Here is a 111427-nt window from a genome sequence, read left to right as displayed (position 1 = left end):
TCTTCTTCTTCTTTCTTCTTGTTATTCCTCTTCTTTTTCTTCTTCTTCTTCTTCTTCTTCTTCTTTCTTCTTCTTCTTCTTCTTGTTAATCTTTTTCTTCTTTTTTTTTCTTCTTCTTCTTCTTCTATATCTTCTTCTTCCTTTACCTCTTATCTATCCCACGTTTCTCCTCAACAATTAGTGTCTATATGTCTATGCCTTTATCTATTCATCAATCCATATGTCAATCCGTTCACCTGTATTACGTCTGTTTATCTATCGTATCTGTCTGTGTCACGGCGTTAGTCAGGGCGATACTCCACCTGCCTTTATTCCTTCATTAGTCTCATTCCAACCACCTGTTCATATATCAAACAATCAGACCTCTCTCTCTCTCTCTCTCTCTCTCTCTCTCTCTCTCTCTCTCTCTCTTATGACCTTTGTAATATCGGAAGAGATGAAGGAAGAAGAAGAAGAAGAAGAAGAACAACAACAACAACAACAACAACAACCAATCAATCAGTCAATCAATCAATTAACCAAAAACACAAAAAAAAAACAGCAGAAGGAGGAGGACGACGACGAAAAGGAAAAGAAGAAAAACAAAGGAAAACAAAAAAATACAAAAAAATAACGAAATCATAAAAAATATAAAGCTAAAACGAAAGCAATTTGCATAACATAATCCTAATGACCCAAAAAGCAGGGGGTAGCTTATTGGTAATTATGCAAAACACCCACGCACTCGCAGGTAAATAAATACAGGTCATTAAGTCTAGTAGGGTTCCGCGCCCCCCGTCACCAGCGCAATTATCATATTATGTATACACTGAAAAACATGTCTATTAATATTATACACACAGCAACAGGAATCTCAGTTGATATAGCCTAGTCTAGTCTCTCTCTCTCTCTCTCTCTCTCTCTCTCTCTCTCTCTCTCTCTCTCTAGTCGTAGTAGTAGTAATAGTAGTAGTAGTAGTAGTAGTAGTAGTAGTAGTAGTAGTAGTAGTAGTAGTAGTAGTAGTAGTAGTAGTAGTAATTGGATGAAGAAGTAAAAGAAGAAGAAGAAGAGAGGAAGAAGAAGAAGAAGAGGAAGAAGTAGAAGAAGAAGAAGAGGAAGAAGTAGAAGAAGAAGAAGAAGAAGAAAAGAAAAAGAAGAGTTTTACATAATATAAAAAGACCCATCCCCATAAACTATACATAATGAAGAGGCTATTTAATATACATGAACTCAAAACTAAAAGAAAAAATAAATAAATAAATAGTAATAACACATACCACCGTTGCAGCTGAAGGTTGATGTGGGACCCGGTCGTTGTGAAGACAGAAGAACGAGATGATGATGAAGAGGAGGAGAAGAAAGAGAAGGAGGATGGTGACGCGTGATGCAGAATGTCCGCCTTCCTTCCTTCCTTCCTTTCCTTTTCTTTCCTCCCTTCCTGCTAACCTCTTCCTCCTCCTCCTCCTCCCTTCCACTTTTCCATACCTTCCTCCATCTCCTCCTCCTCTCTTCCATCCCTTCCTAACACTTCACAATCACTTCTTAAGACTATTTTTTTTTTTTTAGTGTTAATATCAAGTTTATTCCTATCTCTCTTTCTCTCAAGTATTATTCACACTATAAGGTCAGCTATTTCGCCTTTCTTGTCTTTTTCTTGCTTGCTTGCTTGATGATTATATATAACACAAAAAACACACACATCACAAATAACTAAACCACTCTTCAATTTATTTTATCGTCTTATCGTTCAAAGCAAACTGAAGTATTTCTCTTCCTTTTTTTTTCTTTTTTTTTCCATTTTCACGTATCACTAATCTATTTATTATTTTTTCAAACACCTTTTCCTACACCTCTTTGTTTTCTTCTTAATTCAATTTTCCAAACTATTAGGCTATATCACTTTATTTTCTTATAATTTCTTTTCTTCTCTTTTTTTTTCTTACGCACACACCATTAATTTATCTTTCCTACAACTCCAAAACTAAACCTATGTATACCTCACTCGCATATTCTTGTTCTTTATTTTCCTGTTATTAGCCATCATTTTCATTATCTTTGCTTTCTTCTATTACTATTAACACCCGGCAATATGTCACTCATCAGATACTTTCGTTTTGTTTCCTTCTTCTATCAATACTAGGCTATAAACATTTCCAACATAATTATTTTCCTTTTTTTCCTTCTTTCATCAAGGTTAGGCGAAATATCTACACATCGCTAACAATTATACTTTCCTTCTCCTTCACCTCCTCTCCTTTCTCCCTTCTTTCTTCTCTACCTCTTATGATTCTTCCCTCCTCTTCTTGTTCTGTCATGTAATGGAGTGCGTATTTTGTTCCCTCTTCTGTCTTAATCTTGTTCCTTTGAGATCTGTTAACACTTTCATTCTTCCACACTTCACTACCACTTAACGACGTCCATCTCTTTCCGTCTCTGCCAGGGGCGTTCCTAGACATTTTGGGGCCCGGGGGGCTCATTCCCATTTGGGGCCCCTCTTATGGGGTGAGAGGCGAGCACAATGAGCCAAAGCAGCTGCGGGGTTTAGTAGGGTGCTGTTAGCCCCCACCCCCGCACCCCGGGAAAATTTTTAGAATATGAGCAATTGTAGAATCATTTTAAAGGCACTTGTAAATGCAAATTTCAGACATTTTATTTCTTAAAACTAGGTGCACACTGAATAATTGAACATTTTTGTTACGTTTTTGTTTACAAAATTGAAAATTGGGGCCCTTTAGTGAGACCCAAATTTGTCTTTCGGGTCCAAATATAAATGGGGCCCTTGACCATTTTGGGGCCACTGAATTTAGCTTGTCCTCCTGCCATAGCAGCAATGGTTAAATTTCGCATTTTGGGGCCCCCTCACTTTGGGGCCCGGGGGGCGATTTCAAACAGCCCCCCCTCGCCCCCCCCCTCAGGAACGCCACTGGTCTCTGCATTGTATTTTCTACTTATAAAAAGATCACCAGTTCGCCTCACTATTCTCGTTTCTGCTTTATCACAAACGTAAATTGCTTTTCACTTTTGTCACTCCACGTTTCTTTTTTATCACTAGAAAGAACTATATAACACTTGAAATGTTATATATTTGCCAAGTGTTTGTTTACCGAGTGATGATTCTTTCTCTTTTCCTATTTTAGATTGAATATAAAGAGATGCAGGCCCTTTGCTGTGAGTTTCATCCCACCCTGCCTGTCTTCAACTCCTCCGGCAGAGACAGTTCATTTTCTAGCCGTCAGTGGCCGCGCCTGAGACAGTTTTTATCAGGTTTTTACATACCCCCGTCAGATGCATGTCCACAGACCATCATATTCTCAATCCTTTCAAGGCTCACACACCCACATTTGACAGGGCTTTCGTAGGGGCTTTGGGGCATTTCCAGGAGTAGTTTAATGGCCCTGGTAGTAGTCTGACCATTCTTTTGTACTATTAACCGAAAAGAGCATTCATGAGAACCCGATTAATCTCCTTTTTGCCCTTTAGAAATAATTAGTATGAGAGACGGAATTAAGCGTCTGAATACCAACCGCATAAAAGATTCAATACCAGATCGTGTCATGAACCGCCTCTCTTCTTTTTACCACTTTCCCACTTCGCCATGATGGGTTAGTAAGCCTCCAAACCAATACCAAAGCCTTCGAAAATTCCTTGTGTAGCACGTGCTTGGTGTTCATAGTTAAAGACATTAGAGGAAACTATACGCAAAAATCGTTGTAGGCCTATCTTGTGTTGCATCGAAAACCTAACCATATTGAGAAGTGTGGAAGATTAAATAGCTTGGTTGGGAAGCTTACAAAGCCACACTGTGTTGAACTATGAAATCGGGCCAAGCTTCCTGTCACCCTCCTTCCTTCCTTCCCTCCATGGCCACCTCGTAACCACCACCATCACCTCTTAATCGACTTCCAAGCTTTATGGTAGCGGTAACAATTGCGCTGATGCTTCCCGATAACTCACTATGTCTTCTTATCTCCCATGAATGACTGCTGATACTAAATGATGTTCTTAAAAGTCTATAAACACTTCCTTCTCGTCGCTGCAGCCTCCGTCAACCACCGCCATCTGTAAACTGCAGGGGTGACATCTCCAGTTTTTATCCTCCACTATTTTCTCTACCTACTCAACTGGACGGTGACTGATATCGAATTTATGCAGTTTATGGTAAAAAAAATCATCATGCACGTTTTTTGGGGGGTAGCAGGCAATGACACCTATCCATGAAAATCCTACTTCACGACTGTTTCAAATACTGCTTCGGCTCGAAATTCCTGAACTAACCTGAAACTTACCGAACACTGCACGCTGTGGGGTTGGCTATTTTCATCTTTTTTAAACTTAATACCTTACACAAACACACATAGTCATCCTAGCTAAGAGGGAGGGAGTGAGATCAGAGGAGGGAGGGAGAATAAGCCACAGAGACAAACCGAATTAACTCAGAGCAAGGATAGTCGAGGGCAGCCTTGGCTCTGCCCCCAACCAGTGCTGCCAGATTATCGTACTCACAACATCGTATTTTCCGCTTCTAACGCATAACCAGAGCGAACAAACACCGATAATTAACGATTTCAACGATAACTATAAATGAATCTAGTTATTTGGGTAAAGGAGACAGTTTTGGGGTTGAAAAGCGGCAAATACATGAAGCTTGAGTACCGAGAACCTGGCAACGTTTCCACCAATCTATATTCGTCTATCCATTGGTGTTACAGGGTCGTATTTTAAAACATTTCGTCGCCCAAGAACACAAATTTGACAAGGCTTTCGTAGGAGTTGTGGGCATTTCCAGGAATAGTTTTATGACCCTGGTGGTAGTTTGACCCTTCTTTTGTACCATGAACCTAAAGAAACACTCATTAGAACCCGAGTGACCCCTTCTTTGACCTTTAGAAATAGCTGACATAAGAACCAAAAGTGTCTTATAATACCGACTTGCTAAGGGTCATATTCTTAAACATTTTGCCACCGAAGTACACACATTAGACAAGGCTTTCGCAGGACTTATGAGCACTTCCAGAGGTACTTCTTTGACCCTGGTGGTAGCTAGTCTGGCCCTTCCCCTGTATCATGAATGGAAGGAAACACTTATGAGAACCCGATTAATCTCCTCGTCCTTTAGAAATACTTGATGTGAGAGTCGGAAGCGTTTAAGAACACCGACCTTAAGGGGCTATTACACTGGGCAAATTTTCCGTGGATCTTCAGTCAACCCACGATTTCCGCTGGCGTGGTTTTTATATTTCCGTGGTTTTCTGACGTGTCCACGATCTTCCGAAGCTACGTTAGATTTCCCCGAAGGACGACGGTATTACTCACCATTATCATCAGCAACATTAACAAGAAACAAATGAGAACCAAGCTAGCGGAAATCGTGGTTTGACTGAAGATCCACGGAAAATTAGCCCAGTGTAAGATAGCCCCTTTAGTCTCCAGCATTTGCCCCAAGATTGTAGTCACTTGGTGGAGTCCCTTGTGTCTGCCCCCTACCATTATACCTTTTTAGTTTCATAGTGCTACCTACATGTAAGTCAATAGTTGTACAACCACACTATGTACTGCCTGGGGGTTGGGATGGCAGGTTCCTCCCTTCTCCTTTGTTATATACCCGCATCAATAAACGATCAATCAATCAATCTATCCAGGGGCTCTCACAAATTAGAGATAAAAAGGCATATCTTTCCACTTCATAACTCGGGAAAAAGACACAAACAAGCTTGAAAATGAAGCTTTTAGTTGATATTTTGCATAATATTAAGGAGACGTTCACTGCTCCCAGACACGAAAAAACAATATAATTCAGTTGATAATAGTAAACTTTAGATGCCCTTGAGAACAACAGCCGAGTAATATCACCAAGAAACACACCACCTTCAACAAGAGAAGCACCTACGAAGGCAAGACACTGCCGACACCTCTTTAATATATCACACACACACACACACACACACACACACACACACGAAGATATAAGTAAATGTAATGGATTTGAAGTAGTATCCATAATATACAACTATGTTCACCAATTCACACCTACCACTCCAATTAGTAGGACTCATATCAGGTCAAAAGTTACTTCAGAAAACCGAGATAAGGCATCAACATACAAACATTGACAATATGAATATCAATAAGCCTTTTTAAAGTTCTAACATTAATTTTTGTACCTCAGCTCAATTTTCCCGAGTAGTTCCCGATATAGTCACTAATTGTCGTGGCATTTACAAAGTGCATAACATATCATAATAGAACATGTGCGGATTTATAAGGAAAGCTTGCTAGACAGACCCCACATTGCAGGCACCACCCACTGATCTGCTCTCTCTCTCTTTCCCTAACAATGGCTTCCTCATCCCATGCCAAAATCGTGACCTTAACAAACCCTATCACTACAGACACTTGGAATATATTATCTATTTACTTACATGCTAGATTACAACTTGCCCTTATGGCTTCTTTCTGTGCCTACCTCCTACCAGACTTTGATCAGATACTCGTAATTGTAACACTAATTTTTTATATCCGATACGGAAGCAAAGAAGATATTAGTAATGTGATTTATGTACAACTAGGATGCAACTTGCCCACATTATTTCTCCATACTCTACCCCAGAGGTTCTCAATCTTTTTTCAGTGATGGCACCCTGAACTTATATAAACTGTTTTGTGGCATCCCTTTTTCACCCCCCCCCTCCTCATATGAATTAACTTCTTTTACACAATTGTACCTGTTTAAATTACTGTAATTAATGAATTGAAATTATTATCCATACTCAAACCAGAAATAATATATGGTACAGTACATGCCCAGACAGAACTCATCAGTCAAATTAGATGAACTTCAGAATTATAAATGCAGACTAACACAAAAAGAAAAAAAAATAATGATTCAAAATTCATTATCTTGTGGCACCCCTAGGCACTGTCCGTGGCACCCAAATTTGAGAACCTTTGCTCTACCTTCTACAAAACTTCTATTGGAAACCTCATTATTGTCATATTTGTTCACTACACCTGATATAAAGAGGAATAATATATGATTCATATTCTCAAAATTACAATAATACAACTTACCCACAAAAGGTATTTCTACATCTACCTATACATACCTTCTACCCAATATCTGTCAACAAACCAGTTTTACCATTATTCTTATGCTCATCCTCTATCTGACGAAGACATTACTTCCCAAAATACAAAACAAAATTATCCTCCTCCCTAGCCTAGCTTTGAGCACGTATAGCCCCAATAGTTACCTCATTGTGTCACCTTAAATTTCTGATAATCTTGAGTCCATAGGCATTCTCTTATATTATCACACACAGACTAATTCGTTGGCTGGCTGGCTGGCTGGCTGGCTGGCTGGCTGGCTCTTCAGCTCTAGACACTCACCATACACTATGCCTTCTTTTGTAACTGTTCAATAACCTTCTCCGGCTGTGTGAACAAGAAACATTAGTGCTAAAGAGAGAAAGGTTAGGGGTACAGCCTATCTTGCAGCATGTACATATTTATCTGACAACACAACACCTATAATTATTCATGAAGGTGATGATTTAATGGAATAATGACAATACTGTTCTAACCATCTGGATGTTGTAATTAAAGTAGTGACAACATATTCAAGTAAACTATCAATAAGCAGGATACACCAAAAGCATGAAACTACAAGAGCAGACGAAGTTTCACTCATCTTCAAACACTTATGCACATACACACTCACACAAACACACAAGGAACATTCATGACTTAAACGCTATGTTGGGGAAGAGTAGATGGGAGACAAGACAACACAGGAGTACTATGAGATTAACTCTAGTCCTGTACACCACAACTAGATAAATACACACACACACAAAAAAATAATAATAAAGTCTCAGTTGTACCTCTTCACACAGAGGCATAGTTTCAGTCAAGCAGAACACACAAACACAGACAAAAGTATACACCAGAGCCACAAACACATACTCACAGTGACAAACCAGAAGGAGTTGGCCTTGAACATTGCCCGGCCTATCAAGCCCATCTCACTCTCTGGGGCAATGATGTGGAGGTGGAGGTGGCTCACGGTGTGGAAGGGTGGCCAGTGGAAGCCCAGCCTGGCAGTGTCCGGCGATCCTCCTTGTGTGACCAGAACCTCCTTGCTCAATGCCATCATTTTCTCCACTACCGAGAGGAGGAATATAAACTTGGATATCTACACTGTTTCTGTGACCAACAACTTTACTTAGCCTAGGTAGCATTCGTTACCCAAAGGAAGTAAAGTAAAGACGGAGGCATATGCTATTGCTGCACATGGCCTTGGTCCTCATCTGGCACATCAGCCCTTTAGCTTGTGGTGGGATAAGAGGTAAAAAAGTCTAATAGCTTGAGAGGATGAGATTTTTCTGCTTCATATACAAAATAAAGCGAAAGGTGAAAGCAAATCAAACGGCTAAAGATGAGCAAACTTTCCAGCTCTTTTTGTCTATTATGGGAGCGGTGAGTAGCGGGCTTTTTTTCTACACTCTTTTTGTTGCCCTTGAGCCATCTCCTTTGTTGTAAAAAAATAATAATAAAAAAATAAAATAGAGTAAAATAGAATGACGATAGAATAATAAAAGTGTGGACTCTAGATAAAAAATTAAAAAACACCAAAATCAATAACAACCACCAGAGATTAGGATTAGGAAGCAGAATAAAATCACCTAAAGTGGCAATCTGACCTCAGCATCAGAAAAAAACATAATCACAATCAATCCATCACATGAAATAAGCAAACAGGAGGTACCACAACAAGCTTACCTGTGGGGATGTGCTCCTTGGTGAGGCACTTGGGATCTGTGATATGTTCCCGTGTCACCACCAGGAAGTGGTGAGGTGCCGCTGGCCGGATGTCTGGGAACACCACAAACTCCTCATCCTGCAGTGGAGTGAGTTTGTGTGAGTGATTACATGTTGACATTAACCCTTTGGCTGCAGATTTCCTATAAGAAGACATCACCAAGCTACAAGAATGGAACAAAAAGTGGCTGCTACAATTCAATGAAGAAAAATGTGAAGTCATGCACCTTGGGAGGGGATATCCAGCATACCAGTACCACATGGGAAACACTCCACTATCAACTACAGAGGCAGAGAAAGACCTGGGATTGTATGTTACCAGGCTACCAGTGAAAGCAAAATCCGTGCCAGTCGCAGCGGATGGGTTAGTATGTAAAGAAGACATAACTAAAACTATGGCACTGATTAAATAAATACTCCAACTAATGTGTGCTAAAACAACAAACTGTGACATTGATTACAGTACTACAACTAAGATCAGCTAGAGAAACTTGAGCTATGACTCTGATTAATGCTGTGGCAAGTACTAACTAAAAACAACTGAAACTTTGGTACTGATCCAATACTCTTACTAAAATAAAATAAAATAACTCCTGAAGGTGATACTGCCTCAACTATAATATGTAACTAAAACAGCTGTGATGAAGATGTCTACTCCCACCCAATAAAGTAACCTAACACCACCAATTAAAGTAGCAAAGCCCAACCAAATAAAACAATACAGCCTCACTAAATAAGTAAAAAATAAGTGATAGTTGTCACTCAATTTGACAACTGTAATGCTAGAAATGTTGAAAAAGAAAAGCACAAAACAAACAGTACAAATGTGGACAACCAGGAAGCAAAAAACAGGATAAAAATAGGCAAAAAAATGTAACAGAACAGGAAAAAAAAATTAAAGTAACAAGGACTACATTACAGGACCCATTACAAAGGCTTATCCCACACCCTGGACTGGACTGGACTACCACGGATCTCACCTGATGGACAATGTTGCTGGGCTCCAGGCCATCACAAATCCTGCAGAACAGACACTTAGCCCTGGTGCTGCTCTGGCCCTGTGTCTGGGCGGACTCTGACTGGGGTGGTGAAGCACTCATGGTTCTGGTGCTGGCCTGAAAACATGTCAACTTGAATATTGCTCTTTTACCTCTAAACTAACAATCACACTGAGGGGGGAACTCTAGAAAAGTGTGAGGATGTTGAAGAGCAAGGACAAATCTAGTCAAGTGAAAAAAGGTATTGGTCAAAGCTGCAGGATTATCTAACTAACTAACTGAGTACAGTGCAATCCTAATAAAAGTCTCTACTTCTCATCCTCCCAGGCACAGAGTAGAAAGATGTAGTATGTTTGCAGAGAAATGCTCCACCTGCTCTCTCTTGACATTTGATTGGAAACTGACTGACATTCCATCTGTGATACCGTATATTCTTTGATGGTGGTGTCCCTTACAGCTTATTTTTTTAGATATTTTGCATACAGCTGTGACCTCAAGTGTACTTTAAACACTAAGACAGAACATAACCTATTCTCATCTCTCCATCCCCACAAATGAAACCATCTACCATTAACTTCACTGCACGATAAAAATTTCACTTTAAAAAATCCTAATCTCAAGCTGAAGAAGAACTGAGAACTTATATACACTATGCCTGAACAAAACCTCAATCTCATTATGTCAGCATGGAATTCTGTTAGTTTAAGAATATGCAGGCTGGAAGTGCATAGGTTCAGTAGTAGCCTGGTCTATCATCTTGAGTCAGGGTGTATTTCTAGAATCTTACCCAAAACACACTAAGTAGGCATAATTACCTACTCTATCACCTCCTAACAATTGACCTTTCAGCCCTTGACAACAACCTGAAACAAATGCAAATCACACAATGCAGTTCCAGAGACAAGCCCTTGCCATCTTGCCTCAGTAACATAAAGAGAAAGAGATAGACATAGATAGGTGGAGCAAGATAAAGGACAGAGTAAGAGATAGACAGATAGATAAAGATAAAGGACAGAGTAAGAGATAGACAGAGTAAGATAACGAGTAGAGATGACGTTTCCCCGCCCTGTCACGCCCCCCTCCCCCTCCCCACACCCACTCGCCGGCTGGACGGTGCCTGCCACGCCCTTACACTGCCACACACTCCCCAGCACACCCACACCACTACAGAGCCTCCTTAGCGATCTGAAAAGAGTAACACACGCATGAGGCCTTACCTTAACGATCCTGTAAGCACTGCCAAGGACCCGCACAGCACTGACGGACAGGCGACCCATCAACACACGGGCAGCGCGCCGGTTCTGTTTACCACGTTACTTACGGGATCACATTTCCATGGATAAGCTGTCACTGGAAACTATTCCAGATATTTAAATAGATAAGCACTCCTGTCATCGTAACTCACCACTGGCGTCTTCGCAAGCACAACTCTCTGCGTGTAAAGTCAACCTTCCAGAAATCATCACAATTCAATTCAGCAGGTGGGCACCCAAATGAGGTAACCATGAGATTATCAATTATTCTGGGGCTTCTGCTTCATTGGTAGGAATCGAGGAAGATTTGAGTGTGAAAATGATGGATCATGAGGCTCTTAAAGCTCTAACTGCCTGATTACTTCCCATAACTTTCAATGATCGTTTTACTTATAAGACCAACAGCCAAATCATGACAGGCCTCATGTTTGCCGACTATTCTTCTTTCCAACATATCTGACCTAATGAAAAATAATAATTCACTAATAATGCATTTTTAAAAACTTTATTCCAAATTATGATTCTTTGGAGGGCTGATATTTCAGCTATTTACATATTCATAGTTTGCATCAAATGAGATTAATATGACTCCTTCACTTCACATAAAATAATTACAAAACAAGTGACTACCTAGCTCACCTATCACAACACCCTGAAGGCCTGCCTAGCCCTCAACAGTGTTCCAGAAGGGGTGGTCCTGAAGGTCCTCATTCTGGGGCCCAATGAGGCAGGCACCCTCCACATGGGCATCCTTGAGGTACATGCGGGCCACCCTCACCAGGTCTTGGGACTCAGCGTCCAGCACCAGCTGTCGGTGGTCAGCAAACAACCGGTCTGTGATGTGGGAGAGGAAGTGCCTCTTGCCCATGGCCCCCGGTGCAACAGGGGCGTCTACTGTCTGGAACACCCCAAGCTTGGCCTCAGCAACATCCCGCTCGGTGAAGCCCCCAGACAACACCCACTCCACAGCTGCATCAAACGCCGCCAGGCTCTGGGTGGAGTGAGGGTCCCGGTAGCTGTAGAAGGTAAATGGTCCACCTGGCTGAGCCCTTGCTCCACCGCCAGACGCCCACCCCTTTTCCCGGATCTCCCGATGCAGGAAGCGGAACATGACACGTGCTAGCACCCTAAGGGCACCAGCATCAGGGTGGGCATAGGGCACCCCAGGGAAGGCCTTGGCAGCAAAGTTTATAGGGAATGGAAAGACACAGTGAGTCCTGTTAGTGTGGGGAGAGAAGGTCTGTGGGATGGTGGCCAAGGGCTGGGTGGTGGGTTCAGGCATGCCATCCAGGTTCTCTAGGAAACTCTCAAGGGTGTGAAGGGCAGCATCATGGTGGCCTGGAGTGGTGTTGATGGCCACCCGCATCCCCTGGCGACTCAGCAACTGTCTGGCCAGCACACGGAGGTTCTCCAGGGTTGGGGTCAAGTCCTTGGCCTCGCTGAGAGCTTTCATGCGCCGCAGCTGTGACAGGCCACCCCAGCTCTCTGCCAAGGATGACACATGGCTGGTGGAGGCAGCGGCAACAGTCATGGCATACTGGTGGCCCGAGTACACCAAACTGTTGGCCTGGTTGGTAGCAATCATGCTGACCAGGGTACTGAAGCGTTGCAGATCATCAAATTTTGTCTCATTAAAAATGCATGTCCACAGGTCCAGCATTTTCTGCACATTATTGTTGAGGCAGTGTGAGGAGAGCACGATAGCTTGCTCATATTGTGTGATATCAACTGGATGAAAGCAGGTATGGGGGCCAACTCCCAGGCCTCCAGAGACAAGCTCAGCGGCTTGGTCCAGCTGTCGAAAGTCCATGTCCCCTGCCCCCATCCTTGTCAATACCCCACACAAGAGGGGAACCAGTGGCCGCAGCTCCTCATCCACATCCTTGGTGCTGAGGACGGTGGTGAAGTAGGTGAGGTCATTGGTGGGGCAGTCACACACCTGCACCTCCACCCCGCCAAGTGTCTGGGTGGTGACGGGCACGGGAGTCACAGTGCGAGGGATATCGGACACTTGCAGCGTTGGGAGGGATGAAAGGTCCTCCTCCTCCTCCTGTTTGTTTGCCAGGGTGTGTCCAAGCTCCCAGATCTTTTCCCGGTCCTCTGAGGTGAGAGAAGCAAGCCGCTCCTTCAGCTGGGCTTCTTCAAGGCTCTGAAGGTTGTCTTCATATCCGTCCTGCGGGGCCATGGTCAGTGTGTACTTGTGGGAGTTCTCCTTAAAGTATTGTCTAACTTTCTCCTGGAGGAATTTGGGATTTTCTTCCAGGCATTTCCTGAACTTGGCTATTTTGTTGTTAATGAGGAGGCCATCAATGGGGTCACCATTCAAGTTCCAGAGTGGGGTGAGGTTCATGGCGAGTGAGAGGCCAAAGCTGGACGTCTGGTGTTTGACACTCAGCTCAATGTTGTGCAGGACAGATTCCACACGGTCTGCAGGGAACCCTTCTTCAATAACCTGATCAAAGGTCTCCTCTATGATGGCCTTAACCTTGTCCACATCTTGGTCCTTGACACCCTGAAGACCCACAGTGAAGGTCGTGCTGCGTGTGCTGCCCTCAAACCCTGAGGACGGAGAGAAGCTGGACCCAAGCCCCGGCTCCAGCAGGGCTTTGTAGAAAGGAGCATTTGGGCCACTGGTCAACAGTTGTGCTAAAATGGCCAAGACAAAGGTTTCAAAAGTATTGGTGATGTCAACTAACTTGTAGGACACAGCTACACTGGCCTGGGCCTCTCCACCCCCCATGGGGTCAACACCACAAGCCACATGAGCAGACCGAGGCTCCTGCCAGTTGGGTTCCTCAGGCACCTCTGTGTTTGGGTCAATTTTGTTATAATGTTTCAGGTAGTTATCCTGTATAAACTCCAGGTGATTGGCAAGAGGTTGGTCACCATAGGTAAAGAAGTGTGCATTGCTGGGGTGGTAGTGGTAGGCATGGAATTGCTTGAGCTGCTCCCAAGTCAGCTGAGGAATGACCAGCGGGTCCCCGCCCGACACCACCCCATAAGTGTGTGACGGGAGGATGCCATTGAGCAGCTTTTGATTGAACAGCTGCTGGGAGTCTGCAAAGACACCCTTCATCTCATTGAACACTACACCCTTGAACACAATGGGTGAAGATGGGTCTTTGACATCTTGATGCTCCAGCCTCCATCCCTCCTGCAGGAAATCCAGCTCAACAAGATTAGGCTTGAACACGGCATCCAAATACACAGACATTAGGTTCCTGAAGTCCACAGGGTGCTGCGTGGAGAAGGGATAGATGGTGAAGTCACAGCCTGTCATAGCATTCATGAAGGTTGACAAAGAGCGGTTCAGCATCTTGAAAAACGGGTCTCTGCAGGGAAATTTTTCACTGCCACAGAGAACCGTGTGCTCCAGGATGTGAGGCACACCAGTGGAGTCCATGGGGGTGGTGCGGAAACCCACACAGAATACATTGTTGGGGTCAGCGCGGGCTATGTGGAGGTAGTCAGCACCAGTGGCTTCATGTTCCAGGCGCAGGGCCGTGAGGTGGAGCTCAGGCACCTCCTGCACCTCCCTCACCACAAAGCCGGACACTTCCCTCCCGACTGGAAACTCTGCTTGGACCGCCTCTTCTGTAGCCACTGGAAAATAAATAAATGTTGTTCTAGTATGCATTACAACATTACACATTAAAGTTATGCAATATGACCATCACACCCCATCACAGAGCAATGGTTAAGGACTAAAGGGCATTGCTACAGGTGCAAACCACTGCTGAAATTCAGGACAAACAATATGACTGAAATTAATAAGCTTGATTAATTAACTGAATGACACCTATTTGGTAATGTACTTATATAAAATTTACTGAATATACTAACAATATATATTTGTCATTCACCAGGGGTCTGATCACATGCTGGACTCGTGATCACCAGCCAGTAGCCTACCCTTCATAAAAAAATAATAATAAAATGCGTTTTGACAAATTCAAGAGCACAGCTGAGCCCTCATCCACTACACCACGGAGCAGTGCGCGAGCGTGCGTCAGTGTGTTACTCTTTGGATTACTTGACGCAAAACACAAGGAATAGGAATGAATGTAGTCTGAGGAATGTAATCTAAATCCTCACACAGCAAAATAAGTTACCCTCGTGCTGCCAAGCCCTCCCGGCGTGGCAGTGTTGCGTCACTCACCTTTGACCGCCGTGCTGTCCTTCGTGGTAGTGGTCACTAGTGTCCTCGCCCTGCCACGCCTCAGCCCGTGACCCGCCGCCCTCCCTAGCGACCCGAGGAACCTGGATATCGTCATTTTTGCTGGAGCAGTGTCTTACATCACGCCACAGCCCGCCGCCTCGCCTGCCGCCGTGTGATGTAAACAAGTGTGGGGAGACGAGTCGTCTCAGACGACAGACGCGGGCGAAATATTTTAACGGGGCGACTTACACATGATTTTGATTTAATGGTCGTTACAGTTTCTTGTGTGTGTGCGTGTGTGTGTGTGTTTCACCACCATGGCCTGATCACGAGTTCAGCAAGTATGTACCCTCCCGATTAATACAAGGCTCATTAGTCGATCCGAGTACTGCCAGCTGACCTCACACACCACACGCCCCAGCCATTCCTTGTTCAAGTGGGGACAGTAACCACTCCTAGAGTCCTAGTAAGCCGAAAAAAAACCGGCCTTAGCGGGGCTCGAACCTGTTACCGTGCCACGCCACGAAGCCTGGCGACGCAGCGCTTCAACCGACTGAGCTATCGGAGTGGTGTGTATCAACATTAATATGATCGTTTTATTTTCTTCTTTACGTAACCAAAGAAAGCATGACAGCCTTCTCAGACAGATGATGGAAGAAGAGCCTTTAATAAGAGTTCTAGCAACTGGCCCATACTCATGGAAAAGGGAAGCTTCCCAGCTGATGAAAAAGGAGCTAATTAAGTCCACCTAACTTTATTCCTTCTTGCACTAAAGCCGGACGCTTTCCATGAATCCATGCAGTTAGAGCCAATAACTCCTTGGCTGAAATTGTGGAGACTCAAGGATAATGCATTGAACCTGTCCTGACATTATTTGATGTGAATTGGACCTCCTGAAAGACAGATAAGCGCATGGAGTAATTTATTTGTAACAGTAAATGTTATTTCAGAACTAAATGTATATTAGCTGCTGAATAAAATCAGTCAGTATATATATGCATGATTTTAAGTACATAATGTATTTAGAACAAGTTGCCTGCAAAGTATACATTATTTTAAGGTTAATATTAAAATAAGTAGATGTGTGAGGTTCCAATAATTGGTGTTTCTGCTGAAATAAATTAATCTTTCTGACTATGGCGAGTCATTATGAGTGAGGAAAAAACCTCAGTGCCAAAAAGTCACACATTTCCAGATTATTCTCTAGATCTCCAGCTCATCAAAATGTCTAAAGGCTTCAAGGTTTCAGTACATTCCCACATGATATAAAATTAGAACACATGTCCAAGCCATTGTTGGAGGTGGGCTTTCACCCAGGACTTTACTCTGAATCTTTACAAGAAATTAAATTGTATAAGATTTGGGCTCTACTGTATTTACTTCCACTTCTTTGATTGCACTCACATGGAAGGAAATACTGTAAGACAGCTAAAATTCAATGGAAAATCCTTGCAGAGCATGCCACCAGGCCCACCAACAACTCTCTTTGTCACTTGTGGTTTCACACAAGTGATCCCCCAATGCCCCAAATGTCTAGCAACAGCCATGTGATACCTAGTGCTACTGTGAAGCTCATTTGATTGCTGTGCTGGAAGTGATGTGTTATCATTATCAAGACAAGGCACTTTTAGCTTAATCTCTATCACATAAAAATATTACCTATATGATCACAATTACTGAATTATTATAAATTGACATAATGAGAATTATCACAAAATGTCTCATGACATGTACAGCCATTCATGGAGATGGTTGTGTTAACACTTCACCTACAAAGAAAACATACCAATGGCCATTCAGCCACAAACCCCATGGCAGTGAAGTACACCAGGGTATTCGTTATATGCGAGGGTTACATTCTGCAAAAAGCTTGCATAATGTGAATTCGCATATATTGAACCTATTATCCCATTAATTAAAGGGGGTTATGTTCCACGATCCATTTTCAAACCCTCTAACTATTCATTCTGGCACTGTTTCACAATAATAAATCACTAAAGCAACAATAAAGCACATTAGTACAGATAAACTGTAAAATATAATGATAATTAGCTACCTGAGGATTAACTTTAGGATCAGAGGGAGGACAAGGTTAATTATAGGCGAGGAAAGTGCGGGAAAACATTTGCATCCGCCCTCTAGTGCGTCGGCCACCATACCTTCCCAAACAATCGCACCAGCGCCGCTACCCACATAATAGTGAATTTTTCTCGCATAAAATGAACACTTGGCACATTTGGGTTATTCGCATATTTCGAACTCGCATATATCGAATACCCGGGGTATTTCGTTCTAGTTGTGTTCCCTAGTCTTGTACATTTAATTATCTTATTTCTCATTCATGGCACTTACTCCTTTCAGACTGATCGTCACCTTTCACTTTCCTTTGCATAACCACACACAATTTTCCTTTCTTTCTTTCTATTACCAAACCACTTCATAATCATTCACTCCTTTTTGTGTTCATAATCTTCCACAAACACTTTCACACATATATCTACTTTATGATTCGTACACAAAAATATTATAAAGTAGAAAATTACTATGATCAGAGAGCTAACAAAAAAATATTATCTCTGAGTGTCTTATGACCTTGGAGCTCTGGTTAGAGAGCACAAGAAACATATGAATGAGACACATTTTGGCGCACATCCTGAGAACGCAAAGGTCACTGCAACTATGAGGCAGCACTGAGAAATACCCTGAATAAAAATCTTAAAAAACAGGTCTCATAAACATATGGCAACCAAAACAACAGAAATGAAGTACAAGGAAATACATCTTACAAAGCCTACAAGGGTTAATTATTGCTCAAGACATTTTGCTCTAAACTTATGGAATGGCAAGTTGCAAAATGAAATGGGCACTAAACTGTTAATTATGGAACCAGATAACACAATCACTATATATGCAGCAGATCCAATCATTAAAATATATAAGATAAAAAAATAAAAAATAAATGAAGAAATTGCTTTAAAAAATTCCAAAGGACACAACCTGAGAGTAAAAAAACAACCTTCAAATTCCAGTACATACCAGGAAGGAGAACACAAGCGCGATAAAAAACTGAATATATAAAACAAACACTCGGTAACTATCACATCAACTCAAAAGTCCTGCCTCAGATTCACCCAACGACAAGAAGGTTCTGAGATAGGCGTAGCTTGAGGGGAAGATGATACACTAGCTAAAAAATAAAAAATAAGATAAAATAAGAAAAACTGTGAGCAACTATTAGGTATATCAACTCAAAAGTCTGTCACATCTTCCACATAAAAGGAGGTGCTGGGATGGGCTGAGGTTTAGTGGGAGACTGAGACATAGAGGTTGTAGCATCCGAGCGTGATGCCACCCTTCTGAGCTGTCCCATGGATGTAGTAATCACCCGAGACCAGCCAGGCGGGAAGGTAGCTAACAATGGGGGAGATGCTGAACACTCCTCCCTTCACCTTATACTGGCCCTGGAAAAGCGAATAAATTAAAACAAATATGCCGTGTAAAAAATCCTTCCCTCTACCTTAGTCCTCACATGACAAGAAAACAAGAAGGAAAAAGGAGTTGTCGGGTTAAGTACAAAATAAATGAATAAATATGTGAACCCTAACAAAACAGGAAAAGAAAGAGGATGATGATGATTATTAGGGCGGTCTGTCTTGGCGCCGCAACTTCGGGGTCGTTTGGCGCCGAATCTAATACAAATTAATTATCTTATAAAACTACATAAAGAAAGAGGAAAAAGGTATCGTTAGGTTAAGTTCATCAAGTAAAAGAATAAGCAAAACCCTAACAAGACAAAAAAAAAAAAAAAAAGGAAAAAGTGATTGTTAGGTCAGGGAAGAAAATAAAGAAACAAAGACAAGAGAAGAGAAATGAAAGAGAAATAGTTGGGTTATGTTTGAAGCAAATAGATAAATAAATAAATAAGCAAAATTCTCACAAGACATAAAGGGAAAAAGGAAAAGGGAATTGTTAAGATCAGTATAAAATAAATAAATAAACAGCCCTCAAAAGACAAAGCAAGAAAAAGGAAGAGAGGAATTATTAGGTTACGTCTGAAATAAGTAAATAAAAGGGAGAAAGAAAAAAAAGAAAGAAAGAAAAAAACCCTCATCATCTCATCAACTCTCCTTCATCCTAAATTTAAATATAAGTGTAATAATAATAATAAAAAATAAAAAAGTCATCTCTTACCCTGGTGATGGGACAGCGGCAGGGGAGTCCAAACCTGGGGAAGGGGTCGGGGCATGGATCAGGGGGCAGGATGGGGCTCAGGTCACACACGTTCTTGTAATGGCAGGACCCCAGGCTGTCCAGGCAAGGGATCTTCACCCACCACCACCCCACCTTGCGTTCCACCTTAACTGCAGCCTGAGCAAGGGGAGAATACCACTACACCATGCAGCCACACACATATAACTTCATAATTTTAACCCCTTGACTGCGGGTTTCCTACAAGAAGACATCACCAAGCTACAGGAATGGATCAAAAAGTGGCAGCTACAATTCAATGAAGGAAAATGTAAAATCATGCACCTTGGGAAGGAATATACAGCATACCAATATCACATGGGAAACACTCCAGTATCCACCACAGAGGCAGAGAAAGATCAGGGAGTATATGTTACCAGGCTACCAGTGAAAGCCAAATCCGTGCCAATCGCAGCAGACGGGTTTAAAGAGTAGTTGGAATTTAAGTCTACAAAACGATTACGGTAATTCTTATCACTTGAGCATTCACAAAATATGGAGTGGTAGCCAGGTGATGAGTACAGGGGCATGAGTTCAGTTAAATTTCCTTCCAAATGTCTATTACAAATTCTTAAGAGAGAAGGAAGAACGACATCAAACATCTACAAACACATACCGAAATAGGAGCATCAAGGGTGAGATCCAGGAATGCATTCAGAGTCAGAGTTATGTTGCTGTTTAGCATCACAGGATCTGGATTGACTTGCAGTTGCTTCAGCTGAAAAATTATGCAAAGATTAATGACTGATAAAACCTCTTAAATTATGCATCTATGTAATAATATACAACGTAAGCTATTCAATCTATCTAGACGAAGTTTCAAAGTGCATACATATACATACATTACCAAGATCACATTCCTCTGTAACTAGGGGTGGGGTTAGGCCCTTTAAGTCACACCATGAAAATAATAACCCAAGATAAGGGAAAGACTGCCTAGTGGAATACATCACACTCATACTTATTCTCCAATCCTGCCACCAAAATTTGTATCATAAGCTCTAAAGAATTACAGGAAATTCATTACTAATAATTTGTTTTTTACCAGCACTGGGTCTGATTGGCTGCCACAGTTTGACCATGAGAAGTGGACATGCCGTACCTGTGAACGAGGAAAACAAGAAATCAATGAGCTGTCCACATGTGTATTTACCAACACCAGAGATCTATTTGTTCAAACTTCAGCAGAGTGTAAATTTTGCACATTCACAAAACTTAGCCCTTGTAAATTGATCATATACATCTGAAAATAAGACAAAATGAGGCTTGCTTTACTTGAAACACTGCTGCTGTGAATGGAATATCATTGAGACTGACAAAGTCACTTCAAGCACAAAACGTTCGTCTAAAACCCACCAAATATTTCAGAATGGAGTGAGAAAAAAATATGCTGGAGCCAAAACCCCAACCTACATTTCTTAGATCATCCTTAATGGGCCTGTCACACCTTAACGTTTTAGAGAACGTATGGCTAGCGTATGGTAAACATGTTAAACGGTGGCGTACGCTGAACTCTTCGTTTTTCGGCGCGTTGTCGACGTATGCAGAGCGTATAAGACAACGATCGGGAACGATTTCAGCGCGTGATGTACGTTTTGCATCCGTTGCCATCACGTCCAACACGGTGTACATCCGTTCGCTACACGTCCAATGATCGTTACAAACACGACAACAATGCGTTCTGGGCACGCTGTCCATTACTAATGAATACAACGCGTGAGGAACGATCAGAGAACGAATGATAACGATCGCCTAACGTGCCTTTAACTTATCCCCAGCGTATGCATAACGTACTGGCCACACGCTGGCATACGTCGAGAATTTTGTGCATGCTCAAAAACTTCTCGCTGTCCCTGCGTACGACGACGTCTGACACCGCACGCCACACCGTTTCAACGTACCCTAACGATGGAGCAGCGTACCCATAACTTATTCAAGCGTATGCTGAGCGTGTGCCACCGTTTTCCATACGCTAGCCATACGTTCTCTAAAACGTTAAGGTGTGACAGGCCCATAAAGACCAGTCAGTGAGACCAACAAATTCACTTTTAGCACATCACTACAAACCACATCACACTACACTACATCACATCAAACTACACTACAAATACACTACACTGCACATTAGTACTACACTTCACTACACTACAATACACTACAAATCACATCACACAACAAATTCACTTTTAGCATATCACTCTCCTTTAAAATCCACCAATTATCTTAGACTTGACTCTTAGAAAAAATATATGGTGTTCCTAATACCCAACCTACATTTCCTTGGTCATCTGTAAAGACCAGGTGTGTGACAGGGCTTGCATCCCAGGTGCTGAGAAAGTACAGGAACAGCCACAGCTGCGTGAGGGTCACCACACACACCACAAAAGCCAGCGTCAGCCATGAGCCTCCACAGAACTGCTTCCGCAACCTGTATCAAGGCAACAGTCAACACCCACTTGTTAAATCGTTAGATCTTGTTTTTTGTCATTCCTCACTCTTTTTTTTTTTTTTTTTCTTACTTTACTGTTGCTGTCACTTTTATTTTTCATATCCATCTAAGTATATATATTTTTTTCATTTTCCCCTAATGCCCTTTCACGGATATCAATAATAATAATAAGAGTAATGAAATGGGTTTACTCACCTGTTCATCCATCTATCCCTATCTCTATCCCTGATGGAATTATAAGATAGTCTTGGTATTTATGATATATGAAGCATAAAAACTGTGCCAACATATTTTCACTTACCATAATAAATGTTATCTAAAAACATCTACACTTCACTAACTAAAAAATCACTGCAGACATTATTAGATGAAAAAAATGAGTGTCCCTCCTGCCAACTACCCTTCAAATACTAACTATATTAAATGGAATCACATAAATTAAATAAACAAATACCAGTAAATAAATATAATACAAGAAAAAAAGTGTACCCCCCTCCACTCCATCTGTATTCTCGCACCTCACCTCTGAGTGCAGGTGGGTGCCTTGTGGGGGTGCTCCTCCTGCAGCTCCTCGGCACCAAGGGTCTCCACCAGCACATCCCACGACACCTCACCCTTCTCGCCAAACTGGATCTTCATGGTTGCTCCTTACCATCGGGAACTAGTGCAACAACCTTTGATTCTGTCCCTGCGTAATGCCCATATCTATTATTACCCTAAAGACCTAGGAATATTAGTATGCATAGTGGTAAATAAGTAGTGTAATGCCTGGATTTATCATTACCCTAAAGTTCCAGGAATATTAGAATGTATGGTCATAATTAGGTAGTATAATGCCTGAATTTATCATCACCCTAAAGTTTCTGGAATATTAATCTGCCTAGTTGTTAATAGGTAGTATAATGCCTGGATTTTCCATTATTATATAGTTCCTATAGTGCAGGAATATTAGAATGTAGTCATAAATAAATAATGTAATACCCAGATTTGTCATGACCATAAAGTTTCTATACTGCACAAATAGTAAAATGTATGTAAGTCATAAATAAATATTGTAAAGGCTGTATCTATCATTATCATAAAATTCCTACAATTACAGCATATTATTACCTTATTTATGACTGCAATAATTAGGGATGTACCGATACCAAAATTTTGACCGATACCGATACCCCAATATTTGACCAATACCGATACCTGTGCACTGATTTTTTTTATGCAACAATTCCAGCAGCAAAAGGGCAATATCAAATGTTAAGAAAAAAAAAAGACCCACTACTCGTTGTTCCACCATAGAAGGGGAGTGTTAACACACACCCCCACGAGTTTCAACAAGGGGCGAGGGAGGAGGTGCCTCATGAGGTCTAGTTGACTCAGCTAGGTTAGCTTTACCTTAATTTCCGTACATTTAGGCAGAAGACCGTGAAGAAATCCCCAGATCCTGGCAGCGTGCCCCACTGCGGGGCGACCGTCTGACCGACTAAGGCAGGCAATTGAGGCAAATGAGGCGAGTGGACGGGCTCCGCCAATCCCGCGCTGAAACTACTAGTACTAAACTTGTATTGTACACGTCCGCGGTACCAAAGGCTATACTGTATAATAAGTATTATATACTTGTATTCAAATTAATATGAATCTTATTGTTTAAAGTGATGAAAATCAAATCACGGAAAATTTCAAACTATGTAGTATCATGATACTAGATAATTACGCTTTTCTAATACTTTTTCAACAATTTAGAAAATCCAATTTCTATTGAAGAAAATTATTTGAAACGAGTGACATGCGATGTACAAAACTCCTTCAAGTATCGGTAGTATCGGCAGAAAATTAGCCGATACCGATACCAATACCGATACTCTTAAAATGTGCCGATACCACTGATACCGATACTGATACATCGGTACATCCCTAGACTGCATTCTAATATTTCAGCATTATATATACATAGTAATGATAGACCTGGGCATTACACCTGGAAATAATAGCCAGTTAAGCATGAAATGGAGATCCATTAAAAAGACACACTATAAATAAATACAAAATTTCAAAATTGTACTCATTAAAATATTATTTCAGAGAGGGATGAAGACAACCTCTAACCTCTTGTTCCTCAGGGGATGTGGTCGGGTTAGCTACACATGTGACAGGATGCACACACACAAAGACAGGAAACCACTTAATGTTATAAAGATTATAAATATCTCCTTGAATCATACCCACTTCACTTCAAAGTTCAAGACGTCACCCAGTGTATAATAAAAAAAAAACATACTAATAATAACTACATAACAATAACAATGGACTTAGAAAATCCAAGCCACCCAACTTTATAATTAACGAGGCTTGTCCCCCTGACCCCTTCCCAAGGTAAAACATATACGAAAATGCATTATAATAATAATTCTTTCACGTGCTAATTTACTACGAATATTGGTTTGGAGTGGTGCTTCCTAAGATTAACCACACCATCACAACAAGCACCACACCTCTATCAAGCAAGCACTCACGCTGTTCTCAATAATTCTGTCCTGAGTCTCGCTGGGAAAGGTCTCATATATGACCCCCGCCCCCCCCTAACACTGATAACGGCACATGCATCACACTGATACACAGGGAGACCAAAATATTCCTCTGATAACACTAAGTAAACCTCACCTGACTCCTCCTAGATCACTGTTTACACCCGCTCAGTTGACTCCTTGTTTACTGTTTACACCCGTTCAGCTGATGGTCCCCTTGTTTACTGTTTACACGAGTCAGCTGATGTCCCCTACTGTTTACATGAGTCAGCTGATGTTCCCCTTGTGTACTGTTTACATGAATCAGCTGATGTGATAAGGTTCCAATGAAAATACGCATATCCTCTTGTACAGTCATGATTTAGGTCGAAGAACTCCTATTTTGCCTTTGTTTTCTACGTCATCACATGCATTAAGATTTCAAGTACTAAAATGTTTGTTTAAGGTTACCATAGCATCCACCAGTGTTACTATAGCATCCACCTTTGTGTTTTATGGTATTCTCCCCTTCCCTCCATGCCCCCCCCCCCTTGTGTTGGCTTACGTAATATCTCATGCTCACCCTTCCCAGTGTGTTTTTATGGCTTCAGTGATAGGCTCCTGTCATTAAAGCAAACTTCTGTCATGTTCTCTTTTTGTATTGTTTTGTTCTTCTCGATCCTCGTCTGTCTCACTTTTCTTTTTTCTGTCTCTTCTATCTATTCACTTTATTCCCTCTTTCCCTGTGTATCAAGCTTTCTCATATTTCCCTCCTCTTCCCTCGAACCATTTGACAAACTTCTTTTATGTTTTCTTTTTGCATTGTTTTATTCTCTCTCTCTCTCTCTCTCTCTCCTTAACCTCCATTGGCTGAGGCGTCGAACAAAGTGAACAGACAACGTACATTAACACCCAAAAAACATATATACTCCCCAAGGATGATATTTTCTGAAAGGCTGAGATTTGCTGAGCTTTATTTAGTAATCATGTAAAAACTCCCTCCACCAGAGATCATGTATAATATACTATATAGTTGAATGAGTGAGTTTACTTAAAAGTTAAATTCTACTGAAAAACATTTTCACTTTAAACCTTTATTTTATGTTTAACGTATGAAATGACAAATCAAGCACCTCGATACTTTCTCTGAATGTTGTTCTAGTATCTCCTTGCATTATTTAAAATACGAATCAACCATATATTTAAGCAGATCAATTCTCCCTATAGTTGTGGACATATCTCTTTTGCAATACTAAAATAAGTCACAAATAAACTAATCAATATTTCCTTGCTATATTAAAAACATCAATCAATCATACATTTAAGCACTTCAGTTCTCCTTAATTAGTTGTGGGTCTATATCTTTTGCAACACTAAAATCATGAACTATTAATTAAGATAATCAATCTTTTAAAAACGAAAGGTATGTATGCGAGTGAGCGATCGAGGATATAATATACGTGACGGCGGTGGGTGGGTGCATATAGTATAGATAACCACCGACAGGACTGATCTGCTTTCTTAGGTACTATCATGGATGGATGGGTGCTTCAGAGGTAGACAAGTTCTCGGTCCAGGTTGTCGGTGAAGTGCTTAATGCTCTGCATGGTGACGACGCCCAGGGGATTTGTGCACCCTGACGTGCACCATCCTGTTGTCACCGACGTCAATCTACAGAAGAAAAGAATACGGAGAGTAATAACAAGAACAACCATCATATTATAATGGTAATAATAATAATAATAATAATAATAATAATAATAATAATAATAATAATAATAATAATAATAATAAAGGCTTCCAAAGATACATCGCGTTTTCTTCCGGGTTCATCAAACTTTATATGTCCATTTATTACATAAGAGAGAGAGAGAGAGAGAGAGAGAGAGAGAGAGAGAGAGAGAGAGAGAGAGAGAGAGAGGAGGGGGCAAGGCAAGCGTATGAAGCAATGGTGACATCCGGTGAGTTATCTCCACTGAAGTAGGATTAAGAGGATCGAGGCGGCGCGAGGCGGAAAAAAATGTGGTCATGTCCGCCATCTTGGAGTTGGCAAGAAGCCGCTATAGATGACTGCCACTCCCAGCCTTATCTAGGCTTAGCTTTGACTTGACTACGCTCTACCTAGACCTCATTTTTTGACTTAATGAATTCTAGAAATCTTCACGCAACTGGATACAAGTGACCGGCCATGGTTATCTCCCATCTCAGTGAACTCATGATCGACCCCTTAATATGAGAGACGACGCAACAACAAGTCATGGGAGAGATAAGAAAGCTTAATTAAGTCAAGGAGCTTAGTATTATAACTTCCATCCCCTATTGTAATACCCTTAATCCTCGCTACGCATTTTTTTTTTTCTTGCGTCGCGGCCTATTGCGCCGTTAGGCTTTTTCACTGGTGAAACCTGATGGTCGGCCTAGCCCGTTGTGGCCCAGGCGGGTGTTTATAGTGGCACCATCTTGTTTTGGCTCATACTGCCCCCCGGAGCTCATCTTTGAGTCTCGCTTTGTAGAGGTAATCTAGAGTCCGGATTGATAGCTGGTGGTCTTCAGGGCAGCATGTGGGTAGTCTTGGCCACTCGGCGGTGACAAAAAATCACAGCTGTGTGGCTCCTGGACGTGGCGCCGATACGCTGACCACTCAGCCACCGCCTCCCCAAACAGTACGTTGAATACGTATTCAATGAACTTCATACGTATATACATATTAAAATTGATGACACAGTATCTAATTAAACTTGCTATACGTATGTTGAATCCAAAACTTTGATAGTAACTTGTTAAAATTGCAACGTATATAATAAATTATAACACCATCTTGTTAAACTTCTAACAGTGCCAGTATTTTCCTTCTTTTCACTACACCTCAAATTAGTAGTAGGTGTACAGTTCCTATAGTACCGGTCGATATATATTGCTAGAAGATGGAATGGCAGGCAGCTTCCTCTCTGCTTAATTTATTTATTTATTCTTTTTTTTTCAGTGTCCAGGGATGAGCATGTATCGTGTATTCTGCAAGCTTCCCTAAATTCTACTTGTTAGCTACGTCTATAATCTATTACTTTAGGTACATATTAAAGTTACAAATAAAGTGCAGCTCGTCATAGGTGTGAAGTACGTGTCACATAGAGTATTTAAGAACAATTAAGTATAAGAAATATTTACCCATCTAGGAAGTTACTTATTATTAACTTTATTAGTTTTATGCACTTTCTTCCTTTGTTATCCTATGTTCAATTATAATATTACAAACCTTATCATTTCCTCCACTGCATAGCGATACGAATACTGTACAGCAGTACACATGTTTCTTGTATTACTGCAAATCACGCTATAGGCTACATGTATTGCCTGGGGGTCGGGATGGCATGTTCCTCCCTCCTTTGTTGCGTACCTTTACAACAATAAACCATCAATTTGTCAACAAACATGTATATAACTGTGGGCGTGTTCATTACCTTGACGAAGTAGTCGGTGCCTATCACATTATTGGTTTTGAAGATCAGCCCCACGTAGCGAGACACGGGGCGACTCAGCTGCTCCTCCACCTGTGCGTATAATTAAAGGGTACGGAAGTTAGGTGAGGGGGCAGGTATCAAGGTGTAGAAGGTAAGGAAGAACGAAAGGGCAGGAAAGAGAGAAAGGTAAAGGTGCAGAGGTGACAAGGGTGATCAGGGTACAAGGTGATAAAAGGTGGAATGAATTAGTACTGATATACAGGTGAGGCGATCGTTTTTTTGATTCGTTATATATATGCACAATAGTAATAATACTGATAATAATAATAATGATAATGATTCTGATGATGATGATGATAATAATAATAATAATAATAATAATAATAATAATAATAATAATAATAATAATAATAATAATAATAATAATAATAATAATAATAATGAGAAGAAGAAGTAAAAGAAGAAGAAGAATATGAAGAAGAAGAAGGAGAAGAAGAAGAAGAAGAAGAAGAAGAAGAAGAAGAAGAAGAAGAAGAAGAATGAGTAATAATAATAAGAAGAAAAGAATTAAGAAAACGATGATGATGATAAAGGATCGAGAAGAAAATTATAAAAAAAAGAAGATTATAATAATTTTGTAGAGGAAGATTATAAAGCAGTATTAATCAACAGCCTATATATATAGCTTATGCGAGTCGATAATTCATAAAAAATAAAAATAAATAAATAAACTGAAAAACTTTCATTATATAAACAACTAAAAACTAAAAAGCATATTATATATATATATATATATATATATATATATATATATATATATATATATATATATATATATATATATATATATATATATATATATATATATATATAAGTATCAATCTGACTTCCTCCCTATACTTCCTCCTCTGTATCATCATTTTCATCATTATAATGAAGTCGTTGGCTATATACACAGCCTCGAGAAAGAAGTTATTTACAATGTAAATTAAAAGGATGTATACATAGGAACTGTAAAACAATGAAAGATTCTCGAAGGGGCTTCCTTTCCACAAGTTGATACGCTAATACCTCAATTTTTCATTTTTTTCATTTCATGGAATGTATGAAATGGAGTCCTTATAAAGTTTTAATATATGTTGTTTTATAAGCAGAGAGAGAGAGAGAGAGAGAGAGAGAGAGAGAGAGAGAGAGAGAGAGAGAGAGAGAGAGGAGGAAAAAATGAACAGTGCAAATTTTCCGTGGATCTTCAGTCAAGCCACGATTTCTGTTGGCGGGGGTTTTCATATTTCCGTGGTTTTTTGACGTGTCCACGATCTTCCAAAGCTACGGTAGATTTCACCGAAGGACGGTATTTCTCACCATCATCATCAGCAGCAATAACAAGAAACGAATGAGAACCAAGCTAGCGGAAATCGTGGTGTAATATAGCCCCTGGTGGGTCGATCCACTTCACACCCTGACTCTATTCCCACAACTAGAGACAGAGATGTGGCAGAGTGGTACGGGATTAAGGAGAGACCCACGTATACTAGACCTACACCCCATATCCGCCAGTTTCACGCGGAAATACTCTACTATCATCATTATTAGCTACTATTATATTACAATGAACACTTACAACGGGCCTGACTTCATTGATGAGCTCCTGCACCTCGGGAGTCACCGGCTTCTCCTCTGTCAGTGGCTGTGGTTCAGGCATCAGTAAATAATCGCGTATGATCGGCTTCTCGGGGTTTTTCTCCATGTGTGCCGCCATGCTTAACAGCTGTGGACGAGGAGGAGGAGGAGGAGGATCAAATGATAAGAACCTCACCACAAATATATAAAGGGAACTGCATGGCAACCCGAACGTCTATTTTTTCCTGTATTAACCTGAGTTTATCGTACCTGGAAGAAGAAGAAAAAAAGCTGGCTAATGCCCTAGTAATATCCGCTTAGGGTCTTTCCGGTTATACGAACTATCGACTTTTTTTTTTTTTTTTGCATTTTTCCAATTAACTTTTTTACGTAGAATCCGAAAATAACATTGTTTTTTTGGAGAAATGGATAGATAAAAAGTTATTCAACTTTAAAGTTATTTATTTCCTATGCATTACTGAAGAAATGCAAACTTTTATTTTTCCTTTCTTTTATCAAATGTAAGACATACATTCTTTGATGGGTAGGTTAGGTTAGGTTAGGTTAGGTTAGGTTAGGTTAGTTTAGGTTAGGTTAGGTTAGGTTAGGTTAGCTGATTTTTGACCTGAAAGAGAGGAAAAATGAAAGTTAGCATTTCTTCAGTATTACATAGGGAATAAATAACTTTAAAGTTGAATAACTTTTTACCTATTGGTTTCTCCAAAAAAAAATTGTCATTTTAGGATTCTACGGAAAAAAATATATTGAAAAAATGTAAAAATACCCAAAAAATCGATAGTTCGTATAACCGGAAAGATCCTCAGCTTAATTTATAATTAAACCTTGAAATTGTGCCTGGAAGAAAAAAAAGCTGGCACTACATATGTATACTAATAGTTGTATAATATCACACACTGTCCTGCCTGGGGGTTGGGATGGCATATTCCTCCCTTCTCCCTTGTTGTTTACCTGCAACAATAAACTATCAATCAGTCAATCAATTCCTTTTTATTGGCAGCTTAATACCTGTAATTTAATCTTGATATCGTACGTGGAAGAAAAAAAACTGCCAAACTCCCTAATAATGCCAGTGAAATATTGTGCCTGGAAGAAGAGAAAACCCTAATGGCATTTTTTTCCTATAATCTTGAAATCGTATCTGGGAGAAAGTAAAAGCTAGCAAATTCACTTGTGATGACAGCTTACATATGATTCAACCTCGAAATAGTGGCTGTAAGAACAAAAGCTTCAAAATTCACTTTTAATGACAGCTTACCTGTAGTTCAACCTTGAAACTGGACCGTATTGGCTATAAGACAGGCAGCGCCACACGTAGCCACTTGGGGACTGTCAAAGCCAAAGAGACTATACGTATCGTCGCCTTTGGTCAAACCATAGAGTTCAATTATAGACTAGAGTGCGTCTGAGGCAGGCTTCGGGATACACCGCCTTGTTGCCGTCAATGCTCCAAGCCAACGCCTGCACACACTTCACTCCTACCCACGTTCCTGACATGAAGAAAAACTGAGACCATCATCGTTTTTTAGTGTCTTCACACCATTTTACGTAACCCTCATTTTCGTATATTTTTGCTTACTTTACAGTTACAAATTTATTCCATTGCAATGCAGAATTTCCCGATGATCTCACTTTTTCTTCATGTCAAATGGAAGTGCCAGGAAATCGGGTAGGAATGAAGTGTGTGTAGCCGTTGGCTTGGAGCGGTTCAAGGTGAAGTGTATAAGTGTGCACTGTGAGGTAACTGAGTGCATGCTGTGAAGTACAGAGGTGTTGAGGAGGACCTATATAAGAAGCGATACAAAGCGGAACGGGTGAAAAGAAGAAGCTTAAATTAATTTGGCACAGTGTGTGTCCACTATGTTTCCACGGCTGCCTCATCCTGCCTCGCCAGTCATAATATTTGTTGTTAGCGGATTCGAACCGACGATGTCCATGGCGCGGTGAATGCGGGGCCCGCACGCTAACCACTCAGCCACCGCCTACCCTTTAGGCTGAAAATGATTATTTCACTTACCAACCGGGGGAGGCGGTGGCTGAATGGATAGCGTGATGGCGCCGTGTTCAGGACGACGCGAGTTCAATCCCCGCCCGGTGCCACCAAGCTGGGATTTTTCAGCCGCCGCCGAGTGGCTTAAAACTACCCACATGCTGTTCAGAAGACCACCTATCAACCCGGACTCTAGATTCTAGGATTAAAGATGAGCTCCGGGAGGGCAGCATGAGCCAGTGCAAGATGGCGCCACTATAAACATTCGCCAGCGCCAGAACGGGTTGGGCCGACCATCAGGCCCCACCGGGAGGAAGCCTTGGGCCGACTATTAGGCCCCATCGGGAAGAAGCCTACCGGCGCAATAGGCCGCGACGTAAAAAAAAAAAAAAAAAAAAAAAAATCATCAATTAGAGGAAAAAAGTGAATAATGATTTTTTTTGTTTTTATTGATAATTTAGAGTTCTATTTAGTTTTTTTTTTATAATTTTCTATAAACAACAGTTCCCAATCAAAAGCATGCCTCCTGACCAGAGCACTGAGACTTCATACAAAGCAGATCACCTAAGTCAACAAAGGAAAATGTTGATTATGAGATCAGTTTGGAATGAAGTCAAAATGCAACATGCTGAATGAGCACTCCTCAGTTGCTAAGCTTTGGAATAAAATTAATTCACCGGTAAAAAATTGTCTGTTCCATGGTCAGCCAAAAAAGTGTGGCCTCAACCTCCATTGGCTGAGGCGGAACAACATGAACAAAGACAACAACATTAACATCAATAAAACCTGTATACTCCCCAAGGATGATATATTTCTGAAAGGCTGAGATTTGCTAAGCTTTATTTAGTAATCATGTAAAAATACCCTCCACCAGAGATTATGTATAATACTATATAATATAGTTGAATGAGTAATCGAGTTTACTTGAAAGTTAAATTCTGCTTATAAACATTTTCACTCTAAACCTTTGTTTTATGTTTAACGTCTGAAATGACAAATCAAGCACCACGATCCTTTCTCTATAATTTGCTTTAATATCTCCTTGCAACATTTAAAATAGGGATCAACCATACATTTAAGCACTTCAATTCTCCTTACATAGTTGTGGGCATATCTCTCTTGCAACACTAAAATCATGAATAAACTAATCAATATTTCCTTGCAATATTAAAAACATCAATCAATCATACATTTAAGCACTTCAATTCTCCTTCATTAATTGTGGGTCTATATATCTTTTGTAACAGTAAAATCATGAACGATATAATTATACTCCATCGACTCTAACTTCAGCCTTTAGGCGTTGCTCAGGGAGACCGAGCTTCTGCGCCACATGGCTCCATCACTCTACTCGAGATCAGAGGGGCTCGCTACCTCTCTCTCTCTCTCTTATTAGTGTTATATATGATCTCTTTTGCTTGGCTGTGCAGGACGTGAGTTTCCCATGGTGGAGGAAGGGTGAATTAACAGTGCGGCTTGGCGCCTGTTGCCAAGGTCCTTCAGGCGGCAAGGTCGCATGAGCCACGTTGACAAGTGAAATGGAGGGTTTCCCGAGTCGTTCTCTTTCCCTCAAATCCCAAGCCATTCATAACACCATGTAATTGTATTATGAATTTATATATATACTGCATAAATAGATAACGTAGACTAACAGTGAGACAGATCGCCATGCGCAGGTCATCGCTAGTTGTGTAAACAATGGGGGGTTCCCCGGGCCAAGCCACAGTGCTCAAGTTATAGAGTCGATAGACTATAATCAATCTTTTAAAAACGAAAGGTATGTATGCGAGTGAGCGAGGATAGTATTGTGATGGCGGTGGGTGGGTGCATATAGTATAGTTAACCACCGAGGGGACTCTGCTTTCTTAGTTACTATATCATGGGTGGATGGGTGCCTCAGAAATAGGAGATGGGTCGGTCCAATTTGTCGGTGAAGTGTTGAACGCCATTCAGGGTGTTGGTGCCGTCGAAGGTATGGTACACCCTGATGTGCACCACCTCGTTGTCACCGATGTCAACCTACAGAAGAAAAGGATAATTAGAGTAATAACAAGAACCACCAGCACCATCATCATCATCGTAATAATAATGATAGCTTCCAAAGATACAACGTTTTCTTCCGGGTTCATCAAACTTTATATTTCCATTTATTACATAATAAATGGCTGCCGTATGAAGCAAAGGTGACATCCGGTGAGTTATCTCCCAAGCACACCTGTGACCTCCTGACCCCCTAATATGAGAGACGACGCAACAAGTCATGGAAGAGATCAGAAAGGTTAAGTCAAGGAGCCCTACTGTGACACCCTCAATCCTCGCTACGCATTACAGTACGTTGAATAAGTATCCAATGAACTTCCTACGTATATACATGTTAAAATTGATGACGTATCTAATTAATCTTGCTATACGTATGCAGAATCCAAAACTCCGATAGTATCTTGTTAAAATTACTACGTATGTAATAATTTATAACACTATCTTGTTAAACTTCTAACAGTGCCAGTATTTTCCCTCTTTTCACTCCACCTCAAATTAGTAGTAGGTATACAATTCCTATATAGTACCGATCGATACATATTGTTAAAAGATGGAATGGCAGGCAGCTTCCTCTCTGCTTAATTTATTTATTTATTCTTTTTTTTCATTGTTCAGGGATGCGCATGTATCGTGTATTCTCCAAGATTCCCTAAATTCTACTTGTTAGCTACGTTAATAATATATTATTTTAGGTAGAAATTAAAGTTACAATTAAATAAAGTGCAGCTCGTCATAGGCGTGAAGTACGTGTCACATAGAGTATTTAAGAACAATTAAGTATAAGAAATATTTACCCATCTATGAAGTTACTTATTATTAACTTTATTAGTTTTATGCACTTTCTTCCTTTGTTATCCTAAGTTCAATTATAATATTACGAACCTTGTCATTTCCTCCACTGCATAGCGATACGAATACTGTACAGCAGTACACATGTTTCTTGTATTACTGAAAATCACGCAATAGGCTATATGTATTGCCTGGGGGTCGGGATGGCTGTTCCTCCCTCCTCCTTTGGTGCGTACCTTTACAACAATAAGCCATCAATCAGTCAACAAACATGTATATAACTGTGTGGGCGTGTTCATTACCTTGACGAAGTAGTTGAGGCCTGACACCACCTGGGTCTTGTAGTTCAACCCCTCGAAGCGAGACACGGGGCGACCCAGGTGCTCCTCCACCTGTGTGTATAATTAAAGGGTGCAGAGGTGAGGTGAGGGGGCAGGTATTAAGGTGTAGAAGAACGAAAGGTAAGGGAGAAAGGTAAATGTGCAGAGGTGACAAGAGTGATATAAGGTGGCTACTGATACAGGTGAGGCGATCGCTTTTTCGAGTCGTTATATATATGCACAATATTAATAATACTGATAATAATAATAATGATAATGATGATAATAATATTGATAACAACAACAACAACAACAACAACAACAACAATAATAATAATAATAATAATAATAATAATAATAATGATAATGATGATAATAATATTGATAACAACAACAACAACAATAATAATAATAATAATAATAATAATAATAATAATAATGAGAAGAATAAGAAAAGAGGGAAAAGAAAAAGAAGAAGAATATGAAGAATAAAAATGAGTAATAATAATAAGAAGAATTAAGAAAACGATGATGATGATGATAAAGGAGAAGAAAATTATGAAAAAAAATGTAATAAAGCAGGAGCAATCAATTAACAGCCTCGATCAATATATAGCTTATTACGCGAGTCGACAATTCATGAAAAATAAAATAAATAAATAAAACGAAAAACCTTCATTATAAAACAACAAAAACTTAAAAAACCACATCATATCAATTTGACTTCCTCCCCCATTATTATACTTCCTCCTCTGTATCATCATTATCAGTCATTACTATCATCATCATCATCATTATTATAGCTACTACTGTTGCCTGGGGGTTGGGATGGCATGCTCCTCCCTTCTCTGTTGTTTCCTTGCAACAATAAATTATTAATCATATATTACAATGAACACTTACATCGGGCCTGACTTCATTGATGAGCTCCTGCACCTCGGGAGTCATCGGCTTCTCCTCTGACAGTCCTCCAGGCATCCCGAGAGCGGTTGCCTTCATGCCTAACAACACTGTGGACGAGGAGGAGGAAGAGGAAGATGTGGAAGAAGAGGAGGAGGAGGAGGAAGAAGGAGGAAGATCACATGATAAGATAACGTCAGCACACACACACACACACGAAAAAAAAATATATGCAAAGGGAACTGCATGCCAAAAGTATTGAACTGAATTGAATTGAAATATTTATTCCCTAGTACTGCCAGCTTATTTACATATACCTTAATTGAAACTGGACTGGAAGAGAAAAATAAATAAATGAATAAAAGAAAGCTAACAAAGTCCCTTCCCATGGCCTCCCTTCCTCTCTCTATTGCAACACGTATCTGATTGATTACCTGTCCTACCTCATCATCATCTACCTGGACGCCATTCTCACCTGTAGTAATGAAGAGTCCTACACTGATGACCCTGAGACCCATCTTGTTCCTTGGGGTCGTGGACGAAGACGAAGACAAATCACTTCAGAGGAGGAAAAAATGTAGCTCTCTCGTCTGGTGCTGAGGAAGGACTGACAGAGGAGTGGCTGACGGGGCTCTTTTTACAAGGCGACTGGAATATCCTGGTGACGCCATATGTTAATTAAAGGTAAACATCCTGCCCATCCCTGTATTTGTCCTTGAGAATGACCTCCAGCGGCTTGCACACCCGTTGCTAGCCGCCCTGATGAATTGATTGAGGTATTGTGCATGGAAAGGTAAATCTAGTGTCCTTTCCATCCTAATATGACTTTAAATGTAACCCCTGACCTCATTAACTAGTCCAACTGTTAATATATAGCCAATTCTGACCCCTATAAGCTAGTTCATCTGTTATACTAGCCGCTTGGTGAAGGATTGTGTTATGTTCGAAGGTGGAACAAGCGTCCTGCCCATTCTTGTTAGTCTTATGTGACCTCCCGTTGCTAGTTGCCGGCCCCCATTTGCTAGTTCACTTATTACTAGCCGCCCGGGTGAACGATTAAGGTATTGTGCATAGAAAAGTAAATCTAGAGAATCCCTCCCATCCTTGTTTGCCTTATGTGACCTCCCGTTGCTAGTTCACCTGTTACTAGGCTTAATCCCCTTACCCCTATTAGCTAGTTCACTTATTACTAGCTGCCCTGATGAACGATTGAGGTATTATGCATGGAAAAGTAAATGAGTAACCTGCCCATCCTTATTTGCCTCATGTGACCTCCTGTTGCTAGTTCACCTTTTATTAGCCTTAATCCCCTGACCCCTATTAGCTAGTTCATCGATTTCTTGTGCATTATTCTAAGGTGGAACAAGTATCCTGCCCATCCTTGCTTGTCTTATGTAACCTCCTGTTGCTAGTTCACCTTTTACTAGCCACCTCTGACCCCCATTAGCAAGCCCTCTTGTTACTAGCTGGCTCTTGTGAAGGATTGAACTATTGTGTATGGAAAGGCAAATCTAGTATCCTACCCATCCTAGCCTTTAAATGTGATCTCCTGTTGCTAGTTTACCTGTTACTAGTCTCCTCTGACCCCTATTAGTTAGCTCACCTGTTACTAGCCTTTTTCTTTAGACCTCTGACCTTTTTGTATCACTTCTTTACATATTTACAACTTGGTCTTCTTTCCTTTGTAGCCTATATTCATATATGATTGTGCCTTGTTCCAGCCCTCAGATTCAGGGTGGCTGCCCCCCCTGTGGCGCCTCCCCTACCACGAGGGCGAAATCAATGTAGGTCTCAGTACTCCTTGGGTCTCCTCTACAGGCAAGGTCTCATTGGTACTGGACCTTACACCTTAGTTCACCTATCACCATTAGTTTTTTCAGTAATTTGTCAAAGTATTAGTTAAGAGAGCAGGGCATACCACTACACACTTATTACTTTCATTTCACCGTAATCTTAATTTGGTGTGTCATGCTGCATCTCCTCGTCTCCAGAAATAGAAGTAATCTATGTAAAGATTGGGTAAAGCCCCCTCCCCCCCCTAGAAAGTTAGGTTAGGTGTCTCATTGATTGTTTATAAAATGAGGGGTCAAGGGGGCCCCTCCTGTAGCAGGTTGAGTTAGGTTTTGTTTGGTTGGATTAAAATAATGGGGGTCAAGGGGGGGCAAAGCCCCTCTGTAGGTAAGGTTTGGTTATGTTTGTTAGGTATATTTTGATAAATGTGATTAAGACAGCCCGAGCCTTCAGTATTTTTATCACCTACTATTCGGTAAAGCAGCCTTCCATGATTTTTACTGAGGTAAATTTTTCAGGTTCAGCTTTATGCTCTAAACAAATCTCACCATTATTTTCTATGAGGATGACAAAGTTTCAGTTTATGAGCAATCATAAAATTAATCAGTCCTTAATATTAGCCCATCCATAGTAGGTTCAAATGTAGTAAATGGACCAACCAGTTTAATCTATTCTTTACATCTTCAAGGTAAAATTTTAGAAACTCACTTGTTTCATTAAACAAAACTAAACTCCTGTTACTGTTAGTTTGTTGCCAGTTGAGTTTCCATGCAAAAGGGAATTATTTTCACATCAAAGTAAATCACAGGGTGCATCAAGGGAAGAGTTGAAATTAACATTAAGAAAGTATTTTGGTTACAATAGATATGTAAAATAAAAATTCAGTTGTATGAATATTTAGTCAGTTAAAGACGTATTTTGACATTTATACCCTGGCTGTCCATAGTAGTCAATCCCTAACATGCTGCAGTACCTTCTTCACCTGCAGTTTTCATTTCTAAGTTTCCTATACATTTTTCACCTAACCAGTGTTTCATATTTTAGTTAGCTCATGATATTTATATACCCCTTCATGATTAAGGCTAGGTTAAAATATCCTAAGAGTTGGATTTAGGCTGAAAATAATGATTTCACTAACCTCCCTGATCATTCATTCATTCATTCATCTTTGATGCCTGGTCCTAGGAGCTCCCACCAGGGGATGGCCACGGCAGAAGAATTTCCATCTCTCTATCCAGACACTCCCTCCTTGCCTGCTCAAAGTTTTTCAAGGATCTTTCACCCCTTTCCCTGACATACTCCTGCACCCTATCTCTCCATTCCCTGGAGGTCATCCTCTAGCATTCCCTCTCTCTATCTCACTCCCATACACCCTCCTAGTCATCTTACTCTCCTCCATTCGCTCCATGTGGCCAAACCACTTTAAAAGTCTGTCGCTTCACTTTTTCCACCACTCTTCATTTCTTCCCTTCACCCCTGTGACACATTCCAAAACGCTCATACACACTTCTGCCATTCATGATACGTCCCAGAGACCCTACCACCCTTCTTCCTTGCAATGCCCTTTCTCTTGTCTCTCCTTCTGTACCACCATGCTTACACATAACTGATCCAAGGTACTTAAACTCATTAACCTCCTCCATTTCTTCACCAATCAAAATTATTTTGCGTTCTTTTTCACATTCAATTCCCACTCTATATGGGCATACAAAATCAACACCCTCACTTCTACTCCGCTCACAAACCATCACTTTACTTTTGTTGACATTTACTTTCAGCTTTCTCCTTTTACATACACTATCAAAAACACTGACCAAATTTTGTAAGTCACTTTCATTTTCTGCAATGAGCAGTGTGTCATCAGCAAATAAGATTGAATTCAGCACCCACTTCCTTCCCTCAGCATACATTTTTACTCCAACTTCCCCAACTTTGCCCTTCATTTCTCTCATAACACCATCCATATAAATACTGAACAACCATGGTGACATGTCACACCCCTGCCTCAAGCCCACTTTTATCACAAAATGTTCACTTGTTTCTCCACACGTGCAGATGCATCCTCATAGAAAGACTTTATTGCATTAAGCAGTTTTCCTCTCACACCGTATATCTTTAAAAAATCCCACAATGCCAGCCAATTGACTCTGTCATAAGCTTTTTCTAAATCCATGAAGACATCATATAATTTTTCCCTCTTGCTAATATTTTTTCTATTACCATCCTGAAGGAAAATATCTGATCCACACATCACCTTCCCTTCCTGGAGCCTCCTTGTTCTTCAATGATTTTCTCTTCTGCAAGTCTTTGCACCTTCTTTATTATGACTTTTTCATATACCTTTCTGGGTATACTCAGCAGACTTATACCTCTATAGCTCCCACATTCCCCTCTCCTGCCCTTCCCCTTGTAAACTGGGGCAATGATGGCTTCCATCCAGTCTGCTGGCATCCCCCCCCACTTCACATATCTTGACCATCCATTTAGTAACTACATCTCCTCCAAACTTCAACATTTCTTTAATTCCATCAAATCCTGCTGCCTTTCCTTTTTATAATCTTTTTATTGCTTGATTTACTTCTTCATATGTTATACTTTCTTTATATACTCCTCCTCTACTTCCGCTTCTACATAAAAGTCTTGACATCATCTGAGAAGCTACTTTAATCCTGCTCCAAAATAAAATGAGTGTCTATGAAACTTGTCTCCATTGGTGGTGGTGTGCTGCCCTATCAGTCATTACATCTCTGATTTGAACTGGTCACCTTTGATCATTTAGTAAATACCTGCTTGAATCTAATGTATAAATGTGATTGCAGGTCTTGTGTTGGTGGCACCATCTGAATCATTGCACAACTTGGGTAAGTATATAGCATTTTAATTGTAATCTTAACATCTAAAATATTATATTTTGTCCTAATGTTTAGTATATTCTATTGTATGTAAATTTTAGTATTGTATGAAGGCAATGTTTTGTGCTTGTTTTGTACCATTGGTATCAAAGATCTCAAATAAAAAATAAATTAGTCTTTCATAATGTACCCCAAGTTACATAAATAAATACTTTTTCTAAAAAGTCCATCCATCATCATACCATCTACCTTGAAATCTTCCTAGTTAGAGGAAATAAGTGAATAATGATTTTTCTCTTTTTATTGATAATTTAAGACTTCTATTTACAGTTTTTTTTATAATTTTCTATAAACAACAGTTCCTGATCAAAAGCATGCCTCCTGACCAGAGCACTGAGACTTCATCCAAAGCTGATCACCTAATTAAATCAACAAAGGAAAATGTTGATTATGAGATCAGTTTGGAATGGGGTCAAAATGCAACATGCTGAATGAGCACTCCTCAGTAGCTAAGCTTTGGAATCAAAGTCACCGGTAAAAATTGGCTGACAGAATTTTACATGCTGGCAGCAAAGCTTTCTCCCTTTTTGATGCTTCCTTTCAGCTCGGGCAAGGCATTTTCCACAAGCTTGGTTTCATAGTCAGATAGTTTACCCAAACCCAAGTTCTTCTCCATGCCCTTAGGGCCCAGAAGGAGAGGAGTGGAGAAGTAGGTGGCATCTGTAACTGTGGATCTGTAATTCAAGAGGAACAAAATTTAAAAACCAGAAACAGAAAGACAATTTACCACAACACAGAGATTGAGAGGAAGCTAAACTATACAAATATAACTAATATACAGGTCACTTCCCATATTTCAATCTCCTCTACTGTACTGGCTACCTTCCTAAAAGTTGCTTCTCACCCATATAAATTGTTGAATACATTCACACTCCATATCTTAGGAATATTTTTAATCTTATCAACTCTAATATAACACTGTATAAGAAAAGAAAAAGGTGAATCACATTCCTGGACCTAAATACAATTAAGAGATACAGAAGTCCTTTGGCAGCACCCACCTGACGTAGGCACACTCCACAACACCGGGTTCTCCATTGAGGGCACGAATCATGGAGAAGGCAAACCGGGCACCTGCGTAGGCCATGGAGAGAGTGGCTGATCCTGCCCCAGCCTTGGCCTTTACCACCTCAGTGCCAGCATCCTGTCATAGAGGAAAGGTAAAATTGATTCAAAATGGGTTAGGAATGCAAACTGAGAACTGAGGCTTACCCATTCTTAAGTTCTCATTTAAAATTATATTTATCTGTAGCATTGGAGAAGTAATGGAAACAAAAACAGAGCCTTTGGTTGAAACACTACTAGGACTCACCTGAATCCTCTCTGTGAGTGCCTTGAGCTGGTCCTCGGGGAACTCTACAGATGGAGTGGCCTGGGAGATGAGTGGGATGATGGTAACACCCGCATGGCCACCGATCACTGGCACATTCACTTTGGTGGGATCCAGACCCTGCGGGAAACAAGGCCATGTTAATGAGTGGTCACCGAGAATTACAATTCTTCTAATACCAGAGTTATTACCATTATCAGATGTTATGCAAAGATCAACAATACCAACATCCAACATACCTTCAACTCTGCCACAAAGGTGTTCGCACGTACAATATCCAGGGTGGTCACACCAAAGATGCGGCTGGCATCTACACCGACCTTCTTGTATATCTCGGCTGCAATAGGCACAGTGCTGTTCACCTGGAGATAATACATATTTAGAAAATTATTTTTGAATAAAATTCTATTAATTAATCAATCACATTTTCATTCTGACTTATGAGTAACCTTGACTAAGTGACAACAAACAAATTTTATTAACCTCAAATTTACAGAATTTGCCAACCTGAATGATTAATTTTCTGAGTTACACCTGCCAACCAAAAGAAATGGCTCTGCTATCTAATCTCAGCTACTTATCAGGAATAGCTTAAAGACCAAGGCTAATCCCTGGTGACTCACAGGGTTGGAGATAATGCAAATCATGGCTTCAGGACAGTTCTCTGCACAGGCCTTAGCCAGGTTGGCAACAATGGAAGCATTTGTGTTGAACAGGTCATCTCGGGTCATGCCAGGCTTGCGGGGCACTCCAGCAGGGATCACCACAACCTCGCATCCCTTCAGAGAGTCCTGCAAAACATATGCAATGGTGTGCTATAAAAAATATATATACTTTTTAAAAACTGTGTGAATGAAAAATATAAAATTTAAATTCTAAACCATGTTAACTGTTTAGCATTTCAAATTGGGGTTATAATATATACAAGTGAATAAATGGTTATGGTAATGATATATTTCACATTAACAAAGATAAAATAAAGAACAGCCTATATACAACTTTTGTATTTCACACCTAAGGCTACAAAGTCAACATGGAAGGTGCTTACAGGTAGCTGCTCAGGTCCTACATAGCCTGTGACCTTGGCTGGGGATTCAATATGGGAAAGGTCGGCTGCCACGCCTGGAGTGTGGACAATATCGTAAAGGGAGAGTTGGGTCACCAGAGGGGAATTCTTGAGCAGCATGGAGAGGGGCTGGCCAATGCCTCCACTGGCCCCCATCACTGCAACCCTCTTCTGGGCCTGAAAATAGAAAATTACTTTTGATATAATATACTTATGTTATGCATCCAGCAGTATACATTAAATATGATAAAAAGAAAAAGAATGCATTAGTGTCTCCTCCATATATGCTATTCATCTACATTGGAATCTACAATATCTATAGTCTGAAGTTTCAGCTTGTTAACAATAAAATTGACTTGTTTTCTAAGTTTTACTTAGTTTTAATGCATAAATACCTTCATTATCATAACAATAAATGAATAAACATGTATAGCATATGTTATGCACCTGCACAGTTGCCCTGCGATCAAGATAACAAGGAAAATGTCCACTGTGGATGGATCCAGGAAAAATGCACTTAACTCACTAAAGTGTTTTATAATATTTTTTCTGATGTTTCATTCAAAATTAAGTGTCCATTGTTGATTAAAAGTTTCTGAGATTAGAAAAAATAATGCAGAATTAGGCTACTATTTCAATGGTGATAGGTTACTATCCCCCTGGACCCCCCCCTCTTAAAATACCCCAACCGAACAGCTAACTGAGGGACATTGAAAACAAGTAACCTGCGTTCGAACCTGCTTCACGCATTCGTACGTGATACCAAACCTGCTTCACGCGTTCGTACGTGCTACCAGTAAGTAAATACATAGTCGTATATGATGGTTGCAGGATTCCTATGACGTAAATTACTTACCGTTTAGATGCTTCATTGATCTTAATGCTGTACCGGAGGGCTTCGCCCCCCTCGAACCCCCCTTTGATATGGAGAGTGAGTGAAATTGCGTGGTTTCCGTACGTTGTAAAAAAAAACGGAATGTATGAAATTTCCCTACATCTAGGGTATTTTTCAACCCCCCATAACTCAAAAACTATTCATTTACGACGCATTTCATGTTTACCACCGCATTCCCCGAAGTCTCAATGGCCCCCTAGCCAATTTTGGTTGTGAGGGGTGAGTATGGGCAAACACAAGAATAATACCCTATGTTTTTGCTATAATATCATAAATAAGAGATTTATGTGGAATTTCTTACCTATTGTTATACTGTAATAGTACATATAAAATTGTCATAACCTAACAATAATGATTAAACTAAACTGGATTTGTAGGTTTTGCACACTTACATTTTTAAGACTTTAGAGTGCATTTAATTCATATAATATAACACGACTTGCCTCATTGATTGGACTGTCACACGATCAATCCGGGGTAAACCTAACTGAACGTAATCAGCGAACTCCTTGTGATGCAACACTTCAATGGCCTTGAGATGCAACCAAGGTCATCTCGTTTCTATGGGACCTTTCCTTCACCCCTCACATATAACAACAAGACCTACAACACACAACAACAGCCCCTGTAATAACAATGCACCTACCACTTGACTTAGGCCCAATATATCCTTGACACGGCTAAATCGATGCGCAAATGTATTAACCCGTTCTTATCATCTGTAAAGCGTAGGAATCTCACCGCATTTGTGGTGGAGAAGTTCTTGGCGCAGTGTCCGAGGAGGCAAGACACCTGGGGCCTGGCGAGCCTGGAGAACATGGTAAAAAGTGACGGTTTTGTGGAGGCGCGGAGTCAGCTGTGCAGAAGGGAGGCCGGCGGGCTCAAGCAAGGGGGCAGGGACGGTCTCGGCCACGGGAGGGTTTTTATCGTGCTAGCTACAGTAATCTAGACTCCTATACACGTTATTTTATTCATAGCTACCTCAAATGACTTCTTTATGCAATCTATATACTATTCCAAAACAGTTGTGACAGTTGTGAGTTTTTTTTTCTTTATTCTTCCGCCGTGTTATCGAAAAACCCTTAATATTTAGCCTACCTTTAAAAAAATGCTAACAATGATATGAACAAACAATTTTCAGTGCTAACAAGTCACTAGATCTTTGTATTCCATGGAGTACAACACCTCTTAAATACTACAATCCTTCATTCTGCAAGAGCTACAGTTACATGGACCCATCACGCAATTCTAGAAGCTAATTATTCTCAAGCCATCCACAGACTCGGCTTAACTAGTATTCTAGGGATTTAATATATTGAGGCTTCCTTCACTATGGCAGATTCAGTATTTGGATCTACATTCTTCTTTGCCACTGGGTTGCACGACCGCCATGGGCTCAAGACTGTACCTGGCGGCTTGGCAACGTCTGCAGAGGAGCCGGAGGGTTGCACGAGCGGGCCGTTCAATTTTACACGTTCATTGGTCAAGCGTCACCGTCACCTGGTCAGCCCTAGGTCGGTATTGTTAGACGTTTTCGGGTCTCACATCAGCTATTTCCAAAGGCCAAAAAGGAGATCCAGTCTTGTTCTTATAAGTGATATTTTAGGTATTTTTAAGTATTTCGGGTCTCACATCAACTATTTCCAAAGGCCAAAAAGGAGATCCAGTCTTGTTCTTATAAGTGATATTTTAGGTATTTTTAAGTATTTCGGGTCTCACATCAACTATTTCAAAAGGCCAAAAAGGAGATCCAGTCTTGTTCTTATAAGTGATATTTTAGGTATTTTTAAGTATTTCGGGTCTCACATCAACTATTTCCAAAGGCCAAAAAGGAGATCCAGTCTTGTTCTTATTAGTGATATTTTAGGAATTTTTAAGTATTTCGGGTCTCACATCAACTATTTCAAAAGGCCAAAAAGGAGATCCAGTCTTGTTCTTATAAGTGATATTTTAGGAATTTTTAAGTATTTCGGGTCTCACATCAACTATTTCAAAAGGCAAATAAAGAGATCCAGTCTTGTTCTTATAAGTGATATTTTAGGTATTTTTAAGTATTTCGGGTCTCACATCAGCTATTTCCAAAGGCCAAAAAGGAGATCCAGTCTTGTTCTTATAAGTGATATTTTAGGAATTTTTAAGTATTTCGGGTCTCACATCAACCATTTCAAAAGGCCAAAAAGGAGATCCAGTCTTGTTCTTATAAGTGATATTTTAGGTATTTTTAAGTATTTCGGGTCTCACATCAACCATTTCCAAAGGCCAAAAAGGAGATCCAGTCTTGTTCTTATAAGTGATATTTTAGGTATTTTTAAGTATTTCGGGTCTCACATCAACCATTTCCAAAGGCCAAAAAGGAGATCCAGTCTTGTTCTTATAAGTGATATTTTAGGAATTTTTAAGTATTTCGGGTCTCACATCAACCATTTCCAAAGGCCAAAAAGGAGATCCAGTCTTGTTCTTATAAGTGATATTTTAGGTATTTTTAAGTATTTCGGGTCTCACATCAACTATTTCAAAAGGCAAATAAAGAGATCAGGTCTTGTTTTTCTAAGTGGTATTTTAGGTTCATGATACAAAAGAAGGGTCAGACTACCGCCACCAGGGTCATAAAGCTAACCCTGGAAATGCCCACAACTCCAATGTAAGCCTTGTCAAATATTGGTGCTTGGGGGACGGAATGTTTTATAATACGACCTATTGTGTTAAGCCACAGCTCTGCCGCCACTGTTCAAGAGGAGCCACGCCCATGCCCCCTGATATGAAGGTTCTAATGGGAAAAAGTAACTAGGTATATAGCCAGTCATAACCTACCCCGTCCTCTGCCTTTTTCTTCTTCGTCTTTCAAGCTGTTCCACTTTGTACAGCCTCTTAGGTTCTCCCTGGCACTTCTTCACACTTAGATCCTTCACTATGCACTCTTATAGTTCCTTCACTGTGCACACTTATATATACTTCACCCTGCCCTGAGCTGTTTTTCTGTTCACTTAATTGCCTCCTCTGACTTTGCTTTTGTTTTCTTTTCCTTTATTATTTCACTTCAGCTTACTCTGGAATTTCATTTTTGCATTTCTCTTTTTCTGCCCTTTTGTTTGTTTCCACTATTACACTTCTTTTTACTTCTCTTTTATTGTCGTGTTGTTTTGCCATGCCACATAGGACCACTTATTCTATTCTTAAAACACTTTGACACCCTATCTCACATATTTGACACGGTTTTTGTAGTTTTAGGGCATTTCCAGGTGTAGTTTAATGGCCCTGGTGGTAGTTTGACCATTCTTCTGTACCCTGAACCAAAAATCACTAATGAGAACCCAAATGATCTCCCCTTTGGCCTTTGGAAATAGTGGATGTGAGAAGTGGAAACATCAGAGTACCAATCTTATTCCTTCCTTCTTTCATGTTTATCAGTAATTAATAGTAGCGTAACTGAGATGTGATCCTGGATTTGGGGCAGCAATGTCAGGGAGGTAGCTTTGGTGGAACATGTACAGGGATAAAGCAAATGCAGTATGACAAAGTAACAATTATTTAACAAGGCAAGCCATGAAATTCTGTGACAACTTTTTTTGCATCATACATTGTTGGGAAAGAGATATATTCAGATTCAATACATTTATAAACTTACACTATTGCATTTCAGGGACCGTAAATATGGGGCCATAGGATTTTGCTTTCACTAAAAAATATGGATATATACAGCCATATTTAGAGGTGTTTTGGTGTGACAGTATAATAACATTGCCATTATGCAAATCAAAAGTGTCATTACAAGTCTTAAATTAATATTTGGAACTTCCACATCCAAAAAATTAAAGATAAAATTCCAAGATGTTACCAAAGAAATATAATTTAAGTGTTCACGTAAGGCATAAGGTTTATGCCAAAAGAGACAACACTAGTAGCAAAATATACATATCCAATATCCAGTTTAATAATATTCACCTCAATTCTGTGGGTGAAAAGCACTCAACCTACTTTCTATACATATTTACTAATCAGTGTACTTTTGGACTTATTGCTCTGCAACCAGAGATGTACTTGAACCTTGATGGCATGAAAATTAAATAGAAGGAACCAGAGAAAAAAAAGAAAAAAAAAGTATTAGCACGGACATCCTTTGGAATCAGGCTTCATCTTTGATCTTCAACTTTATAGTGAAGTCAAGGCGAATCTCTTTTGTTCAAATCCAATCAGCACATTTCTTTCAACTTTTTTTATTTTTGTTCTAATAAAACACATGCACAGAAAGAGGGCCTCAACTTTGAACATGATTACACAATTTTGTATAGAAATATAATATCAAAGAAGACAAATTCTCATATTAAAAAATGTTTCATGATAAATATAATTTAAACAGCTATGAGTAACAATATAAAACAGTGCTGTACTAAAACATTTTATGGAATAAAGTTTTACTTATTGCATGAGAATCTGAAGGCTGAGGAAATATATCTCTATTATTGTAGCTAACGTGTTATCACAGAAGTGTCAAAACTGTATTATAAATGATTTTGTGATTGCACTTTTATACAACTGTACAATTCAGCTTATATACATTTGGTCTGGATTAACACTTGCAATGAAATACTCTATTAAACTGGCTAGGTAACTGCACAGTAGAGCTTCCACTGTGTGATGCTGATAAAAAATAATAAATTATTGTGGGCAGTGATGCAATTGATCTTTTTAAAATACATAGTAATAACTGTGTGTTTCTACATACTGTAAATATATACAATGGTTATACAACAAATAGCTAAGAGCAGTTTCAAATAATTTTATCTACTATACCCTCATAGAAACACCTTTGTTTACTAATTTCTACTTTACAATCAAATATAAATTATTGTTTTGTCTCTAGATTTCAATCATTATATGCATGCTTCTTTAACAAGTAAACATTTAAGCATATTGCTAAACTAAAAGGCTTTCCTCTTTTGTTATATGTCTGTATTATGCATTACCTACCATGTATTTCACTTTCTATGGTTTCCAACACCTTTTCTCTAAAACATATTTCTGTACTAGGAAACATGCAATATATATATATATATATATATATATATATATATATATATATATATATATATATATATATATATATATATATATATATATATATATATATATATATATATATACACACACACTTAAGAATTATGGAACGTCAAGTCAAAGAGGACAGTTTCAGTCACTCAGCATTTGTATACAAGAAAGATTGAAGAAATATTTCACATGTTAGGCAACAAAAAAGGAGGCCAATAGCACTAATAATATAACATGTTTAATTGAGACATGAAAAAGAGCCTACAAATAATAAAAAAAATATTAAGTTCCAAAACCCTTTAAACCTGAGTTGGTCCAAAGACAGTATTACAAATATTTTTGAGGTCCATTATCTGTTTGAAACAACTCAGGAAACATCTCTACAAGAACAATGCAAGCAGTCACACCACACATTTTCTCCAATAAGGAACAGCCTCCTCCTGCCACTCTTGTGCCATTCAGCAGTAAATGTAAAATTATATATCTTTTATAATGACTGATGCCACTGATTTAGTTTGATCAAGCATGGCATACCTGCCAGGTTTTCATCTTCCATGCTAAACATTTCTTGTGAATTCTAGGGTATAATTCTGGAACATTTCCATCACAATATAGGTTGTCATGAATGATAAAACCAATAGACTTGGTGAAAGTAAAAAGTAATAATTTCCTCTATATTAGAAGTAATAATTTCTTGCTGACAATGTGATTTGCAATAGTACATAATTTTTTGTGTTTACAGTGGTGGATCAATTTTGTGGAACTTTGAAATCTTAAGCTGCACTTTAAACTGAATCCATCCACACAAATAAATATATATTTACAAAAAAAATCAAACAGTGGCTGGATTAAAATGGCATGACACTGGCACATGAACTAGCATCTTGCAATTTATGGTTTTCTTTGGTGGTAATTGGGCTGTGCCTGAGTGAGTGATTGAACTTGGCACAAGTTGTTTCTCGGTTACTGATTATCAGTTACTCACTCATCACACCTTGAGCATTTATAAAAGTAAACAAATGGATGATATTTCCTCTGAAAACAAATGAAAACACAAATGACTGGTTGGGCTCTTGTTCAGAGCTACGGCACCTGTGGTGCTGTCACAGATCACAATCATATTCAGAAATCATGCACTCAATAAAAAAGCACCACATGTAAAGAATTATGAAAGCCACTTATAAAATGTTGGTTATAATGGTGACTGAATAAAAGTTATAACACCAAAGTAATAACCACAGCCAAGAAGGAAATCCAAGTGTCCTCCTAACCTGTTGGACTCACTTAACTTCATGGCCATCACTAAAGTTAACCAAAAGCATACTGACCTATCACTGCCATGTCACTCTTCTGCTGAAAAGTCCATTCACAACAAAGTGACACTGTGTGAGGGGGGGAGGTATGATATAAAAAAAAAAAAAAATAAAAAAAATAAAAAATCTGAAAATATGGGGAATGATCTGCAAATGAAAAGGGAGAAAATTATTATTATTATTTTTTTTTTCAAATTCATGAACTCAATGTCACTTACACCATGTATGTATACTGCTGAGCAATACAGGACCACAATTCCCCATATTCTTCACTTAGTTCCTGAGGCCTCAGGCTGAGGATTGTCATACTGGGCATAACTTAACCTTGTGCCGGCCAATTCAATAAGATAGCGATCAGGGTTGTCTAGCCAATCAGAGCTGTTCAATTTGACTTTGCGGCGATTTTCAGTGTCCTTTACTTCTCTTTTCTTCTGCTCCTGCTGGGCCTCCCTGCAAAAGACAAAAAGTAGGTAAATGGGGAAAAATTAACGAGTTGTCAAAACATTTAGCTTAAACTTTCTATATAGTAATTGTACTTATAAAGTTTACCATGTAAACTGCATTATATATAGCATATTTTGCGGCGTATAACACGCACCTTTTTCACATAAAAAATGCCTGAAAGTTTACCCCTGCGTGTTGTACACCGAAGGTACAAATTTTTATTTATTTTTTCTTCTTTGGGGTGTGTTAACGGTCTTTTTTTCGTTTTGTCCAATAACAACTGCAAACTTACCTTTATTATTGTTTATGATCCTTCGTAGTCCATAGCTGTCTTATAATACGTTACCATAGAATACATGGCGATCAAATAACTACTATACAAAAATGAAATCGGTGGAGGATTGCCCATGCCTTGTTGTTATTCGGGCGCCGACACGACCCGGCCGCCATTTGCATTGTTTTGTATGACTAAGGTGCACTGTTACCAATTCAAGCAGTACAAGCTACATAAAAAATCATATTGGAAAAAAAATCCATGTGTTCATTATTAATTATTAATATTAGTGAAAATAATGGGGTAAATATGATATCAGAAACTGTACATCAAGAGTCTTGTACGAGGAGTTATTTCTCGCAACACAAGCCTGGGCACCATTTGCATTGTTCGAAAACCACACAACCACACCCATATAACAAACAGCTGCATGCTGCGTGTCACCAGAACCAGGTGAATTGTGTCTTGCCTAGTTGTCTGTCATAACCTATGAGTGATGGTGAGAATAATATGCTATTTATGAAATCAAAAGCTGTGCATCATCAGTATGTACGAGGATGTATTTCTCACAACACCAGCCCGACCGCCATTTTTATTGCTTTACTCAAGGACACTTGTCAATTCAAGCAGTGCAGGTTACACCAAAAATATATAAATTTTGGGAAACTGTGCATCATCAATGTTCTTTAACCGTACATATTTCTGAGCATTTTAAGAACTATTTCCCAAAATTGTTGTCTTAAAGTTTGGGGTGCACGTTATACACCGTGAAATACGGTAGTTTTGGTATCTAGCTAATAGGCAGACAAGTTCAAAGCACTAACATCTTTCTGTAGGCTACAAATACAAATTAAAAAAAATTAAAAGTAAAGTGGTACTAACCTGACTTCAATGGTGCTGCAGCCCCACACCTCCAGAGACTTCAGCTTGTAGGGGATTTTGCGGTAGGTGACAATGGTGAGATTCGAGTCCAGAGTGAGTGCTCGGTTGGTGCTGTCAGTGCCCACCTGAAACCCGGTTGGGAATCCACGAGATGTCATGTTGAAGTAAAGAATTTTGGCACCACCTAACAGGGCAGAGGAAAAGAGATCATAATTATAACACGCCAGGAAAGTACTGTAATTTTCCTGTATATGTATGTAGATCAAAGTAATTTGTGGACCTCAACAGTTGGAAAAAAAAAAAAAATCTGGTATGGTCAACCAATACTAAATCTGCTGTTTAATGATATCTATACAAAATACTAGCTTCCTAAGTATTGATTGCCCTGCAGTAAATAGTTTCCTTACTCTCGACAATCTTGTACTCTGGGGTAAGGTGGAGGCAGACGGCGTGCTCGCCACCCCAGAAGTGCTTGGAGTCTCGCCACTCCTGGTCACTTGCCACACAGAACATGTTGTCACCCTCTGTGATGAACACGAGGGTGGCACCATGGTAACCAAACACATGATGCTGGAACCTGCACACAGAGACATCATTATTTTCTCTACATTGTTGCATTACTGCTCTACTAGTTTTCTTTGTGAAGGTAAATGGGAATGTGAAATATACTGCCTTTTACATACCAACAAAGAGAATGCTGAGTGCCAATTTCAAAAAGGTTAAATCTCAAGGTAATCACCTGTTAATACTGAGACCATGGTTATCACTGTTGTATAGTGGGTCCCAGTGTGTGGGGCTCACAGCTAAAATCTGAAACAAAGAAAATAGCTGTTATGCTGCATAGCTTTTAACAATATAAGAAAACAAAGTGAAAAAAAACTTTAACAAAGCACAAAACATAAAATGCACTATCATATTAAAAGATGTTTTGGAAGGCAAAATTAAGACGGAGAAGTGCGCCCACCATTTTCTCGATGAAAACATGAGGATCAAGGAGGAGGTTGTTGGAGGAAGGAAGAGCCTGGTTCTTCTGCTGCTTGGTATAGAGGGTGGGCAAGGAGCAGGTCAGCAGCCATATGAGAGCAGGATGCAGGCTTGCAGGATGACTTACCAGGGTGATCCAGGATGGGAGTGTCTCTGATATCCTAGAAGAAAACAAAGGAAAAGAAAATAATAAATCAGTAATCAAATTCTAACAGTTTTCACTGTATTTATTCCTGTTTTTTTTTTTTTTTTTCTACATCTCAAGCTCACCTCCTCTTCCTCTGTGTTCTCAGGGATGGTGCGGTAGCCAACAGTCAGCATGTGCACGATGCTGCGGTGGAGCCACACCACAAGGCGCGGACAGTGCTGACAAAACCAGCTGTGGAGGTATTTGGTGTTCACGCTTTCCTTGCCGTGCATCTGTGTGAGTGTGGCCAAATTGTAGTGCAGATTCTCGGTAAATTTATGATTAGAAACCTTATAAAGACAAGAGAAAGATTGAAATCTAATTGAATATGAGAAATGTTACAGTAACTCATTGAGAGCAACAGTGCACCATTCACATAAAAACTGAACAGTACAACTAATTCAAATGGAAATCTTAATTTGACTCACAACACCATTGACCACTGCCATCAGTATGTTGTCAGGCAGGCAGCAGGTGCGCTGGGTGCAGGTGGACACTTGGTGGGCAGCAGAAATCAAATCGAACACATCAGTCTTATTTATTCTCTCTTCATCTCCTGCATATACCTATTGGAATAAAACACTTTATATATATATATATATATATATATATATATATATATATATATATATATATATATATATATATATATATATATATATATATATATATATTTTTTTTTTTTTTTTTTTTTTTAGGTGAAGAGATTAATAAAAACAAAACCTTGTCAGACAAAATAGATCAGATTATTCTCAGTCAGTGCAGAGCAGTGGGTCTCTTATAGCTCTGAGCTTTTATAGCCACAACGTGATGTATAGAATCACTTTGATGTAGAACTCTAGTTGTTGTGAGTCGGTGAGGAGGGACATCAAGTAGTTGGAGGCCTCAACAAAGGCACTACCCGACAGCACATTTTCGTTGACTGGACAGCGCTCATTTTCATTTGGAGTGCCAGGGGGGACAAACGGTTCCAGTTGGAAGTGTTTTAACACATACTGGAACAGCCGCTTTCCAAGGGGTTCACTGTGCTTACACACATACTTCTGCAGAATAAGGTCAAAAGCTTTGTGAATAGGAAATTATCTACTGGTACTTGTTATTACTATTATTGACATATCTACCAAAATTATATGAATATTGACAAATGTAAATGCATCAATAATTAACATAAGTTGCATAAACTTACAATGAAGACACATTTTGTAATGCCATCAACATTGTCCTCAGCCAGTGATTTCGCAGTTAGGATCTGTTGGCACAATAAATTAATATCATGAATTCTGCTTGAGTGGACAGATAATTAATAACAATAAGAAATAACTTCTTTCACCAACCCAGATATATTTAGTTCCCAACTGGTAACCATTGATTTACTGTATAGCCAACCATACAGCAGAATTAGTTAGGGAAAAGAATTAATGAATTACAAATAAATTAGGCCAAAGTAGAAATGACATGACAACACAAGCATAAGCTTCACTTTTTCTGGTTGGGCAAAACATAACAGATTAACACCCACCCACCCACACACACACACACACACATGTATGAATAAAAATTATCTTAGTCAAAAGTAATACAGAGGTAAGGGGGGACATGAACACAAGCCAATGAGATAAGTTGTCAGATTATTGTGAAATAACATAACTTTCAAAACCGGAGTGATGAAAGTGACACAACCTCACATCATAAGTATTGCATGGTAAACCTAACATCTGTGAGCTTGAAAGTCAAGTGGATAAAAGCATATCTGGAGATGGGAAATAAGCATAAGCTATAATCTAATTTGCTATAACTACTTAACCCAGTAGCAGCGACGGGCCAAATTTGTGGCTTCACCGTGTAGCAGCGACGGGCCAAATTTGTGCCATGGTATAAACCCCCCAAAATAGATGATACATAATCTGATCACAAATGCTTGGATATATATTATGAAATGGTTTGTGTGAGGGATGATTTTTTCTCATTTTTCTCGCTTGGGGGGACCATTAAGAAATATGATCCCCGCTGCTACCGGGTTAAATACAAACAAATGCAAATAATAATAAATAGACCATACTTAGACAAGTTGACATAACCCAGCCAGTGTTGTAACCATTTTAACAGTGTCCACCGCTACCACACCCAGTTACGTGGTGAGCCGTGGTGAGTCTCTCTTTTGGATTTCTGCACGGTCAGTAGACACCACTTGAGCGGTTCCAGTATACTAGCTGGGTTATTTCAATAATAACTATAGGAAATGCAAAAAATCATAATGTAATATAACAGAACAATTCAAAAAGAAAAAGTATACATCTCGCATCTGACTTAAGGTAAGAGTACGGCGAAGCTCTAAATTGCATCTACGGTCTTGATTAGGCTATGGTTTGTGTATAACAGTACCATAATCATCATATTATGATTTTAAGATGATGAGACCCCCCAAAAAAATTTCTTACATAATACACTTGTCTATTATCCTAACAAACATATGTGATTACTTTTTATTGTATCGGGCTTCATTTTTTTTTTTTTTTTTCTAAGTTATAAATGTGTTTTTAGATATGGAAAAAATATGACCTTTTAAAAATCTAATCACATACGTTTTTTTCGTTAAGAGTTGAACTTATATAAACTCAAGTTTTATTAATGTCATGCAAAAAATAAAAGTGAAAAACAGTTTAAAATTTAGTTATACCTAGCTTTGAGAAAAACAATTAAAGTTTGGTTTCCATTTTCATGCCCCAGTGAAGTTACAGTGCTGCAAACCTGCTTTTATATAAATGCTATGGGTTCAGTAATCACATACCAATGCATGTACATAATGATATGGCACCTGGTTCCCCTTTATAAAAGGTATTAGCTACTCAAGAGCGAAGGTGTCAGGATGCGCCAAGCCCCTTGTTGTGGCAGAGTTTGGTCTAAAAGTTCCCCATTGCATATTGCTCACTGGTACTTCCAATGTCCTCCTTCCTCTTCCTTTTCTTCCCCTTGGTTGGTGTTATTCTTCTTTTCTCTCTGAGTTCCAGTCCTTGTTCTATGTATGCCGCTGAGATTCCCTTTCAAACAAGGTTCCCCATGCACTGAGGGTGGAGGCTGTGGAGTGCTGGCCTTGAGCGGGGGCGTGCCGTGATGAGAGGCACCAACTGAGTTGTGTGATTGACTAGAATGCATTGATAAGTGATTATTATGCATTATTCATTGCAAAAAATACACCATAGTGACTCCCAGCGCGCCACGCCCACACGCGAGGTATTTAAACCCCTTCGACGGGGGTATTTAAATTTACGGTAGACAAAAAAAATACACCACCACTCGATGCCTCTGAGCCAGTAGATGTTGGGACAACATATAACTCAATTTGGAATATTTTCACTTTTTATATTAATATTTGACAGCTTACTCTCACCAAAAGGGCTCCTTAATACTGTGTGCAAGTTGTACTAAATGTTGACATACAATGGGGCTTTCCAAACTCCATTAAGTGTCGCCACACGTACAGTCATACATACACATGTACATTATAATATACACATTACATCGCTCGCTTGATGTAATGTGTATATTATAATGTACATGTGTATGTATGACTGTACCCGTCGGTGTTGCACAACAGGATGTCTAACAACACGTCGTGCTTTTGGCCGTGGGAAGCTGTGATGAACTGACACTAGGATCAGCAAATGATGACTGTTGATGAAAGTCATCAGTGTTGTTAGACATCCTGTTGTGCGACACCGACCGGGTGTCGCCACACGTACAGTCATACATACACATGTACATTATAATATACACATTACACGGCAGCACTGTGCCATCTGGTCCCTCGCGTGAGAGGCGGAAATGCAAGTCCTCTTATTTGCTTCTCTAAAAGGGCTGTGAAGCAAAGTACTATAATTTTTCATTCAAATGAATCAAACAAAATTTTTCTATGAAAATGTAACAGAGAAGAAAGTTTCTCTCTCTCTCTCTCTCTCTCTCTCTCTCTAAGCCCTCAACTTTTTTTTTAAAGAACAGTTCAAGAAGTTAGGGGTGGCAGAGTAAAGACTGGGAATGAGACTGGGGTGTTAATGTGATGATGATCTATAAGATCTACAGTTAAGGAGATGGTATAATCAGGAGAAGCAGGAGAGGAGTCATTGAGAACAAAAGGGGAGAAGCAGGATCAGTAGTAGGTTTTGGATGGTTGGTTGTAATTTTTTTTTTTTTTTTTTTTTTTTTTACGTCGCTGCCTGTTGCGCCGGTAGGCATCTTCCTGGTGGGGCCTGATGGTCGGCCCAAGGCTTCTTCCAGGTGGGGCCTGATGGTCGGCCCAGCCCGTTCTGGCGCAGGCGAGTGTTTATAGTGCCGCCATCTTGCATTGGCTCATGCTGCCCCCCGGAACTCGTTCTTGATTCGCTTGGACGGCTTCCTCTAGAGTCCGGGTTGATGGGTGGTCTTCAGGACAGCATGTGGGTAGTTTTAAGCCACTCGGCGGTGACTGAAAAATCCGAGTGGTAGCGTGGGGATTCGAACCCGCGTCGTCCATCACGCGGTGAATGTGGGCCCAGTACGCTATCACTTCGGCCACCGCCTACCCAAACAACGTGTATATGTATACAAGTCCAATGTGGGAGGGGAGAAGCGTTTGAGGCTAAAGGAACAGAGGATGAAGTGAGTGTAACTGAAGGAAGAACAGAATGGGCAAGGGAGGTGAATAGTGGGCAGGGATAGGAGAGAAGGGATAGTGCAGCAGCAGGTTTTATTTTATTTTTTTAATTTCATTTATTTATTTATTTATTTATTTTTTTTTTTTTTATATATATAGTTGAGCCTGTTATGATCAAGGTAGAAGCTGGGAGTGGGGTAAGGGTGAAGCCAATGTGACAAGCTTTTTGGTGACCTTGTTGGAAGCAGTGTGCATCAACTTGTTTCAATGACAGGTAGGACAGTCTGGATAGCAGATTTTATGTCCTCCACTACAGTTCGGACAGACGAATTTCTGAAGGACGAGTTGAGCAATCATGGTCAGGTTTAGCACAAAGAGGGGGGCGTACAGTAGATTTTCAATGTTTATCAGGATGCCAGCAGTTCTGACACTGACAGGGAGGAGGAACACACACTTAAACTTTCCACCAAGTTCCTCCTATATATAACTTTAGGAAGAATTTTTAATTGTCATTTTGTGTTGGATAATAACGGCAGTCATGGGTTGTGAAGCAAGTTACATCAACAACATCATAGACGTCTGCAAGGAGATCATAAAGGATTGTGAAACAGTCGTAGAAGTTGGTAATGTCAGCTAGGCAAAGCAAGTAGGAAGATAGTGCCAATACAGATGTTCAGTTGAGCATCAGGTGACATAAGAAACATTTTCCCATCAAGGTCTTTCATGGATAGCATCACTTGAGGCTTGAGTTTTAATATCAACAGTAATGAGATGAGACTAGTTAGACCAGGTGCAGATTACCTTACCCATTTATCACTGAATATATTTTTTTGAAGAGTGTGTTGCCTGAGTAAAGAGTGGTGAAGAGATAGTAAAATATTTGTTTCAGTGTCAAGGGGAAAAGAGGAAAGACAGAGGAGGGGGGAAAATAAGCAGTAGCGGATGAATGAGGGCGAGAGGAGTTAACAATTCAGACTGTAGGAGGATGAGAGGCCAGAGCAGAGGATCAGTGGAAAGAAGAAAGATTTTTGAGGAGTACAGGGTTAAAGGGTGGCAAGGAGGGGGAGAATGTAGGAAGGGGATGAGGGGAAAGGTATAGTGCGTGCAGAGGAGGTAATCAGGAAGGTACAGGGGAAGAGGGTGTGGATGGTTGGCGAGGTAAGGTGCAGTTCATAATTGAGGTCAAAGATGGGGCTGATGAGAGCTTTGGGGATCAATTTGTGGAGGGGGTTGTCCCCGAAGCCCCTACAGTAAGAGTAATTTCATCATCGATTTTGAGTTTTCCACAAAGTAGGGAAAGTTATCAGTCTACTCCTCAAAACTATGATGAGAAGTAAAGGCCATGATAAGTAGGGTTGCTGCACCCATGGCACCCCCAGGTCATTTTAGACTAGTTCATAACTAACTTCACAACCTGTAAAAGATAGTGGAAGGCAGAGGGAAAGAGAAAGATGAAGACAGGGAAACAAAATTAAATATATATTATATGTCATCTGCATCTGCGTGTTATGCACCTGATAGGTGCCCTGCGCATTATCATCCAGATCCAGATCCCAATGCAGAAAGTGCCTTAAAGTCCACTCAGTAAGGGGAGCACCTCTTTGGCTGAATGGTAGAGTGGCAGCTTCCTGTCTGGCTAGTCACAGGTTCAGTCCCCAGCATCAGAATGTATGTTTCCCCTTTCTGGACTAAGATCAACTTCTCATGTGTTAAGTGATATGAAGATATGGAAGATGGGAAGAGAATTATGTGCATTACTTGTGGTGGCTAAGATGTGGGCATCCTCTCCTGATGTGTCTCCCCTGTGTTGGGAACAAGAAGATGAATGGCCCAGTCTCTGAGGAGTTGATTGGAAATGGAAGATGAGTAACTTCAGTAAACACAAAGAAATTGATCTAGATCGAAGGGGAAAGCTGTGATGTGACCCGCCCGATGTGGAAAGTTCCGGAAAGCCCACTCGGTCAGGGGGGGAAGCTTCTTTAGCTGAATGGTAGAATGGTGGATTCCCATTTGGTTGGTTGCAGGTTCAGTCCACAGTGTTGGAAATGTATATTCCCCCCTTTCTGGACTAAGATCTATTTCTTGTGTGTTTTGTGACGCGGAGATGTCGTGAACCATGGGAAGAGAATTTTGTGCATTACAAAAGGAAAAATCCAAGCAATATTTATTGGACAAGAGATATTAACCAGAGGTGGGCAAGTGCGGTACTTAGTGCGGTAGTACCGCACTACTGCAAAATTTCTGAAAATACCGCACTAACGCGGACCGCACAAAAAAATCCTGGGGTACTTTTTTGCGGTACTTTGAAAACTTTCGAAGACGACATTTGCAGCACAGCATGCTCACAGAAATGTCTTTTTTACAGTAAATCGGACTCAATCAGTCAATCGGTATCAGTCATCAGAATCAATGATTCAATCATTCTGACTTTTCAGTTATTGTTCAAAATTAAATACTAAATAAACAGACTAAACTACCACACTGCGAGTCTTCTTTAACCTGCGCGGTGCCAGCCATTACAACTCCGGACTCGTCCGTGGTGCCGGCCGATTTTTCATTGTACTATTTTAAGCATGTTTCCTTTGTTTGGATAGGCAGGGTAGGCACTGAAGCATTTTTTTTTATTTTGACTACCGCTACCGCAGTACCGCACACCGCGTACCGCACTGGGAAAGAAAAAAATGGGACCACTACCGCAACCGCACTACTCCGGAAAAAGTACCGCACTACCGCAACTGCCCTACTGATTTTTTAGTACTGCGCCCACCTCTGATATTAACCCAAGGCCAGGGAGGTCATAAGGTCATAAGGGCCCTGGCCCTTTAGTACACCCAGAACGACAGATTTGGAAATTGGGGGAGGTTTTTTTTTTTGTGTGTGTGTATGTGTCTGTGTGTGTGATAATTTTGCTATGTATATAACTTGTTCCCAGTATACAGATGATACAATTGAGTGTGTGCCTGTCAGCAAAATATTGAATATTCACGTCTTGCAAATTACCTCTTTTAGTGTTTTGTGGCGTTTCTTTCCAAAGCCGTGCCAGTGTATGCCAGTGTGTGTGTGTTCACTGTGGTGGTTCTTCTTGTGGCTCCACATCCTGGCACGCAGTGGACACAACTGAGAGAATGTACAAGCGGTCACACGCACAGGCACATATGTCACACCACCCCCTCTTAACTTTGACGTAATTACCTTCGCTAACTTCATTAGGAATTCCGGAGGAGGGCTGTCCCTGAGTATGGTCGTCTGAGGGCCGCAGGACCACTGGAAACTCCTGATGCTGGGGAGCGACGGCCTCCTCTCCTTACTGGCCGTGGGGGCGGGTGCTGGTGCCTGCTGGTTGCCCATGACTCTGGAGGCGCCGCCCGCCAGATAGTGCAGCAGCTCGTGTAGCCTGGACGCCTTCACCACCCGCCTGGACAAAGGGACGTGCCTCCTCGCCTCACCGTCCACTACGCTCGCAACCTCTCCTGCGTGGTTCATTGTGTATTTTTATTTTCTCTGCGTATCACCACCTTTCAGTTTAGTTCGGCCTTTCACTGCGCCTCGTAGGTATTCCCGTCACGCGTCATGTGTAATGGGTCCATGACGCTTGTTCAGTTGGACGGTGACGCGGGCTGCATATTTGTTGGGCAGCATATCCTCTGCGGGTGTAAAGCTGCAAGTTTTTTTTCCCTCTACACATCACTTGAATGCCATTTTATTTCGCGCTACAACTTCGTTCATGACTCTCGGCGCCGTTGAAGCGTCTGGTGGTCCTCCATGGTGTCGAATCAGCTGGGTTAGAGCTTCTCTTGACGTGGAGGGCTGTTTCCCTGTACCAGCTGAGTGTGGGACCCGTGGCGCCTAAGGAAGGGAGGAGGGACCAGCTGGCGGCAACAAGTGGTGGACTTAGGTAGGAAGACTCCTTTACCTCATTGGCATTCCTCCTGGTGCCTGGCCCTGAGTCTGAATCCGAGAGGTTAGGAAGGAGGCTAAGGAAAAAGGAGGAAGTATGAGACTCGGCCTGCACGACAAGTAGAACTGACAGACTGACTGTGAGGAAGGTGGAGCTTACACGCGAAAGCTTTTGACCTTTGAGAGCGGAATAAAGTGTGTCAAGGCAGCTGTGTGCAAGGGGCGACCACTGCTACGCTGTATCTCCCACACCTCCCTCAGCCCACCTGCCCCTCCGATCCTCCCCTGATAACGCCACCATGCTAGGCCTACCTGAGCCCCACCACCTCGCTGTTATCGCCTCCATACATTGTTTGTTGGCCAGGTCACTTATGCCCAAACAAAGGAGGAAGGTGTTTGCTTAGACCATTGTTGGGCTGCAGAACATTGATCTTCCCATGATTCCTGTCTTTCAACTCATTAGGGATAAATTTAGGGTTAGGTCAGTTGCTTGGTGTAATAGGTGTCGATACTGTTAATAAATATGTAGGTATGTGAGGGTGTAGTAATGCATCTCAAGTACTAGTAGACATGACATCAGAAAGTCTAAACTGCATGTGTCCCGCATGATTGATAAGGCTCGTAAGGCTTGTCTAGTGTCACATGTTAGTGTCTGCTGAAGCTAATATGATGAAGTCCAGCATTATATAAGCACACTGTAAATACTGGTGTAGTTGCTTCATACTCCTCTAGTGTGAAAGGCTGCAAAAAAAATATAAGGAAAAAAAAGAAGGAAAAAGTTGCCCCAACATTTCCTGGTTCATTGGTGGGTCCAAGGTTAGTTCCCGTGTGTTGGAAGAGCCATGGCCACACCTAAGGGACAGCCATACCACTATAAGGAAGTGTGAGTCAGAGGAGGAGGAAATGAGAGGAGTTTTAAGGGAAGAGAGGAAGTTGAAATAGCTTTTAGCCAATAGTTTTTTTTTTATTATTATTTTTTTACGATAGATGAATCATGCTTACATATACAAAAGGAAGTACTAAAAAGAAAACAAAACAAAAGGAAGCAATAAAATCTAGTGCATGAGAGAGAGAGAGAGAGATTTGCATAGATGTTCAGACCACTCAGACCCTGTCATGCAGACACAGTGGTCTGTCCTTAATCCTAAGCAAATCAAACTGCCACCAAGGTATTGCACCTCTGCAATACCAAGGTGGAGGAAGAGGGGGGGATCAAATTTGCTTTTAACTTAATTGATAGTTTTGCCACTGAAGGTGGGAGCTTATTCCATCCTTGCACAACAATACTTGTGAAAAAGAATTTGGTGAATTCATTTTCATGTATTATGTGCAATTATTTTGAGAGAGAGGGGGGGGGGGGTAAACAATACTGAAGGTGAGAATAAATTGAATAACATTCAAATGAGTATCTACCTCCTCAAGTAACCTTGATAAAAATGAGACAGACATCCAATAAATATTTTACTATCTAAACATGATAGTAACTAAAAATGAGGGGGAGTGAGAGGAATTGTAATGAAAGCATGTGAGGCCCACGCCCTGTACACTTGTCTTATCTTGCCTATTTGACTAACGACAGGTGGTGTCCTCTGAACAACTACAACAACTCAGTGCAGGAGTTTCAGAATGTCTGAGAAAATGGAGGTGGTCTCTGGAGACTCCTGCTCTCCAGAGGTTCAAGAGGTGACGGAGAAGATTAACAACACTACTGTGGAGTCTCTGGTTCCAAGAGTCAAGTGTCCTGAGCACATAGTGAGTATGCAGCAGCTGGCCTACGTACATGTGTTGAATAGAATGCCCAAACATTTCACTTACAAAGTTCTCCTAATTTGTTTGGAATGGTTGGACAAAAATATACCAAGTCCCCTTCATCTATGTTAAACATTCACTTCCTTTCCTTAATTCAAAATCTAGGGTAAATGAAAACTTTATATCTCATCAATTGCTAAATTAACATTTTTAGTTTGGCTAATTTCTGTTTGTCTCCACCAATTATGTTCCCCTTCCAGAGTGTCTCCCCCACCACTGTGTGGAGTATGCATCCCATGTGTTGGTGGAGGTTCCACCCACACAGCTCTGTTTAGATAGAGTCAGAAGCTCTGTGTCTTATCAGCTCCCCTCTTACTTACTGTACTATACATCTTAAATTTCATACATATTGCTTCCCTCTATTTTTATTGATAATTTCTTGCTAACTACTGTTCATAGCTGGGCACGATAACAGAAAACCTTATTCCCAATAATCGATAACTGTTACTGGAAAGCCTTATCGGTGATAACCGATATTCGTTAACTGGAGACACAGATATATGCGATAACCGATACCCGATATAAATCCAGAATTCCAACACTAACTCGCAATAAGTCCGAGAGGCGAAAACGATACTATATTGATATTTTAAATAAAAAACATAGATGAATTCAAATTTTCATTATCTGTATTTTAGAAAACTTGTATTACAAAACCTGAAAACTTCACGTTGACATGTACCTATGGACGGTAATACTAGAAACGCCTGAACCGATGTTGTGTTATTTGGCGTCCCCATTGTCAAAAGCTGGCGCTTTTGTTTACAAACACTGTTCTCTCGTGAACTGCGCATGCTCAGACCAGCAAATGTAGACCTGTACAGTCTCACAAAGCTTTTTAACTGTAATTAAGAGTTGTTGGAAGGCTGAATCAGACATACAGTACCACTACCACCATCCCCGCTGTTTCTAGAACGACACTCTGTACGAGTTGTATTTATATGTACAGAGTGCACGTCGTTCTAGAAACAGCGAGGATGGTGCTACTGTATGTCTGATTCAGCCATCCAGCAACTCTTAATGTGTTAAAAAGCTTTGTGAGACTGTACAGGGCTACGCTTACTGGTCTGAACATGCGCAGTTCACGAGAGACCAGTGTTTGTAAACAAAAGCGCCAGCTTTTGACGATGGGACACCAAATAACACAACACCGGCTGCCTTCAATACCATGGCATGCTCACAAATGAATATGGAATATCAAATGTGAGGCAGTGAATAATCATTTTTTGAGCAAAGTTAAATGATTTTTCTCTTTGATATATTGATTTTTGAGTCTAACATAAAAACTAACCTAATGTTTTAATGTTGATGATCTGAAAAATGAAATCTCTTCACCGAAGATATTTCATACCCCGAATTTTTTCATACAACACTGGGCGCCTGGGCCACGCATGCGCAATAGGGAGGAGACAACATTTTTTTTTTTTTTTTTTTTTTTTTTTTTTTTTTTTACCCCGGAGGCGGAAAAAAGTTGCGATTATCACTAGTTTGGTTACAAAAGTAACTAAGATACCGATATATATTTAAATAGGTAGCGGATGGCTGATAACCCGATTTTGTTATCAGCGATAAAGTATTGCGATAACTTATCGCGATAACGCCCAGCTACACTACTGTTGTGAGTTTGCTAACCCTCAACTTTTATTTCTTCCACAGCTTCTCCACCTAACTTTCTACTCTAATTTATCCCTGTGCTATCCAAATTCCTGATGCAAGAGTTAGCCAGTATCTTCATTCTTTCATCCCTTTCAGTAGTGAACTCTGGAACAGCCCTCTTTTTCTCTGTATTTCCTCCTTCATGTGACTTATTGGTTTCAAGAGAGGAATATCAACAACTTTTCAACCTAATTGACCTAAGGGAGTTGGAGCAATGGTTTGCAGTCTTATATTTTTATTTTGTTTTGCCCTTTAACTGCCTCCTTTTCTGAACAAAAAAAAAATTGAGTTCCAAGCCTCTGTGAGCCAATAGGAGTTTTTTCATATGTTGTCAAGGATGAGTTCCCTGAATGTCTTCCCCTCCTGTTAATGAATTACTTGTCCATAGACTCTGAAATTGACCATTTACCTTATAGGTTAGTCTATAAAGTAATTGCAGCTATTGATGGTGAAGAATCAAGAAAATGGTCATTATTTAGTGTACATCAAACCTGTTCTTGCTCAGGCACATTAGGTAGGTTGCCAGACATCCAGTGGCTCCTATTTGGAAGAGGTGTTTGCTGGGTGCCAGCTGGTGGTAGTGAGTCATGTACAGAGAGGAGAAAGATAGGATGGGAGCAGATGAGTCTGTGGGGCTGTTATTGTGGTGGAAGTAGAGTAAGGGCCAAGGTGATAAGTGTAAACTTTATTTGTTCAGAAAATTTAATGTTTGTTTTATTCTTTATTGATTTATACAATCTTAAATCAGGAAGACAAGCAGTAATTAACCCCATTAAACCGCAAGAGTTTTCTTGGGATATCCCCCCATAACGCAAAAGTCAGCTGAAAATACACTTTGAAACTGAGAAAAAGTCATAAAAGATGTTTTATAGAAAATTTTCTGGCGCACCCTGCTGTGAAATCCATTTCTTTCTAGGTTGGTGCATTTGGCTGGAATTCCAAGATTCCCCCAAAATTCCAACTTTTTATTGGTGCGACGTACAGGGAAATTAATTGAAGAAAAGTTGCTCATTTTATCCAGATGGAGTCTGAAAAGTATAGTTTATAATCTTTGACCCAGAAATTTACTGCCTACAAAGAGCCAAAGTTGTAGTGAAACTCGAAAAATATTTTTTGTAAATTTTTGTAGTTTTTTCATTCTGGAATGAATCTCATTGAATAAAAGTTGTAGAAAATCATCCGTATAGCTCAACTGTGAAATCAGATTATGATTAGGACAGACTGTTTGGCTGGAAATCCATGATTCCCCCAAAATTCCAACTTTTTACTGGTGCGATGTACAGGAAAATTAATTGAAGAAAAGTTGCTCATTTTATCACGATGGAGACTGAAAAATATAGTTTATAATCTTTGACCAGGAAATTTACTGCCTACAGAGAGCCAAAATTGCAGCGAAACTCGAAAAACAATTTTTTTTAGTGTTTTCATTCTGGAATGAATCTCATTGAATAAAAGTTGGCTGGAATTCCATGATTCCTAAAAAAAATCCAACTTCTGCTTCCCACTCTTCTGAACACTCCTGTGAACAAGATATTAGTTCATCTAGATTCTAGAACATCATAAGTGGAGGTGTCAAGACTATGCTCAGCATGCACACAACGAGCAGAAACTAAAGGAAGACTGCTGAACCAGCTCGACTGAGGGAACCTAATCACTCTGCAGACGCCATGATGCGGTGGCAGGAACTGTAGATTATTTTTAGCACGGAGTCGTCTAAGGGACAAATACATAGGCCAAAGTGATAAGTGTAAACTTTATTTTTTCAGAAAATTCCATGTTTGCATTTCTCAGGCCCGACCAGCCTTTTTTTTTGCCGGCGCGATACTCTACATTCCTGGACATATTTTACCCTCACAGATATATTGTACCCCAATAAATTTGGTATCAATGGCTTCATAAAGACTTGTACTAGAACATGCGCAAATAAAAATAGAGGAAAATAAACAATACAATCTCGTTTCAAGTCTCCGTATAGACAATAAATCCTAAGTACCAACTCTTCCCTAGCTAGCTAGTTAGCTCAAAATTTTGCAGGCCAACTTTTTTAGCCAAATACATGTTTTGAAGCAGAATTTAGTGAGGATTCTTATGGTATCCTCAAAATCCTCATACGCCTATTAGTTCCCGAGTTACACCAAGAAAACTTTTTTTATTTATTTATTTATTTATTTTTTTTTTTTTGTGTGTGTGTGTGTGTGTGTGTGTGTGTGTGACCGACCCCTCCTCCCTCCTCTCCTCCTCATCTTTCCTCCTCATCTACGCTTCTTAGAAAGGTTGTCATATGTTACCATTAAGAAACTTATCCTAACAAATGACACTTCCAAATTTGACAGACTTTCACCGAAAACTTAATTTTTAATCAATTTTTAAAACTTTTATGACGCATTTCGTGTCATCATGTGCCAGGACCTTTTTACCCTTGTTGATGTGAAATGCATCATTGTGCACGAGAGGGTTAAATCAGAAACACAAAGCAGTAATAAAGTAACAAGGGTGTGTACAGGAATTGAGGAATTATTTGATGTAATTTTAGTCAAGATGTAAGGAAAAGTACGATGTGTTGAGTGAGACTGTAATGATGGCAAAGTGACAGACATTTCTGAAGATTCTCCATTAAGGAGCATTAAGGCAAGGAGGGGCAGGCAAGGTTCTGTTGTATATGTGTTTGAAGTATGTCTGACAAGGTATTTCTGCCTCAAGATTTTAGTGGTGGATGTGTGCCGAGAGGAAGGCAACTCGACCTACAGACTGGCTGATGGGTCCAAGTTTTCTGCCCTGTATATGGTGAAGCGAGCACTAACCCTCTTTGTTCAAAACAAACATTCCATTGATTCAAGACACAAGTTTGCTCTGGTGATCCTCCAAGACATACCAATATGGGTAAGGAAAGCCAGATTACTTGAATATATATGTCAGCGTGTGGTTTTTATATGCCAACCTAATTTTCATTTGCTTTCCAAATTATTACTACATATGTGCCAAAATTTTGTTCCGTAGTTCCATATGTAGTTATTTGCAGATCCAAGACTTCACCAGTGATCCTCAAAAAATAATCTCTTACATTGAGGAGATGGAAGAGGCGCCAGCACCCTCCCATTGTGACCTAAGTTCAGTGTTTGAACTTATTGCCCTCCAGATCACCCTTCCCAAGTGCTCCAGCACATCCACAGTGCCTCCATATATTTACAGAACAAGTGAGTTCCCATCTTTGAAGAAACATTTGGCATTGTTGAACTTTCACTGGTACTATCACAAACAGATACCTTTTAAAAAGTAAATTCTACTTGTTATGAGATGGAAAGCAAGTTCCAGGTTCAGTTTTGATTACTTAAATTAAATGTATTTAATTTTTATCACCATTTTTTTTATATCATTTCACCTGTTAGCACATTTTTTATCATTTGCTTCACAGTATTGATCTATGGAAGGTCACATTGTCTGCCACAGTTTCTACAAGGGAAGGAGCTCTTCAACTACCTCACCCAGAGCCCTCACTTCGTCCTTGATGTTTTGTACACTCATGAGCCGCCCACAGATGACAATAAGTGTGAGGTGAGTAGAGCACCTGTTTCTCACTGATACACTTGTTTTAGCATAACTTGTGGTACTAGACTTGGTACAAATTATTATATGCACATGATCAAGAGTGAGAAAGATGGAAGGTTGTGTACTTACCAGTACCTGCAGCCATTCACTCTTGGGTCTATTCAGTGAAATGGCATTTGATTTTATAAATTATCATGCATGTGGAAAATCTTTATGGACTTCTCGGTAAGTGAAGCAGCGAACTTAACTTTTCTGGGTCTATGCAGCTCCCTGATTTCTCTCTTGTAGGGCATCTTTGACCTGCTGTGTGGTCTGGATGAAGGCGGCTTAAGCTACGTGTTGGAGGTGTCCCGCAATGCTACAAAACTCCATAACTACTTTGGTACACTATTGGCACATCCCTTCCAACGCCCCATTCAGAAGTACCTCCACTACACTCTGACTCCGAAGGACTGACAGTTGAACAAAGAATCTCAATCCCAAAACATATCAAGTTGTGATACCTCGGATACCAAAGATGGTCAGGATCTAGTGAGTAACTCGTTCATTCATTTGTTTCCCCTTCTGTATTAACCCACATCAAAGAGTATCTTTGACAAATTTCTAAATTAGTCCTTAATGAGGCCATGCTGGTGCTAAGTTTACTCCTTAACCCCTTCACTCCGGCGACGCTGACGTCGGCGTCCGACAGCGTCACCGTTAGTCCTCTTCTAAACCTCTTTAGAGGAAATGGAAGAGGATTAAAAGGAATTTAGAGGAGGATTGAGAGGTTTAGAAGAGGATTAATCCACTTCCATTTCCTCTTGACCCTTTCCATACTGTGATGCCGATGTCTGCGTCACGGATGGAAAGGGTTAACAGCTATACATCACCTCCAGATAATAATGAAACAAGGGTTGGAAAGGTTATTGAAACAAAGCAGTCTTTCAACTTCCATCTCGCTTTACCACAATAAACAACACAATATATATTCAACAAGACAGATAACATACATATCATTTGACCCTTGACTGAATGTACCACCTGTTATATTGTTGACACACATTATGTCAGTGATCCTCAGCAAGGCAAATGGTCTGCACATCTAGGTAACTCACTTCATGGCTCTGTGAGTCATCTATATTGAAATACCATGAATCAACAACCTTAAAAGATATATCCTCTGCACTAATAAGGTTTTTAATGTTTTATTTGCAACATTTACATTTAAGGAGTTACTTCAGCACTACATTCATTATGCTACAAGATTATAGTGAAGGAACCCACACTCCTGTCAAGTTAATCCACAACCTCTTGCTTCATCACCTTCTAAAACCTGCTTGAAATCAGGTTTTTGGAAAAGTGATGAGTGCAAGTTCTACCTGTTACATAAATGTCTACATAGACACCCTCACCACTTGGTACCTTTCTCACAATAATCATGTTTTCTTCGGGGACTGAACAAATACTCTTTCATACTGAACACCACACACATTGTCTGAGCAGTTACGACATACTCATCTTTGTGAAAGCATGACAGTACTCATTAAGAGTGCAAACACTAATTTACAGACAAGGGAACAACACCCAGAGGAAGGCAAAACACTGGTTGTCAGGGTTAAGGTAGCCTGGCTTGCCTCCTGTTTTTTACCCAGTGCCAATCCCTTCTTGAAGGCAAAGGATTTAGTAGACTTATTAATTTGTAGTCAACAAATCTAGAATTAAGCAGAATAGTTACACCTTCAAAGTTATATCATCTTCTTACTGACATTTTTTATCTCCCATTGAAGGAACAGCCATGAAACAAGTGTCAGTGTTGGGCCTCCCTCATATCCCCTAACAGTGCCAGTGATGTCCAAGAAGACAACCTGCAAACTGAGACTTGCACCAAGAGGTGGGAACTGTCTAATCCACTTAACCAAGCACACCATCCCTCACCTCCAACACACTCATGGAAAAGGAGAACCACCACAATCAAAGAGCAAGAATAGTTTCTGGCCAGTTAACATGTCAACAGATACTTGGAAGTACTTTAAGGTGTCAACTTTTCCTGCTCTTATGCTTGACATGTAACTACCACTCACCCGAAAGCTAAAAGTTATAGGTATAGTTTATGGAAAGAGAAACCATTGTTGATAGATTAATAATTGACCTCAGTTCATGAACAACTTTTGTTGTTTCAAAATATCATGACCTTTGACATACAAAGTCTTGGCTCTAATTCAAGACTCACACTACAGTTTTCTTTTCAAATGATAATATATAAGAACATAAATGAAGATATGTAGCTCTGTACACTATCAGACCTCATCATGCAAGGGCTAGTACTCCTGTTACTCCTATCAAGGTCTACATAATACAAGGTCTACTCACTTGGTGGTGACGGGCTGAACAGTGACAGCACGCATCTCTCGCCGACTCAGTCCTCTTCTACATATCGTGCACTCTCACCTGAGATTTTGAAATAACCACAGGATGCTTAGAAAAGCTGACCCTAACATAATCTTCATGACACATTTCTGCTTGCTTTAAGACAAAAAACACACAAAAAAATTGTGATTTAGAAATACACAAAAAGGGAATGGTATTTCTTGCTTTTTTGTCTTCATCTTGCTGCAATTCCTCGAGTATAGCTCCCAATGAAGTTTTTTTCTTCGATCCAAAATATGCAAACTTTCCTGGTTCCTGGTATAAGACTCTTAGCAATTCAGAAATATCTAGATGGTGAAAACTGCCAATAATATGAAACCTGTGTCAAGGTAGCCCGGCGAAGAGTACACGATATGTGGAAAAGGATTCCGAGTCGGTGAGGGATGCCTGATGTCACAGCTCAGACCTCCACTGCCAAGTGAATGGACCTTGTATTCTACAAACCTTGACTCCTTATATGCAGTAACAAAGGCATCATCTATGTACACTGCATTGCATTACTTGAAAGCTCAAATTTGTTAAAAGAAAAGTGTGGATATGTATATTATGCTATAGCCCATGACTTCATGGATTGAATATATTCAACTTCCCAAATCCATTATAGCTTTTGAGTAATTGTTAGTCTTCCCTCATAAACTTCAGATATTGCAACCACAGATGCACATTTTAATTTACATAATTTACAAGGTTTCATACAAAATATTGCACATTATCTAAAAGAAATATTCTGCCAAAAATATATCAATTAAAGCTCAGTCCCAAAAATATACAATATACATTTATTGCTGTAAAAAAAGTCTTGCAATAGAACAACTAAGTTCAATGCAACAGTGCAGTCACTATTAATGTATCAAAGAAAGGAAACAAACTCTGATGAAAATGTACTCTTACTGACATGCTCTCGACTCTCAATGTGTCCCTCTTCATACCTGGAGGAGGATCCCGCACCACAAGGGTACCACAGGTCACTACACTTGACTAGCCCGATAAATGGGTGCGATGAGACAACTACGGTGTGGGTGCTTCTATAGTTACAATGATGACGGGCACGTATTTACAATGACATGATCGTTTGTGATGTTTAAGTTCCTTGTTTCCCTGCCTGGTTTAGGGCATTGGATAGTGGTAAAGAGTTTTCGTACTGAAATAAATGTCCAACAAATCTAACGTCTAAAGTAACTGTCTATCCCGTAACTCCCTAGTGGTATGTTGCCTTACACTCTTATATGCTAGCAATACTGAGGTCCACAGGTTTTCAGGAGTTACTAACAGTTACTAAGCATGACCATAAAGGAGATAATGTGTTTTCACCCTGCAATGGCCATATAAGAAACAGAGAATTGCATGACTATTTTGATTACAATCACCTTACTATCATCAGTTTATGAAATTAATTTGTGAGTAACTAAGACAGCCACGATCCTCAATACTCTAATGTGCTGTGTCACCTTCCCTTATAAGAGTTAAGTGCCCTCAGTAAAAAAGCATCCCCACCCTGAAGTCTGATGGACTACAAAACCTTCTGTAAAACTGAGCCAGTGTGGTTCATGTGGGTAGATTAAACATATATTTGAAAGTGTTTTACTGCTTATCACTATACACTTCCTAATGTTGGATGACTTTCATAAGAGGCACTAAGTACATACTGCCCTTTGCATAAATTCTTAGTCCTGCTTATCACAATGCATCACACTAGAAGATGAGGATGATTTTTAATTGAGGGTAACTGCCAACGTTCTAACTGTGATTATGCATCCTACCAGTCGGTGAGTGGCTGGCCGTGTGGGAGTGTTGCACATGGTCTGAGTGGTGGCAGCAGCAGTGGTGGCCTGCAGCCTACCAGGCACAGTTTTGTGGGGCTACTGTGAGCTCAGGGTTGGGTTCAATGCCTTCCATGTGCTTGGCGGGGGATGAGTCTTTCAAATCACCTTTAATGCTGTTCCTTCCACTCAGCAGATCATCATAAGCCTGCAAAGATAGAACTTTACTTAGTTATATCTGGTATCAATTAACAATTTATGTATCAGAAAGACCATTTAATGATGTAAAGAAAAAAAACTTGTTTTTGAAAGATCTTGTAAGAAGCATTTAAACAAGGTGATCTTTCCTAAAACTAACTACTGAGTAATTCTCTTCATTTTACATCAACACAGGATGAAATAGTGATAATGAGGACACATCATGCACCTAGACCACCTCAACACACTAAACTCCATCCTTTCTCTTCACTCAACACTATACACTACAAGAAACATGACTCAGAGGACCAAGGAATGGACTGGATGCATGCTTGAAGATTGGGTACAGTCTATGTTAAGCTTCTACATACATAATGGGGTCAAAGCAACACAGCTTTGGGTAAATTTACTGCCATGCACATCGTACCTAAGCTTCCTAAAAGTTTGCAGTACTTAGCAAAAAAAAGTACACTATTTTTATGAAAAATGTTAGTCTGCTATTGTACATGTTCGTCTCATCACAGCATACTCAGGGCTCACCTGGAACCTGTGTTTGATGCTCTCATAGTCAGGGCTGAGGTCAGGGGAGTTGATGGGAGAGTCCTTGCTAGGGAAGGGAGTGGGATTTGTAAGGTAATTTCTGAAGGGATTGGTCTCAGAGAAAAGTGGTGGGGTTGGTTGGGAAGTGGAGTAGTTGTATCCACTTCCACCACTTCCTCCATCCCCACCGCCTTGCAGGAAGGGGTTAGTGGGTGGTGCACCTCCTCCACCGGGTATATCTAACATCCCGTTGGTGGCATTGTAGGTACCATACCCAGAATCAGGAGCTCCTTCATTCAGTTTCTGGGAGCTGAGTGCTCTGGGGATGGGGTTGGCTGGGACACCATGAGGGGCCAGGGCTGTCCCTTCTTCAGCCATCTCATGAGGATCTTCTTCAGGTGGCAGGTCGGGCTGGAACCCAACATCTTTCCGATAGAAGTTAATGAAGATGAAGGCACCCAGGATGACGAGGGAAATGATACCATATGACCGGAACACTACTGAAGTCCCTGAAATGACAAAACACACTTGGTTACTACAATGAACAGTTAGATGACTTTTGTAACTCAACCCTCTCGCGCACCATAAGTTTCCAATAAATTTCTGTTCCACTCACCATGCATTTCTCAGGCCCAACCGGCCTTTATTTTGCTGCCGCAATACTCAACATTCCCGGATGTATTTTACCCTCACAGATATATCGTACCCCAATAAATTTGGTATTAATGGCTTCATAAAGAAATAGAGGAAAATAAACAATACAAACTCGTTTCAAGTCTCCCAATAGAGTATTGTAGACAATAAATCCTAAGTACCAACTCTTCCCTCGCTTGCTCAAAATTTTGTAGGCCAACTTTTTGAGCCAAATATATGTTTCAAAGTGGAATTTAGTGAGGATTCTTATGGTATTCTCATAATCCTCATATGCCTATTAGTTCCCGAGTTACAACAAGAAAACTTTTTTTTTTTTTCAAAATAATCTACAAAGTTGACGCTCATCTACGCTCATCACTCCTCATCTACTCTCCTTAGAAAGGTTGCCATATGTTACCATTAAGAAACTTATCCCAATAAATGACACTTCCAAATTTGACGCACTTTCACCGATAACTTAATTTTTAATAAATTTTTAAAACTTTATGACGCGTTTCACGGCGTCGTGCACCAGGACCTTTTACCCTTGACGATGCGAAATGTGTCATCGTATGCGAGAGGGTTGAAATTGTATGTCTATATTGTCTAACCATTCACAAGAACAAAATTTAGTTCCTATCATACTAAATTAAAGTTTATTTCATCCTCTACAGACTTTTCAAAGTCCCTGGGTTTAGCCATAGATAAAAGTACATACAGTCATATCATCAGGTGGGCCCACTTGAAACATGTCTGGTTAATATTTCTTGAATGAAAATGGCATTAAAAATGCTCCTTTTCATAATTGTCCTTATGGATATGCCTGTGGTTAGGATATGTTCATAAACACCATGTAACAACAGTTCACATGCTCTGATGTGTCATTTCTTTAGGCTATGCTGAAACACATTCTTGATATAGTCTTGCCCACAAGGGGAAAAAATGCATTCATGTAAGCTTTTAATTAATGACAGATGCCAAAATATTAACAACAGCAGCTCACTTTATGCTGTCATGATAAGTAGCTTCGAGGTAACAGAAAGAAGCTGTTGTTGGATGAATACATGTTCAGCTTTGCATATGTTTGGCAGAGCTAATCGAATGGCTAATTTCATATATTAATATCTTATAAATTTCTCGAAGATTCACAAATAAAGAAATCATTAAATATCCTTATTGATTTACTAAGACTAAATTGCAAAACCTTTTGCCATAAAAAAGCAGGCCTGACATCTGGGAAGTGGAAAACAAAAAGTTTTGGCAAGAGGTCTGTTCACTGAGTAAACTTTAAGGGAAAGACCTCACCAAAGAAATTAACAAAAATCCCTCCAATGATGGCACCACAGCCTCTCCCAAAGCCATGATGGATGCCCTGCAGGACCCCCTGGGAGGAGCAGCGCAGGTGGGGAGGTGTGTTGTGGGCAATGTAGGAGCAGCAAGCAGCCCACACGGCAGCATGGGTGATACCTGCAACATAACGGCAGGTGAGATACGGTGTTGCAAGATTCATAATTTTCTGACTTCAAAGGCTGAGTTGATTGAGTTGCAAACAAGTGAAAACTTGTCAATGTTATAACAAAAATTATACTGGGATAAGAAATAAGATTAACATTTTAAGAAAATTAAAAATGCTGTTAAGATGAGGGGACAAAGTATCTGGATTCAAAACTCTATTAATTATGACCCTGCTCATCTTTAATAACACAAGTTCAAGAAGCAAAGCCATGCACTGTTAATAAAAATTTCAATAATGAATAAAAAAAACTGCTGTATATTAGTGATAACCATTATGTTATGCCACTGAAGTACTGACATACTGAACTAAATGGTTCATTTGTTACAGAAAGGTCGGCCTCATTACTCACCCTGGATAAACTCAAAGGGAAGAACCCACCAAGGATTCTTCATCCAGGAAATGTAGAGGAAACGAAGCACATTTCCAGTCAGGCCTATACACAGCACCTGCCCACAATGAACACCACTCAACACACTAGGACATATAGAGGTCATTCACACACTTTACAAGTCTGACATCACCCTTCTACACAACTGAGGACTGTGGAAATGCTGGCCATGTATTACTGACTAAACTGATTCAATACACATTGCACTGAGTGTTTTGATTGAATAATTTTGATGTACTAAAAAATGTCTGCAGTTACACACAGATAAACAAGAAAAAATAAACAGTGCATATGAACACATTACATACATAATTATTTTGTGATTATAAACACATTAACAAGTACATATCTGGTAACATTTGTATACATATACTTCATTCACTCACAAGTAAAATTGGTCACTTTTGTTTATATATATATATATATATATATATATATATATATATATATATATATATATATATATATATATATATATATATATATATATATATATATATATATAATTATTTTTATATCCAATACACACACACACACACACACTTTACCTTCACATGGCCAATCTGAGCGATCAGTCTGAAGCTAAAGAAATAAGCAAAGATCTCCGAGATGTGATTCATGATGCTGGCAATACCAAACACTGTGGGTGTGCCACCATAGTCCTGGGAAATAAAAGCAGACATGAAGAAAGTTATATAGTGTGTTTTCTTACCTATTTATATTTTTTACCATGAGAAGCTCAACTGTAATCATCAAGGTTACATTTGCAGTTTATATATATCTGACCTCAGCCTCCTGGGTACAGATGACAATCACTGACTGGATAAGGTATGACTACATACTATTTTGCATATGTACAAAAGCTGCTGTTAAAGGCTTCATTGCAAAAATCCAAAGCATTTTGCTGACATGACAGTACTATAATTCAAATTAACAACAAAATAACTTGAGAGCACATTTTTTGGACTGCCTCACCTGGAGGTGCCAGAAGAGGAAGGCAAAGATTAAGCCAATGCCAAAGCCCATCCACCAGGCCACGAAAAGGAAGGCGCCGCAACGCAGGTTCTTGAACTCCTTCAGAACAACAAACCACTCGGGCATCTCCTTCATGGTTTGCGCAAAGATCTTGGTCTGCCAGGAGAGAACCATAAGTTATGTATGTTAAATGTTGGCTACAGTTGCTATGTAGGAGCTGTTTAGCATAGCCTATGCACACAGATGATGCAACATTAATAATATAATATAAACCCTCATTTCAAGTTTCTATCATAGCATTACAATAATCAGTTTTGAAGAATTATTACTTTCATTACTTCAGGTAAAGTTAATGAACTATTGTGAGCTTTCCACACACAAAAACCGTGCAAGTTGGCACACCTTGATGGTGCCGATGGCTTCATCAATCTTCTGTCGCTGAGACTTTTGCTCTTGCATTGGTATCTTTGGTTCATTCCATGGCCGAGGCCCATTATCCAAGGGCTCCTTCACCTCCTCTGGCACTTCACTGGGTGCTGGGCCTGAGTAGTCAAACTGGAAAAGGGAAGCACATGTATAAGATGTAACCTGTATAATACATAACTTGCTAGGCATATATGAGTGAAAAAAAGCACTGATCACCATAGTTTATCAGGCAAAGCATATTCCTAGGTAAAAAATATCAATATAGTGTGAATAGATATTCTAAATAGCATGTTCTAAAGAATACATATATTATTCACTGCATAGTCAGCTCAACCGATAAAACATCAGAAATTATATGAATAATGAAAGAAAAAAAATAGCATACATATATAATGGAGCAGGAAGTTAAATGACAGCCCAAGAAGGAATAGATCAGGAAATTCAATGAAAAGGGCTGGCAGTGAACATCCTAACCTTGAACTGTGAGGCTGTGATGAAGGCACAGCCCATGAGCACACTGAAGACAGCAAAGCAGATGGTGTAGTTCCTCTCCTTCTCATGGGGCCTGCAGGGGTGTCCAGGGAAGGCTGTCGAGTGGTCAAGCGCGATACCCACAAAGAACATGGCCAGGCCCCAGCCCAGGGATCCGAACATCCTCTGCCGCCCATAGTGATCTGCCTCATCCCCAAGATACGTCAAAACCTGAAAAAGCAGATATGGTTCGTGATGTAGATCAGAGGTTCCCAAACAGGAGTCCGCAGGGCCATGGGGGTCCAGGAGAAGGCCCTAGGGGGTTCGTGACACAACGAAAGAAATTAATATTTTTCAGCTCTCCAGAATAAAATATATAAAATAAAAAAAAATACATCACTAATTCTCTACCATCCTAGTGTCGGTGGTATCGATACTTCAGTAGAAATAAGGAAATATTAAATGTACTGCGTTGTACTGGGTATCTCGGTATGGTAATGATAAATTTTGTTTGGTTGGGGGTCCTCGGCTGGGACTCATCATGTCTAGGGGGCCTTGGTATGGTCAAGTTTGGGAACCTCTGATGTAGATAGTTGCAAGGTAGTGTGGAGACATCATAAGGGGTGGTCATATTCCACTCAAGACGTGGAATTTGCACATCTACTTTGCCTCTTTTCCTGAAACGCTTCAAATCCTCAGGACATGCACATGCAAGGTGAATAGTGGCTTCACTGAGGCTGTACACAAGAGTGTGGGACCACTCACCGCGGAGTCCGCCAAGGTGATGGCGGGGCTGCTGCAGAACTCCCCGAGTATCACCACCAACAGCAGCAGGAAGAACACCTTCTGCACATCCGAGGAGCTGTACACGATGCTGGAGAAGGGCGGTGACAGCCAGTCCTCGGCTCCCTCAAACTCCTTGAAATTGACCTGGATACGAACGGCTGATTAGACACGGCGTACTGTTGCTCCTGCTGGGAACACCTGCGCTAGCGCATGAGATATATATATATATATATATATATATATATATATATATATATATATATATATATATATATATATATATATATATATATATATATATATGTATGTATAATGTATCACCAAAAAATTAAAACCACGTGATATTTGGTTTTGATGACCACTCAGTGAGCAAAAACCTACTGTCTCGAGTCTATGCTTCATGAGTGTCAGTAAAGCGTGTGTGTGTGTGTGTGTGTGTGTGTGTGTGCAATATTTAGTTAATTACTCATGTGCAAAATAACAGCAATAAAAAGTTTTGATTCAGTGTGCAGCTCCAAAAGATTTAATAAATGAAAACTTTCAATGACTTACGGTGTAATGGACGATGTGGGGCGACTTTCCAATGACGTGACCTGGAGGCAGCGGCGTCTCGTCCCTCTTCCTCCTCCTCTTGGCGGGGCCCTGCATGCTGAGGGGGAGGTGGTCCCACTGGAAGTCCCCGTTTATATTTTCCATGGAGCTGACGGACTCGGCGGCGGCGGGGGATAGGCCAAGGAAGGTATCGTCCAGCTCGCCGAAGGGATGAAGGTTGCCGGCGGCGGGCAGGAAGAAGTCACTCTGCGTCACGCTCCTCTTGTAGACAGGCTGTGGGAGAGGAAAGGGTGGGCGTTTTAGGGTGGGTGCACCTGCTTAATTTGTAGCACCAACAAAACATTGACAAACTATATATAATAACACGGGAAGAAAAAGGTTTAAAACAAATCTAGCAATAAGTATCTTGTAGTACCAGTAGAGGTGCCGAGGTAAAGGTAAGCTAAGGGCGAAGTTGGGAGCATATACGATATAGGTACGCGTGGCCTCGGCGCTCACCTCCGTTTTATCAGTCCTTGGGTCTTTTGTGGGTTAAAAACACACTACAATTTAGGACACTGAGCAAGTGTGACATCCATGGAGGTTACCACAGATTACCTACCCAAATTATTTATATATCGCCCAGCCCTAAAGGGAGGGGGGGGGGGGGGATACTGCTGCCGGAGTGGGTTGTGCGCCGGTTCCCTGGCCAAGATTCGAACCCGACCCCGCGGATTCGTAGCTGGGCGTACTAACCACCATATAATATTATAGCCTAGCTCGGCTAAACGTGCGGTTGTGTGTGTGTGTGTGGGGGGGGGGGGGGGTCAGTGTAAGGGGATCCCCTTGTACAAAATTACCGCGTGTCTCCTAGCCCGCCAATCTAAACCTCTATTTCAGCTAGCATCGTGTGACCACACCGGATGTAAAATCACCGGCGTCAAAATTGCTGATATAAATACTCGTGTGACCCGGGCCACGCCAGCTATTTCATATCCCGTAACAAGCTATTCTTCCAGTGATTCCCATCTTATATTTCTCCAGTTAACAGTGGCCACGGAAATCTCTACTGAAATCTTTAAACCCTTTCCCGCCTAGCCAGCCGATAGTTTTTTGGAGTTCCCCGCGGCATCGATCAGCTGTCTGCATGAAGGTCGGCGTTTCCCGCCCAACATGTGATCTGTGGCTGTCACATGAATTTTGTGTTCGGGCGAAGGGGCGAGAAGAGGGAAGCCCACAAAGGACCCCTCCCCCTGAATCCAAGCCGAGAGAGAGAGAGAGAGAGAGAGAGAGAGAGAGAGAGATGGTCCGCATTGCTGATTTCACTGCCACCACACGACAGTGAATCAAGCTTTCGAGGAGAGAGAGAGAGAGAGAGACGGGAGTAGGGGGGGAGGGAAGCTTCTTTTGGCAACCATTTCTAGAACCAATCCATTATTGACAAATCGAATAAGTATAAAACCTCCTATGTTTAACTTTTTTCCGGTCCCCTTCCGCTTTTTCCGTCGACATTTCTTTTATTTACGTATTTTTTTCACTGTATCTCGTTTGCCTCGTCACTTTCCTACCTGTCACTTTTTCCCTGATATTTTCATCCCGGTCACTTTTCTGTCACCGTTTCCTTGTCACCTTATCCACATCTTTTTTCCGTGTCACCATTTTCTTGTCATTTCTTTCCCCTCATTTTTTTTCCCCCGTGTCATTTTCTGTCACTTTCTTGTTCTTTCTCCCCTAGCTGTCACTTTCTTCACCGTCACTCTCATCCTTGTCTTATTTTTCTTCCCCGTGTCGCTTTATTCACCGTCAATTGAATTTATACGGTCACTTTCATCAGCGTCATTTTTTTTTTTTTTTACGGCCAAGGAGACCCCACAAGGAAGACACATCTACCACACCCATACAGTAGTGTAAATAAACAAGAAGCCCAGCAGATAAAAGAAAAATATCAAACAGTTCTGATCTCGTTACTTTTACCACATCAATCATTTTTCCCCTGTCACTCCATGTCAATTTTCCCCATCTCTCTCTCTCTCTCTCTCTCTCTCTCTCTCTCTCTCTCTCTCTCTCTCTCTCTGTATACGTACCCTGTGGTAAGGATTCTCGAGGATGTGGTGCGTTCCATTGAACCTGACGCAGGCGGTGACGGCGGGCTGGATGAAACCGATAGCCAGGGTGGAGAGGATCCAGGAGCCCACGGCACACAGCAGCATCATCTTGCCCTTTTGAAATCTGTGATGACGAGATGGAGATGGAGATGAAGTAACAGAGGGGGGAGGGCGTGATATGATTGGAGACTGAAGAGAGGGAGGTCTTCAAGGTTATGGGCTGTTTAATTTGATTCTTTTTTCTTCTCTTGTTCTTGGAGATGGGTGTAATTAAAAAAAGTCTAGAGGAACTATGTAGCTAGATATAATTTTTGGGGTAATCTAAGGTGTGGGGAAAAGGGGGAGAGGTGGGAAAGCCTTTATATAGAGGAAGGAAGAAGGGCAAGTTAAAAGTGTGTTTATGCACTACACAAAATTTGATGCAATAGTACCATTATTGTAATACTATTCACTGTTGGTCTTATAAATGTATGGGAAACACAGAAGTCACGCCCAAAATAATAGATATAAATACGTACATGTATAGATAAAAAAATTGTTTAGCAGATTGCAAAACAAACACGGAGTAAAACTGACAGGAAAAATGTGTGAAAATAATAATAAAATAGCAACTAGAGGAAGAGCAGCAGATGGCTTATAATGGATAGGCTACACACTAAACAACGTCAACACTCACTTGTCAGCGATGGATCCCCAGAAGGGCGCGGCGATGAACTCGATGAAGGGTCTGATGCCGATGAGCACGCCCGTCTGAAGGGGGTTCATGGCCATTTGCTTGAAATACACGGCCATCAAAGGGAACAACGACCCGAAGGCGGAGAAGAAGAAGAAATAGAAGGTCTTGGCTATGAGCAGCTCCTGATTCACGTTGTTGCAAAACATGTCGAGGAAGTCGGATCGTCCACGGATTTTATGGGTGGACTCCTTGGGCTCCGGGTAGGCTGTGGGGTCAACTTCTCCGTGGGCATCAGGATCCACGAAGGGCCGCGACCCTGGCACGACGGGCACACCTTGAGGCTGCTGCGGTGCATTAGCAGGGTCGATGTAGAACTGCCCTCCTCCCTGCTGCTGCTGCTGCTGCTGCTGCCCTTGCTGCCCCATGGCATAGCCCTGGTAGTTGTCGTTCCGCACGGAATCCATTTTGTGGGCAGGAAATGGCGTCCTCTAACTTTGCGACTTGAGGACTGCTGAACTGCTAGATGCCTTGTTCTGACAGCATCGAGGTGTGTGGGTATTGGCTTACCTCAGCGCGCGGAGGGAGCAGCGCCCCTCACACCTGATCTCTTGTGCTGGTCGGATAGTTATCAAGAACCCGGGTCGATACCAGTCGAGTTTAGAGATACTGAAGCGTTGTGGACACCCCTTGATAGCCGTTTCCTAGTGCGGCGGACACTTGTCACCTTAGGACAGATATTCACGCAGGTGCAGGCACTAAGTGGACTCAAATTTAGGTGGAGCGCGGTCAGTTTGGGTCGAGGAAGGCGGAGAGCGCCTCGCTCAGTCTCCTCAGGCGACCTTCCTGCGCACGCGTTGACCTTAATTTCTCACATTCACAGTTTTCTAGTAAAAAGTTTTATCGCTTGAACATCAATAGCCCCGAATGTAATAAAAAAGTGGAAACAGCTTGGGGTATAAATTATACCTTTGAGTTCTTTTTTATGTGTATACGTTATAATGACAAAGCACGGTGTTCGGGCTGCCGCGGGGCCGGCGGCGTGCACGGCGGCCGCGGCGTCGAGGATCAATAGCGGCCGTTGGCTCACCGGGCTGAGGGTGCCGTCAAGTTGTAGGGAGCTCGTGGGCGCCACACTTATGACCGCCTCGCCGCACCCACCCGTCACGTAACACTTCATCCCCTAGACTTTAGAAATGAAGCGTATCACACTCAAATCCATCGTTTAACCCGACCATTGCAAATATTATACTTTTTTTTTTTTTTTTTTTTTTTTTTACAGCAAAGGAGACAGCTCAAGGGCACAAAAAAGTAAACATTAATAAAAAAAAAAGCCCGCTACTCACTGCTCCTAAAAAGAATCCAAAGAGGTGGCCGAAAGATAGGTCAGTTTCGGGAGGAGAGGTGTCCTGATACCCTCCTCTTGAAAGAGTTCAAGTCGTAGGCAGGAGGAAATACAGATGAAGGAAGATTGTTCCAGAGTTTACCAGCGTGAGGGATGAAAGAGTGAAGATGCTGGTTAACTCTTGCATAAGGGGTTTGGACAGTATAGGGATGAGCATGAGTAGAAAGTCGAGTGCAGCGGGGCCGCGGGAGGGGGGGAGGCATGCAGTTAGCAAGTTCAGAAGAGCAGTCAGCGTGGAAATATCGATAGAAGATAGAAAGAGAGGCAACATTGCGGCGGAATTTAAGAGGTAGAAGACTATCAGTATGAGGAGGAGAGCTGATGAGACGAAGAGCCTTTGCCTCCACTCTGTCCAGAAGAGCTGTGTGAGTGGAGCCCCCCCACACATGAGATGCATACTCCAACAACGAACACTTTTTACATCCACCCCGCGGTCATTACAAACACGTGCTCATTACTATTCACAGCAGGTAATAACGGAGTGGGAAATTAAGTGCGGCGCCCAAAGGTATTTCATTAAAATTTACATAGGGGGGGTTACCGTCTGTCCTAACGTGTGACATGAATTTTCTTTTGATACTCAGTAAAAGACATTAAAAGACCTCGAAGAGTAACACCAAAAGTCCATTAATGACCTCTGTCAAGTTTTATTCATGTATTTTCTGTGAAATTTGAAGTTCTAAGCAACTTATGAATGTCAGAACTTATAAAGATGAAATTAAAGTTATGGGATAATGGACATGAATAGTAGGGCGCATGTTATTCCATGGTTTGTTCAGTTTCTCTTAATTTATTTTTTGAGTGACAAGGTAATTTCTAAGCGACTAAAGTACTTTGAAACGTAACACTAAGGGGAGAGGAAATGTCACTAAATCATTCACCAGCTTATTTTTTCATCAAATGTATTTAACACAACAACAATTACATTGGTTATCATGAACAGGTAAGTGGTAATTCAAGACGGGGGAGGGGCAAGGGGAGAATCATTATGGGACACAAACACTATATCTACGCGGGTGGAAAAAAACATAAGGCTATGCTGTGAAATTTTGTACTTTTGCTTCTTCTCACATTATGTCCTGAGAAGAGGCTATTATTCAAAATCACCCAGCCAACAGTATACACTTTTGGCAACAGGTCAGTGAATAATTACGGAATATCAAAATGTTGCTTGCATCCTTAATTTGGTGTCGTTTCATCGTCACCGTGAATGCAAAAAGAAAACATGAAGTAATGCTATTACATGTTTTTTTTTTCAAGCTTCGGCATCCCACAATGATTTTCCCAACTAATAACTTTCCCTCACTTGTTTACTGCAATTATTCCCTCATTTGCCACAATTATCTTCGCCTAAGAGTAGTGAATAAAAAATAAACTCTACACAAAATACAGTTTGTAACAGGAGAATACACGTATAAAAATAACATTCGTTAAAAGAGGTACAGAACGTGAGAATGCAACACGATGCGCTGTCTGATCTCAAAACTCTCGCACTGAATACCGAAGACTAAAGTAACGTGCTGCGGTGTATATATATATATATATATATATATATATATATATATATATATATATATATATATATATATATATATATATATATTTGATAAAATTAAGGAGTATATTAATTAAATATTCTCTCTCTCTCTCTCTCTCTCTCTCTCTCTCTCTCTCTCTCTCTCTCTCTCTCTCTCACACACACACACACACACACACACACACACACACACACACACGAACACACACGGCAATAGGTCAAGCCAAAAATATTCATGAATTTAAAGCTAAACTTGATAAACTGAGATTTGGAGACTGGACCCTGGGAGTGTACCCAGCTTCCTGTATATCACAACGAGGTAAACACACACACACACACACACACACACACACACACACACACACACACACACACACACACATTCTACAATATTCTAAAGGTATCATCCTATAACTAATACCATAAAATGTAACTTAATACAAAAATATATATAAATAAAAACCACTAATAGCCTCCATACATACATGGGAAAGAGGTCTTTAACCATCATTTCATAGCCTGTAAAGATGCCTAAATGGAAGAGGTGTGAAGCAGAACTGCTTAATGTAATGAAGTCTTTCTCTGAGGATGCATCTGCACGTGTGGAGAAACAAGTGAACATTTTGAGATAAAAGTGGGCTTGAGGCAGGGGTGTGTCGTGTCACCATGGTTGTTCAGTATTTATATGGATGGTGTTATGAGAAAAATGAAGGGCAAAGTTGGGGAAGTTGGAGTTAAAATTGTATGTTGAGGGAAGGAAGAGGGTGCTGAATTCAATCTTATTTGCTGATGACACACTGCTCATTGCAGAAAATGAAAGTGACTTACAAAATTTGGTCAGTGTTTTTGATAGTGTATGTAAAAGGAGAAAGCTGAAAGTATATGTCAACAAAAGTAAAGTGATGGTTTGTGAGCAGAGTAGAAGTGAGGTTGTTGATTTTGTATGCCCATATAAAGTGGGAATTGAATGTGAAAAAGAATGCAAAATAGTTTTGAATGGTGAAGAAATGGAGGAAGTTAACGAGTTTAAGTACCTTGGATCAGTTATGTGTAAGCATGGTGGTACAGAAGGAGAGACAAGAGAAAGGGCATTGCAAGGAAGAAGGGTGGTAGGGTCTCTGGGACGTATCATGAATGGCAGAAGTGTGAGCCTGGAGGTAAAGAGGGATTTGAGAAATACAGTAATAGTACCAACCCTTACATATGCAAGTGAAACATGAGCTTGGAATGAAAGTCAGAGGTCTAGAGTGCAGGCAGTGGAAATGAGTTATTTGAGGAGTGCATGTGGTGTGAGTAGAATGGATGGAATGAGTAATGAAAGTGTGTATGAGCGTTTTGGAATGTGTCACGTGGGTGAAGGGAAGAAGTGTGGAGTGGTGGAAAAAGTGAAGTGACAGACTTTAAAGTGGTTTGGCCACATGGAGCGAATGGAGGAGAGTAAGATGACCAGGAGGGTGTATGTGAGTGAGATAGAGAGAGGGAATGTTAAAGGACGACCTCCAGGGAAATGGAGAGATAGGGTGCAGGAGTATGTCAGGGAGAGGGGTGAAAGATCCTTGAGAAACTTTGAGCAGGCAAGGAGGGAGTGTCTGGAGAGAGAGAGATGGAGACTCTTTTGCCAAGGCCATCCCCTGGTGGGAGCTCCTAGGAGCGGGCATCAAAGATGAATGAGTGAATGAAGTGAAGCAGTTAGTATTATGATGAGAATGTTAGGTCAGCAGTGAACTAAGCTTCTATTTTCATTATGCGCCATGCACTGTGTGAGGCATGCTGAGGCGTCTAGTCAGCCTGTGTTGCAGGGTAAGGCAGTGCTGGCCAGTTGCTGCACATCCACCTTGCATATATATGAATATGAACTTTAAACTTACGTAGTTGAACGATATATGGATTCTGATAAATGTTACTCAAACATTGAGATGGGGAGGAATGGGCAATGTAACATGCTCCTTTGAGTATGATGAGGATAATTTAAATTTTATATATATATATATATGTACGGTATATATATATATATATATATATATATATATATATATATATATATATATATATATATATATATATATATATATATATATATGTACGGTATATATATTATATATACTGAGCCTAAAAGTACTATTTTCTAAACCAACTATCTTTCACTACAGAATCTCAACCTTTGATAAACTGTATAACAACCACATAATTGTGGAAGTAAATGGGTAAAAACCTTTACACTGAATATCCATCCCTTATAAATACTAAACCTCCTTGTATAAATTCATCAACAATAAAAATCAACAAGTGTCAAGTCTGATAAGGCACACACATTCTGCCTCAGGATAAAAATGAAAATTTTTCACATTTTCACAATGATTGAGATTTTACCAAATTTTAACTCATCTGACTTTAGAATCCAATCAAGCTGTGTTAAACATTTGCAATTCTAATTGTGTATGCATGCATAATACAACACTACACACCTACATTTCATAAAGACAATTTGAAACATTGCATTAAAGTAGTGCAACATACATGTGCTGTTACCTCATGAAGCATCACCTGTTATTGCCACTCATCCTAATGAGTGTTATGTCTCCTTGCTGAACTTTGTCACAAGACATTCAGAGTCCCTCAGTACTGACCTCTAAGTAAACACACACTACCCATGGAGCAACAGTACAGGCTCGTGGTGAAAATACTGGTACTGGTGCACTTTTACTTACTTATCTGCTCACTGACTGAGTTCTAGTTATGCAAATGATTCCCAGTAGCTGAAAGTAAATGATGAAAAATGAATTGATAGTCTACATGACCATGACCATATATTTTGCTGCCCTTTTGTCAAAACATCAAGCAAATTAATTACATGCTCCAATCTTTAATGTATAAGTCATTCAGTGCAAATGTCTTATGCAAGACCATACTCAAAGCAACTATATACAAATTAGAGGTTATGATGGGCAAATATACTGTAAATTAAATACACATTAGGATTTTTTTTGTTTATGTTAGGTATGTCATAAGCCCTCCAGAAAAAAAAAAAAAAAAATTATAAATGACTAAAAGTAAAGAAAGGTTAATTGCATGTAGTGTTAGTAGTAGCTCATGTAAAGGTGTGTGTTTTGAAGATGATAGCAGGGCGGTCAGTTACATTTGGTTCCAAATCATAAAAGCTTATTACTGGCAGCCCCCCGGGGTACATAGGAGGGGTGGTCCCTGGAAGTATCAAAGTGTACCCAAAGGAGAAGCCTTTGCATGGGAGTTCCTCTAAGACTCAGTTTGTCAATATAAAAGAAAACTAGTATATTTCACTTTAAAGATTATGTACAGGCATTGGGGTCATTGAGATATGCATACAACTTAAGTGTGACAACCTGTCTCTCACAGTACCCACTAGGGCTATCAGCACCACCACCATTTACTGCAACTGCCCTCACCTGCTGCCACTTGCCTTCTAGTCTACAGAGACAAAAGGACAGGACTGTAGAAGACAGGAATAACAGGAAGGAGAAAGGACTTTCACTTGCCTACAACAGAATTATGGATGACTGTACAAATGGATGTGCATTTTCTTGACAAGGGATTTGCCAATAATGAAGATGTGTACACACATTAAAAATGAAGGAAGTGAACAATGGAATGTGGTGAGTGATGATAACAGGCACAGGGAGTGAGGCAGACTCAGGGACTGACCGCAGCTGGGTGATGATGGGAGGAGGGAGGCACCACCAAGCTCAATTGATTAGTGTTGACACTCTGAAAAATGAAGACCCTCTCTGAAGCCTCCAAGTGTCATCCTCTCTCACACGCGGTTCACCCCGGCAGTGTGCTGCACTCATGGGTGTGCACCGACACAGGGACTCTCATCATGGGTTAATACTGCTGCTGCTTTTAAGGCAACTAAGCAAATCTCAAACCCACATGAAAGAGCTAATAAAGTTTTGATTCATATTCAAATGGTTTACTTATTTATCTTTTCTAATTTTAATTGCAATTTTGATACATATGCACTGGAAAATTATGAGCAAACATAAAGAATTTGATTTATATTTAGTACTTTTGAGTACATTTCTGCATATGCATAAACTATTCATAACAAGTCATTTGGGCTTGTCACTCATTTTCTTAGGCTAATCTATGCCAAGCTCTGGGATGTGTTGGTATGCACCCATGAACACCATAAAAGACAGTTTATTAAGACTTAAGGGCACTGGAATATTCCTCAAGAGATTGCCAATAGCAGTGAAACAAGGAGCCTGATTTTACTTAAAAAAAATAAAAATAAAAAAAATCTATCCCAGTTTAGATTTCTGTTATACGAACTACATAGACTTCAGGAGTCCTTTTATTCTGTAAACACAAGACAGAACTAATAGAGAGACAAGGATCAGGGCTGGACAAGGCAGACACCAATTACCAAGAAGGAAAAGGAGTGTGTGCAGCAAAGGATCCCAGCGGTGCAGGATCATTGTGTGTTATCCTACTTGGGTCCCATGCACTGCAATGGCAATGTATAAGCTGAATTGGCAAGGAAGAGACACCACAGCTCCCAAAAATATAAGAGGAGAAACTATGATAACTTTTAAACAGCATCATTACCAGAAGAATAATACATAGGAGTAAGAAAACCTTCTGAACTACTTTTGTGGAAGAAAAACTGAGGTAGTGCTTTCTTACTAGTAAGAAGAAAGAAAATATATACTCAAAAGAGATGTGAAAAAAATATTACATCTAAATTCTTCCAAAATATGTACACACTCACACATACCTTTCAAACCATGTGATGTGTTATTTCTTTGAGAAAAGGTTATTCAACCTTTAACAAAAAATATGTTAATACAGTAATATGAAATTCAGTGGAATTAATCAATTTATATAAAACATTAAATAAACTGCATTTAGCAAATTAAGCAATGAAGTTTTATTTTGCCTTTGTTTAATGTTATTCAGGCCACTCAGAATGTGAAACTATTACTCTATATAAAAAAAAAATAAAACTATACAGCATTGAAAGTATCTTACATACTTTAACATATCAAGGGTAAGATTCTCTCTACAAGTCTACAGAGGAAACAACACACACATCTTTCTCATCTGGCCGTTGTTAGCTCCGGCTGCAGAGAATGAAGACATGAACTTTGGCTGAGGTGAGAATTTTTTGTAACATTTATTTTAATTCATTATAAGCCTCTACAATGATTTATATGATTTCTGAACTTTATGTACACCAAAACTACTACTGAGTGATGTTCTAGAAACATTGGTAAACCTGTCATGCCTGGCTATATCACACACACTTCCCATTTATACTTTACCTCTCATTCTGCGATACTTAATTAAATTACTTTGGAAATGTACTTTATACTGATATTGCTTCACTTCATTCTGTAAGAATCAAATAAACTGTCTCCTCTGTTGCCACCATAAATATGGTGGGAATATGCAGCAAATTTTTTGTAAAAGTTTCTCTATCATTTAATTTAGTTTATTCGTAGTGTGTAGGTACTTCCTTACACACACATACTAATACCTGAGTCAATCATTCATTCACTGATGAGAGAAGCAGATTTTTCAATTCTAGTGTCTATGAGGGAGGTTATATTCTTTGAATTTTCAGTTGTTAATATATTTTTATTCACAGGAACACTAATGTGCAGACAAGGGCAGGAGAGGCATTGTCCCATAGTGTAGCTGAACTGTACTACGAACTGAATGAAGACACGTTTCCATGTCCTCATCCCTACTGACTATCCTTCCAGATGGAAGACCTTAGTTTTGCATTACATCAGTGAAAACTACAAGTTCTAATTTCCTAATGCATATTTGTGATTTTGCCTGGAGAAACTTAGCTGTCAGACTTCCAATAATCATGAATAGAAATATGTCACTCCTGTCTTTCCCTTCCAACACAGTTGTTTTCAAAGGCAGAAACAAGATGAGGGAAAACTGTATAAATGTGTTCCAAGAAAAAATGCATATCAAATAATTCTTCAGCAACACCATTTGTCTGAAGTACCAACAACCAGACAGTATAATAGGGCTTGTGAACAGTATGCTAAACCACAGTAGTATGCAAGTGAGCTGCAGCTTTTGAGCCATACAAGGTGGAGGAAGGAGCGAGCTTCTTCTTTGAGCTGAAAATGCTATGTGCCTTGTGTTGAGGGCTACAGCTTGCAACCAGTCATAAAGGAGACTGTAAAGTGTGACTCTGTGAAGGATGATTGGAGCCCAAAGACCATCAGAGAACAGACCAGCCCCACAGAACCCAGCAAACCCCACTAGGTATAGGTACTTGCCCACCACATACACTGATGAGTCTTACCGTATCACATTTAGGGGTACGATCATGTTTTTACCCATGCGGTTTAACAGGTCTTCTCCAAGTTGCTTCGGCAGCTCCACCCATGAGTACTTGTCGATGAGCGGCACCTCCTCCAGTGCCTTGCGGATGGGCACAAGTAGTGAGAGGCACACACCATCATGGGTGCCACTCGGGTCGCTCGTCTTCAACTCCACATTCAAAATTCCCTGGGGCCGGTGAGGGGGCAAGTCTGATCCAAATATCTCCTGAAGACAAAAGAATACAAACCTTTTCATACAGTCATGCAAATCACATGTTTAATTCTGGTATGTGTAATGTAGAGACAACGAACACTTCAATCATTACACAAAAATAAATGTCGAAGGACAGAAGTCACTATTGTCAAGCTTATCACTATTTCATACGATCTCAAACTACATGACAAATATTTCCTGTAAAACAAATAAACATCTCACTAATGCAAGGGTCAACCAGCATCTATAATCCTTCATCTCTCTCATTTATAAGCTCTCAATCTATTCGCATTACAATCATCTTTTTCTTTTCATTTAACATCCTTATTTTCCCTTATGGGGTTGGACGGGCTTAAGCCTTTTACTTTTAAATATTCTAAGCTCTTGTTACGATGTTCTTGAAGGTCACAGCGAAGACACATCAGGTTGTGATGAGTGATTTTCCTTTTCATGGTACTGAAGCCTTCCCAAAACTACCACCAGGGTCAAGAAACTATCTACCCATGGCAACCCCTACAACTTTGAGAGCCTTTTTAAATAGATGTAGCCTACTAAGATTTCGAAGAGTGATAAAATGAAGCAAAGTCTCTTCCACTCTTGACGATCATTACATTTATAGTTGTAGCAACATCTATTTTTATGTTTTCCTGCATCATACTACACCCCCTTCATAAAACATCATTACATTTATGGGAGTAATCACATGTAATTTTGTTTTCCTGCACCATACTGCATCAATCTACTTTCATAAACTATTTGCATTACATTTATGGAAGCAACTACCTGTAATTTTGTCTCCCTGCATCATACACCATCCCCTTCACAAACAGCAGGGTACTCACGGTCATGTACTTCCTCAGGGTGGAGTGCAGGGACCTCACGGGGTTGATTTCGGTGACTGGGAGGTGGGTAGCCGTCTTGTCACTCGTCAGAACACACACGCGGTTACTGCAACACACACAGAAACACTTGAATTAGGTGATGATTTACTGTATGCATAGGCTACTGGGATGTTTGAACGTTAGTAGAGGCCATAATTATATGACAACAAAAGAGCAGCTGGTTTTAATATGTGGGAGATGAGCTATGGAAGGGTGGATTCGAATTATAGGAAGATTTACTTTATTCATAAGCTTCCGGAAGGTTTGAAAGTTAGTAAAGGACATAATACGGCATCAAAAGAGCAGCTGGTTCATAAGTGGGAGACGAGATATGAAAGGGTGCATAAAGTAAATAATAACCTAAAATTAAAACTAAATGTCTTCAATCATGCGTGCTTCTAGATCCATTCCTCCTATAAGTCATACTAAAGTTGCTACATCAAAGCAATCATTAAGCGCTTCATACTTCAATCATGTTTCTATATAGCATCCCTATCTGACTGGGCAATCATGAAACTGCAGGAAATTATGACTAGCCTATTCGGTCTTACCAACCACCATAACGACAATCAGCAGCAAAATGATTAAGTTATTACAACAGAAAACGTAAAATTAGAGACACACTAAAGCAATCTTACGTTTATATCCATTCCCATCTGAATAGGCAATCATTAATTAAACCTCGATGAATTAATAATATTCTGTCTTACCACCATAACTTTAGACGACCAGCCATAAAATTAAGTTACTACGTACGACAGAAAACGTCATAAATTATTAAGCCCATGCAATTAAATAGGTCAGTTAAAGTTACATCAAGGCAACGCAAATCAAAGAACCAAAAGATAATCAGCCATGAAAAAAATATAAACCTTATAAAGCGTAACAGAATTGCTTCAAAACTAACATTCCGAACTCATAACAAAGCTTCGGAGAGAGAGAGAGAGAGAGAGAGAGAGAGAGAGAGAGAGACGCTTCCTATACTCAAACCAACTATCTCCAAAGGCCATAAAGGTGATCAATCGCGTTCTAATAAGTTCTTTTAGGTTCACGGTACAAAAGATGGTTCAAACTACCACTAGGATCATATAAAACTACCCAGAGATATGTTCAAAACTCCCATGCATGCCTTGTCAAATACATGTGCATGGGAGGCGAATTGCTTAAGAATATGACCCTCTGAGATCGAGTAACAGCACTTGTCCCCTACCATTGTATCTTCTTAGTTTCCTGGTGCTACTTCCACATGCATCCTTAGTTGTATAATCACACTCTGTACTGCCTGGGGGTTGGGGTGGCATGCTCCTCCCTTATCCTTTGTTGTTTACTTGCAACAATAAACTATCAATCAATCAAGAAGCAGAGATCACTTACTTGACTCTCTTCCTGATGGCTATGACCAGTCTGAGAAGCAGTTTGGTGTGGGGCTTGTCAACGGGCAGGAGGATGGGGTGCCACGGCTCGTCCACGTCCCTCTCCCAGTACTGCTTGACTCGGTGGATGAGCGGGTAGATGTCGTTCCCCCGAAGACTCAGCTCGGCAAGGTTGTCCACCCACTTGGCCTGAAGAGACTCCTTGTCAGCGCTGGCGGGAGTCTTGAGTTCGCCGCCTTGAGAAGAGGAAAAGAGGTACAAGTGTTATAATAGGGTGGCTTTAATTGTATTATGAACACAACAATAACATACGAACTAACAACACGGGAAGGGAAAGCTTTAACCCGGTAGCAGCGACGGGCCAAATTTGTGGCTTTACCGTGTACCAGCGATGGGCCAAATTTCTGCCATGATATAAACCTCCCAAAATAGATGATGCATAAACTGATGACACATGCGTTGATATATATTATGAAATGGTTTGCGTGAGTGATGATTCTTTCTCATTATTTTACTTAGAGGGGTCTTTAACCTAACCTAACCTAACCTAAGAAACATGACCCCCGCAGCTACCGGGTTAAAACAAATCTAGTATGACAGATGATGAATACCGATGCAGAGGTTAAGTTTCACCATATTAGTGCAATTTGTTTTAAGTGAGCCACTGCATATAAGAGATAGATGAATAGAAAGATAAATGGATGGTTAGATAAATGGTTGAAGAAAGAGATATTTACCGAGGAAAGAAATTAAGGTATATCAAATTCGCATATCAAGGAAAAGAAAAAGGGGAGATAATAAGTTCCAGCTAACACTGCAATTTGTTTTATTTAGGCACTGCATATAGGAGAGAGAGAGAGAGAGAGAGAGAGAGAGAGAGAGAGAGAGAGAGAGAGAGAGAGAGAGAGAGAGAGAGAGAAAATGGGGTTAGAAAGAATGTAGACTGGAAACCGAAAAAAAAAAAAAATCTAATCATGATACAGATAGATAGGACGTTTAGAGAGAGAGAGAGATTTACCGAGGAAGGAGGTTGATCAATGGCAAGAGGCATTATACACAGGCACCATATATCCATCCAGCCGGCTGTTTGTTTAATCTTTCATGCACACGCAAACACCGGCAACCAAGTGCTCTCCAAATTAAGCTATGCGCGCGGCTCATGACCTTGAAATCATGAGCAGCTGGTGTGTTTGTTTGTTTGCTTATCCCTGTTCAGTTTTAAAGTCAACGTTTCTCAATCTCCACTTTGTTTTTGTTTGTTTTTTTGTTTGTTCTGAAGTTCAATGCTCAGATACCCTTTCTTCAATCTACATCATCTTTCTCCCCATTTTTTCCTCCTTCCCCTCTTTCTATATTTTTGTTCTCCCATTCTTTCCCTCTACCTGTTTTTCCTTTTTCTTTCTTTCCCTCTCCTCCCTTCTTCTGTCTGTCCTTTCTCCTTACCTCCTTCCCTCTTTCCCCTATTTTTCATCTTCCTTCCCTTCTATCCATCATTTTTTTTCCGTCATTCTTTTCCTCTACCTGTTCTTTCTTTCCCTTTCCTCCCTTCTTCTGTCTGTCCTTTCTCCTTCCCTCTTTTCCCCATTTTTCATCTTCCTTCCCTTCTTTCCATCATTCTTTTACTCTACCTGTTCTTCCTTTTTCTTTCTTTCCCTCTCCTCCCTTCTTTTATCTGTCCTTTCTCCTTACCTCCTTCCCTCTTTTCCCTATTTTTCATCTTCCTTCCCCTCTTTCTTTCATTTTTTTCCGTCATTCTTTTCCTCTACTTGTTCTTCCTTTTTCTTTCTTTCCCTCTCCTCCCTTCTTCTGTCTGTCCTTTCTCCTTACCTCCTCCTTCCCTCTTTTCCCTATTAATCATCTTCCTTTCCCTCTCTACTCCCCCCCCCCCCTCCTCTCTTCCTTTTCTCACTAAAACTGCGTGGATCACTAAAATACATGGGCGACTGTGACGATGGTGGCGGTTTAATAAAATATACAGTAGAAGTGTGTCGCCTCTGCCTGTACCGTTATCTAGTGTGCAGGGAGACTAATATTATATTGGTATTGGTCTCTGGAAGTGTGTGTGTGTGTGTGTGTGTGTGTGTGAGGGGGGGAGGGGGTGCAAAGAAGTGAGTTGTCAGTTGTTACTCCTCATATATTTCTCCACACAAAACGATGATGATGATAATGACAATGACAGGGTAGGATAATGAGTCACACATTATGGAAGCTAACTCACATTGCCACACGTGCTGGTGGTAAAAATAATATTAATAATTCGACTTTCCTCAGTTGCCAAAACACCTTTACCCATTATCTCCTATGATGTCAGTTACCTTATCAACTCTTCTTAAATCCCTCTTCATACACTATTTAAACCCTTACCCTAACATCCCTCTTAAATATTACTGTAAAACTGTCGGGTAATATGGGCGCAGTGCGTGAAACTTTATTTATTCCATGCTTTGTCTGTTTGTCGGTCTCATACACCAGCTGCTTCAACTGTATAACATGGAAAAAAAGAGAGAGGAAAAAAAATAAACGCAGCAGCTGACTGGATTGTGTGTATCGCGGGAACTGGTTGGTGGAAAAAAAATAAAAAGTTACCTTCAGGCGTAGCAATTTACAAGCCAACAAAAAACAAGAGTCGCATGAGAAGAAGTAGGGTAAGAAAAAAGAAGAAGTGTGACAGTGCAGAGCGTACAGTGCGTAACAGAATTGCTTAACCGACATTCTCGACCCATTAAACTATACACGGATAATAAAGATACCGGTTAGGAAAGTGTGGAGACCGTAATAAAGGCTCTTCACACACACACACACACACACACTATAGAGGTTTGGAACAGACTAAGTGAGAATGTAGTATCGGCGAGGAGTATGGAAAGCTTTAAAGATAAGTTGGATAAATGCAGATACGGGACCACACGAGCGTAAAGCGCCTCTGTAAAACTAGAACTAGGTAAATACACACACATCGGCCAGTCAGTCATCTTAGTTGTGAGGCTCAGCGTGGGGTGAAGTGGGGCAACAAGTACAAGTTTAATAGCAACTGTGGGAGCGGGCGGGTGGCCGGGGAGCGCGTTGAACAGTTAGTTGCACGAGGCTACATATTTTACTGGGGCTCCTGGTGGTGGTGGGTAGCTGGGGCACGCCGAGGGGGAGGAGGGGGAGGAGGAGGAGGAGGAATTATTAGGCACGGAAGGGAGATAATGAGAAGGATAAGAAGAGAGAGGAATAGGAAAAATAACGCATATCTAGGTCGAGGAAGAAGAAGAGGAGGAGGAGGAGGAGGAGGAATTATTAGGCACGGAAGGGAGATAATGAGAAGGATAAGAAGAGAGAGGAATAGGAAAAATAACGCATATCTAGTCGAGGAAGAAGAAGAGGAGGAGGAGGAGGAGGAATTATCAGGCACGGGTCATGAGAAGGGAGATAATGAGAAGGATAAGGAGAGAGAGGAATAGGAAAAATAACACATATCTAGGTCGAGGAAGAGGAGGAGGAGGAGGAGGAGGAATTATAATTATCAGGCACAGATTATGAGCAGGGAGAGAATGAGAAGGATAAGGAGAGAGAGGAATAGGAAAAATAACACATATCTAGGTCGAGGAGGAGGAGGAGGAGGAGGAGGAGGAGGAATTATAATTATCAGGCACAGATTATGAGCAGGGAGAGAATGAGAAGGATAAGGAGAGAGAGGAATAGGAAAAATAACACATATCTAGGTCGAGGAGGAGGAGGAGGAGGAGGAGGAGGAGGAATTATAATTATCAGGCACGGATCATGAGGTGGTAGAAGAGGAGAATGAGAATAAGGAGGAGCAGGAAGGGACAGGAAAGATAGGAAGAAGGAATAAGAGGATGAGAAGGCTAAAGAGGAGGAAAAAGGATGATAAATGAGAAAGGTAAAAAGAAACAGGAAGGGATGGGAGAGATTAAACAAAGAAGAAGGAATGAAAAGGCTGAGATGAAGGAATATAAAGAGAAATGAAATGGAGAATGAGGAAGATAGTAAGGAAAAAAAGGATGATAAATGAGAAAGGTAAAGAGAAACAGGAAGGACTGGGAAAGATTAAACAAAGAAGAAGGAATGAAAAGGCTGAGATGGAGAAATATAAAGAGAAATGAAATGGAGAATGAGGAAGATAGTAAGGAAAAAGAGGATAATAAATGAGAAAGGTAAAGAGGAACAGGAAGGGATGGGAAAGATTAAACAAGGAAGGAATGAAAAGGCTGAGATGAAGGAATATAAAGAGAAATGAAATGGAGAATGAGGAAGATAGTAAGGAAAAAAGAGAGGAAATATCAGGCAAGGATCATGAAGAGGGAAGAAAGGAATGATAAGAAGGAAGGAGAAAGATAAGACAGAGGATGAAAGAGGGAGGAAGTAAAAGATGATAAATGAAAAGGATAATAATGAAAAGGTTGTCAAGTCAATAGGATAACGATCAAGGAAGAGGAGCAGATTTTTTTTTTTTTTTTGGTAACTACACAGAATGAAACCAACCTCAATATCAACAGGGTTCATACCAACGTTGCCAGATTGTCGTACTCAGCCTCCTATGTTTGCAGATTTCCGACCCAAAAACTGCCTCCTCGACCCCAATAACTGTCTTTATATATAGTTGTCGTTAAAATGGTAAATTATTGGTGTTTTTTGGCAATAGCTATGGCTCAGAAACCAGTAAATACGAGGCTCTGAGTACGATAATCTGGCAACGGTGGCTCATACTTCACTCTGTACAATAAATTAAGCAAAAAGAAAAACAATATTGGACCTAAATTGAAGTGTCACAAACCTACTATTAAAGTCTTGCACCACATTACTACACGTGGTGGATTATATAACCCCGAGAGAGAGAGAGAGAGAGAGAGAGAGAGAGAGAGAGAGAGAGTGTGTGTGTGTGTATGTGTTTGTGTGTGTGTGTGTGTGTGTGTGTACAACAAGTGAGAAACCGTAGGAATAGGGGTTGCAACGAGAGTACTTCGACGTGACAATCAACGGAATTCAACAAGTGACTTCAGTACACACGAGGGTAGGCGAATGAACGTGAATGTGTGTGTGTGTGTGTGTGTGTGTGTGTGTGTGTGTGTGTGAACGGCCACGCACGCACCCTCTCTCACGGCTCCCCACAACCACCACGCCCCTCAAGGCTGGACCCTCGGCAATCTGCAATCACGCCGCAGCCAAATATATCAGTCAGTCACCACAGCAACCACGACGGAGCCCGCAACGACCGCCGACCGCACGACACGCAACGGCGGCTTAATTCCTTCCCACGGCGAGCTGAAGGCGGCGCACACCCAGGAGAACCTTTCAAATTAACTGTAAACACCTATTAACACACCTTAGACACAGGAGCACCTTTGGAATTACCTGTGAACACCTGATAACACATAGAAACACACCCAGGACGCAAGAATACCTAAAAAGTTACCTGAGAACACCTGGCAACACATAAACACACCCCGGACGCAAGAACACCTTTGAAATTACCTGTGAACACCTGGTAACACATAGAAACACACCCAGGACGCAAGAACACATATTAAATTACCTGTGAACACCTGGTAACACCTAAAAAACACACCCCGGACCCAACAACACTTTTAAATTTACCTGTGAACACTTGATAACACATGAAAACACACCCAGGACGCAAGAATACCTATAAAATTACCTGTGAACACCTGATAACACATAGAAACACACCCAGGACGCAAGAACACCTATAAAATTACCTATGTACACCTGATAACACCTATTAACACACCTTAGACACAAGAGCACCTTCGGAATTACCTGTGAACACCTGATAACACATGGAAACACACCCAGGACGCAAGAACACCTTTAAATTTACCTGATAACACATATAAACACACACTGGACACATGAGCACCTTTAAAATTACCTTTGAACACCTAATAACGCATGCAAACACACACTAGACCCGATAGCACTTTTAAAATAACTATGAACACCTGGTAACACACGGAAACAGCCCCACACACACATATGCACCTTTGAATTTACCTGTGAACACCTGATAACGCATTTAAACACACACTAGACACGGTAGCACTTTTAAAATAACTGTGAACACCTCATAACACACGGAAACAACCCCCCCTCCCCCCCCCAGACACATATGCACCTTTAAATTTACCTGTGAACACCTGATAACGCATGGAAACACACACTAGACACGATAGCACTTTTAAAATACCTATGAACACCTGGTAACACACGGAAATAACCCCCAGACACATATGCACTTTTAAATTTACCTGTGAACACCTGATAACTCACTGAAACATCCAAGAGCATAAGCACCTTCCTTCTCTCTTATCTTTTTGTTTTCCTTCAATACGAGCACATACAAAAGCTTCCAAACACCTAGAACTATTACGTATGTGTTGATGGAGAGGGGAAGGAGGTGAGGAGATGGGGAGAGAGGTGAGGAGAGGGGGAGACGAAGAACCAGGGGAGATAAAGGTGTATATGGGTAGAAGGACAGAGGAGTAAAGTGAGGATACTTTATAGACTGGTATTACAAGGCACTTTCCCTTCTCACATCAACTATTTCTAAAGGTCAAAGGGGGATATCAATCAGGCTCTAATGAGTGTTTTTTAGGCTCAGGGTACAGAACAAGGGTCAAACTATACCACCAGGGTCATACAACTACTCCTGGAAATGCCCACAACTCCTGCGAAAGCCTTGTCAAATAGGTGTTCTTGGGCGGCGAAATGTCTTATAATTATAATATGACCCTATGAATGATGAAGAGGGAAAGGAAGGGGAACGAGGAGACAACGGAGACGATGGCAATGAGTATACTGAGAGGGAGGTGAGGAGGGGTGGATGAGGGGGCGTGTTCTATGGGCGCGCGTGTTGGCTGCAACTCTCGAAGTACCGGTGGCGTTGCGGTGTTGCGGGTCTTGTCATGCGACGTGTGAGGTAATTTTTCACCGCCGGCGCCTGAGGAACACACACACACACACACACACACACACACACACACACACACACACACACACATGATAAAATAGTAAACAATCGTGACAAAAATACGGAAGAGAAGGAACAAACGTGACTCAGTTCCCTTAAAAAACACAGAAAAAAGTGAGAGTAAACAGGAAGGAACACACACACACACACACACACACACACACACATACACACGAAGTCACACACTCACCCAAGACGTTTCCCGTGACGACGAATCTGAACCAGGAACCCGCCGCGGACTCCACCATCAGAAGGGTCGTGATGTCCGCCTCCAGCCCCGTCTCCTCCAGCACCTCCCTCTTGGCGGCCTCCTGCGGGTGTCATAGAGTAGTAGTAGTAGTAGTAGTAGTAGTAGTAGTAGTAGTAGTAGTAGTAGTAGTAGTAGTGGTAGTAGTAGTAGTAGTTAGGATTACACGAAATATATAAAACTGGAAAACACAGACCCCTTACACCTATAAAAAAAATAATAAAATAAATAAAAATAAAAATAAAAGTTAAAAAGAAAGACCTCTTGTAGCTTAAAAAAAGACCCCCAAAGAACTAAACTCAAACTAAAAACCAATAAAAAAGTAAAAGAATTAAAACACGAATAAAAAAAACAGACCCCTTCTAGCTATTCCGTAACACTCCAACACCTTTCTTGGTCCCGCCCCGCCCCGCCCCGCCCCACCCCTCAGGCTTACCACTATCGTCTCCCCGGCCTCCATGCGCCCCGCCGGCAGGTACCACTTCCCCGCACACGAGCTGAAGGTGGCGGCGACGGAGGACACAGCGAGGTGGACATGGAAGGAAGAACGGTAGGATGTTTTGTTAGTTTAAGGTTTGTATACGCATCTAAAAACATCTGTAATTGCATCATGTCTCCCTCCTCTATACATTAACACCCAAGAGCTCATATAATTAACTCTAAACACACATGGAAGAGAGAGCGAGAGGGTGTTTTGATAGACTGGAAAGGCTTATACAGGGATCTAAAATATTTGTAAATGTATCATGTGTCCTAATCTCCGTTTCGTGCATCGTGGCCTACAGAAGCACCGGAGAACACCCAGGAGTGACTTTGAACGACTATAAACACACATGGAAGAGAGAGCGAGAGAGTGTTTTGATAGACTGGAAAGGCTTATACAGGGATCTAAAATATTTGTAAATGTATCATGTATCCTGATCTCTGTTTCGTGCATCGTGGCCTACAAAAGCACCGGAGAACACCCAGGAGACTTTGCACGATTGTAAACACACATGGAAGAGAGAGAGGATGCTTTGCTATATAGTTTAGGAAGGTTAATACAGGAATCTAAAATCAACCGGAATTGACCCTCTATATTTGGCATCTCATTCTATATTGTTTAGCGGTCCTTTTTTTGTTTTGTTTTTTTATGTTTTGCCCTTCAACTGTTTCCTCTGCTGTAAAAATAAAGAAATAAAGAAAATGTGAAAATGCATTGTGTTTCCCTCCTATTGTTTCCTGGTCCATGGCATATATAAGCACCTAGGCCACTCGAATATCTTTAATTACCTGTGCACACCTGGTAACACAGAAATACCTCCTAGATACCTTCACTTTTCTCTCACCTCCTCGTTCTTTCAATTTGAGCATCTACAGACACTCCTTTCTTCTTTTACAATCTACAGTCTTCTCCTACAGTCATCCTTAACATCTTTCTCCTCCATCTCTTCTTCACCCCCGGCATCTTGAACACCTGAGAACACCTTTGCTTATCTATAATTACCTGTTAACACACTTCATTTTCCTCTTCCCTCACCTCATCACTACCTTTATCCGGACTATCTTCATCTACAGACACTTTACAATCTACGGTGTTCTCCTACTGTCACCCTAAACATCTTTCTCCTCCATCTCTTCTTCACCCCCGGCATCTTGAACACCTGAGAACACCTTTGCTTATCTATAATTACCTGTTAATACACTACATTTTCCTCTTCCCTCACCTCATCACTACCTTTATCCAGACTACCTTCACACACCTATATAAACACACCCTATGCACGTTCCTTCTGCCTCACCTTTAACCTCTGCATTTTAATCACATGCACACCTGTTAACACCTATAATTACCTCTAAACACACCCTATGCACCCTTCCCTCACCTTTAACCTCTACATTTTGATCACATGCACACCTGTTAACACCTATGATTACCTCTAAATACACCCTATGCACCCTTCCCTCACCTTTAACCTCTGCATTTTGATCACATGCACACCTGTTAACACCTGTGATTACCTCTAAACACACCCTATGCACCCTTCCCTCACCTCTTCGTCTCCTGCACCGCCATCGCGAGCACCTGTAATCATCTACCTGTAATCGTCGTAAATATCTGCTTGTGCCCTTATCTCTTCTGCTCTTAGATCCTGACTCTGCTTACACCCAGAGCCATAGGGTAGAAGACGTTGGTTATCTTCATCACAAGCGGCACGTTGGTACTAAAAATGTCACCCAAAATAACGGCACAAAATTCAGATTGACTTTTTTTCTGACTCCTATTCTGACTACCGTACTTCTACCTTCCTTAACACTCCCTCCCTTGCCTCACCTCTTGGCCTCCTACATCACGAGCATCGACCTGAATTCCGCTTGGCTCTTCCGGTAACATCCTTGCCTCACCTCTTGGCCTCCTACATCACGAGCATCGACCTGAATTCCGCTTGGCTCTTCCGGTAACATCACGGCACCTGGGATGAGCGAGGGCAAACTCTCCTATTCTGACTACTTATACCCTGCTTAAAGGGGCTATTACACTGGGCAAATTTTCCGTGGATCTTCTGTCAAACCACGATTTCCGCTGGCCTGGTTCTCATTTGTTTCTTGTTATTGCTGCTGATGATGATGGTGAGTAATACCGTCTTCCTTCGGTGAAAACTACCTTAGCTTTGGAAGATCGTGGACACGTCAGAAAACCACGGAAATATGAGAACCACGCCAGCGGAAATCGTGGTTTGACTGAAGATCCACGGAAAATTTGCCCAGTGTAATAGCCCCTTAGCACCCCTCACCCAGTTTAACAGCCCCTTAACACTCCCTCCCCGGCCTCACCTCTTGGCCTCCTGCATCATAAGCACGTGGCCCTCGTTGTTGAGCAGCACGGCGGCCACGATAAAGCACACATTGTTCCGCAGCTCCGGCGTGAAGTCCTCGGGAGTGGATACGGCGACGCCTTTCGCTGCTGCCGCCGTAAGCGAAGGAGGAGGGGAAGAAAACGAGCACGTGAGTATATACTGTATGGGGACGGAAGGGAAGAGGAGGAAGCAGGGGGAAGGATGGATAACAGGACAATAGAAGGTGATGTAGGGGAAGAAGGGGACAAGGGGTGAGTGATTAAACTGTGTGGGGACGAAAAGGAAAATGAAGAACAAGTAACTGAAAACAAACACATGAGAATATATTGTATGGAGGAGGAAGGAAAGAAGAGGAGGAGGAAGAGGGGGATAAAGGATGGATAAAAGCACAAGAGAAGGTGACGTAAGGGGATGAAGAGGAAGAGGGGGATAAAGGATAGATAAGAGGACAAGAGGAAGGGGAAGAAGACGTAAGGGGAAGATGAGGAAGAGGGGGATAAAGGATAGATAAGAGGGCAAGAGAATGTGACGTAGGGGAAGAAGGGGTGAGTGAGTATACTGTGTGGGGAAGAAGGGGTGAGTGAGTATACTGTGCGGGGAAGAAGGGGTGAGTGAGTATACTGTATGGGGACGAAAAGGAAGAGGAAGAACAACTATATAACTGATTAACTAACTGACTGGGAGAATACGCCAAGAAGAAGCAAGGGGCGAGCAAGGGTTAGTACCGCCGTGGGAGAGAATGAGAAGAGGAGCAAGCGTGAGTGCGTATTCTATGTAGTTAATGTGTGGATGGAAGGGAAAGAGAAAGACGAAGCAGGGGGAATAAATGAGGTGTACATGGATAAGAGGATAAGGAAGGGTGCAACGGGAGGAGGAGGCGGAGAAGAGACGAACGGAAAGGAAGAGAGGAAGGGAAGCTAAACTAACGAACTGAGGCATAGTGAAACAAAAGAGAATTAAAGGAAAACAGGAAATACTACATAAGAGAAGACATGACCTATAGGAAATGCATGAAAGAAAGGCAGGAAAGGGACAGGTGAGGGGAGGAGGAGGAGGAGGAGGAGGAGGAGAAGGAGGTGAGGTAAGAGCCTACACACCTGTTTTTACCTCCCTACCTGCATTCCTCTGAGTCATGCAACGAAATGGAGGTATGCATGAGAGAGAGAGAGAGAGAGAGAGAGAGAGAGAGCGCATTATATACCGTTAGTAAACAAACATACAAACAACTAACCAATGGAAGACTGAGTTCAAACAGAGGAGGAGGAGGAGGAGGAGGAGGAGGAGGAGAAGGAAGAAGAAAAGGATGAGACGATAAGATAGATAGATAGATAGATAGATAGATAGATAGAGAGAGAGAGAGAGAGAGAGAGAGAGAGAGAGAGAGAGTACTTACACCATCACACTTTCTTCCTAGCGTAACAGTACCTACGTGAGATAATCTTCCTCCTCCTCCTCCTCCTTCTTCTTCTCCTCCTCCTTTCTTCCCTCTCATCCTTCTCCTTTCCCCATCAATCCCTAACTCTTCGTTTTTTTCCCTTTTCATTTCGTCATTTTCCTTTCCTCTTTCATTCCAAACCCTTCCACTTCTACTCATTCTATCTTTCTTCTTTCCCTTCATCCTCCATTTTCACCTTCAACCCTTATGCTTTTTTTTCTCTTCATTACATCATCTTCATTTCCTCTTCCACTTCTCCTCCTCCTCCTCCCCTTCTTCGCCTTCTTCCCTTTCCTCCTCATCCATTTCCACCTCCCTCTCTTCTTTTCTCTCTCTTCCACTTCTTCTCACCCTATCCTTCTTCCCTTTCCTCCTCCTCCATCTCCACCTCCCTCTACTTTCTTCCTCTCCTTCTTCTCCTCGCCTCCACTTCCCACTTTATCTTCCCTTCCCTCTCTCCTCCACCTCTCCATTTCCTTTCCGTCTCCACCTTCTCTCTCTCTCTCCATCCACCACTGACCACATCACCACCGTTGGCTTACCATTCACCTCCCCCCATCATCACCTCCCCCCATCATCACCACCATCATCATCACCACTATCATCATCATCACCACCATCACCGCCTCCAGCACCACCGTGAAGCTGACCGTGAAGTAGTGAGACTCTCTCTCTCTCTCTCTCTCTCTCTCTCTCTCTCTCTCTCTCTCTCTCTCTCTCTCTCTCTCTCTCATGCACAAGCACACGCAAGCATTTCTTACATACTTTCTCGTGTGTGTGACTGCGTGCGTGCGTGCTTGTGTGTGTGTGTGTGTGTGTGTGTGTATGTGTGTGTGTGTGTGTGTGTGTGTGTGTGTGGATAGAAAAGAGAGGAAGAGAGGATGAGAATGAGTTAAGGGAAAAAAAAGGAGAGAAAGGAAATGAAGGAAAGGGAAGGAGGTAAGGATGGAGAGGAGTAGAGGAAGGAGAGAAAAGGTAACCTCTCATAACCCTGCCTACCTTCCTTTCTCCCTTTTACCTCCCTTTCCCTTCCTTCCTCCATCTCTCTCTCTCTCTCTCTCTCTCTCTCTCTCTCTCTCTCTCTCTCTCCAAACAAACACAAACAGTTAATAATTAGTCTCTGTCTCCTCCCTTATCCTCCCATCGGTCCCCCTCCCCCACCTTCCCCATCCCCAGTCCAGGTGAGACACGGTAATGAGCAGGTGATACAGGTGGGCAGTCGGCAGGTAAACAAAACAGGTGAGCAGGTGAAGAGTGGACGTGGGATTTGAGGGGCAAGGGGAGGGGTAAGGAAGGTGGTGGTGGTGGTGGTTGTGACGGTAGTAGTAGTAGTAGTAGTAGTAGTAGTAGTAGTAGTAAAGTCAAATATGGAGAGAAGAGGAAAGTAGTAGAGGTGGTGGTGGTGGTGGTGGTGGCGGTGAAAGTGAACCTCCAATGATGCCCTGATGGCGGTATGGTGAGAGAGAGAGAGAGAGAGAGAGAGAGAGAGAGATGAATGAACTGATTAACGAGAGGACAGAGAATGGATACCTGAGTAGGGCGAAAAAGGAAGGAAGGAAGGAAGGAAAGGAAGAGAGAGAGGGAAAAAGTGATGAAGGAGGAAGGAAGGGAGGGAGAAAATGAAGGTAGGGAGGTAGTACAGGTAGATAAGAGAGGAAAATGAGGAAAGGAAGAGGAAGGAAGAGCAGGCAGGGAAAGGAAGGAAGGAAGATGAAAAAAACGGGAGGAAAGGAGATGAGGAGAAAGGACAGCCAGAGAAGGGGATAGGAGAGAGAACGAAAGAAAGAAGAAATGAAGGAAGAGAGGAAGGATAGGTAGAGGGGAGGGGAAGGTAAGGAATAGGTAGGATGGGGTAGTAGAAACAGGGACCAAGGGAAGGGAAGGAGGGAAGTGGTAGGATGGGGTAATAGAGACAGGGACGGAGGGAGGGAAGGAAGGAAGGAGGAGGAGGGAAGAAAAGTTGAGAGGGACGGAAGGAAGGAGGGAAGAAAAGTTGAGAGAGGGACGGAAGGAAGGAAGGAAGGAGGAGGGAAGAAAAGTTGCGAGAATAACGGAAGGAAGGAAGGAAGAAGGGAAGAATAAGGTAGCAGAGACAGGGACGGAAGGAAGGAAGGGGAGAAGGAAGAAAAGTAAAAAGAGAAGGGGCAGGCAGGGGCAGCTATATGGAGAGGGAAGGGCAGAGAGGTAAGGGAGGGAGGGGGGTTAGCGGCGGAGGGGATGGGGAGGACAGGTAGGGGGCAGGTGAGGGCCCAGAGAACACATCCCCTCAAGGTGAGCCAGTCTGGGCGGGGCAAGAATCCTTTACATTCCTGTTCTGCGTTAAGCCCAGAAACCAGACTACATAAACAAATGAATAGGGTACACACACACACACACAAACACACGAGCAAATAGAGTGAGAATGACTATTTTTCTGTGTTTATATAATTATTACGTACGGTACGACACAAATTTGCACGGCTTCGAGTATTTTAAGAGCTGAAAAATACTACATCATCGTCTTTTCCTTTTCTTGGTACGTACTACTACTACTACTACTACTACTACTACTACTACTACTACTACTACTGCTACTATTACTGCTACTCACTTCACCATAAAGCTGTGGACGCATATTATCATAGTTACTCTTTATGATCCCAAAATAACTGACTTTACAATCGCTGTGACTGAAAGACATCTGCTCCTTGTCAACTCAATAAGGAGAAGGCGGAGGAGGAGGACGAAATATAGAATGAAAATATTACGTCTTCATGATGAGAGGAAGTGAGTCGCAATTTCATGTCTGTTTACATTCTCTCTCTCTCTCTCTCTCTCTCTCTCTCTCTCTCTCTCTCTCTCTCACACACACACACACACCTGACCTCCATGCACCTGACAGACTGAGTACGATAGGTGTGGCAAATAATGAACCCAAGGTATTTGTCTCTCTCAAAAAGGAAAATGCTCGAGTTTAAAATTCTCTCTCTCTCTCTCTGGGGGGTTACATGGAAGGGAAATGAGAAAGGAATAAGGGGGGAGAGGGATAAGTTAAGAGGAAGGTGGAACAGGAGCAGGAAGATAAAGGAAGAGAAGAGTAAGCTGGAGAAGGAACAGGAGGAAGAGGAGGAAGGGAAAGATGGGCCTGCTCGGAGTTGTGTCCTCTCTCTCTCTCTTCTAACGGTACTTATCCCCCCCCCCCTTTCAGTGTGTGTACTTCTACTCTACTACTGACCGAACACACACACACAATGATAGATAGATATGTACAGATACAGATTGATAGATGAGTATTGATGGATGGATAGGTAAAAGACAGATAGATAGACAGATAGATAAACAGATAAGCTAAATCACACTTTCCTCTCATGCATTTGGTAATATAGGTGTTCATTATGTTACTCCTCTTTTGTCATTGCTTAAAAATGTAAATATATTAAACTGAATGACTATGAAGCTTATGGGAATGTGTTTCTATAAAGGATGACAGCAGTGAGTGTGTATGTGTGTGTGTGTGTGTGTGTGTGTGTGTGTGTCAGGGAGTGAGCGGCATGAGGTGAGAGGTGTGTGTGTGTGTGTGTGTGTGTGTGTATACGTGTGTGTGTGTGTGTGTGTGTGTGTGCATTTCCTTCATTTCTCTCCCTCCTTCTCCATCTACATTTCCTTCTTTCTTCCCTTTCCTTCCTTCCTCCCTTTCAGCTTTTCTCGCCCTTTCCTTCTTTCTTCCCTTCCTCCCTTTCAGCTTTTCTCGCCCTTTCCTTCCTTCCTCTCTTTCAGCTTTTCTCGCCCTTTCCTTCCTTCCTCTCTTTTAGCTTTTCTCGACCTTTCCTTCCTTCCTCCCTTTCCTTCTTTCTTCCCTTCCTTTCAGCTTTTCTCTCCCTTTCCTTCCTTCCTCTCTTTCAGCTTTTCTCTCCCTTTCCTTCCTTCCTCTCAGCTTTTCTCTCCCTTTCCTTCCTTCCTCTCTTTCAGCTTTTCTCTCCCATTCCTTCCTTCCTCCCTTTCAGCTTTTTTCTCCCTTTCCTTCTTTCCTCCCTTTCAGCTTTTCTCTCCCTTTCCTTCTTTCCTCCCTTTCAGCTTTTTTCTCCCTTTCCTTCCTTCCTCCCTTTCAGCTTTTTTCTCTCCCTTTCCTTCCTTCCTCCCTTTCCTTCCTTCCTCCCTTTCAGCTTTTCTCTCTTTCCTTCCTTCCTCCCTTTCAGCTTTTCTCTCCCTTTCCTTCTTTCCTCCCTTTCAGCTTTTTTCTCTCCCTTTCCCTCCTTCCTCCCTTTCAGCTTTTCTCTCTTTCCTTCCTCCCTCCCTTTCAGCTTTTCTCTCCCTTTCCTTCCTTCCTCCCTTTCAGCTTTTCTCTCCCTTTCCTTCCTTCCTCTCATCTTTTCTCTCCCTTTCCTTCCTTCCTCCCTTTCAGCTTTTCTCGCCCTTTCCTTCTTTCCTCCCTTTCAGCCTTTCTCTCTTTCCTTCCTTCCTCCCTTTCAGCTTTTCTCTCCCTTTCCTTCCTTCCTCCCTTTCAGCTTTTCTCTCCCTTTCCTTCCTTCCTCCCTTTCAGCTTTTCTCTCCCTTTCCTTCCTTCCTCCCTTTCAGCTTTTCTCTCCCTTTCCTTCCTTCCTCTCAGCTTTTCTCTCCCTTTCCTTCCTTCCTCCCTTTCAGCTTTTCTCTCTTTCCTTCCTTCTTCCCTTCCTCCCTTTTAGCTTTTCTCTCCCTTTCCTTCCTTCCTCCCTTTCAGCTTTTCTCGCCCTTTCCTTCCTTCCTCTCTTTCAGCTTTTCTCTCCCTTTCCTTCCTTCCTCCCTTTCCTTCTTACCTCCCTTTCAGCTTTTCTCTCCCTTTCCTTCTTTCCTCCCTTTCAGCTTTTCTCTTTCCTTCCTTCCTCCCTTTCAGCTTTTCTCTCCCTTCTTCCTCCTCCTTTTCTCTCCCTACCAGCTTCTTCCTCCTTTTCTCTCCCTTTCCTCCCTCCTCCTCCTTTTCTCTCCCTTTCAAATTCTTCCTCCTTTTCTCTCCCTTTCAAATTCTTCCTTTCCTCCCTCCTCCTCCAGCATTCCTCTCCCCTCCCTTCCTCCGTACCTGTCACCTCGTTCTGGTCCTGCAGCGTGAAGTCACAAAAGTCCTGCGACTCCTCGATCTCCTTGCCCTGCAGCAGCAATTTTATGTTTCCCTCTATAGAATCCATCCTTATTCGCGTGAACTTGAGAATCCTGGCAGAACGTCGAACATACACCTTCACACGGCAACGTCAGAATCGACACTGCGGTAGAGTTGCCTAATGCCGGGTAGGACTACTAGGGCCGAGTGACCGAGTCTTTATTTATTAGTCTGATAATAAAGTAATAATAGAATGAGTCAAACCGGTGATAACGTGGAAATTAGAGGCTAATGATAGTAAAAGGAAAATGGTAGTGTTAGCGGAAATGGGTAATGGGCTGATGGCAACACTGGTGACTTGCTGTGTTTTGCTGTCATATAGGCGAGGCACAGCTGACACGGGCATGAATGATAATAAAAAAAGATAAAAACTAATTATAATAAAAGAGAAGAGGATAATGTTACGCTAGAGATGGATAATCGGCTGTCTTCTCGATCTTGACCGTGATCTTGATGTCACAAGTGAATTGATAATCTTGCAAATAGGCCTTCGTAACAAATGGCATACGGAACAGACAGCATCCTACGTACATGAGACAGGATACTATTCTCTACGTCTCGAAGTAAGGTGGAAAGGAAAAGAGAATGTTACTCGGTCCATTCCTCTCTTGCTCTTGCTCTTGCTGTACAGGTGACCCGTTGGAGAGTCAGGCGGCTCAGACCTTATATCTGCACAACCTGTAAAAAAAAAAAAAGACAAGCCCATCAATATCTTCTTATTCCTTATTTCTTGCCCACCACATCTTTTCCAGAAAACTCTTCATGGCTTCCTCCCTTTCAGCTTTTCTCTCCCTTTCCTTCCTTCCTCCCTTTCAGCTTTTCTCTCCCTTTCGATCCTTCCTTCCTCCCTTTCAGCTTTTCTCTCCCTTTCCTTCTTTCCTCCCTTTCCTTCTTTCCTCCTCCTCCTTTTCTCTCCCTTTCCTCCTTTCTTCCTCCTCGTTTTCTCTCCCTTTCTCCCTTAACCTCTTCCTTTTCTCTCCCTTTAATTCCTTCTTTCCTCCCGGTCAGCTTTTCTCTCCCTTTCCCCCTTTCCTCCCTGTCAGCTTTTCTCTCCCTTTCCTCCTTTCCTCCCTGTCAGCTTTTCTCTCCCTTATTTCCTCCCTTCCTCCCTGTCAGCTTTTCTCTTCCTTATTTCCTCCCTTCCTCCCTGTCAGCTTTTCTCTCCCTTCTCCTGCTGTCAACCCTTGGTCTTGGTCTTGGGTGTGGCTGCTTTGTTGTCATAGAGGAAGGCGAGGCACAGGCACAGCAGAGGGTGAAGAAGGAGCGTAGAGACAAGGCGTGAGGGAAGAAGGGCGCCTCAGGGGGAAGGAAAACACCTGTCCGCCATCACCTGAGCTTGCAGCCACAGCACCATGGTAGGCAGCACGGTTAAGTTTTTTTGGATAATATAATAGATAGATAATAATGTGTTGCCTTCAACTCTGTTTTTAATATTTTACTTGAAGTGTGCTTCCTAGTT

The 111427-nt window shown here is 41.0% G+C and overlaps 8 protein-coding genes, 1 long non-coding RNA gene and 2 pseudogenes across 16 annotated transcripts; 2 read left to right on the top strand and 9 right to left on the bottom strand.

Annotated features, from left to right (window-relative positions):
* Positions 1–5689: 5689 nt before the first annotated feature.
* Positions 5690–11163, bottom strand: LOC127007826 (adenosine 5'-monophosphoramidase HINT3-like). The gene is made up of 5 exons (XM_050879218.1): positions 11012–11163; positions 9777–9911; positions 8758–8875; positions 7946–8139; positions 5690–7410 (listed from the first exon to the last, which is right to left on the bottom strand). The coding sequence occupies exons 1-5, from the start codon at positions 11069–11071 to the stop codon at positions 7372–7374; spliced, it is 546 nt and encodes a 181-aa protein (XP_050735175.1). The 5' UTR covers positions 11072–11163; the 3' UTR covers positions 5690–7371.
* Positions 11164–11536: 373 nt separating this feature from the next.
* LOC127007825 (presequence protease, mitochondrial-like) lies at positions 11537–16112 on the bottom strand. The gene is made up of 2 exons (XM_050879217.1): positions 15207–16112; positions 11537–14650 (listed from the first exon to the last, which is right to left on the bottom strand). Exons 1-2 carry the CDS (start codon positions 15319–15321, stop codon positions 11712–11714), a joined length of 3054 nt encoding a protein of 1017 aa, XP_050735174.1. The 5' UTR covers positions 15322–16112; the 3' UTR covers positions 11537–11711.
* Positions 16113–18366: 2254 nt separating this feature from the next.
* On the bottom strand, positions 18367–24731 carry LOC127007824 (ganglioside GM2 activator-like). Of its 4 annotated transcripts, none has more exons than XM_050879212.1 (7): positions 24562–24731; positions 22427–22591; positions 21729–21882; positions 20500–20556; positions 20071–20172; positions 19398–19574; positions 18367–18667 (listed from the first exon to the last, which is right to left on the bottom strand). In XM_050879212.1, the coding sequence occupies exons 2-7, from the start codon at positions 22540–22542 to the stop codon at positions 18509–18511; spliced, it is 765 nt and encodes a 254-aa protein (XP_050735169.1). In that variant the 5' UTR covers positions 22543–22591; positions 24562–24731; the 3' UTR covers positions 18367–18508. The 4 variants fall into 4 exon arrangements, with proteins under 4 accessions (XP_050735169.1, XP_050735170.1, XP_050735171.1 ...); XM_050879213.1 differs by lacking the exon at positions 24562–24731 and adding an exon at positions 24414–24550; XM_050879214.1 differs by lacking the exon at positions 24562–24731 and adding an exon at positions 24393–24458.
* Positions 24732–25361: 630 nt separating this feature from the next.
* On the bottom strand, positions 25362–30925 carry LOC127007823 (cystatin-A-like; annotated as a pseudogene).
* A 1388-nt stretch (positions 30926–32313) lies between these two features.
* Positions 32314–36303, bottom strand: LOC127007821 (cystatin-A-like). The gene is made up of 4 exons (XM_050879211.1): positions 36015–36303; positions 35543–35649; positions 34622–34711; positions 32314–33509 (listed from the first exon to the last, which is right to left on the bottom strand). The coding sequence occupies exons 1-4, from the start codon at positions 36055–36057 to the stop codon at positions 33387–33389; spliced, it is 363 nt and encodes a 120-aa protein (XP_050735168.1). The 5' UTR covers positions 36058–36303; the 3' UTR covers positions 32314–33386.
* A 4165-nt stretch (positions 36304–40468) lies between these two features.
* Positions 40469–44443, bottom strand: LOC127007818 (malate dehydrogenase, mitochondrial-like). The gene is made up of 7 exons (XM_050879208.1): positions 44275–44443; positions 42621–42815; positions 42196–42363; positions 41812–41934; positions 41555–41692; positions 41244–41386; positions 40469–40916 (listed from the first exon to the last, which is right to left on the bottom strand). The coding sequence occupies exons 1-7, from the start codon at positions 44350–44352 to the stop codon at positions 40739–40741; spliced, it is 1023 nt and encodes a 340-aa protein (XP_050735165.1). The 5' UTR covers positions 44353–44443; the 3' UTR covers positions 40469–40738.
* A 550-nt stretch (positions 44444–44993) lies between these two features.
* LOC127007819 (BRISC and BRCA1-A complex member 1-like) lies at positions 44994–72186 on the top strand. Of its 2 annotated transcripts, XM_050879210.1 has the most exons (8): positions 44994–45047; positions 52770–52863; positions 62767–62939; positions 67353–67532; positions 67672–67846; positions 68065–68204; positions 68487–68729; positions 69968–72186. In XM_050879210.1, exons 3-7 carry the CDS (start codon positions 62814–62816, stop codon positions 68652–68654), a joined length of 789 nt encoding a protein of 262 aa, XP_050735167.1. In that variant the 5' UTR covers positions 44994–45047; positions 52770–52863; positions 62767–62813; the 3' UTR covers positions 68655–68729; positions 69968–72186. The 2 variants fall into 2 exon arrangements, with proteins under 2 accessions (XP_050735167.1, XP_050735166.1); XM_050879209.1 differs by lacking the exons at positions 44994–45047; positions 52770–52863 and adding an exon at positions 61037–61185.
* Positions 47044–60775, bottom strand: LOC127007817 (uncharacterized; annotated as a pseudogene).
* LOC127007816 (major facilitator superfamily domain-containing protein 6-like) lies at positions 69121–82862 on the bottom strand. Its single transcript, XM_050879207.1, has 12 exons — positions 81613–82862; positions 80916–81060; positions 78853–79125; positions 78280–78444; positions 77518–77745; positions 77020–77172; positions 76618–76773; positions 76191–76304; positions 75604–75700; positions 75044–75205; positions 73106–73614; positions 69121–72575 (listed from the first exon to the last, which is right to left on the bottom strand). Exons 1-12 carry the CDS (start codon positions 82074–82076, stop codon positions 72444–72446), a joined length of 2598 nt encoding a protein of 865 aa, XP_050735164.1. The 5' UTR covers positions 82077–82862; the 3' UTR covers positions 69121–72443.
* Positions 72582–75727, top strand: LOC127007820 (uncharacterized). Its single transcript, XR_007760592.1, has 3 exons — positions 72582–72908; positions 75085–75222; positions 75582–75727. It is a non-coding gene; the product is annotated as an uncharacterized LOC127007820 (long non-coding RNA).
* Positions 82863–86621: 3759 nt separating the features above from the next.
* LOC127007813 (8-oxo-dGDP phosphatase NUDT18-like) lies at positions 86622–110087 on the bottom strand. 4 transcript variants are annotated; one of them, XM_050879204.1, is made up of 9 exons: positions 109891–110086; positions 103401–103530; positions 101023–101083; positions 100530–100650; positions 93347–93581; positions 91934–92039; positions 90859–91103; positions 88230–88292; positions 86626–87307 (listed from the first exon to the last, which is right to left on the bottom strand). In XM_050879204.1, the coding sequence occupies exons 1-8, from the start codon at positions 109994–109996 to the stop codon at positions 88271–88273; spliced, it is 1026 nt and encodes a 341-aa protein (XP_050735161.1). In that variant the 5' UTR covers positions 109997–110086; the 3' UTR covers positions 86626–87307; positions 88230–88270. The 4 variants fall into 4 exon arrangements, with proteins under 4 accessions (XP_050735162.1, XP_050735159.1, XP_050735161.1 ...); XM_050879205.1 differs by having other exon boundaries at positions 86622–88292; positions 103401–103527; positions 109891–110087; XM_050879202.1 differs by having other exon boundaries at positions 86622–88292.
* Positions 110088–111427: the final 1340 nt, after the last annotated feature.

The sequence above is a fragment of the Eriocheir sinensis genome, chromosome 36 (assembly GCF_024679095.1).
Source record: "Eriocheir sinensis breed Jianghai 21 chromosome 36, ASM2467909v1, whole genome shotgun sequence".
Lineage (NCBI taxonomy): Eukaryota > Metazoa > Arthropoda > Malacostraca > Decapoda > Varunidae > Eriocheir > Eriocheir sinensis.
The sequence above is the reverse complement of the archived record's forward strand: the minus strand, read 5'-3'. Positions and strand labels throughout refer to the sequence as shown.

What these genes read in the sequence shown, in the direction of transcription:
- LOC127007826 (XM_050879218.1), bottom strand. Translation starts at nt 11,071, where the DNA reads ATGGGTCGCCTGTCCGTCAGTGCTGTGCGGGTCCTTGGCAGTGCTTAC. An exon ending in GTGCTTACAGGATCGTTAAG is followed by an intron (nt 9,912 to 11,011) that starts GTAAGGCCTCAT and finishes ACATGTTTTCAG; the next exon opens with GCCAGCACCAGAACCATGAG. An exon ending in CAAGGAGCACATCCCCACAG is followed by an intron (nt 8,140 to 8,757) that starts GTAAGCTTGTTG and finishes TCCTCTCGGTAG; the next exon opens with TGGAGAAAATGATGGCATTG.
- LOC127007825 (XM_050879217.1), bottom strand. Translation starts at nt 15,321, where the DNA reads ATGACGATATCCAGGTTCCTCGGGTCGCTAGGGAGGGCGGCGGGTCAC. An exon ending in GGACAGCACGGCGGTCAAAG is followed by an intron (nt 14,651 to 15,206) that starts GTGAGTGACGCA and finishes TTTATTTTCCAG; the next exon opens with TGGCTACAGAAGAGGCGGTC.
- LOC127007824 (XM_050879212.1), bottom strand. Translation starts at nt 22,542, where the DNA reads ATGAAGATCCAGTTTGGCGAGAAGGGTGAGGTGTCGTGGGATGTGCTG. An exon ending in GCACCCACCTGCACTCAGAG is followed by an intron (nt 21,883 to 22,426) that starts GTGAGGTGCGAG and finishes GCCTTGATACAG; the next exon opens with GTTGCGGAAGCAGTTCTGTG. An exon ending in GCCAATCAGACCCAGTGCTG is followed by an intron (nt 20,173 to 20,499) that starts GTAAAAAACAAA and finishes ATAATTTTTCAG; the next exon opens with CTGAAGCAACTGCAAGTCAA.
- LOC127007821 (XM_050879211.1), bottom strand. Translation starts at nt 36,057, where the DNA reads ATGGGTCTCAGGGTCATCAGTGTAGGACTCTTCATTACTACAG. An exon ending in TCAATGAAGTCAGGCCCGAT is followed by an intron (nt 34,712 to 35,542) that starts GTAAGTGTTCAT and finishes TTATACACACAG; the next exon opens with GTGGAGGAGCACCTGGGTCG. An exon ending in GCCTCAACTACTTCGTCAAG is followed by an intron (nt 33,510 to 34,621) that starts GTAATGAACACG and finishes TTTCTTCTGTAG; the next exon opens with GTTGACATCGGTGACAACGA.
- LOC127007818 (XM_050879208.1), bottom strand. Translation starts at nt 44,352, where the DNA reads ATGTTCTCCAGGCTCGCCAGGCCCCAGGTGTCTTGCCTCCTCGGACAC. An exon ending in ACTTCTCCACCACAAATGCG is followed by an intron (nt 42,816 to 44,274) that starts GTGAGATTCCTA and finishes TTCTATTTTCAG; the next exon opens with GCCCAGAAGAGGGTTGCAGT. An exon ending in TTTGCATTATCTCCAACCCT is followed by an intron (nt 41,935 to 42,195) that starts GTGAGTCACCAG and finishes TATTATCTCCAG; the next exon opens with GTGAACAGCACTGTGCCTAT.
- LOC127007819 (XM_050879210.1), top strand. Translation starts at nt 62,814, where the DNA reads ATGTCTGAGAAAATGGAGGTGGTCTCTGGAGACTCCTGCTCTCCAGAG. An exon ending in TCCAAGACATACCAATATGG is followed by an intron (nt 67,533 to 67,671) that starts GTAAGGAAAGCC and finishes AGTTATTTGCAG; the next exon opens with ATCCAAGACTTCACCAGTGA. An exon ending in CAGATGACAATAAGTGTGAG is followed by an intron (nt 68,205 to 68,486) that starts GTGAGTAGAGCA and finishes TCTCTCTTGTAG; the next exon opens with GGCATCTTTGACCTGCTGTG.
- LOC127007816 (XM_050879207.1), bottom strand. Translation starts at nt 82,076, where the DNA reads ATGGATTCCGTGCGGAACGACAACTACCAGGGCTATGCCATGGGGCAG. An exon ending in TCGAGAATCCTTACCACAGG is followed by an intron (nt 79,126 to 80,915) that starts GTACGTATACAG and finishes CCTCTCCCACAG; the next exon opens with CCTGTCTACAAGAGGAGCGT. An exon ending in TCCTCTTCTGGCACCTCCAG is followed by an intron (nt 76,305 to 76,617) that starts GTGAGGCAGTCC and finishes TTTATTTCCCAG; the next exon opens with GACTATGGTGGCACACCCAC.
- LOC127007813 (XM_050879202.1), bottom strand. Translation starts at nt 109,996, where the DNA reads ATGGATTCTATAGAGGGAAACATAAAATTGCTGCTGCAGGGCAAGGAG. An exon ending in GGACCAGAACGAGGTGACAG is followed by an intron (nt 103,531 to 109,890) that starts GTACGGAGGAAG and finishes TTACGGCGGCAG; the next exon opens with CAGCGAAAGGCGTCGCCGTA. An exon ending in ATGATGCAGGAGGCCAAGAG is followed by an intron (nt 101,084 to 103,400) that starts GTGAGGCCGGGG and finishes CGCCACCTTCAG; the next exon opens with CTCGTGTGCGGGGAAGTGGT.